At 44.4% G+C, this 144,179-nt stretch overlaps 1 protein-coding gene across 4 annotated transcripts; it reads right to left on the reverse strand.

The window, feature by feature from the left end:
• Window positions 1-4,738: 4,738 nt before the first annotated feature.
• Window positions 4,739-99,717, reverse strand: mier3a (mesoderm induction early response 1, family member 3 a). Of its 4 annotated transcripts, none has more exons than XM_068033560.1 (13): window positions 99,546-99,717; window positions 85,280-85,304; window positions 80,945-81,090; window positions 73,694-73,828; window positions 73,468-73,585; window positions 61,349-61,431; window positions 54,924-54,996; window positions 45,303-45,454; window positions 43,177-43,258; window positions 42,267-42,361; window positions 34,411-34,538; window positions 14,784-14,923; window positions 4,739-8,922 (listed from the first exon to the last, which is right to left on the reverse strand). In XM_068033560.1, the coding sequence occupies exons 1-13, from the start codon at window positions 99,552-99,554 to the stop codon at window positions 8,462-8,464; spliced, it is 1,647 nt and encodes a 548-aa protein (XP_067889661.1). In that variant the 5' UTR covers window positions 99,555-99,717; the 3' UTR covers window positions 4,739-8,461. The 4 variants fall into 4 exon arrangements, with proteins under 4 accessions (XP_067889661.1, XP_067889651.1, XP_067889643.1 ...); XM_068033550.1 differs by lacking the exon at window positions 99,546-99,717 and adding an exon at window positions 99,408-99,506; XM_068033542.1 differs by lacking the exon at window positions 99,546-99,717 and adding an exon at window positions 99,303-99,500.
• Between the last annotated feature and the right edge of the window lie 44,462 nt (window positions 99,718-144,179).

Below are 144,179 nucleotides of genomic sequence, written 5' to 3' on the forward strand. Positions count from 1 at the left end.
ACCAAACTTTGTGTCGTCCGCAAACTTACTAATCAGACCAGCTACATTTTCCGCCAAATCATTTAGAAATACTACAAAGAGCAAAGGTCCCAGCACTGATCCGTGCGGAACACCACTAGTCACATCCCTCCATTCAGAAAAACACCCATCCACTGTTACCCTCTGTATTCTGTGACTGAGCCAGTTCTGTATCCATCTTGCCAGCTCACCTCTGATCCCGTGTGACTTCACCTTTTGCACCAGTCTGCCATGCGGGACCTTGTCAAAGGCTTTACTAAAGTCCACATAGACAACATCCACTGCCCTTCCCTCATCAATCATCTTCGTCACTTCCTCAAAAAACTCAATCAAATTAGTAAGACACGACCTCCCCTTCACAAAACCATGCTGTCTCTCACTAATAAGTTTGTTTGTTTCCAAATGGGAGTAAATCCTGTCCCAAAGAATCCTCTCTAATAATTTCCCTACCACTGACGTAAGGCTCACCGGCCTATAATTTCCTGGATTATCCTTGCCATCCTTCTTAAACAAAGGAACAACATTGGCTATTCTCCAGTCTTCTGGAACCTCACCTGTAGCCAATGAGGATGCAAAGATTTCTGTCAAGGCCACAGCAATTTCTTGCCTTGCCTCCCTCAGTATTCTGGGGTAGATCCCATCAGGCCCTGGGGACTTATCTACCTTAATGCTTTGCAAGACACCCAACACCTCCTCCTTTTTGATAATGAGATGACAGACTATCTGCACTCCCTTCCCTAGGCTCATCATCCACCAAGTCCTTCTCTTTGGTGAATACTGATGCAAAGTACTCATTTAGCACCTCACCCATTTCCTCTGGCTCCACGCATAGATTTCCATCTCTGTCCTTGAGTGGGCCAACACTTTCCCTGGTTAACCTCTTGCTCTTTATATATGTATAAAAAGCCTTGGGATTTTCCTTAATCCTGTTTGCCAATGACTTTTCATGACCCCTTTTAGCCCTCCTAACTCCTTGCTTAAGTTCCTTCCTACTGTCTTTATATTCCTCAAGTGCTTCATCTGTTCCTAGCCTTCCAGCCCTTACAAATGCTTCCTTTATCTTTTTGACTAGGTTCACAATATCCCGTGTTATCCAAGCTTCCCGAAACTTGCCAAACTTGTCTTTCTTCCTCACAGGAACATGCTGGTCCTGGATTCTAATCAGCTGACGTTTGAAAGACTCCCACGTCAGATGTTGATTTACCCTCAAACAGCCACCCCCAATCTAAATTCTTCAGTTCCTGCCTAATATTGTTATAATTAGCCTTCCCCCAATTTAGCACCTTCACCCGAGGACTACTCTTATCCTTATCCACAAGTACCTTAAAACTTATGGAATTATGGTCACTGCTCCCGAAATGCTTGCCCACTGAAACTTCGACCACCTGGCTGGGCTCATTCCCCAATACCAGGTCCAGAATGGCCCCATCCCTAGTTGGACTATCTACATATTGTTTCAAGAAGTCCTCCTGGATGCTCCTCACAAATTCTGCCCCATCCAAGCCCCGAGCACTAAGTGAGTCCCAGTCAATATTGGGGAAGTTAAAATCACCCACGACAACCATGTTACCTTTATATCTTTCCAAAATCGGTCTACATATCTGCTCCTCTACCTCCCGCTGGCTGTTGGGAGGCCTGTAGTAAACCCCCATCATGACTGCACCCTTCCTATTCCTGAGCTCCACCCATATTGCCTCGCTGCATGACCCCTCTGAGGTGTCCTCCCGCAGTACAGCTGTGATATTCTCCTGAACCAGTAATGCAACTGCCCCAGCCCTTTTACATCCCCCTCTATCCCGCCTGAAGCTTCTAAAGCCTGGAACATTTAGCTGCCAATCCTGCCCTTCCCTCAACCAAGTCTCTGTAATAGCAACCATATTTCCAAGTACTAATCCAAGCTCTAACTTCATTTGCCTTACCTGTTATACTTCTCGCATTGAAACAAATGCACTTCAGAGCACCAGTCCCGCTGTGCTCAGCAACATCTCCCTGCCTGCTCTTCCTCTTAGTCCTGCTGGCCTTATTTACTATGTCCTCCTCATTTACTTCACTAGCTGTCCTACTGCTCTGGTTCCCACCCCCCTGCCACACTAGTTTAAACCCTCCCGAGTGACGCTAGCAAACCTTGCAGCCAGGATATTAGTGCCCTTCCAGTTTAGATGCAACCCGTCCTTCTTGTACGGGTCACATCTGTCCCTGAAGAGAGCCCAATGGTCCAGGTATCTGAAACCCTCCCTTCTACACCAGCTGCTCAGCCACGTGTTTAGCTGCACTATCTTCCTATTTCTAGCCTCACTGGCACGTGGCACAGGGAGCAATCCAGAGATTGCAACCCTAGAGGTCCTGTTTTTTTTAAACTTACTACCTAACTCCCTAAACTCCCCCTGCAGGACCTCATCACTCTTCCTGCCTATGTCGTTGGTACCAATGTGTACCACAACATCTGGCTGTTCACCCTCCCCCTTCAGAATGCCCTCTGTCCGTTCAGAGACATCCTTGACCCTGGCACCAGGTAGGCAACATACCTTCCTGGAGTCTCTTTCACGTCCACAGAAGCGCCTATCTGTGCCCCTGACTATAGAGTTCCCTATAACTATTGCTCTTCTGCGCTTTGTCCCTCCCTGCTGAACAACAGTGCCAACCGTGGTGCCACTGCTCTGGCTGCTGCTGTTTTCCCCTGATAGGCCATCCCCCCCAACAGTATCCAAAACGGTATACTTGTTCGAGAGAGGGATAGCCACAGGGGATTCCTGCACTGACTGCCTGCCCCTTCTAGCGGTCACCCATCTATCTGCCTGCACCTTGGGTGTAACCACTTCTCTAAAACTCCTGTCTATGACGCTTTCCGCCACCTGCATGCTCCTAAGTGCATCCAGTTGCCGCTCCAACCGATCCATGCGGTTGGTGAGGAGCTGCAACTGGGTACATTTCCTGCAGATGTAGTCGCCCGGAACGCTGGAAGCGTCATGGACTTCCCAATCTCACAGGTGAAGTACTTCACCCCTCTAACTGACATTTCTATCACTAATTAGTTCATTGATATAAAATAAATACTTATTAATTCTAAATCCAGGATAGGATAGAATATTTCAGAAAGGCATAAAATAAATGGGAGTCTCTTCTAAACTTTTGTAAATGTGACAGAACACAAAAGTTAAACAGGACATCCATTTCCGCTACCAGGCATGCGCAGCACAAAGCTCCTTGGGTGGTCCAGATAGATGACCCACAAATCCTGGGAGCCAGATTTGAATAAAAACCCTGATCCAGTCTCTCTCATCTGAGCACAAGATGCATCCCCTAAAAGAAAACCCTTAAGGTCCTCTAGTAGGTTTGGATTCACCATTGTGCAGCAGTGGTACAGCCACTGGCAATGTTTCCAGTCTCTTCAAAACTCAAAGGATTTCTTTACAGTCTTGGCCTGTAAACAGAACAACTCATGTCACGAGGGCATAACCTTAGAACCAACCGCCCTGAAGCATCCTGTAGCTCTGCTCCTGGTGGTTATCAGCCTTCAGCAGACTCTTAACTTGGTAAGCAGTGTGTTTTGGCATCAAAGTCCATCTCAAGTAGTTTAGTTTTTAGGTTCTTGATATGATCAGGGATAATACAGCCAAGCACGATAATGAATCAGAATGAAAAGTTATCATGGATTGTGGAGCCCAAGAGCCTTGCACAAAGGTTTTCATCAATAAGTGGGAACACTTCTGTAACAGACAGCTGACAGTAGTGACAAATTTCTAAGGTTTTTTATTAAGAGAAGCCAGAATGTACATGGTGGTGTTCCTAGTTTAAAATCTGCAATTCTTAAGTGCAGTTCTTTGTGCTCTAATATAAGAGTTCATATTCTGGAGAGCCACATTGTTGTTGTTCAAAGTCAGCTACTGGGAAAATAATCAGGAAAACTGACCCAATTCCCCAAAAGGCTACCAGCTTCTAAAATTGGAGAACTAAGAATCAATGTTTGGTAGTGCAGAGGCCCTCAAGCTCAAGCTAACTGATGGGCGCAAGTATCTACACCACGTGTGTTGTTCCTTATTCAACCAATAGAGCAGTGATCATGACCACAAAGTCTTGAGGTATAATTTTTGAAATAATTTCATACATTTAGTTTTAACAAGAACCAGGAACACACAAAACTAAACATTAGAGCACAAAAAGGAGAAGTCTTTCTGGTGCAAAGACATTGAAATTTTCACTTATTGTCTTGGCCACTGTGAGCCATACAATAAATCTATTCATTAATGAAGTAGGTTGGGTTAGTAATAGGATGAATGGTTTTTGGATACAGCTTTTAAGAATATCATAATCTTTACACGCAAGCCTTCAAATATGTAAAAATATAGCTCTGGCTGTAAAAGTAATAACGTCATGGTACCTTAAGACTAAAAAATATCACCAAGAATCCCAATGAAGCTCTCTGCGTCAGTTAAGAGTCTGCCATCTTGTAATATTAACAATGAACAGTAACACAATAGTTTCTATTCATTGTCTGGAGATGAAGCAGATTTTTCTTCTGTACATCTGCTCAGACAAACTATAATTAACAAATCATATTGGTGCAGTGATCAATGTCCAACATGATACTTGGGTGCCATAAATTTTGCTTGGGCTTCTTAAATGTAATTTAGGACATGACATCTTGTGTCTTTAGGCAATTTTTAAAACATTAATTATATCTCCATGCCAACTTTAAAGTTATACTTAATCAAAATAAAGATGAGACTTCCAGACCTTTTATTTCTGGAACGGTGTACACCACATATCAAGATACAACAGAAGTACAAAATAATGCTGAACAAAAACCTTCAGTGTTTATATACAAATATTAGAACCAAATGCAACATTAGAGCTTTCCCCTTGTATATCTTCAAAAACTAAATGCTGTCTTGATTGTCACTAATTAGCCCATATTTTTCCACTGGCAGTTCTATTACTAACTCTGCACAATACAGAAGAGGAGCTGTAGCGCCAGTTCTTCAGAAAGTATTGCTGGTGCTTTTATTTCATCAAAAGCATGTCTATCTGGTTATTGATTGCTTAAATTTTTCACACATTGTACAAACTCCCTCTTCTGTTCAGATATCAACTTTTCAGATTTCTGTTACAATTGCAATAGTAGTTGGAATGTCAACTAGTTACTATTTTACTTTCAATAAGCACTTTTAATTCACACTAAAGACTTTGGTTAAAAATAAATATCACTAAGATTGACAACTAAAGTTTTTGTAGTACAGATATTTATCCTCAGCCAATAAGGAAAATTGCACAATTATAAATGACCTAATTGTATGCACTTTGATATTCTTCAGCCAACAACCTTCAAGTAAATAGTTTATATTAGGAAACTAATCATTTAGGCTAGTGAGAAAAGCATCATCTCCGTTTGGGTGAAGTATTGCTATAATCACTGCAGCACCGGTTACACTTCCAAATGAATTAGTATATGAACTGACTTTCAACATGGAAAGAGAAAACAATCATCTTTGGCCAACATTTTCAACAAAGCTCGATAATAAACAGCACGATCTTCCAAATTCCAGCGCTTTAAATGAGGAGATTCTCATTTAGAAAGAACAAACAAAGCATCGTTTCATGACACTTTAAACTGAACACTTGGGGAAAAAAGTCTACTATAAGCAGAAATTATACATAATTACATTCTCTCAAATTATTGCCCTGTTTAATATGAACACAAAAGGGAAATTTACAAAATTCTAAAATAGCAGTTCCCAATAAGTATTTGGTTTTAGTTTTGGTAAGTTGTCAGCATCAACACATCTCAATGATCTTATTTAGCATATATGCTGATGAGCTTTTTGTTCCACACGCCAAAAACACAATTCAGAAAAAAAAATTTAAAAATTAAGTTGACAGCAAGTAACCAATACTGGACCTAACTAAAAGGTGAAAAAAACAAGCTAGTTTAAATTTCAATCTATTTGGCAAAAACACCAAACAAAATATGCTTTTAAACAAACTGCATTATTCAGTCAGAAGAGTTAATCAATGCAATTGGCAAGAGAATACATAACCAATAAGGATTTGTGGCTTTTTATTTTTAAAAAATCACAAGCAAATCAGTTCTAGGAAAATTTAAATTAAACCCTGTAATAAAATCACACACTTCTGTTTACCAAGGGAACTTACAAAGTCTGAATGCATAGTTAAATTCTGTATTTATAATGCACTAGGAATGGTTTTCAAAATTTCAAAAAGTGCAACTGATGTGAGTGATCAGTCATAAATCTGTGTGAACATTACTACAGACTAGCCTTTGCAAATCCACAGTCACACTCAAATATATAAATGAAGGGATATGTATAGCATTTCCACAAATACATGACTAGGTTCAGTTAACATTTAAGAAAAAAAAAACTCACAAAAGACAAATGCATAGATCAGCACATAAACACAGCTACAAGCTGATGACTTGGATTACAATTCCACGCAATACTGGCAAGAGCCAAGGCTACCCGTTACTTCTGTGTCTTGTACCTTTATGCCACTCTGTACTGTCTCAGAACCTAAAGCTTTGTCCATCATACAAGATTCCTGTATAAAAACTGAAAAAACCATTAGATTATGGCTGTACAGTTATACTCATCTATATAGAAAATCAATCCAGTCTCTCAAACCACAGTACCCATTCTTGCGCATTTAAAATGGCAACTAGGCCAACCTATGTGTGTGAATCCTGTACAAAATAATTTTTTTTTTGGAGATTGAGAAGGATATGGGGAGGAAATGAACAAGAGATATTCTCTTCAGATAGAATATAAATATTTACAATAAACGAAAGCAGTTCATCATGTTGAGTATCGCAATTACTTTGCCTCCTTCACAGCTCCACACCACTTTAAAATTCTTCTCAAATATAATACAGTAAAACCTTGAATTATTACAAATAAATGTAAAGGTAGGTATTTGACAGGGATTAATGTCTTGATATATTAATAGCTGCATTTTTAACAGTGCCATATCCAGAGACCTAAAGATCAAAATTAATTTAAGACATTAATAGCCTACACTGTAAATTAGAAACTCTAGAAAGCAAAACTATGCAGATAATAGAAAAGTTACACTATGAAACATGACATTGCATGTACTGTAAATATATAAAATATACTTATATACTTTAGGACGCTGAGTTTTTTCCTACTCTGAACAAGATAGAGACTTCCCAAGGTACCTTAATCAGTAGCTGACAATCCTCAGCAACAATGTTTAGACATAAAAGCACCTATTTTACCTCTAGCCATTTTGTAAAAATGGATACTAGGTATCCCTAATCAGAACTAATTACGATAATCCAGCATTGAATATTTGCTCGTTGTTTCCGTCTAACAACTGTTTAATTTCAAAACCTTTATCTTCAGAAAGTATCACATTTACAACAGATTAAAAAAACTGGAATGTATTACGAAGGAGTTAGCTTCAATATGGTTCATCAAGGTTTCGCTGTATTACATACTGCAAGATATGGCCACATTATTTTATACAAAACATAATGAACTGCTGCAAGAGATTTGGCTAGGATGTCAAATTAGAATCGTGTTTAAAAGTGGCAAGTCCCGAGCTGTGTCAAAACAGTTTCAGCTGCCCCAGGAAATCTCATAAGATATACAATGCACTGCGCAGTTTGAGATACACTATAATACAATCTTTAAAGTCTTTAAAAAAAATAAACATCAATATACAATTATCACAAAATTCAATATTTAATCTAATCAATAAAAGCTTGAAGAGTTAAGCACACAGAAATCTGGCAGTAGTTGCAACCCGTTTACAGATGGCAGCCATGCCCAACTCTTGCAAGACAAATGCATGTCTGTAGGCTTCCTCTCACTTGAACTTCATCCAGAAATTTTCTTCCAAAGGATGCACTCACGGCACTGTAAACTGAAGTGCTCTGCTTTAAGTCAATGGATGAGAGAAGGCTCTGTTCATGCAGGTCTTTGCACTGATGTGCACAGTTCACTTCTAAAATGCTACATTAGCCAGGGACAAGGCTAGGTACCTGTAAACATTAGTATTCCTCTGTACCCACTACTGTGACAGTAGCGTGGACTCATGGAAGCCATTTCTATTGTTTCAGATTCCCAATGTTGGTGTCAGGAGGTGAAATGGTTCCTTTGTCTACTGGCTACAAAGGTGATGCAATGGCTTGAGAGTTCAAGAATGCATCATAAAGTTCAATTTTAAGTCCCCAACTCTGCTATGTGACCATAATCTCTGAAATTTCTATGTTATTAGGGACTGAAAATAAATGGCTATTTAACTCTTGAGAAATCAAGATTAAGTTTTATAAGTAAAAAGACATCACTGATGTCATAGTAAAAAATTCAAACTTCCAGTGAATGACTGAACAAACTCGATGGCTCACCCACCAAGTTCACTGTTACTGCATACCACCATTTCATAAGAAGTTTCAATGCAGGAGTCACTCTGATTGGAGAGCCGTGTGCTGGTGTAGTGCATGGGGATTGATGAAGCCATTTGCTTCACTACCAGACAAGCTGCTAAAATCTGCAACAGAAACAGACATTTTGGCACTCGTGATGTGATGCGTGCGATTCTCGAAATCCACACCCAGGTTATTTACAGAAACGTCATTGATAAAAGATTCTTGAACAGCAATCCCCATTTTCAATCTCTTTGTAGGTCTTTCAGTTTCATCACTGCACATGCTAATCTGGTTTAAATCAGAATGGTAGAATCCAGTCTCGAATAAATTTAGACAGTCTGTGTCACCATTTGTAGGCAAACCAAGTGACCCTTCTATTAAAATAGGCACATGGGTAGTTGGTCCCTTTGAGTGTAAACTATCCAATGGAGCAAAATTATAAGAATCCAAACAGTTTACATCTGTCACGCTGCATGTGGTGCCAACACTGGTCAGTGCTAAAAAAGAGAAACAAAATATTACTATTTTTCAAATTCACAGATGTATCTAAAATACCTTCACATTAATATTTGTAACTTTTAAAAGACATAGCTGAAAGATTTTTACCAACACAAAGGTGCTGTCAAATGAATTTTAAAGAAGAATTCTTCAAACACATGGATAAGCATGATGTAGAAAAAAAACTTAGCATCAAGATGGCTTAGGTTAGGTACATCCCTTAGAAGATATGCTGTACACTTGATGCTAGTCCAGTTTTGTAAATAATTGCATTGGTAAATTTTTTATATTATCTTTATTTCAACCACTATGCCCCTTTCCAGAGTCAGTTGGTTCAGCTGATGGCATTCTAACCTCAGAGTTAGAAGAATGAGAGTTCAAATCACACTAAGGATTTCATCACAATCTAACCAGGTACTTTAGTGTAGTGCTTAGGAAGTGCCATTAAACCAAGATCTCAACTGCCTCCACAAGCAGAGGCAGAAGATTCCAGGGAACTATTTGAAAAGGTGTAGGGAGTTGAGCAAATCAAGCTGTGAGGTGGGAGTATTTTATTACAATAAAGTACAAATTAAGATATTTTTCATATTCTGTTCCTGGTGCCCTGGCCAATATTCCTTCCTCAACCAGGCCCATCATAAACAGATTATCTGGTCATTCACTGCAGACCTTGCAGTGTGCAAACTTCCTGCTGCATTCGCCTATGTAAAATGACTGCACATCAACAATAAATGCAAAGTTGTTCATTTTTTCTTTCCTGGTGTGTGAAGTGGGAAAGAGCATTAAAAATCATGTCTGTGTACTGGAACATAGGAGGAGTAGGCCATTCAGCCTGCTCCGCCATTCAATACGATCATGGCTGATCATTCACTTCAATGCCTTTTTCCCCACACTATCTCCATATCCCTTTATGTCATTGGTATTTAGAAATCGGTCAATCTCTGCTTTAAACTTACTCAATGACTTAGCTTCCACAGCCCTCTGGGGTAGTGAATTCCAAAGATTGTTTTCAATTTTGCTGAATCTACTCCGCAGTACAATTAATAGGAACTGACACAATTACTGAACCACTGTATACCTCCAATGGAAGTAGTTCAGTAATATAAATAGGGAATCACTTACACAGGAACAGGAGTAGGCCATTCAGCCAATCAATGAGATCATTGCTGATCTGCATCTGGACTCCACCCGCCTGCTTTGGTTCCTTATCTTTTTATACCATTGTCTAACAATAAATGAGATTGATAGATTTAAACGCATTAATTGAGCCAACATCGACTGCCTTTTGAGAGAGTTTTCCATACTTCTACCATACTTCGCTTGATATGTTTCCCAACTACTTTCCTCATTAGCCTGGTTCTAATTTTAAAGTCATGACCCCTTGCCCTCGACTCCCCCACCAGCAGAAAAGCTCTATTTACCCTATCAATTCTTTTCAAAATCTTAAAAATTTCAATCAGAACACCCCTTAACCTTTGATATTGCAGGAAATAGATGCCCAGCGAATGTAAACTCTTCTCAATCTAACGCTTGGAACCCTGGTAACATTTTGGTGAATCCATGTCGCATTCCTCCCAAGGCCAACATAAGCTAATATGCGATAACCGGAACTGTACGTAGTACTCTAGAAGTGGTCTAACCAGGGCTTTGCATAGCTGTGTCAAAATTTACTCCCCTTTACATTCTCGCCTTCCAGTTATAAAGTCTGTCAGAACACTGTGGGATACCAATGACAGTCATGCACACGTACATTTTCAATTATTCTTCTGGACATAGGAATTATCAATAAAATGATTCGATAATATGCTCTTCTTACACCAGTGGTTTACAGTGACTGATGAAGGCAAATTTACAGGATTCTTGGATTTTTACCAGTGCCTCGCATTTCGTTTGTTCTTCTATGAAAGCTGCAAACTACTGGCCTTTTCATACCTTTGTAATTTTAAATACTTTTCAAAAACACTAAGTGCAGGCTTTTGTACTCAAGGCAGAACCACCTCTTCCAATGTGGTTACTTAAAATAGTGCTTATGTTCCATCATTTAAAAAATACATGTCAAAACTCCAATTTCTTAAATGTTCTGTAATGTAAAAAAGGATTTCTGGATATATAAACATTTAGGCTTAGTTCAAAGTATAGCACAATGAAATATTGGATAAATACTGGGCTTAAAAAAAACTGTAGCAAATGTAAAGGTAACTAAACAAAAATGCTACAGACAAATGAAACCGGGGAGAAAAATACTTCAGATTTAATGTAACTTTTCATTGCTATTTTGACAAATGAAAGTAAAATATAATTTGCACTAATAATGTACTTGCAATGAACATAAAAGATATCCATTCATTTAGGTTTTAAATCCAAAATGTGTTTACAGCATATTTTACTTTAGACTACATCATATACACATATATGTACCCATATACAATTCTAATTAGCACAAGACCTTAAGATTTAGCTTTTCTGGAAGCATACTTTGATTTCTGTCAACCTAATTTATGCTGTCCAACTATCCAGCAAAAAAAAAACTCTGCCTTATTTTTCTCCCCCAAAAGCACCAACTTTCAGGTGCTGGCAGGTCTCAAGTATCTCAAGGCAAAAGAGTGGTTGTTCAAATATAAAGCTAGACAGAGATCATCTTACTTGGCAGAAATCAGTGATTAAACCACGAAACTTTTAATCTGGTAGCCAAGCATAGGAGTGTCCAACCAGCTGTGCCAGGGCCTCACATAGTTCCTGAGCCCTGGAAATCCATCCATGAAAACCCAGGCATCTTTACAAAAGAACAAAGAACAGGACAGCACAGGAACAGGCCATTCAGCCCTCCAAGCCTGCGCCGATCTTGATGCCTGCCTAAACTAAAACCTTCTGCACTTCCGGGGACCGTATCCCTCGATTCCCATCCTATTCAGATATTTGTCAAGATGCCTCTGAATCATTATCGTACCTGCTTCCACCACCTCCCCCGGCAGCAAGTTCCAGGCACTCACCACCCTCTGTGTAAAGAACTTGCCTCGCATATCCCCTCTAAACTTTGCCCCTCGCACCTTAAACCTATGTCTCCTAGTAACTGACTGTTCCACCCTGGGAAAAAGCTTCTGACGATCCACTCTGTCCATGCCACTCATAACTTTGTAAACCTCTATCATGTCGCCCCTCCACCTCAGTCGTTCCAGTGAGAACAATCCGAGTTTATCCAACCTCTCCTCATAGCAAATGCCCTCCAGACCAGGCAACATCCTGGTAAACCTCTTCTGTACCCTCTCCAAAGCCTCCATGTCCTTCTGGTAGTGCGGCGACCAGAATTGCACGCAATATTCTAAGTGTGGCCTAACTAAGGTTCTGTACAGCTGCAACATGACTTGCCAATTTTTATACTCTATGCCCCGAATGATGAAGGCAAGCATGCCATCTGCCTTCTTGACTACCTTATCCACCTGCGTTGCCACTTTGTGACCTGTGGACCTGTACGCCCAGATCTCTCTGCCTGTCAATACTCCTAAGGGTTCTGCCATTTACTGTATACTTCCCACCTGCATTAGATCTCCCAAAATGCATTACCTCACATTTGTCCGGATTAAACTCCATCTGCCATTTCTCCGCCCAAGTTTCCAACCGATCTATATCCTGCTGTATCCTCTGACAATCTTCATCACTATCCACAACTCCACCAACCTTTGTGTCGTCCTCAAACTTACTAATCAGACCAGCTACATTTTCCTCCAAATCATTTATATATACTACAAAGAGCAAAGATCCCAGCACTGATCCCTGCGGAACACCACGAGTCACATCCCTCCATTCAGAAAAGCACCTTTCCACTGCTACCCTCTGTCTTCTATGACCGAGCCAGTTCTGTATCCATCTTGCCAGCTCACCTCTGAACCCGTGAGACTTCACCTTTTGCACCAGTCTGCCATGCGGGACCTTGTCAAAGGCTTTACTCAAGTCCATATAGATAACATCCACTGCCCTTCCTTCATCAATCATCTTCGTCACTTCCTCAAAAAACTCAATTAAATTAGTGAGACACGGCCTCCCCTTCACAAAACCATGCTGCCTCTCGCAAACAAGTTTGTTTGTTTCCAAATGGGAGTAAATCCTGTCCCGAAAAATCCTCTCCAATAATTTCCCTACTACTGATGTAAGGCTCACCGACCTATAATTTCCTGGATTATCCTCGCTACCCTTCTTAAACAAAGGAACAACATTGGCTATTCTCCAGTCCTCTGGGACCTCACCTGTAGCCAATGAGGATGCAAAGATTTCTGTCAAGGCCCCAGCAATTTCTTCCCTTGCCTCCCTTAGTATTCTGGGGTAGATCCCATCAGGCCCTGGGGACTTATCTACCTTAATGCTTTGCAAGACACCCAACACCTCCTCCTTTTTGATAATGAGATGACTGAGACTATCTACACTTCCTTCCCTAGGCTCATCATCCACCAGGTCCTTCTCTTTGGTGAATAGTGATGCCAAGTACTCATTTAGTACCTCTCCCATTTCCTCTGGCTCCACACATAGATTCCCATCTCTGTCCTTGAGCAGGCCAACCCTTTCCCTAGTTACCCTCTTGCTCTTTATATATGTATAAAAAGCCTTGGGATTATCCTTAATCCCGTTTGCCAATGAATTTTCATGACCCCTTTTAGCCCTCCTGACTCCTTGCTTAAGTTCCTTTCTACTGTCTTTATATTCCTCAAGGGATTCGTCTGTTCCTAGCCTTCCAGCCCTTACGAATGCTTCCTTCTTTTTGACTAGGCTCACAATATCCCGCGTTATCCAAGGTTCCCGAAACTTGCAAAACTTATCCTTCTTCCTCACAGGAACATGCTGGACCTGGATTCTAATCAACTGACATTTGAAAGACTCCCACATGTCAGATGTTGACTTACCCTCAAACAGCCGCCCCCAATCTAAATTCTTCAGTAATATTGTTATAATTAGCCTTCCCCCAATTTAGCACCTTCACCTAAGGACTACTCTTATCCTTATCCACAAGTACCTTAAAACTTATGGAATTATGGTCACTGTTCCCGAAAGGCTCCCCGACTGAAACTTCGACCACCTGGCCGGGCTCATTCCCCAATACCAGGTCCAGTATGGCCCCATCCCTAGTTGGACTATCTACGTATTGTTTCAAGAAGCCCTCCTGGATGCTCCTTTCAAATTCTGCCCCATCTAAGCCCCTAGCACTGAGTCCCAGTCAATATAGGGGAAGTTAAAAATCACCCACCTCTACAACCCTGTTACCTTTACATCTTTCCAAAATCTGTCCACATATCTGCTCCTCTACCTCCCACTGGCTGTTGGGAGGCCTGTAGAAAACCCCCAACATCGTGACTGTACCCTTCCTATTCCTGAGCTCCACCCATATTGCCTCGCTGCACGACCCCTCCGAGGTGGCCTCCCGCATTACAGCTGTGATATTCTCCTTAACAAGTAATGCAACTCCCCCTCCCCTTTTACATCCCCCTCTATCCCGCCTGAAGCTTCTAAATCCTGGAACATTTAGCTGCCAATCCTGTCCTTCCCTCAACCAAGTCTCTGCAATAGCAACATCATAGTTCCAAGTACTAATCCAAGCTCGAAGTTCATCTGCCTTACCTGTTATACTTCTCGCATTGAAACAAATGCACTTCAGACCACCAGTCCTATGTGCACATATGTTTCTTATTTTGAGAGCCTGGGGAGATTGGAATGGATTGCCATCTTACAAGTGGATAACTTCTTAAATACAACACCAAGATTCTTTCAAACTGGGATACATGCAAGTCCACAAAGACAAAAGTTGCATTTTGAAGTCTTTTGAATCTGAGATTATAACTTTTGCCTGAAAAAGCTGAATGTGTACAGTTCTTACCAGAAAACTCATGGCCAGAGCTCATTAAATTATCAGAAATTGTTTCTGGTCTGCTGACAGAAGAGCACATGGACGGAGAATGTACTGATCGACTTAACATTCCCATCTCAGCCTCATCCACCAGGCGATCCATGTAATCCCTTAAAAAGACATATTGAAATCAAACTATTGCACAAGGAGGTGTTAACATTTAAAGCATATTGAAATACATACCTGATAATTCCTGAATGCAAAGACTCAATTGATCTACCTAACTGACATTCTGTACTTAAAAGCTGCACTGTGGTGGAAAGTACTTTCCAAGCAAATGCTTGCCCTTTTAGTTTTTGCCCTCTTCTTTTATAAAGTCCATCCATTCAAAGGTCTGTGCAAGATTATTTTCTTAACTTTATTTCTGAGGTACATATTTCAAGCACGTCGTCAATGACTTTTTCAAATTACGTGGTGAGAGTGACTACTCTTAACCTCAAGGCAGCATGTGAATGAGTATAACATCAAGGAAAATTAGCAAAGTGAAGTTAATGGAAATCAGGGAAAACTCTCTGCTGTTTGGAGTCACCCCTAGCACAAAAGGAAGATCAGGGCGGCACAGTGGTAAGCACCGCAGCCTCACAGCTCCAGCGACCCGGGTTCAATTCTGGGTACTGCCTGTGTGGAGTTTGCAAGTTCTCCCTATGTCTGCGTGGGTTTTCTCCGGGTGCTCCGGTTTCCTCCCACAAGCCACAAGACTTGCAGGTTGGTAGGTAAATTGGCCATTATAAATTGCCCCTAGTATAGGTAGGTGGTAGGGAAATATAGGAATAGGTGGGGATGTGTTAGGAATATGGGATTAGTGTAGGATTAGTATAAATGGGTGGTCGATTGTCAGCACAGACTCGGTGGGCCAAAGGGCCTGTTTCAGTGCTGTATGTCTAAAACTAAACTAAGATGGTTGTGGTTGTTGGAGAGCAATCATCTCAGCCCCGGGACATCACTGCAGGAGTTCCTCAGGGCAGCGTCCTCGGCCCAATCATCTTCAGCTGTTTCATCAATGACCTCCCCTCCATCACAAGGTCAGAAGTGGGGATGTTCGCTGATGATTGCACAGCGTACAGTACTCAAGACTCCTCAGATACTGAAGCAGTCTGTGCCCGTATGCAGCAAAACCTGGACAATATTCAGGCTTGGGCTGATAAGTGGCAAGTAACATTCGCGCCAAACAATCCCCAAGAGTGAATTTAACCATCTCCCCTAGACACTCAACAACATTACCATTACTGAATACCCCACCATAATCTTGGGGGTTACTATTGACCAGAAACTTAACTGGACTAACCATATAACTACTGTGGCTACAAGAGCATGTCAGCGGCTGGGAATTCTGCAGTGAGTAACTCACCTCTTGGCTCCCCAAAGCCTGTCCACCATCTACAAGGCACAAGTCAAGAGCATGATGGAATACTCTTCACTTGCCTGGATGGGTGAAGCTTCAAGAAAACTTAGGAAGCTTGACACCATCCAGGACAAAGCAACCCACTTGACTGGCACCCCATCCACTTTCAACGTTCACTCCCTCCACCACCGACGCACAGTGGCAGCAGTGTGTACCATCTCCAAGATGCACGGCAGCAACTCGCAAAGCCTCCTTCAAAAGCACCTTCCAAACTCGTGACCTCTTCCACCTACATGGACAAGGGCAGCAGATGCATGGGAACACCCCCACCTGCAAGTTACCCTCCAAGCCACACGCCATCCTGACTTGGAACTATATCGCCATTCCTTCACTGGCACTGGGTCAAAAACTTGGAACTCCCTTAACAGCACTGTGGGCATACCTACACCATATGGACTGCAGCGGTTCAAGGCAGTGGCTCACTACCACCTCCTCAAGGGCAATTAGGGGTGGGCAACAAATGCTGTCCTTGCCAGTGATGCTCACATCACATGTAAAGATTTAAAAAAAAAATTAGTACTGGCAAACCTAGGTAAACCCATAGATGTAGGACACCACCAAGTCTGCAAGGAGAACACATGGTATAACAAGCAGTAGCTTCCTGAACTGCAGCTTCAATGACTAACATACAGTATTTAAAGCTTAAATTCAACCAAGAATAGTATCACAGATGGTTAAAAGTATGAAACCTTCTAGGTCAGACAGATCCGTTACTTAACTGGCACAGAGAGAAGTAGGAGTAGAGCAAAAACAACAGTTGGACCAGAGACAGATGCAAAGGATTCTCAAAAATTGTCCCAGCTACCTGACTAAAAAAGGACAAAGCAAGAAAGGACTGCTTCAGTGCTGAATTTGTTACACAGCATTGTGCAAGAGACAGTTATGAGATGATGGCCACATGAGTTTAGCAAAGAAGAAACAGCTAGTGTAAGAATTAAGAATAGAGAGGAGGAAAAAGCTAGATTACTTGAATTATTAGTCCAATTATCAGGCTGATTAAAAAGCTCTTTAAAGTTCATTTATGATTTGATGTGTAAATCTATTTCGAAGTGGTGTTATTGCTAATGATCCGTTGGCAAGAAAAACTATTTTAGAAAAGTTCAGTGCCAATAGATTTAAATTTGCCTGATAAAAAGTTGCCAGAGAGTTAAAGGCTGGAAGAGCAATGAACAGAGCAGACAATCTTAAAAAACTAAGTGGTGCTTTCAACGATGAGACCAAAAAGTCAGGTGATTCAAGGGACTCAAGATGCGCAGTCGAGTTCGCAGACAGCATAAATACACGGGCGTCTTCTGAATCAGAAGTTTCGTAAAAATTAAAAATTGCAAGAGTTAGAAAGAGTGGGGGGGGAGAGGGAATCAGTGATGGAAAGAGACAGAATTGAAAATAAAATGCCAGAAATAATGCAGAAGTACAGGATGATGCATTAGCAGGTGAGAAAAGTATAGTTTTAGGAATCTTCAGGTTGTACTTTCATATTGTTTATGTTGTCTGTAGAAAAAGTAGCAAACGAATGGGGCTATCAGCTTTGTATTATGGGACTCGAGTCTAGCATGCTTTGCGGGCTATTCATAGCACCTCATGGACATGGCTGCCATTCATCCAGTCTCAAACAGGATTTTTCAGCACTGATGGGACAGCTTCCAAAGCTCTACTTTGTGGTTGTTGAAATCCCAGAATTATCTTGACAGATTTTGCAAAATCTGCATGCAGGAAAAAGGAAAAACATTTGGACCTGAATGATTCTTTTCCCTCTTATAGTATTGCTCAATCTTTATAAGACCTTGAGACTCAATAGCCCACTAGTGCCCCAGAAGATAACTGAGCTTTTCGAACCCAGGATGGTTCAACTTCCAAAAGTGAAGACTCAGTCAAGAGACAGGTACAAGAGGAAACAAACATGCAATTACATTCTGAGAACATTAGGTTTGAATGCCACTTAATCGAAATACAGATCATAAACATTCAATGGAAGATAGTATTGTTTCCATTAGAGTACAAAGTTCAATATAATCAAAACTAGAAGTATTCATATTTTATTCCAGTAGTTAATGCAAAAATGATAGATAGTAATAAATATTGTGGGTCAAACTTTGTGCCAATTAAGATAAATGAAGTCACTGCTGGGCAATAGTTCATTTTTCTCTCTGTATCCAGTATTAACATCTAACAACAACTTTCATTTACATAACACCTTTAGTGTAATAAAGCATCCCAAGGCACTTTATAGGTCAAAAAAGCATAAAGCTCCATCAAAACCATCCGAATATTTAAGCAAATACAAACAAATAAAGTAATCATAAGTTGACAACTTTTTCAACCGACTGTTTTTTTTAAAAAAAGGGCCACTGGTAAGATTTTTTTTAGTTAAAGGAAACAACCCACACTTAACCATTTGATTTTGGGGTTATCTGATATAAAATTCACAAGCCACTGAGGTGGTTGATTCTATTGTTGGTGAATAAGTTTCTGAACACTATTATGCTAATTGTACCCTCAGTTCCTTGTAGTAATGAAAACGGTGTTCAACTATTAAAATTTTGTTTCATTTTACAGGATTGTAAAATTGAAGATGGTCACCTGAAGTCTCAGTAGATAAATGCAGCATGTGATCTGGTACTGAACTGCACAGACCAAAATAGCTCAGTTTGGATCACCAGTCTGTGTCATCAGCTAGATTGGAAATGAGGCTTTCCAATTGGTTTGGTTGTCCCAGAATAGGAATCAGCAATTTCAACCAAGGTTTTCTCCCCCTCTCATCATCTGGTGAATCGCATGGAAATACATGCATGAATAGTCAAGGACAGGATGCTGTTGAGCTGTGACTTCTCCTTTGGTTATGCAGTCCAACACTCATTGTCTATATAAAGAATGGATGCTTAGCCAAGGCACTGAAAGTCTGTTGATATGTGAAAAATACCCCAGCATGAGTGATTACCAAGAGAAAAGTCTAAAGACGTCATAGGTAACCATGACAGTTCTGAAATACTTCAGTCTGCATCACTATAAGGTTCATGTGACAATACAGCCACTGACTGCATAAGAAATAGGAGTAGGCCATTCAGCCCTTCAAGCCCTCTTCAGCATTCAATGAGATCATGGCTGATCTTCTATTTCAATGCCATTTTCCTGCACTATCCCCATAATCTTTGATGTTTTTAATAAGAAATCTATCATTCTCGGTTTGAACATACTTAACGACTGATTTGCCATAGCCCTCTGGGGCAGAGAATTCCAAAGATTCACCACCCTCTGAGAAGAAATTCCTCCTTATCTCAGTCATAAATGGCCCGCCCCTTATTCTGAGACCGTGTCCCCTGGTTCAGGACTCCCCAGCCACAGGAAACATCCTTCCTACATCAACCCTGTCGAGCCTTTAAGAATTTTGTATGCTTCAATGAGATCACCTCTCATTCTTTTAAACCCTATAGAGAATATAGGCCCAGTCTGCTCAATCTTTACTCATAGGACAATACCACCATCCCAGAGATCAGTCTGACCTTCTCTGCGCTCCCTCTTTGGCAAGTATATCCTTCCTTAGGGGTTTCAAAGTCCACCCCCTCGTTCTTGCCACGGAACCTGGGAAATGAGTAATGAACACTCAGCAGATGGGGCTCTGGAAAATAAGTCCTCAATGGTAGAACAGAACATAGAAAATAGCAGGAGTAGGCCATTTGGCCCTTCGAGCCTGCTCCGCCATTCATTATGATCATGGCTGATCATCCTACTCAGTAACCTGTTCCTGCTTTCGCCCCATACCCTTTGATCCCTTTAGACTCGAGTGCTATATCTAATTCCTTTTTGAAAACATTCAATGTTTTGGCCTCAACTGCTTTCCGTGGTAGAGAATTCCACAGGCTCACCACTCTCTGGGTGAAGAAATTTCTCATCTCAGTCCTGAAAAGTTTACCCGGTATCCTTAGACTATGACCCCTGGTTCTGGACTCCCCCACCATCGGGAACATCCTTCCTGCATCTACCCTGTCAAGTCCTGTTAGATTTTTATAGGTTTCTATGAGATTCCCCCCTCGCTCTTCTGAACTTCAGCAAATATAAGCCGAACTAACTCAATCTCTCCTCATACATCAGTCCCGCCATCCCAGGAATCAGTCTGGTAAACCTTCGCTGCACTCTATCGCAAGAACATCCTTACGCAGATAAGGAGACCAAAACTGCACACAATATTCCAGGTGTGGCCTCACCAAGGCCCTGTATAATTGCAGACATCCCTGCTCCTGTACTCAAATCCTCTCGCTATGAAGGCCAACATACCATTTGCCTTTACCGCCTGTTGCACCTGTATGCTTACCTTCAGCGACTGGTGTACGAGAACACCCAGGTCTCGCTGCGTAGTCCTCTCTCTCAGGTTATAGCCAGATAATAATCTGCCTTCCTGTTTTTGCTACCAAAGTGGATAATCTCACATTTATCCACATTATACTGCATCTGCCATGCATTAGGCCACTCATGCAACTTATCCAAATCACCCTGAAGCCTCTCTGCACCCTCCTCTCAACTCACCCTCCCACCCAGTTTTGTGTCATCTGCAAATCTGGAGATATTACATTTAATTTCCTCAACTAAATCATTAATGTATATTGTGAATAGCTGGGGTCCTAGCACCGATCCCTGCGGTACCCCACTAGTCCACTGCCTGCCATTCGGAAAAAGACCCATTTATCCCTACTCTTCGTTTCTTGTCCGCCAACCAATTTTCTATCCATCGCAATACACTACCCTCAATCCCATGCGCTTTAATTTTACATGCTAATCTCTTATACGGGGCGTTGTCCAAAGCCTTCTGAAAGTCCAAATAAACCACATCCACTGGCTGCCCATCAACTCTACTAGTTACATCCTCGAAGAATTCTTGTAGATTTGTCAAGCATGATTTCCCTTCCATAAATCCATGCTGACTCTGTCCCATTCTACCACTGTTCTCCAAGTGCTCTGCTATAAAATCTTTGATAATGGACTCGAGAATTTTCCCACTACCGACGTCAGACTGACTGGTCTGTAATTCCATGCTTTCTCTCTACCTCCCTTTTTAAATAGTGGGGTTATATGAGCTACCCTCCAATCTGTAGGAACTGTTCCAGAGTCTATAGAATCTTGGAAGATGACCACCAATGCATCCACTATTTCTAGGGCCACTTCATTAAGTACTCTGGGATGCATATCCTCAGGCCCTGGGGATTTATCGGCCTTCAATCCCATCAATTTCCTCAACACCATTTCTCTACTAATACTGATTTCTTTCAGTTCCTCTCTCTCACTAAGCCCTGTGTTCCCCAACATTTCTGGTATGATATTTGTGTTATCCTTTGTGAAGACAGAACCAAAGAATGCATTTAGTTGGTCAGCCATTTCTTTATTTCCCACAATAAATTCCCCCATTTCTGACTGTAAGGGACCTACATTTGTCTTCACCAATCTTTTTCTCTTCACATACCTACAGAAACTTTTACAGTCAGTTTTTATGTTCCCCGCAAGCTTGCTCTCATACTCTATTTTCCCCTTCTTGATCAATCCCTTGGTCCTCCTTTGGTGAATTCTAAACTGCTCCCAATCCTCAGGTCTGTTTTTTCTGGCAAATTTATATGCCTCTTCCTTGGATCTAATGCTATCTCTAATTTCCCTTGTAAGTCGTGGTTTGGCTACCTTTTCCGTTTTACTTTTGCGCCAGACGGGGATAAACAATTGTTGCAGTTCATCCATGCGCTCTTTCAATGTTTGCCATTGCCTATCCACCGTCATCTCTTTAAGTAACGTTTCCCAATCCGTCATGGCCAACTCGCGCCTCATACCTTCGTAGTTTCCTTTACTCAGATTCAGGACCCTAGTCTCAGAATCAACGACGTCAATCTCCATCTTGATGAAGAATTCTATCATATTATGGTCGCTCATCCCCAAGGGGGCTCGCACCACTAGATTGTCAATTATTCCTCCGTCATTACACAATATCCAGTCTAGGATGGCCTGTTCTCTCGTTGGTTCAAAGTATTGGTCCAGAAAACCATCCCGTATATGCTCCAAGAATTCCTCCTCTACGGTATTGTGACCAATTTGATTTGCCCAATCTATATGCAGATTAAAATCACCCATAATTAGAGATGTTCCTTTATCACATGCATCTCTAATTTCCTGTTTAATGCCATTCCCAACATCACCACTACAGTTTGGAGGTCTATATACAACCCCCACTAACGTTTTTTGCCCCTTAGTGTTTCTTAGCTCTACCCATACAGATTCCACATCATCAGAGCTAATATCTTTCCTCACTATTGTGTTAATTTCCTCTTTCACCAGCAATGCAACTCCACCGCCTTTTACTTTTTGTCTGTCCTTCCTAAATACTGAATATCCCTGGATGTTCATTTCCCATCCCTGGTCACCTTGCAGCCATGCTTCCGTAATCCCGACTATATCATACCCGTTTACATCTATTTGCGCGATTAATTCATCCACTTTATTGCGAATGCTCCACGCGTCAAGGCACAAAGCCTTAAGGCTTGTCTTTTTAACATTACATGTCCTCTTCGCAATATTTTTCATTGTGTCCCTGTTTGATTCTGGCCCTTGATTTCTCTGCCTATCACTTTTCTTAATCCCCTTACTGTCGTTTTGTTCTCGTCTTTGATCCCCCCTCCTCTGACTCCTTGCAAAGGTTCCCATCCCTCTGCCATTTTAGTTTAAACCCTCCCCAACCACTCTCGCAAATATTCCCCCTCAGACATCAGTCCCGGTCCTGCCCAGGTGTAACCCGTCCAGTTTGTACTGGCCCCACCTCCCCAGTAATCTAAAACCCTCTCCCTCACACCATCCCTTCAGCCACGTATTCATCTGATATATCCTGCCATTTCTACTCTGACTAGCACGTGGCACTGGTAGTAATCCTGAGATCACTACCTTTGAGGTCCTACTTTTCAACTTACTTCCTAGCTCCCTATATTCTGCTTTTAGAACTTCATCCTTTTTTTTTTAAACCTATGTCGTTTGTAACAATGTGTACAATGACCACTGGCTGTTCACCCACCCCCTTCAGAATACCCTGTAACCGCTCGGAGACATCCTTGACCCTAGCACCAGGGAGGCAACATACCATCCTGGAGTTTCTTTTGCTGCCACAGAAACGCCTATTCTCCTGACAATTGAATCCCCTATAACTATTGCATTCCCACATTTTTTACTCCTCCCCTGTGCAGCAGAGCCAACCGTGGTGCAACGAATTGGGCTGTTGCTGCTTTCCCGAGAGACCATTCCCCGCCAACAGTATCCAAAGCAGTATATCTGTTTTGCAGGGCAATAGTCACAGGAGATTCCTGCACGGCCTGCCTAGACCTCTTGCTCTGGTGGTCACCCACTCCCCTCCTGCCTGTGGCATCTGAGCCTGCAGTGTGACCACCTCTTTATATGTGCTATCCACGATACTCTCCGCCTCGTGGATGCTCCAGTGTCCCCAGCTGCTGCTCCAGCTCCAAAACCCGGGCTTCCAGGAGCTGCAGCTGGAGACATTTCCTGCACACATGCTGGTCCCGGGCACTGGAATTGTTCTCATGCTCCGTGTTGGAAGCCGGGAGCACACCATGGCTTTGACTTAACCCTTTAAATTAAATTAAACCTTCTGGAAGATCTTAATGTCCAATTATATCAGTTACTCTAGGGCCCTTCTTCCCTGGTCCTCATTACTACAGAACTCCCTAAAAAAAAAAACTTTATTTGAAATAAACTTTAAACTTTTTTTTACCTGAGATACTTACTCAGCTATTTACAGCTATTCCCTAACAGCAGTGACTCACCAACCAATCATCTTGCAGCTCTCCTGTGACGTCACTGTTAGCTTTTTTCTTCAAAACTCTGGCGCACTGGAAGAGCTCCGCTCCCGGAAGGTAAGAGACTGGGCCTCGATCCTCGGGCTCAATTTATAGGCTCCACTCTCGGCGTTCTCTCCACAGGTCCGGTCCGCTCCCAGAAGGTAACGGGCGGAAGATGACATGCCATCTGAAATATCTAAACAGCTGTTCTGGTGGACGAAGGCTGCATCAGAACGAAACCCCTCCCCAATCGTCTTGGTTGCCCTGCCATTGGATCAAGGTGTCGGTCTGTCCAAATACATGTGGAGGCTGGTGATCCCTATCTTACAGTACGGGGATGAAACATGGACAACGTATAGGAGGCACTGGAGTCATAGAATCAACGCTAAATGCAGAAGATCTTACATATCAAGTGGGTGGACAGGCACACCAATATCAGTGCCCTCTCACAAGCAGGCACCACAAGCATCGCGGCTATGATTATCCGCTATCAGCTTCTTTGGGTTGGTTGTATAGTTTGAATATCAGATTCCAGGCTCCCAAAGCAGGTAGTCTTCTCCCAGCTCAAGCAGGGCAGATGCACCAGAGGAGGTCAAAAGAAGCGCTTCAAGGATGTGCTGAAAGCCAACATGAAGAAATGCAACATTGACATCGACTCCTGGGAGACAATCGCCCTGCACCGAACCAGATGGAGGCATAGTCTGTGGGAAGGATCCCAACATTTTGAGACTCAACGATGACAAAATGAAGAGGAATAGCGAGAGCAGCGAAAAGAACAAGCCATGACCTGAACTAATAAATACACAACCAGACATCCCTCATGACAACAAATGCTCTATGTGCTGTAAAGTCTGTGGATCCCAAATCAGCCTCATCAGCCATCTTCGGACTCAAGGAAGACAATCGTCCTCACCTGCGAGGGATAGCCAATAACCTATCTTCCCTTGGGTAAGGAGACCAAAACTGTACACAATACTTGAGGTGCAGTCTCACCAAGTCCCTAGCAAAAGTGAAGTCAATGGGAATCAGGAGGAGAACTCTCCACTGGTTGGAGTCATATCTAGCACAAAGGTTGTTGGAGGCCAATCATCTCAAACCCAAGACAGAGTTGCAGGAATTCCTCTCGGTAGTGTCCGAGGAACAACCAATTTTAACTGCTTAGTCAATGACCTTCCCTTCAACATAAGGTCAGAAATGGGGATATTCACTTGATTGCAATGTTCAGCACCATTCACAACTCCTCAGATACTGAAGCAGTCTGTGCCTGCACACAACCAAGACCTGGACAACATTCAGACTTGGACAGATATGAGGCAAGCAACATTAGCGTCAAACACGAGCCAGGCAATGACCATCGCCAACAAGAGAGTATCTAACCATCTCCCCTTGACATTGAACAGGATTATCATCACTGAATCCCCCCACCAGCAACATCCTAGGAGGTTACCATTGACCAGAAACTTAACTGGACCAGCCATATAAATATTGTGGCTACAAGAACAGGTCAGAGGCTGGGAATTCTGTGGAGAGTAGCTCACCTCCTGGCTCCCCAAAGCCTGCCTACTATCTACAAGGAACAAGTCAGTATGATGGAATACACTTGCCTGGATGAGTGCAGCTCCAACAACACTCAAGAAGCTCGACACCATCCAAGACAAACCAGCCTGCTTGACTGGCACCTCATCCCCCACCTTAAACATTCACTCCCTCCACGACTGGTGCACAGTGGCAGCAGTGAGACCATCTACAAGATGCACTGGAGCAACTCTCCAAACCAGTGTGCTCTACCACAGAGAAGGACAAGGGCAGCAGACACATGGGAACACCAAGTTCCCCTCCAAACCATACAGCAACTTGACCTGGAATTATGTTGCCATTCCTTCACTGTCATTGGGCCAAAACCCTGGAACTCCCTCCTCAACACCACATGGACTGTAGTGGCTCAAGGGCAATTATGGACAGGCAATAAATGGCAGCAACGAATAATAAAGACAGAAAGGGTAGTCAAAAGGAAGGGTTGGGCTGATTAGAGACCAAAAAGGAGTTGCTTCTCGAGGGAGAGGGAATGGCTGAGGTAGTAAATGAGTCTCTACATCGGTCTTCACTGGAAAAGGGAATGCTGCAAATTTCACAGTACAGGAGAAGGTAACAGCGATATTGGATAGGATAAAAAATAAACTGCAGGCACAAAGGTTGGCAGTTCTCAAAGTAGAAAGGTCAAGCTGTCTGGATGGGACGCATCCTAAGTTACTGAACGAAATAAGGGCAGAAATTGTTGTGACTGGCCACAATCTTTCAATTCTGCTTAGTTAAAGGGGTGGCTCCAGAGAACTGAAGGTTTACAAATATTACAGCCCTGTTTACAAAATGAGAGACTGAGAAACCCAGCAACTACAGGCAAGTCAACCTAATAATGGCAGTGGTGGGGAAACAGGCAATAATCCAGGACAAAATTAATTGGCACTTGCAAAAGTGTCAGCAACTAAATGAATGTCAGCATGAATTTGTTAAACACATCATGCGTTTGACTTGATTGAGTTATTTGATGAAGTAATGGAGAGGGCTTATGAGTGAACTGCAATTGTTTGTTTTACAGCGACAGCACAGCTAAGGGAGAGCAAGCAGAGGGGAGCATTTTGTTTTATTTATTCGTTAATAGGTTGTGGGCCAGCATTTATTGCCCAAACCCAATTGCCCACGAGAAGGTGGTGGTAAGCCACCTTCTTGAACTGACATATCTCCACGTCAGGATGGTGTGCAACTTGGAGGGGAACTGGCAGGTGGTAGTGTTCCCCTGATGGCCTTGTTCTTTTAAATTTAAATGGTAGCGATCGGAGGTTTGGAAGTGCTGTCAAAGACACCTTAGAGATGCTGCAGTGCATTTTAAAGACAGTATACACTGTAACCACAGTGCACTGGTGATAGAGGGATTGAATGTTGAAGGTGGTGGATGATGGGGTGATCAAATGGGTTGCTTTGCCCTGTCTGAGCGTTATTGGAGCTGCACTCATTCAGGCATGTGGGGAGTCAGGAGGTGAGTTACTCACTGCAGAATACCCAGCCTCTGAGCTGCTCTTGTAGCCACAGTATTTATATGGCTGGTCCAGTTAAGTTACTGGTCATTGGTAACCCCCAGGATGTTGATGGTGGGGGATTTGGCAATGGTAATGCCATTGAATATCAAGGGGATGTCGTCAGATTCTCTCTTGTTGGAGGTGGTTATTGCCTAGTAGGTACTTGTGTTACTTGTCACTACTCAGCCAAGACTGAGTGTTTGTCCGGGTCTTGTTGCGTTCTAACAGGCTGCTTCATTATCTGAGGAGCTGCGAATGAATGAACAACGTACAGTGAACATCCCAACCTCTGGCCTTCTGACGGCGGGAAGGCCACTGATTAAAAACAAAACAGCCGTTCACTGCTTTAAGACGGAAGGGAGGTATACACTGGTGTTCCCCAGGGATCAGTATTAGAAACACTGCTTTACTTGATATATTTTAATGACATACACTTGGGTATACAAGGCAAAATTTCCAAATTTGAAGATGACAAAACTCAAATGCAATAAACAATGAGGATAGTAATAGACTTCAGGAGGACATAAACTGGTGAAATAGGCAGACAAATGGCAGATGATACTTAATGCAGAGAAGTGTGAAGTGATACATTTTGGTCAGAAGAATGAGGACAGGCAATATGAACTAAATGGTACAATTTTAACAGGGATATATAAACAGAGAGACTAAGGATGTATGTACACAAATCTTTGAAGGAGGCAGGAAAAGTTGAGAAGGTTGTTAACAAAGCATATGCACAGTGGCGCAGTGGTTAGCACCGCAGCCTCACAGCTCCAGGGACCCGGGTTCGATTCCGGGTACTGCCTGTGTGGAGTTTGCAAGTTCTCCCTGTGTCTGCGTGGGTTTTCTCCGGGTGCTCCGGTTTCCTCCCACAAGCCAAACGACTTGCAGGTTGATAGGTAAATTGGCCATTATAAATTGTCACTAGTATAGGTAGGTGGTAGGGAAATATAGGAACATGTGGGGATGTTTGGTAGGAATATGGGATTAGTGTAGGATTAGTATAAGTGGGTGGTTGATGTTCGGCACAGACTCGGTGGGACGAAGGGCCTGTTTCAGTGTTGTATCTCTAATCTAATCGAATTCTAGGCATTATTAGTCGATGCAGAAAGTACAAAAGCAAGTTATGCTAAACCTTCATAAAACGTTGGTCAGGCCTCAGCTGGAGTCTTGTGTTCAATTCTGAGCACCACAATTTAGGAAGGATGCCAAGGCCTCAGAGGGTGCAGAAGAGATTTACTAGAATGGTACCAGGGATATGGGATGTCAGTTATGTGGAGAGACTGGAGAAGCTAGGTTTGTTTTGCTCAGAACGGAGAAGGCTAAAAATAGATTTGATAGAAGTGTGCAAAATAATGAAAGGTTTCCAGTGGCAGAAGGGTCAGTAACCAGAAGATGCAGATTTAAGGTGATTGGCAAAAGAACTGGAGGCAATTTGCGAAAACTTTTTTTTTTAAACTCAGCGACTTCTTGTAATCTGGAGTGCAGTGGCTGAAAAGGTAATGGAAGCAGATTTAACAGGTCCGATGTCCAAATTTCGGCACCCTCCCAACAGAGACCGTGCCGGATTCCGGACAATAAAATCAGTAGCCTATCCTCGGCCAAATTCAATGAATAAGAGATACCTGTATATGAAATAACGTATGAACAAGCATAAGTAATAATGCATTGATGAGTGAACTGATGCAAAATATTCTTGACCCAAGGAATTTCAATGGTTAAGAATTTTTACTCAGCAACAAACTGTAGCAGAAAAACCTCCACATCTTGTTGCAACTGTATAGAAAACCACCTGCAGGTGGTTTAAATATTTAAATAACTCTCTAAATGTAAGTTCAGTAAGCGTTAAAAGTGACCATAGGTTCACTATGAACCGGCTTGACCAGTTTAGTTGTTCTTTAGTCTCACCTCTAGAGGGCCCTGTTCTACAAATTACAGCTTGAGAAAGCACTCGAGGGAGGGAAAGGGCTCAGCTCGGAACTCTGGTGTTGATGGGCCAGCAATAGGATTTTCCTGCGTGGAAACTGCATTCGAAGTTGCAGCTGAAGTTGAAGTCAGGTCAATAGCACTCTGCTGGGATGCCTTGTTAAAGAGATCAGCTAATTTCATTTGCTTTATGTATTAGTTCTTCTTGAATCTTGTAAACCTGCATTATCTCTTGCTCCGTTATGAAGCTGCGTTGCTCTACGTTCTCCTCGGGACACAAAACAAGTTCCACAATTTCACCATCTGTAAGTGTGTGAACGGAAGCATCATTGTCTATGTTCATAACTTCTTCGATATCTTGTGCATCCAATGATTGCGCAGCTTGACAAGACAACCCTTTTACTTACTCTAACCATTCCAAAGTCATTTTCTTCTCATTAGGCACAAGAAATCCTTCAAAATCAGCATCAGCCATAGTTGCTGGCCACAGGTTGTGCCAAGCATTAGTCATGGTGTCTTGAATCACTTGGTTCCACGCATGCACAACAGCCCAGATGTTCACTGAAAAGTCTTCTGAATCCTTCTATCCCCAAGCCTCTGTTCACAGCACTAAGCATACATCTCATAAATTCATCTTTATACTTACACTTCATAGACCTTAAAATTCCATGTCCATTGGCTGTACCAATGACATTATGTTCGCAGGTAAATATATGCCAAACACGCTGTCTTTCGCAAAAAGTTCAGCATCAGGACATGCTGAGCAATTGTCAAACAGCAAAATCTTACACTTTTTATCAAGCCGTATCTAATTTACAATGAGCGAGCGCCTCGGGAACAAAGCGCTTCTCAGTCCAGTCCTAACAAATTTGCCTGGTTATCCATGTTCGCTTGTTAGAATAATAATGAACTGGAAATATTCTTACCCCCTTGAAACATCTTACACTTGTGTCCCAGCTACATTAGCACAATCAGGCACAGTAAGCCTATCTTTTGCGTCTTTTACACCTGTTGTTTCCTTCTCATTAGCTGTTGCTAAGGTTTTCCTTGGTATGTCATGCCAATATAGAGATGTTTCATAGGCATTATAGATTTGTTCAGCAGAAAGGTTTTCATCAGTAATTAACAAATTCGTCTATGTAATTTTCAGCTGCCTCATGATCTGCTGTGGCTTTATCTCCAAAAACTTTTAATTTCTTTATTCATGACGCCTTTTAAATTTGGTTAACCAACCTGAAGCGTAGTCACATGGAGTTGAAATATTCAGTTCACTGTGGAAAATCTTGGCTTGCTTAATCAACATCTGCCCAGTCAATGGCATCCTCTCACTCCTCTGTCGGACCCATTCCATCATCACTATGTCTAAAGCTTCACTTTTGGTTTTATGCATAGTTTTTCATTTATTCATTTCTTTCTGAACGTCACTTTCAGCATAAAACTTCATGATCTTGTCTTTATTTCTTTAGATCGTAAATGGTGGAGGTACCCACCCCATACTCCTCATTCAGCTTTTGCACTGGCACACCTTTATCTAATTTTTGCAGTAATTCCACTACCTTGGCTATAGATAACGAATTATGCTTCCTTTTTGCAGTGCTACCCATGGGGGTATTTGCTGGCCGTTTTGACATGATGGCAAAAACAGGTTTGGGCGGGGTCGAGGGTCATTTAGGTCAACTTGGAGCATGGGAACTAGACTGACGGGCCTCTAACACCCCATCCTGTTCACTTCTTGCAAGCGTCCTGCTCACATGCTCATTAGAACATGGTGTGAAAGCACGATCAGCAGAGACAAGTGACTGGTCTCATTTTAACTAGGAACATAAGAACATAGGAGTAGGAGGAGTAGGCCATTCAGTCCTTCAGAGCCCGCTCCACCATTCTAGATCATGGCTGATCATCTACTTCAATGCCATATTCCCGCACTATCCCCATATCCTTTGTTGTCTTAGCAACTAGAAATCTATTGATCTCAGTCTTGAACTCACTCTGTGACTGAGCTTCCACTACCCTCTAGGGCAGATAATTCCAAAGATTCACCACTCTTTGAGTGAAGAAGTTCCTCCTCATCTCAGTCCTAAATGGCTCCTTTTATTCTGAGATTGTGTCCCCTGGTTCTAGACCCCACAGCCAGGGGAAACATCCTTTCTGCATCTACCCTGTCTATCCCTTTAAGAATTAGAAACATAAAAAATAGGAGTAGGCCATTCGGCCCTCCGAGCCTGCTCTGCCATTCATTATGATCAAGGCTGATCATCCAACTCAGCAGCTTGTTCCGGCTTTCGCCCCATACCCTTTGATCCCTTTAGGCCCAAGAGCTATATCTAACTGTTTTTTGAAAACATACAATATTTTAAGTTTCTATGAGATCGCCTCTTATTCTTCTCAACTCCAGAGAATACAGGCCAAGTCTCCTCAATCTCTCCTCACAGGACAATCCCACCATCCCAGGAATCAGTTTGGTGAACCTCTGCTGGACACTCTCTATGGCAAGTATATACTTCCTCAGACAAGGGGACCAGAACTGCACACAATAGTCCATGTGCAGCCTCACCAATGCTCTATACAACTGAAGCAAGACTTCGTTGCTCCTCAAATTTTCTTGCGATAAAGACTAGCATACTGTTTGCCTTTCTAACTGCTTGTTGTACCTGCATGCCAGCTTTCAGTGACTTATGAATAAGGACATCTAGGTCCCTTTGGACATCAACACTTCCAATCCCTCACCATTTAAGAAATACTCTGCATCTCCGTTCCTCCTACCAAAGTGGATAACCTCACACTTATCCACATTATATTCCATCTGCCATGTTCTTGTCCATTCACTCAGCCTGTCCAAATTCTCTTGAAGCCTCTTTGCATCCTCCTCACAACTCCCATTCCACCAAGTTGTGTGTCATCTGCAAACTTGGAAATATTACAATTGGTCCCCACATCCAAATCATTGATATAGATTGCCAACAGCTGGGATCCAAGCACTGATCCTTGCAGTACCCCACTGGTAACAGCCTGCCAATCTGAGAATGATCCATTTAGTCCTACTCTCTGTTTTCTGCCTGTTACCCAATCCTCAATCCATGCTGGTATATTACCCCCAATCACATGTGCTTCAATTTTACTTACTAACTTCCTATGCGGGACTTTATCAAAAGCCTTCTGAAAGTCCAAATACACCACATCCACTGGACCTCCCCCCACCCAGCACCTTATCCACTCTGCTAGTAATGACCTGAAAAAACTTCAAGTTTGTCAAACATGATTTCCCCTTCATAAATCCATGTTGACTCTGCCCAGACTATTATTTTTTACGAGTGCGGTAATCACATCCTTTACAACAGATTCTAACATTTTTCCTATTACTGACGTCAGGCGAACAGGTCTGTAATTCCCCCTTTTCTCTGTCCCTCCTTTCTTAAACAGTGGGGTTACATTTGCAACCTTCCAATCTGCAGGCACCATTGCAGAATTTCTAGAATTTTGAAAGATCAATGCATCCACTATCTCTGTAGCCATCTCTTTCAACACTCTAGGGTGAAGATCATTGGGTCCCAGCGATTTGTCAACTTTCAGTCCCATTAATTTCTCCTATACTACTTTTTTTACTAATCTTAATTTCTTTCAGTTCCTCATTGTCACTAGACCCTTGAATCTTAATTATTTCAGGGAGACTTCTTGTATCTTCCGCCGTGAAGACAGACACAAAGTAATTATTTAGCTTCTCTATTTCTTTATTTCTCTTTATAAATTCTCCTGTCTCTAGTCCACCGTTCGGTTTCAGCCAGGCAGGGTGGTGCGGTCAGGTGGCAGGGATGTTCAGATAATCACAGCAATACCATACATCAGTTAAGGAGCAGCCTACAAACTCACCCAGCACCAAGGTAGCAGTGGGAGAACTGAATTGTGTGACTGACCATAGGAAAAATTGCTAATCAGATTAAAGGCAGTGTAAATAGAATACAGTATCATATTTCACTTAACCAAATGCCAATGTTTGGATGGTCCAAAGCAATAAGAATTGAGAATTTAGTCGAAGACCGTAGTTGCTGTTTGTGTACACTGGACCTTTAAGGTTAAATTATGATATTTAAATGGTGCATACCAGGGAATTAATGAGTTTTTTAAGCTTTATACATGAGTTTCTACCCTTTTACATACTCTATGAAAAGTTTAAAACTAAGAATTTATCTGAGCAAAATGGGTTTTGATTATTTTCAAAAACATTCTGTTTTCAGACAGCCGGATTTTGGACGGCCAACCTGTAGTGACTTTCAAAAGGGAAAGTGGATCAATACTTGAAGGGAAAAAAATTATATGACTATGGGGAAAGAGCAGGGGAGTGGAGCTAATCAGATAGCTCTACTGGGACATGTACGATGGACCAAATGGCCGCCTTCTATGCTGTATCATTTTAGAACTCGAAGTGATGCTGAATTTGATGGATGAACAGAAATTTTCAGGTAGGAATAAATATTCCCTGAAACTGTGACATACCCAGTTGCTGTGTTTTTAATATTGTGGCGGGAAACAGCTTTAACCAAGAAAAGTGAAATACAATAGATACTCAGTTAGAAAGAACTACTGGGGGCTTTCAAATGTTTGATCAGAGCTTAGTTCAAAGGAAAGCAGGCTTTCACTTTGGCAAGACCACACCTGGAGTACTGTGTGTAGATTCTGTCTGCATATTTAAGGAAGGGTATATTTGTATTGGAGGCGAACAGCAAAGGTTGACTGGAATAGTTCCTGGGATGAGAGGGTTGTCCTATGCTGAGACACTGAGTAAATTGGGCCTATATTCTCTGGAATTTAGAAGAATGAGAGGTGATCTCATTGAAACATACAAGATTCTGAAGGGGCTGGATAGGGTAGACACAGAGGTTACTTTCCCTGACTGGTAAATCTAGAACATGGGGATGGATGGGGAAGGGGGCAGAGTGGCATCTCAGAATAAGGGTCGATCATTTAGGACTGATATGAGAAGATATTTAAGAGTAAATCTTTGGAACTGTCTAATCCAGAGGGTTGAGGATGCTCCATCGTTAAGTATATTTAAGGCTGATAGAGAGAGATTTTTGGTCTTTCAGGGAACCAAGGGATAAGGGGAGCGGGCAGGAACGTGGAGTTGAGGCAGAAGATCACCCACGATTGTACTGAATGGTGGAGCAAGCTTGTGGGGCCATTTGGTCCACTCCTGCTCCCATTTATGTTCTTGCATTCTTAAACAAAAAGGTGAATTAACAGGGCTAAAGTACTTCAGGATAACCGACGTAGTGATATTAATTTAAATCCCTCAACACCATCCAGCTCTATCTTAAGTGAGCTCCTTCAGTGGTTTGAACAGATATCATCTATTGACTGTAATCTTGTCACTGTTATCTACTTACGTAACTCCAGGATGAAGATTGTACCTCTTCTTCCCAAACCTGGTTTGTTGTGCAAAGTAGTCATATCTTTCCGACTTCTTCCACATATAGTAGAAAGCCACACATTCCCCTACAGATCGACTCTTGACCTAAAGATAGAACCAAATACCTTAAATATAGATTGAAGCCTAAAGGTACCTTCAGAGCGAGGTAATTTTCCAGCTGTACCTATATACTTAAGCAAAAAAAAAACCCTGAACAAACCTTACAACAAAAATACATGCCTTTAATACACAAAAACCTAGCAAGGAAAGTGTTTCAACAGTGGCTAATGAAAGAAATTTGTAATAGAGCAAAGGAAGAGGTGTATAAAGTTGTCAAAAAAAGGTAAGCCTAAGGATTGGGAGCATTTTAGAATTCTGCAAAGGAGGGCCAAGACAAAGAAAGGGAAAATAGAATGAGTAATCTAGCGAGAAACATAAAGACAACTGTAAAAGCTTCTATAGGTATGTAAAAAGAAAAAGATTACCAAATACAAATGTGGGTCCATCACAAGCGGAGTCAGGAGAATTTATAATGAGGAATAAGGAAATGGCAGACACACTAAACAAATACTTCATGTCTGTCTTCACAGAGGAAAATACTAAAAACCTCCCAAAAATAATGGACAATCAAGGGACTAGTGTAAAGGAGGAACTGCAAGAATATTACGAGTAAAAAAAAAAAGTACTAGAGAAATTAAAGGGGCTTTTTTGTAGATAAATCTCCTGGACCTGATGATCTCCATCTCAGTGTTGAAAGAGGTGGTTGTAGAGATAGAAGATGCATTAGTGATCTTCTTCTAAAATTCTATAGACTCTGGAATGATTCCTGCAGATTGGAAGGTAGCAAATGTAACCCCACTATCTAAGAAAGGAGAGAGAGAAAATGGGGAACTACAGACCTGTTTGTCTATCAGTCATAGGGAAAATGCTAGAATCTATAATAAAGGATGTGATAACTGGACACTTAGAAAATAATGGTAGGATTGGGCAGAGTCAACATGGATTTATGAAAGGGAAATCATGTTTAACAAACCTGGAGTTTTTTTTTGAGGATGTAACTCTCAGAATAGATAAGGGGAAACCAACGGATGTGGTACATTTAGATTTTCAGAAAGCTTTTGATAAGGTCCTACTCAAGAGTTTAGTGAACAAAGTTACAGCACATGGGATTGGGGGTAATATACTGCCATGGATTGAGAATCGGATAATGGACAGAAAACAAAAGAGTAGGAATAAACGGGTCATTTTCAGGTTGGCAGGCTGTGGCTAGTGGGGTACAGCAAGGATCAGTGCTTGGGCCCCAGCTATTCGCAATCTACATCAATGATTTGGATGTGGGGATTAAATGTAATATTTCCAAGTTTACAGATGATACAAAACTAAGTGGGAATGTGAGTTGTGAGAAGGATACAAAGGGGCTTCAAGGAGATTTGGAGAGGCTAAGCAGTGGGCAAAAATTTGGCAGCTGGAATACAATGTGAAGAAATGTGAGGCTATCTACTTTGGTAGGAAAAACAGAAATACAGAGAATTTCCTAAATGGTGAGAGGCTGGGAAGTGTTGAATTTCAAAGGGACATGAGTGTCCTTGTTCATGAGTCACTGAAAGCTAACAAACAGGTACAGAAAACAATTAAGGCAGCAAATGGTATGTTGGCCTTTGTTACAAGGGGATTTGCGTTCAGGAGTAAAGATGTCTTACTGCAATTATATAGAGCCTTGGTGAGACCACACTTGGAGTATTGTGTGCAGTTTTAGTCTCCTTACCTAAGGAAAGATATACTTGCCATAGAGGGAGTGCAACGAAGGTTCACCAAGCTAATTCCTGGGATGGAGGGATTGTCCTTTGAGGAAGGATTAAATAGACTGAGTCTTTATCTTACTTTGTTGCAAAAAATAGCAAGTCTGAGGATTGGGAGGGTTTGAGAAACCAGCAAAGGGCCACCAAAAAACTTGATAAAAAGGGGAAAAAAAAAAGTGGGAAAACTACCCAGCAATATAAAAGCAGATTGTAAGAGCTTTGTACTGAGTACATAAAAAGGAAGAAGGTAGCTAAAGTAGACCTTGGTCCCTTAGAAGCAAAGACAGGAGAAATCATCATGGGGAATGAGGAAATGGCAGAGGCATTAAACAAACATTGTGTCCGTCATCACAGTAGATGACACAAGTTCCATACCAGAAATAGGCTGCAACCTGGTGGCTAAAAAGAGTGAGGAAATTAAGGATATTGATATCAGTTGAGAAAAAGTATTGGTGAAACTTGAGGGACTAAAATCTGACAAGTCCCCGGGATCAGATGGCCGACATCCTAGGGTTCTAAAAGAGATAGCTGCAGAGATAATGGATGCGCTGGTTATGATTTTCCAGAATTCCTTAGAATAAGGAATGGTCCCATCAGATTGGAAGTTGGCAAATGTCATGCCGCTTTTCAAGAAAGGAGGTAGAGAGAAAACAGGGAACTACAGGCCAGTTAGCCTGTCAGTTGTTGGGAAGATGCTGTAAACTATTATTAAAGAAGTCTTAACATTGCACTTGGAAAAGCATAGTATGATTAGAACAAGTCAGCATGGTTTTACGAAAGGGAGATCCCGTTAGAGTTTTTTTTTGAGGATGTAACTGGTAGGGTAAATAAAGGGGAACCAGTAGATGTAGTATACCTGGACTTTCAAAAGGCATTCGATAAGATTAACAGGCAAGATAAGGCCTCATGGTGTTGGGGGTAACATATTAACGTGGATATAGGATTGGTTAACAGACAGGAAGCAGACAGTGGGCATAAATGGAGCATTTTCAAGTTGGCAGGCAGTGAATAGTGGGATGCCGCAAGGATCAGTGCTGGGGCCTCAGCTATTTACACTCTATATTAATGACTTGGATGAAGAGACAGAGAGTAATGTATCTAAGTTTTCTGATGATACAAACCTCGGTGAAAAGGTAAGTTGCAAGGAGGATGTACAGAGGCTGCAAAGAGATATAGACAGGTTAAGTGAGTGGGCAACAAGATGGCAAATGGAGTATAATGTAGGGAAGTGTGAAGTTAACAACTTCGGTCACAAAAATAGATGAGCAGAATATTTTTTAAACTTTTAAGTGTCGATGTTCAGAGAGACTTGGAGGTACTCGTACAAGGAATGCACAAATTTTACAGGTGTAGCAGGCTATTGTCAAGGCAAATGGCATGTTGGCCTTTATTGCAAGGCGATTGGAATACAGGAGTAAAGTCGTCTAACTAAAATTGTACAGGGCTTTGGTGAGACCACACCTGGAATACTGTGTGTAGTTTTGGTCTCCACATTTAAGAAAGGATATACTTGCACTGGAGGTAGTGCAGCAAAGATTGACTAAATTGGTCCCTAGGATGAGGGGTTGTCCTATGATGAGAGGCTGAGTAAATTAGGCCTATATTCTCTGGAGTCAAGAAGAATGAGGAGTGACTTAATTGAGACATTCATGATTCTGAAAGGGCTTGATAGGGTAGAAGCGGAGAGATTGTTCCCACTGGTCAGGGAATCTCAAACACAGGGACACAGCCTCAGGATAAGGGTTCAATCATTCAGGACTGAGGTAAGGAGTAATTACTTCACGCAAAAGGGTTGTGAATCTTTGGAATTCTCTACCCCAGAGGGTTGACTACGTTTAAAGCTGAGATAGATAAGATTTTTGGTCTCGCAGGGAATCAAGGGATATGGGGAGCAGGCAGGAAACTGGAATTGAAGCCCAAGATCAGCCATGATCGTATTGAATGGCAGAGTAGGCTCGATGGGACATATGGTCTACTTCTGCTCCTATTTCTTGTGTTCTTCTGTTTATCGTCTGGAGTTTACAAGAATGAGAGGTGATTTCATTCAAATATACAAAATTCTTACAGGGCCCAACAGGGTAGATGCAAGAATGATGTTTCCCCTGGCTGGGGAGTCTAGAACCAGGGAACACAGTCTCAGAATAAGGAGGAGGCCATTTAGGACTGAAATAAGGAGGAATTTCTTCTTTCAGTGGGTGGTGAATCTTTGGAATTCTCTGCCCCAGAGGCCTGTGGAGGCTCAGTCACCGATTATGTTCAAGACTGAGATTGATAGATACTACATAATAAAAACAACAACGTGGGATTTTTTTTTCCCTGCTGCTTTCACATGCGTTCAAGTCCTCAGAAGAAGGAATTTTCCTCCACACAAGATCAGGGGGCAGGTTGTTCAACCTTGCCCGTCTAAGAGCGAAGACTAAAGTACAGAAAGTCCTCATCAGGGAACTCCCCTTTGCTGACGATGCTGCTTTAACATCTCACACTGAAGTGTGTCTGCAGAGTCTCATTGACAGGTTTGCAGCTGCCTGCAACGAATTTGGCCGAACCATCAGCCTCAAGAAAACGAACATCATGGGACAGGACGTCAGAAATGCTCCATCCATCAATATTAGTGACCACGCTCTGGAAGTGGTTCAAGAGTTTACCTACCTAGGTTCAACTATCACCAGTAACCTGTCCCTCGATGCAGAAATCAACAAGCGCATGGGAAAGGCTTCCACTGCTATGTCCAGACTGGCTAAGAGAGTGTGGGAAAATGGCGCACTGACACGGAACACAAAAGTCCGAGTGTATCAAGCCCATGTCCTCAGTACCTTGCTCTATGGCAGCGAGGCCTGGACGAGGTATGTCAGCCAAGAGCGACGTCTCAACTCATTCCATCTTTGCTGCCTCCGGAGAATACTTGGCATCAGGTGGCAGGACCGTATCTCCAACGCAGAAGTCCTCGAGACGGCCAACATCCCCAGCTTATACACATCTTATACATCTCAGCGGCGCTTGAGATGGCTTGGCCATGTGAGCCGCATGGGAGATGGCAGGATCCCCAAAGACACACTGTACAGCGAGCTCGCCACTGGTATCAGACCCACCGGCCGTCCATGTCTCCGCTTTAAAGACGTCTGCAAACGCGACATGAAATCCTGTGACATTGATCACAAGTCGTGGGAGTCAGTTGCCAGCGTTTGCCAGAGCTGGCGGGCAGCCATAAAGGCGGGGAGCCATAAAGGCGGGGCTAAAGTGTGGCGAGTCGAAAAGACTTAGCAGTTGGCAGGAAAAAAGACAGAAGCGCAAGGGAAGAGCCAACTGTGTAACAGCCCCAACAAACACATTTTTCTGCAGCACCTGTGGAAGAGTCTGTCACTCTAGAATTGGCCTTTATAGCCACTCCAGGCGCTGCTCCACAAACCACTGACCACCTCCAGGCACTTACCCATTGTCTCTCGAGATAAGGAGGCCAAAAGAGAAGAGAGAGAGAAGAGAATGGATATGGGGATAGTGCAGGAAAATGGTATTAAGTAGATGATCAGACTTGATCTCACTGAATGGTGGAGCAGGTTTGAAGGGCTGTATGGCCTACTCCTGCTCCTATTTCATATATTCTTATTTGTTGATAAAAATCCCAAATTTAGAAGTCTCAGTTTTCTACCCCTACCCAAAGCTTCTCCAAAAATGTGGGCAACAAGAAGGGCCTATATCAGTTCCCTTACATATAATGCAGTTTTTGTCAGCCATTGCTCAGATAATAGTACTCTCCCCTCTGAGCCACCAGGTTGTGGGTTCAAGTCCCACTCCACGTCTTGAGCACAAAAATTAAGGCTGACGCTCCAGTGCAGTAGTGAGGAGTGCTGCTGGAGAGGCTGTTTTTCAGTTACGACAATAAACAAATCCCTGTCTGCCCTACCATATGGATGCAAAAGATCCCATGCCACTGTTTCGAAGAGGGCAGGGGAGTTATCCACTGCGTCCTGGCTGATATTTAGCACTCAATCACCTTTACAAGAAAACAGATTATCTGGTCATTATCACACTGATGTTTGTGGGAGCATGCTCTGCACAAATTTGCTGTCACGTTTCCAACATTATAACAGTGACAACACTTTAAAAAAAAAAGTACTTCACTGGCTGTGAAGTGCTTTGAAATGTCCGGTGGTTGTGAAAAACGCCATGTAATTACAAGTCTTTCTTTATTTGCCTGATCTGAAATAGCTGTGTTCAAGTATAGGAAGAATTACCCAGTAAATCAACAATCCTGCTAGATAACAATTTGCCTAGCTCGATTTTCAAAATGATTTTTGGGAGGGAAGAGGTAAAAGGAAGTACTTTCCTTCGATGACTGTTCACAAAATCAGAAAAGGCGGCACAGTGGCGCAGTGGTTAGCACCGCAGCCTCACAGCTCCAGTGACCCGGGTTCAATTCTGGGTACTGCCTGTGTGGAGTTTGCAAGTTCTCCCTGTGTCTGCGTGGGTTTTCTCTGGGTGCTCCGGTTTCCTCCCACAAGCCAAAAGACTTGCAGGTTGGTAGGTAAATTGGCCATTATAAATTGCCACTAGTATAGGTAGGTGGTAGAGAAATATAGGGACAGGTGAGGATGTTTGGTAGGAATATGGGATTACTGTAGGATTAGTATAAATGGGTGGTTGATGGTCGGCACAGACTCGATGGGCCGAAGGGCCTGTTTCAGTGCTGTATCTCTAAACTAAAATAAAAGATTTTAAATCAGCGTGTGTGGTGCTAGAGGACTTCAGTTAGACAGACACAAGACTTCAACTAACTAGATGCCAAATGAGATCCTCCAAATTTTCACGGCTATCCTCTGTTACACTGCTCATTAGGTTTCCAAGAAAAGAAAAATGGAGGTTGCACTGGGTGGATGATATATATATCTTATGGTAAATTAAAAAGCGCACAGCCCTATTCGGCAGGAAAAACGCCTGCATTAATAGCGATGAGAACAGAGCCCTGCAATGCAAGTTACATCTCATGAACAGGTTCCAGCCAACATAATTCAAGTGACAGAATTACAATACTGTGCTTAAACATTTTCATGCAATCAAATATCACTAGGACAAGAGGTTTGCAGATGTATTCATTAAATATATTGAAGCAGGACCAGGCAAGACACCTTCCAACTCGTTATTCATGCTTCAGACCATAACTACTCTGACCACACCATCATAAACCATATAGATGCTGCCACCACCCATAACTACTTATAGGTATTATGTACACTAAAATAAGCTTTAGCCACCTTCTCAACGGCAATTAGGGATAGGCAATAAATGCTGACCTTGACCAAGAACAAATTTTAAAAATCATTTTATGAACACTTCCTAATGGGCGGCACAGTGGCGCAGTAGTTAGCACCGCAGCCTCACAGCTCCAGCGACCCCGGTTCAGTTCTGGGTACTGCTTGTGCGGAGTTTGCAAGTTCTCCCTGTGACCGCGTGGGTTTCCACTGGGTGTCATAGAGTCATAGAGAGATACAGCACTGAAACAGGCCCTTTCGGCCCACCGAGTCTGTGCCAACTATCAACCACCCATTTATACTAATCCTACATTAATCCCATATTCCCTACCACCTACCTACACTAGGGGCAATTTACAATGGCCAATTTACCTATCAACCTGCAAGTCTTTGGCTGTGGGAGGAAACCGGAGCAGCCGGCAGAGACCCACGCGATCACAGGCAGAACTTGCAAACTCCGCACAGGCAGTACCCAGAATTGAACCCGGGTCGCTGGAGCTGTGAGGCTGCGGTGCTAGCCACTGCCCTCCGGTTTCCTCCCACAGCCAAAGACTTGCAGTGTCGATAGGTAAATTGGCCATTGTAAATTGCCCCTTGTTTAGGTAGGTGGTAGGAGAATGGTGGGGATGTGGTAGGGAATATGTGATTAATGTAGGATTAGTATAAATGGGTGGTTGTTGGTCGGCACAGTCAGTACTGTATCGCTCCAAGACTCTAATTCTACTTAGGATTAAATCCTAAAACTGTAATTTCAACTTTATATGAAAAGTACCACAAATCTATCTTACCTTATTTGCCTGTATTAGGTGAAAATCTTTACCATAGAGTCGAAGTGCAAGTTCAAAGTTTCTGCACTCCTCTTCTGTCCAAGCGGACTGCTCATCTGTGGATTGTGGAAATTGAAATTAGGATCAGAGAATATAAAAAATTCTCTGGGTGTTGCATTCTTAAGCACCAATTGTATTATTGGGCTGAACTTTGCATCAGTGGAAGCAATGACATTCACCACTGACCTCGAAGAACTCTGCCCAGAGATATCCAGCAATCTTTGTGGTGTGGATTTCCCCTTTCCCAACAGTAGTTTAAATTTTGTGCCAAGCCAAGAAAATCTCCAGGCGCCCAACAGCAGTGATGTCAGCAAACAGAGTAAGCAGTCAATCACACTGAGGTATCCTCACGAACAGCAAAACAGGAAGTTAAAAGCACTGATCGGTTTTAATTTAAATGTTCCAGACAGCAAAATAAATGATTGTATTAAGATAGAAGCTAGATTATAAACAAATTTCAGAATAATTTTAAAATGTGGACTTTTAAAAAAAAACAAAATGGAGAAATTTGACATTCCAAATAGTTTAGCTTTTCAGGACCAGTGAAGGTGTTTAGCAGCAATTATGAAGTTAGCACGTTGCTAAAAACCCAATTACACATCAGTCAACAAGCTGTAACTTTTTCCAAGGCTCCTGAAGTGAGACTAACAGTGTAAATATGGAAGCTTTTATCAATTCACTGATCATTTAGGGATTGAACTCTGGGGACAATAGTGCACCCTGTGGAGGAACTTAGAATCAGCAACAGCAACTTCTGGATTTCCGCATTATTCTGCGCACGTGTGGGCTCCCAAAGTTCCTGCCTATTTCAATGGTGACGGCAAACGCTGACAATTGCACGTCGTTACCATCATAAAATCTGGGCCCTTACCTCGTGTAGTCTTTACGTTTGAGTGATAACTTCCGAGTGCCTCCTCAACAACATAGTTGCACTTTACAAGTTCATACAGTGCCTGGAGTAAAAAAAAGTATTAATTCCACATACAAAACAATTTGACTATTTTACTTAACAGCTGAAGGTCAATTGTTGGAAATGCACCAGAAACAAATGTTCAACAGATATTAGAAACAGCTGTTTTTCTTGCACTATTGAATAGTTTTAAAGAAGCTAACTCAGAGATATCGCTCAAAACAGTTGCATTAATTGTGTCAACATTAAAACCTTTCAGATAGTTGCCATTGAGATATATTATGAATAGAGTGGAAAGAACCCCATTTGTATTTTTTAACACTTGAAGGAACTTGACGTTGCATAATGCTTTTATCTCCTGACTGTTCCATTCACTATAGTGTTCATGGTATCTCAAATTTTATTTTAATTTAAAGGCAAATATTTTAGATTGAGACCATGACATGGTTGCATTCATTTAAACAAAACTTCTATTACTCTGCAGCTCTAGTGTCTCTTCCCCACCCTCAAACTGTGGCACATTAAAACATTCCTCGGATGTTAAATATCCTTTATTTTCACTGCTTATATGTAAATTTAAGATTAAACTTTTGTTTTACATGTTCTTCTCTTTTTTCAAATAATTTCAGTGAGTACTGTTCATTCATCTATTACTACTCAGTTCCTCAACAAACTGGTTCACCTCACAGTGAAACATTTGCTGTTTATGTATACACTTATTCACAACTCTATGTAATTCAAAGTGCTACTGAAAAAAACTCAATGAAATACTAAATCCAAATAAATGATTATCCCATCTGACGCTTAATGTCATTTGTGCCACTGCGTATAACGATTCAGTTCGAAAATACAAACATTTCTGTTCCACCTGACACGAACAGTACTGTAAAAGGTACATTACCATATGCTCTCAGCAGCTTTTACCCACCAGGTTTCCAAAGGCTCGGGAAGCCCAGCTGACAAGTTAAAAATAGAAACAGCAGCCTCCTTAAAAAGATTTCAATAACCGACCTGTATCCTGAGAGCAGACTGGTTACCCACATCCCAAAACCCAACTCCCATATCACCTCCCTTAAAACTGGAAGTGAATGGGTTTGAGGCGCCTTGGGTTTTCGTTTGAAATTTTAAAAAAATTTTAACTTCCCTCCTGACCCAAATACACCTGTTTTGGGGGTTAAAATTATTCCCTCTGCTTTGGTTTATAAAGTTAAGGATCCCATATGATTTTTTAAAACAGCATCTCAACCTGTTCTGCCACCTTCAAAGGTTTGTGTACCGAAACCTCTGATTCTCTCTATTCTCGCAACCCCATTAAAATTTTACTATTTACTTTATATTGCCTCTCCTCATTCTACCTACCAGAATGCATCACTGCATACTTCCCTGCATTCAATTTCCCATTGCTCATTTTCAGTTTTAACTTCCAATCTTTGATTCTGATCCATTTGTGCCAGAGACCCCTTTTCAACACATTGAAATAAGCCCTCCTCCAGCTGAGCATTTTCACATTCAATTCATTCATGTCCTTTTGTCAAATGGTCCCCCAACAAAATGTGCTCCACTTGCCCAATTCCCTAGAACCAGATCCAGCTCTGCTTCCTTCCTCATAGGGCTGGAATAATCAAGGAAGTTCTCTTGCATTTGTTCAAGAATTTCTCCCAATCTTTGCCCTTCACACTGTTATTTTCCTAGTCTAAGTTAAGATAAGTAAAGTCCCTCATTCTAACACTATCGTTCTTGCATCTTTCTGAAAGTTGCTCCTCTATATCCTTCCCACCATTTAGTGGTCTACAGCATACACTCAGTAGTGTAATACCTCCTCCTTTGTTCCTCATTTCTATTAGATCCTGTCTTTTACCCCTCAAGTACATCATCCCTTTTTAGGGATATAACATTATCTTTGATCAATACTGTGTCCACCACCACCATCTTTTCTCTTCCCTATCTTTCCTTGTAGCCATGAATATCAAGTTCCCAAGTCTCCTTGTTTGAGTCAAAATCCATTATCGGAAATAAACTGATCTATGCAGTCGATGGCGAAATTCTAACCAGTTATGTGCCAGATCTGTAATTCAGTAAATATTCACCTGTTCATTGTCCCTTACATGTGTCCCTTCAGGTATACCACCAACACCTTTCTCATCTGCAGATCTCTTAGCTGCTTCATGCAAGAATTCCTTTACCGTACTTTCAGGAAGCAAATAGGGAGTCCAAAGTAATTGGTCCTCATTTTCATAGACTAGAAATAAAGTACAGGTTACAGTAACTTTCTACCAAGCTTTACTGAAACAAATATTTTCCTCACATCATGCAATTAAAAATGCAAAACAAATATTGAGCATAAGGATTCACCTGTTGATAAAAGCTCTAAACAGATGTTACTTAATGCACCCAAGTACTCTAGCTTCTATAAATTTACCTTTCAGCATTTTACCTGTTGTATAAAATTAAAATTCTAAAAACAACGTTTTCTTCCTTACTTAATACACTCATTAACCTTCGTGGATAAATGTCACCCTGTTGCGACTACAGTACTTTAAGTCTCACAGGGTACGAGAAATATATTATAAAGGATTTCTGATTATATATCATAAAAAATATTTTTTTAACCAGCAATTAAAAAAGGAACTTTCTGCAAGCTAATGGAAATTATACACAAAATAAAACCTTTCATGTATTTCAGCCAGTAGTACACATCTATCAAATGAACATTAAAAATACAGATGCCATTATGAAAATTACTGCGAGAAACTGGAAGAATATCTTAAATATACAACTACTTGTACATATATAGCATCTTTAATGTAGTAAAATATCCCAAGGGGCTTCATAGGAGCATAATCAGATAAAAACACCAAGCCAAAGATGACATTTTGCCAGGTGATCAAAGCCTTGGTTAAAGGTAAGTGTGAAGAAGGGAGTTTGGTAAGTGAGTGAATTTTAAGGGTTAATATCTCAAGACTAAGTTTTTGTTTTTTTACATCTAGCAATTAATTGAAATTCCTGTTTCAGTTAAGAGGTAAGTTAGGTGTCTTGCAGTTTTAAACAGGGGTATACCAACACTCAGAATATCTGTAGCTAGTTAATTAGGTAGTTTGCTTGAAATGGTTTCTGAGCTTAAGCAGAGCTCTAGCAAAGCCAACACAGCATTGTTTTCAGAGTATAAATTCACGGGACTTTCAGTGCTGCTTGTCTAAATTGAGTGCTGCTGATGGCATAGAGTGTTAAGAAGGGAGTTTTGTAATTGAGGGAGTTTGGTAAGGAGGAGAACTATAAATTAAGAAAAGAAATTTGAGTGCACAGAGTGTAAATTGGGAGTTTGGTGCATGAGGGAGGGGCTTTCTTTTTTTCTTCTGCCTTTTTACAGCCTTCAGTAGCTGCCTCTCTCTTCAGTACAGGGGAAGGAATTGATTGGTGAGTAACTAGCAAGTTATTTTACTTCTCATTGTAATAAAAAGATTTTAAAGTTACGTTATGGCAGGTCAGCTTGACCAAGTGGAATGTATGTCCTGCAGTTTGTGGGAAGTCATGTCATGGGTGCACCACGTGTCCTAGACAAACACATCTGCAAGAAGTGTCACCGGCTGCAGAAGCTTGAGCTCCGGGTTTCGGAACGTAAGCGGCGGCTGGAGTCACTGTTGTACATCCGCGAGGCAGAGGACTACATGGATTGCACGTTTAGGGAGGTGGTCACACCTCAGGTTAAGAGCGTGCAGGCACAGAGGGAATGGATCATTGCCACGCAGTCCAAGGAGAACCAGGCAGGCAGTGCAGGAGTCCCGAGTCTAGGAGCAGCTGCAGTACATCGTTCTGGGGAGCGTGAATAGCCAGAGGTCCACATTGGTACCAATGATATAGGTCGAAAAAGGGAATGAGGTCCTGAAAGCAGATTTTAGGGAGTTAGGAAGGAAATTAAAAAGCAGGGCTTCCAAAGCAGTAATCTGAGAATCTCAGATCGGACGAACAAAAGGTGAAATCTGTTTGGGTGGAGCTAAAAAAACAGCAAGGGGCAGCAAACATTGGTGGGAGTGGATTATAGGCCACCAAAACAGTCCAAAGAACAAAGAACAGTACAGCACAGGAACAGGCCATTCGGCCCTCCAAGCCTGCGCCAATCTTGATGCCTGCCTAAACGAACACCTTCTGCACTAATGGGGCCCATATCCCTCTATTCCCTTCCTATTCATATATTTCTCAAGATGTCTCTGAAACGTCGCTATCGTATCTGCTTCCACCACCTTCCCTGGCAGCAAGTTCCAGGCACTCACCACCCTCATAAAAAAAAAAACTTGCCTCGCACATCCCCTCTAAACTTTACCCCTCGCACCTTAAACCTATGTCCCCTAGTAACTGATTCTTCCACCCTGGGAAAAAGCTTCTGACTATCCACTCTGTCCATGCCGCTCATAACTTTGTAAACCTCGATCATGTCGCCCCTCCACCTCCGTCGTTCCAGTGAAAACAATCCGAGTTTTTCCAACCTCTCCTCATAGCTAATGCCCTCCAGACCAGGCAACATCCTGGTAAACCTCCTCTGTACCCTCTCCAAAGCCTCCACGTCCTTCTGGTAGTGTGGCGACCAGAATTGCACGCAATATTCTAAGTGTGGCCGAACTAAGGTTCTGTACAGCTGCAACATGACTTGCCAATTTTTATACTCTATGCCCCGACCGATGAAGGCAAGCATGCCTTATGCCTTCTTGACTACCTTATACACCTGCGTCGCCACTTTCAGTGACCTGTGGACCTGTCCGCCCAGATCTCTCTGCCTGTCAATACTCCTAAGGGTTCTGCCATTTACTGTATACCTCCTACCTGCATTAGACCTTCCAAAATGCATTACCTCACATTTGTCCGGATTAAACTCCATCTGCCATTTCTCCGCCCAAGTCTCCAACCGATCTATATCCTGCTGTATCCTCTGACAATCCTCATCATTATCCGCAACACCACCAACCTTTGTGTCGTCCGCAAACTTACTAATCAGACCAGCTACATTTTTCTCCAAATCATTTATATATACTACAAAGAGCAAAGGTCCCAGCACTGATTCCTGCGGAACACCACTAGTCACATCCCTCCATTCAGAAAAACACCCATCCACTGTTACCCTCTGTCTTCTGTGACTGAGCCAGTTCTGTATCCATCTTGCCAGCTCACCTCTGATCCCGTGTGACTTCACCTTTTGCAACAGTCTGCCATGCGGGACCTTGTCAAAGGCTTTACTAAAGTCCACATAGACAACATCCACCACCCTTCCCTCAATCATCTTCGTCACTTCCTCAAAAAACTCAATCAAATTAGTAAGGCACGACCTCCAGTTCACAAAACCATGCTGTCTCTCACTAATAAGTTTGTTTGTTTCCAAATGGGAGTAAATCCTGTCCCAAAGAATCCTCTCTAATAATTTCCCTACCACTGACGTAAGGCTCACCGGCCTATAATTTCCTGGATTATCCTTACCACCCTTCTTAAACAAAGGAACAACATGGGCTATCCTCCAGTCCTCTGGGACCTCACCTGTAGCCAATGAGGATACAAAGATTTCTGTCAAGGCCCCAGCAATTTCTTCCCTTGCCTCCCTCAGTATTCTCGGGTAGATCCCATCAGGCCCTGGGAACTTATCTCGCTTAATGTTTTGCAAGACACCCAACACCACCTCCTTTTTGATAATGAGATGACTGAGACTATCTGCACTCCCTTCCCATGGCTCATCATCCACCAAGTCCGTCTCCTTGGTGAATACGGATGCAAAGTACTCAGTTAGCACCTCACCCATTTCCTCTGGCTCCACGCACAGATTCCCATCTCTGTCCTTGAGTGGGCCAACCCTTTCCCTGGTTACCCTCTTGCTCCTTATATATGTACAAAAAGCCTTGGGATTTTCCTTAATCCTGTTTTCCAATGAGTTTTCATGACCCCTTTTAGCCCTCCTAACTCCTTGCTTAAGTTCCTTCCTACTGTCTTTATATTCCTCAAGTGCTTCGTCTGTTCCTAGCCTTCCAACCCTTACAAATGCTTCCTTTTTCTTTTTGACTAGGCTCACAGTATCCCGTGTTATCCAAGCTTCCCAAAACTTGCCAAACTTGTCTTTCTTCCTCACAGGAACATGCTGGTCCTGAATTCTAATCAGCTGACGTTTGAAAGACTCCCACGTCAGATGTTGATTTACCCTCAAACAGCCGCCCCCAATCTAAATTCTTCAGTTCCTGCCTAATATTGTTATAATTAGCCTTCCCCCAATTTAGCACCTTCACCCGAGGACTACTCTTATCCTTATTCACAAGTACCTTAAAACTTATGGAATTATGGTCACTGCTCCCGAAATGCTCCCCCACTGAAACTTCGACCACCTGGCCGGGCTCATTCCCCAATACCAGGTCCAGAATGGCCGCATCCCTCGTTGGACTATCTACATATTGTTTCAAGAAGCCCTCCTGGATGCTCCTCACAAATTCTGCCCCATTCAAGCCCCTAGCACTAAGTGAGTCCCAGTCAATATAGGGGAAGTTAAAATCACCCACTACTACAACCTTGTTACCTTTACATCTTTCCAAAATCTGTCTACATATCTGCTCCTCTACCTCCCGCTGGCTGTTGGGAGGCCTGTAGTAAACCCCCAACATCGTGACCGCACCCTTCCTATTCCTGAGCTCCACCCATATTGCCTCACTGCATGACCTCGCTGAGGTGTCCTCCCGCAGTGCAGCTGTGATATTCTCCTTAACCAGTAATGCAACTCCCCCACCCCTTTTACATCCCCCTCTATCTCGCCTGAAGCTTCTAAAACCTGGAACATTAGCTGCCAATCCTGTCCTTCCCTCAACCAAGTCTCTGTAATAGCAACATCATATTTCCAAGTACTAATCCAAGCTCTAAGTTCATCTGCCTTACCTGTTATACTTCTCGCATTGAAACAAATGCACTTCAGACCACCAGTCCCGCTGTGCTCAGAAACATCTCCCTGCCTGCTCTTCCTCTTAGTCCTACTGGCCTTATTTACTATGTCCTCCTCATTTACTTCACTAGCTGTCCTACGGCTCTGGTTCCCACCCCCCTGCCACACTAGTTTAAACCCTCCCGAGTGACGCTAGCAAAGCTTGCTGCCAGGATATTAGTGCCCTTCCAGTTTAGATGCAACCCATCCTTCTTGTACAGGTCCCATCTGTCCCTGAAGAGAGCCCAATGGTCCAGATATCTGAAACCCTCCCTTCTACACCAGCTGCTCAGCCACGTGTTTAGCTGCATTATCTTCCTATTTCTAGCCTCACTGGCACGTGGCACAGGGAGTAATCCAGAGATTACAACCCGAGAGTTCCTGTTTTTTTTTTAAACTTACTACCTAACTCCCCCTGCAGGACCTCATCACTCTTCCTGCCTATGTCATTGGTACCGATGTGTACCACAACCCCTGGCTGTTCACCCTCCCCCTTCAGAATGCCCTCTGTCCGTTCAGAGACATCCTTGACCCTGGCACCAGGGAGGCAACATACCTTCCTGGAGTCTCTTTCACGTCCACAGAAGCGCCTATCTGTGCCCCTGACTATAGAGTCCCCTATAACTATTGCTCTTCTGCGCTTTGTCCCTCCCTGCTGAACAACAGTGCCAGCCGTGGTGCCACTGCTCTGGCTGCTGCTGTTTTCCCGATAGGCCATCCCCCTCAACAGTATCTAAAACGGTATACTTGTTCGAGAGGGGGTTAGCCACAGGGGATTCCTGCACTGACTATCTGCCCCTTCTAGCGGTCACCCATCTATCTGCCTGCACCTTGGGTGTAACCACTTCTCTAAAACTCCTGTCTATGACGCTTTCCGCCACCTGCATGCTCCTAAGTGCATCCAGTTGCCGCTCCAACCGATCCATGCGGTCTGTGAGGAGCTGCAACTGGGTACACTTCCTGCAGATGTCGTCACCCGGAATGCTGGAAGCATCACGGACTTCCCACATCTCACAGGTGAAGCACTTTACCCCTCTAACTGTCATTTCCAGCACTAACTAGTTAATTGATGTAAAATAAATAAATCCTTATTAAATCCTTACTAAATTATGATACACTTCACTATGTGGTCCCTAGTGCTAGATTTCTACAATAAATACTCAATGCTAACTAAATACAGTAATCTCTTCCCTCTGGTTTAGTTACTCTACTTATTAATTAGTTAATTAGTGTTTTAATCAATTTTTATTAGTTTTAGTAGTGGTAATGTGAGGCATGGCATTAATCAGGAGATTAGAGAAGCATGTAGCATGGGCAATATAGTGATCATGGGTGACTGCAATCTGAATATAGACTGGGTAAACCTAATGAGCACTAATGCTGTGGAGGACGAGATTCTGGAGTGTGTTAGGGATGGTTTTCCAGAGCAGTATGTTGAGGAACCGACTACAGAACACGCTATTTTAGATCTAATATTATGTAATGAGAAAAGGATAATTAATAATCTTGTTGTAAAAGAACCTTCAGGGATGAGTGACCATAATATCATAGAATTTTAGATTATGTTTGAAAGTGAGGTAGTTCAATCTGAAGCCAGGGTGTTAAATTTGAACAACGGAAATTATGAAGGTATGAGGGGCAAGTTGGCTGAGGTAGACTGGGAAAATACATTAAAAGATATGGCAGTACATAGACAATAGATTGTCTTCAAAGAATTATTACATAGTTTACAGAAACTATACATTCCTTCAAGGCACAATTGTATAAGACCAAAAGAAAAGGCCTATAAAGTTTCCAGAAATAGCAAACTTGAGAATTGGGAAGATTTTAGAATACAGCAAAGGAGGATGAAAAAACTGATAAAGGGAGAATAGAATATGAATGTAAGCTAGTCAAAAAGACAAAAATGGACTGTAAAAGCCTCTACAGGTATGTAAAAAGGAAATGTTTGGCTAAGACAAATGTGAGTCCATTATAGGCAGGGTCAGCAGAATTTATAATGGGGAATAAAGAAGTGGCAAAGAAACTAAATGATTACTTTGTGTCTATCTTTACTGAGGAAGATACAAGAAATCTCCCAGATTTAGAGATCCAAGGGATTAGGGAGAATGAGGAATTGAAGGAAATTAGTAAAAAAGTTGTATTGGACAAATTAATGGGGCTGAAGGTTGTTAAGTTCCCAGGACCTGATATTCTGCATCCCAGAGTGCTGAAAGAGGTAGCTATGGAGATAGTGGGTTCATTGGTGATCATCTTCCAAAATTCTATAGATTCTGGAGCAGTTCCTGCAGATTGGAAGGTCGCAAATGTCACCCCATTATTTAAGAAGGGAGGGAGAGAGAGAGAAAGCAGAGAATTACAGACCTGCTAGCGTTACATCAGTCGTTCGGAAAATGCTAGAATCTATTCTGAAGGATGAGATAAATGGACACTTGGATAATAATGATCAGACTGGGCATAGTCAACATGGATTTATGAATGGGAAATCATGTTTGACGCACCTGTTGGAGTTTTTTGAGGATGTTACTAACAGAATTGATAAAGGAGAATTGGTGGACGTGGCATACTTGGATTTTCAGCAGGCTTTTGATAAAGTCCCCCACAGGAGGTTGGTTAGCAACATTAAAGCACATGGGATAGGAGGTAATATACTGGCATGGATTAAGGATTCGTTAACAAGCAGAAAGCAGAGACTAGGAATAAACGGGTCATTCACACTTTGGCAGGCTATGACCAGTGGGGTACGCAGGGATCAGTGCTTGGGCCCCAGCTGTTCACTATATACATCAATGGTTTGAAAGTGGGGACCAAATGTAGTATTTCCAAGTTTGCAGCTGACACAAAACTAGATGGGAATGTATGTTGTGAGGAAGGTGCAAAGTGGCTTCAAGGGGATTTGGACAGACTTAGTGAATGGGCAAGAATGTGGCAGATGGAACATAATGTGGAAAAATGTGAGGTTATCCAATTTGGTCAGAGGAATATATGTACAGAGTATTTCTTAAATGATAAGTGATTAGAAAAAGTGTACATGTACAAAGGGACCTGGGTATCCTCGTCAATAAGTCACTGAAAGCAAACATGCAGGTGCAGCAAGCAATTAAGGTGGCTCATAGTATGTTTGCCTCTATTGCAAGATGATTTGAGTACAGGAGTAATGAAGTCTTGCTTCAATTGTATAGAACCTTGGTTAGACTGCACCTGGAGTACTCTGTGCAGTTTTGGTCCCCTTACCTTCGGAAGGATATTATTGCCATAGAGGGAGTGCAACTAAGGTTCACCAGACTTGTTTCCGGGATGGCGGGACTGTCCTATGAAGAGAGATTGGGGAAACTGGGCCTGTGTTCTCTCGAGATTCGAGGTGATCTCATTGAAACCTACAAAATACTTAGAGGCAGACAGGGTAGATGCAGCTATGATGTTTCTCCTGGCTGGGGAGCCTAGAACCAGGGGACACAATTTCAAAATAAGGGGGATGCCACTTAGAACAGAAATGAGGAGAAATTTCCTTACTCAGAGGGTTGCGAATCTTTGGAATTCTCTACCCCAGTGGGCTGTGGAAGCTGAGTCATTGAGTATGTTTAAAGCAGAGATTGACAGATTTCTGAATACAAATGACATAAGGAGATATGAGGATAGTATGGGAAAAAGGCACTGAAGTGCATGATCAGCCATGATTATATTGAATGGCGGGTAGGCTCGAAGGGCTGAATGGCCTACTCCTGCTCCTAGTTTCCTATAAAGAATTATGTTTTAAGGAGCATCTTAAAGGAAGATAGAGGGAACGCAAGGGGGAGAGGCAGAGAGGTTTAGAGGGGGAATTCCAGAACTTACAGCCTAGACAGCTGAAGGCACGGCCACCAATGCTGGGGTGAAGGACATGGGGGAAGGACAAGAAGCCTGAACTGAAAGAACGCAGAGTTCTTGGGAGGATTGCAGAGCTGGAGAAGGTGACAGACATAGGGAGCATGAGGCCCCGGAGAGAATTGAACATGATATTGAGAATTTTAGAACTGAGGCAGTCGGGGACCAGAAGCCGATGTCGGTCAGCGAGCACAAGGGCAACGGGTGAATGGGAGCTGACGTGAAGTAGGATATGGGCAGCGGCGTATTGGATGAGCCAAAGTTTATGGACGATGGAAGATGGAGGCCAGTCAGCAAATCACCTTCACTGAGTAACTTTCCAGAATCCAAACAAGTTGTTGACATTTATTATCTAACTACATTCATTCATAGGATACTCAATTTATGTTGGTAAACCATTTCAGGGAGCTGATACCTTGGGGACGAGGCAAGAGGAAAATACAATGCCAATGATTGACTTATGCTTGTTGACCATGGAGCAGAAGTATTAAAAGGGATTCCCAAAGCTGAAAACCCATGGCACCCACACCATTCGATCTTGCTCAAATAGATCTCCAAGGCTCAAGAGATGGTAATTAAAAGAAAAAAAAGGTCCAGAGTATACATTTGGGTACAAAAACAAGAAATGCTGGAATCACTCAGCAGGTCTGGCAGCATCTGTGGAAAGAGAAGCAGAGTTAATGTTTCGGGTCAGTGACCCTTCTTCGGAACACTGACCCGAAACGTTAACTCTGCTTCTCTTGCCACAGATGCTGCCAGACCTGCTGAGTGATTCCAGCATTTCTTGTTTTTGTTTCAGATTTCCAGCATCCGCAGTATTTTGCTTTTATTATACATTTGGGTATTTCCCTCTAGAATAGACCTTTAGGCACAGATTTTTTTTAAAATTCATAAACATGAGCCTTACCTTTATCACCATCTTTGTATCTGCACAGACTGGATGGAATTTCCGCTTGATACTCTGAACCCACCATTATTTCCTAAATAAAGGCAATTCCACATCAGCCATTAGTCATCCAGCTAACAAAGAATTCCTTTTCACAAAGCAATCTGGTGATTAGATAGAGTATAGGTTAATTTTTTTCTATTCTTTCATGGAATTTGGGCGTCGCTGGCTAGGCCAGCATTTATTGCCCAGCCCTAATTGCCCTCGAGAAGGTGGTGGTGAGCCGCCTCCTTGAACTGCTGCAGTCCATTTGGGATAGGTACACCCACAGTGCTGTTAGGAAGGGAGTTCCAGGATTTTGACCCAGCGACAGTGAAGAAAGGCAATATAGCAGCAAGTCAGGATAGTTTGTGGCTTGGAGGGAAACTTGCAGGTGGTGGTGTTCCCATGCATCTGTTGCCCTGGTCTGTCTAGGTGGAAGAGGTCGCAGGTTTGGAAGGTGCTGTCGAAGGAGCCTTGGTGAGTTGCTTGGGTAGTGCACCTTGTAAAGATGCAAAGCATTAAGGTAGATAAGTCCCCAGGGCCTGATGGGATCTACCCCAGAATACTGAGGGAGGCAAGGGAAGAAATTGCTGGGGCCTTGACAGAAATCTTTGCATCCTCATTGGCTACAGGTGAGGTCCCAGAGGACTGGAGAATAGCCAATGTTGTTCCTTTGTTTAAGAAAGGTAGCAAGGATAATTTAGGAAATTATAGGCTGGTGAGCCTTACGTCAGTGGTAGGGAAATTATTAGAGAAGATTCTTCGGGACAGGATTTACTCCCATTTGGAAACAAACGTAAGGGCGGCACAGTGGCGCAGTGGTTAGCACCGCAGCCTCACAGCTCCAAGGACCCGGGTTCGATTCCGGGTACTGCCTGTGTGGAGTTTGCAAGTTCTCCCTGTGTCTGCGTGGGTTTTCTCCGGGTGCTCCGGTTTCCTCCCACAAGCCAAAAGACTTGCAGGTTGATAGGTAAATTGGCCATTATAAATTGTCACTAGTATAGGTAGGTGGTAGGGAAATATAGGGACAGGTGGGGATGTTTGGTAGGAATATGGGATTAGTGTAGGATTAGTATAAATGGGTGGTTGATGTTCGGCACAGACTCGGTGGGCCGAAGGGCCTGTTTCAGTGCTGTATCTCTAAAAAAACGAACTTGTTAGCGAAAGACAGCATGGTTTGATTGAGTTTTTTGAGGAAGTGACGAAGATGATTGATGAAGGAAGGGCAGTGGATGTTATCTAAATGGACTTCAGTAAAGCCTTTGACAAGGTCCCTCATGGCAGACTGGTACAATAGGTGAAGTCACACGGGATCAGAGGTGAGTTGGCAAGATGGATACAGAACTGGCTCGGTCATAGAAGACAGAGGGTAGCAGTGGAAAGGTGCTTTTCTGAATGGAGGGATGTGATTAGTGGTGTTCCGCAGGGAATAGTGCTGGGACCTTTGCTCTTTGTAGTATATATAAATGATTGAGGAAAATGTAGCTGGTCTGATTAGTAAGTTTGCGGACGACACAAAGATTCGTGGAGTTGCGGATAGTGATGAGGATTGTCAGAGGATACAGCAGGATATAGATCGGTTGGAGACTTGGGCAGAGAAATGGCAGATGGAGTTTAATCCGGACATATGTGAGGTAATGCATTTTGGAAGGTCTAATGCAGGTAGGAGGTATACAGTAAATGGCAGAACCCTTAGGAGTATTGACAGGCAGAGAGATCTGGGCGTACAGGTCCACAGGTCACTGAAAGTGGCAACGCAGGTGGATAAGGTAGTCAAGAAGGCATACAGCATGCTTGCCTTCATCGCTCGGGGCATAGAGTATAAAAATTGGCAAGTCATGCTGCAGCTGTACAGAACTTTAGTTAGGCCACACTTAGAATATTGCGTGCAATTCTGGTTGCCACACTACCAGAAGGACGTGGAGGCTTTGGAGAGGGTACAGAAGAGGTTTACCAGGATGTTGCCTGGTCTGGAAGGCATTAGCTTTGAGGAGAGGTTGGATAAACTCGGATTGTTTTCACTGGAACGACGGAGGTGGAGGGGCGACATGATAGAGGTTTACAAAAGTTACGAGCGGCATGGACAGAGTGGATAGTCAGAAGCTTTTTCCCCAGGGTGTAAGAGTCAGTTACTAGGGGGCATGGGTTTAAGGTGAGACGGGCAAAGTTTAGAGGGGATGTGTGAGGCAAGTTCTTTACACAGAGGGCGGTGAGTCCCTGGAACTTGCTGCCAGGGGAGGTGGTGGAAGCAGGTACGATAGCAACGTTTAAGAGGCATCTTGACAAATACATGAATAGGATGGGAATAGAGGGATACAGTCCCCGGAAGTGCAGAAGGTTTTAGTTTCGGCAGGCATCAAGATCGGCGCAGGCTTGGAGGGCCGAATGGCCTGTTCCTGTGCTGTACTGTTCTTTGTAGATGGTACACACTGCAACCACTGCACATTGGTGGTAGAAAGAGTGAATGTTGAAGATGTTGGATGGGGTGCCAAACAAGCGGGCTGCTTTGTCCTGGAAGGTGTCAAGCTTCTTGAGTGTTGTTGGAACTGCACTCATCCAGGCATTTAATAATGGGAGTATTCCATCACACTCCTGACTTATGCCTTGTAGATGGTGGACAGGCACTGGGGAGTCAGGAGGTGAGCTACTTGCCGCAGAATTCAAGCCTCTGATCTGCTCTTGTAGCCACAGTACTTATACGGCTGGTCCAATTCAGTTTCTGGGACATGGGAACCCTTAGGATGTTGATAGTGGGGGATTCAGTGATGGTAATGCCATTGAACATCAAGGGGAGATAGCTCGATTCTCTCTTGTTTCAGATGGCCATTGCCTGGCACTTGTGTGGCAGAAATGTCACTTGCTACTTATCAGCCCAAGCCTGAATGTTGTCCAGGTCTTGCTGCATATGGACACGGGCTGCCTCAGTATCTGAGGAGTCGTGAATGGTGCTGAACAATTCAGCAAACAACCCCACTCTGACCTTATGATGGAGGGAAGGTCATTGATGAAGCAGCTGAAGATGGTTGGGCCTAGGACACCACCCTAAAAAACCCCTTCACTGATTTCCTGGGACTGAGATGACTGACCTCCAACAACCACAACCATCTTCCTTTGCGCGAGCTATGACTCCAAACAGTGGAGTTTTCTTGATTCTCATTGGCTCATGTTTTGTCAAGGCTCCTTGACATCACGCTCGGCCAAATGCTGCCTTGCTGTCAAGTGCAGTCACTCTCAGCTCACCTCTGGAGTTCAGCTCTTTTGTCCATATTTGAACCAAGGCTGTAATGAGGTCAGGAGCTCAATGGTCCTGGTGGAACCAAAGCTGAGCATCAGTGAGCAGGTTATTGCTGAGTATATGCCACTTGATAGCACTGTCGATGACAACTTCCATCACTTTACTGATGACGAGAGTAGATCGATGAGGCAGTAACTGGCCAGGTTAGATTTTTCCTGCTTTTTGTGTATAGAACATACTTGGGCATTTTCCACATTGTCAGGTAGATGCCAGTATTGTTGCAATACTCGATCAGCTTGGCTCGGGGCACAGCCAACTCTGCAGCACAAGTCTTCAGTACTGTTGCCGGAATGCTGTCAGGGGCCCATAGTCTTTGCAGCATCCAGTGCCATCAGCCGCTTCTTGATATCACATGGAGTGAATCGAATTGGCCGAAGACATGCATCTGTGATACTGGGGACCTCAGGAGGAGGCAGCGATGGATCATCCACTTAGCACTACTGGCTGAAGATGGATGCAAATGCTTCAGCCTTATCTGTTGCACTGATGTGCTCGACTCCCCCATCATTGTGGATGGGAATATTTGTGAGGTCTCCTCCTCCTGTTAGTTGTTTAATTGTCCACCACCATTTACGATTGCAGAGCTTCGATCTGATCTGTTGGTTGTGGGATTGCTTAGCTCTGTCTACTGGATGCTGCTTCCGCAGTTCTGACATGTGTGCAGTCCTGTGTTGCAACTTCACTAGGTTGACATCTCATTTTTAGGTATATCTGGTGCTGTTCCTGGCATGCCCTCCTGTACTCTTTACTGAAAACTTTTATTGAATACAATGCAAATATACAATAACCTGCACCTTGCCCTATGTACTTTCTACAAAAGATGTTAAACAATTTTAATTCATCAAATAGATCACCTACTGCTAGTGAATTTTTTTTTAAAAGCTGCTTAAGATCTATTTACTTGGAACAGATTCCATTTCAATTTTCCCTCATTATATGCTTCAGCAAATTTTAGATTTGCAGCAGTTTCTTAAAACACAAATGGTAAAGTCAATACTTTGCAGTACAAATATCAAAATCAGACTTGACTTCAGAATTGTATTGTATAGAAACTTACTTTCTTTCTAGCCACAAGAAATAAAAACACTTTACATGTGTTGTAGCAGCAGAAATCTGGGAAATAATCTACAATATATGGAAATTGACACCATCTATAGGAACCACAGATGAAGTTCAAAGATATTTTTAAAAAGCCATCAAATAATCGTCTCTTAAAAACCTGCAGAGAATTCATTACTAAAATGGAACATTTGAGTTTATTGCACTCATGAACAAGAGTTCCATAATTCATCTAACCTATAGATCTTATTAGTTACAAATCTTGCATAACTGAAGCTCAGTAACAACACACAATTATCATTTTCTGTTGTATTATCTCACAAGGACTAGACAGAATCATCTCAAGGAACTCTGCAGTCAATTCAAACCAAGCGTAATCAATTTCATTAGGGTGAAGCACTTTGGGTGCCCTGGGATCATGCAAAGCAGTATTTAAATGCAAGTTGTTCCCTTCACGAGCAATTTGACTTTTTTGTGATTTGAACTTCGCAAATGATTACCCATGCTGAGTCACATCTCAGCCAAAACAACAGAAAACTGAAATTCCACAGTGAGATGCACTGGCTCAGGCCAGCAAGGAGAAAAACATTAGCCATCATTCTACTCTCTATTGCTATCTAGAGACTCTTGCTGGATGTGTGGATATCAGGTGAGGCCAGAATCAGTTAGGTAATTTGATTGTGGCAGGATCACAAAGACTTTCATCAAAAAGCTCACAAATAAAGTATAACCACTTAGAAAGTATATTAACTTGCTAACATCTCACATTTTATTGCAACTTTTAAACCAGAATGATTTTAATATAAAGTATAACCACTTATAGCAAAGGCCCTTAAGCTGCTACAGAACCTTGAGCTGAATTGTACCAGTCCCTTGATGCTGTGAGGTGCGGCAGGCGGGCCCGCAAAATTCAGTGGGGAAAGGTCCGCCTCGACCCCTGACATGTGACACCCCCCCCACCACGCCAATTTTATGGCTGGAGTTCCAAGGTGAGAACCTGGTCGGGAGGGGGGGGGGGAAGGAAACAAATTTTCAGGGTGGGAGGGTGGGGGAGCGGTAAAAACAATTTTTATTGGCTGTGGGGATAATGGGAAGGGGTTGAGGGTCAAAGGTGGCACCAGAAGCCATTGCCAGGAATGCAGCGGCCACCTGTGGCCGCTCAGTCCCCTCTACTTAAATGAGCCCCTGCGCACAATATCGCGGGGGTTTGCGGCAACACTTAAGTGTCTGAAGATTGTAGAGTTCAAAGCGCACTGCTGCAGAGCGCAGCGCTAATAAATCCAGCCCCTTATCTGAGTAAGAGCTACCACTTTTAGGAGGAGAAGCGAGGGAAATTAAATAGCAATGTGGATTATTGCCTCTATGTAACCGTGACAGGCACAACTACACATCCCCTTCGATGATGACATTTTGTTTAATACAAACTTTGACAAATTCAAAGGTTATGCAATCTTTGGGAAGGATATATAGAACTATTTATATGCCAATAAGAAAACCTGATGTTCAAGCTTCATTCAAACTTTCAGGCAAAATGGAGAACATTTTTGTTGCAATTTTTTGGAATGCGAAAGCTTTAGATTTTCTTTTACAAGTGATTCATGAGGGAAACCTAGTGCTGGACATCAATATTATGGACTTAAGCCGATGCTTCCTTTTCTCTTGAAAATATTCAAAATTCCAACCTTTGAGATTATCTGACAATCTTGTACTGTTGATTTGTGCAGTGCCCACCAGTTCTCTAAAATAGTTTAAATAAAATCCATGATATTGTCCTTACCAATTACACTACCATTTACGAACTAACCGTCAGGAACATTTACCTAGGGAAATTCAGATTCATTACATGCATTCATTTAAATAACACATACATTTCACCTCATCTCCAATAACTAAAGGACCAAACAACTTCCATGAACCCTTTTCCTACCCGACAAGATTATCAAGCAGCGCTCATTCTGCAGAAATTCAAAATGGAAGTGCTTATTTTTGAACTTTTAGTGCAATCTCTTACATGTCAGATTAAATAATTTACATGCTGAGTTTAGAGTACCTTTTTCAAGTCTTCAGGTGGAACACAATCATCTTGTCCTTCTTCATCTTCAGATTCTTTATCACCATCAAAGGTAGTGCTTGCTATATGTAAAAAAATTTAAAGACCATTGTCAGAAAATGACCATTTAAAAAAAAAACCATTTTCAATATGTTCCAAGATGGAACAGAATTTCATTTTTGACCGAACACAATAGCAGTTCTTCTTGGTTGATTATGAATTGAAGACAATATCCAGAATCCATCCTAATAATGGATGTTTTAGATTTTATTCATTCATGGGATGCAAGCATCACTGGCCAGGTCAGCTTTTATTGCCCATCCCTAATAGCCCTTTAGAAGGTGGTGGTGAGCCACCTTCTTGAACCTCTGCAGTCCATGTGGTGCGGGTGCATCCACAGTGCCTTGATGGAGGGAGGTTCAAGATTTTATCCTAGTGACAGTGAAGAAACAGCAATTTAGATCCAAGTCATGAATGGTGAGAGATTTGGAGAAGAACTTGCAAGTGATGGTGTTCCCGTGAGTCTGCTGCCGTTGTTCTTCTAGGTGGTAGAGACTGTGGGTGAGGAAGGTGCTGCCAAAGGAGTCTTGGTGAGTTGCTGCAGTGCAACTTGGATATGGTACACACTAAAGCCACTATGCACTGGTGGAGGAGGAATTGAATGTTGAAAGTGGATGGGGTGCCACTCAAGTGGGATTCTTTATCCTGGATGGTGTCAAGCTTCTCAAGTGCTGTTGGAGCTGCAGTCATCCAGGCAAGTGGAAAGTATTTTATCACACTCCTGACTTGCGCCTTGTAGATGGAGGACAGGCTTTGGGGAGTCAGGTGGTGAGTTATTTGCAGCAACATTCGCAGACTCTTACCTGCCCTTGCAACCACAGTACTTATATGGCTCGTCCAGTTAAGTTTCTGGTCAATGGTGATCCCAGGATGTTGATGGCAGGGTATTCAGTAATGGTAATGCTATTGAACGTCAAGGGGAGACGGTTAGGTGTTCTCTTGTTGGAGATGGTCATTGCCTGGCGCTTAAGTGGCAAGTAACATTTATGCCACACATCAGCCCAAGCTTGCGCATTGTCCAGGTCTTGCTGCACGCGGGCAAAGACTGCTCCAGTATCTGAGGAGTTGTGAATGGTACTGAACACTCTGCAATAAGCGAGGATACCCACTTCTGATCTTATGCTGGAAGGAAGGTCATTGATAAAGCAGCTGAAGATGGTTGGGACTAGGACATACCCTGAGGAACTCCTGCAGCAATGCCCTGGGGCTGAGATGATTGGCCTCCAACAACCACAACCATCTTCCTTTGTGCCAGTATGACTACAACCCAGTGGAGAGTTTTCCCAGATTCGCACTGACTTCAATTTTGCTAGGGCTCCTTGATGCCACATTTGGTGAAATGCTGCCTTGATGTCAAGGGCAGTTACTCTCATTGCTGCTCTGGAATTCAGCTCTTTTGTTCATGATTGGACCAAGGCTCTAATGAGGTCTGGAGTTGCATGGTACTGGCAAAACCTAAACTGAGCATCATTGAGCAGGTTACTGGTAAGTGCTGCTTGACAGCACTGTCGACAACACCTTACATCACTTTGTTGATGACTTAAACTAGACTGATGGGACAGTAATTGGCTGGATTGGATTTGTCCTGCTTTTTGTGGACATTGTCGGGTAGATGCCCATATTGTAACTGTACTAGAACAGCTTGACTAGGGACACTGATAGTTCTAGAGTACAAGGCTTCAGCACTACAGCCAGGATGTTGTTGGGCCCTATAGCCCTTGCTGTATATGCTCAACCGTCTCTGGATACCACTTGGAGTGAATCGAATTGACTGAAGACTGGCATCTGAGATGCTGGGGAACTCAGGCAGAGGCCAAGATGGATCATCCACTTAGAACTTCTGGCTGAAGATCATCGAAAATGTCCTGCATTAATGCAGTGTTGGCATTACTCCCCCCTCAATTTCCTCAAATCTTAAAATAAAAAATGCATTTCCAAAGCTAAGAGCTATTTCTTGTGTTCTTTAATTCACTTTTCTTTCCTTACTGGACAATAGGTCATGGTTGTGCATAGAGCAGTCAGCCATAGAACCATAGAAAAATTATGGCACAGAAGGAGGCCATTCAGCCCGTCGTGTCCGTGCCGGCCGGAAAAGAAAAACTAGCCGCCCAATTTAATCCCACCTTCCAGTGCCTGGTCCAAAGCCTTGCCAGTTACAGCAAGTCAGGTGCATGTCCAGGTACCTTTTAACCATCAAGTGCAATCTTCAGGTAAGGCAGGGAATATTTAGACCAGTGTGCACATATGTAATTCAGTCCCCATTTTTAAAGTCACAAATTTTCCACTATTTTTATGCTTCCATTATAAATTCCAATAAAAACTACTTGCATAAACTTGTCATACCTTCCCAACAGTGGTCGCAGCTCAACTGTTGGAAGCATGCAATTATAGTTTGGACCAGTTTACATGGGCAGTTAACACTATAATCATAAACAAGATTTTATAATGGCAAAAGTTATCGGGTGGTGTTTGAAGACATTGAAGATTTTCAACATATTATAGATTTTACATAAACCACGTGGTGAAAGGTAAATCCTGTATAATTTTGAAGTACACAAAACATAGCTACATATCTGGAAGAAACACTTGGGCACTAATCTAAGTTTTGCACTTCAACTCAAAAGAAGCTTGCTGCATCATTATCCCATGAAGAGCAGCTAAGATGCCTTTGAGTCATCGAGTTGTACAGGACAGAAAAAGGCCCTTCGGTCCATCGTGTCCGTGCAGGCCGTCAAGCACCTATCTATTCTAATCCCATTTTCCAGCACTTGGCCCATGGCCTTGTATGCTATGCCATTTCAAGTGCTCATCTAAATACTTCTTACATATTGTGAGGGTTCCTGCCTCTACCACTCCTTCAGACAGTGTTCCAGATTCCAACCACCCTCTGGGTGAAAAAAGTTTTCCTCAAATCCTCTTGACCCTTACCTTAAATCTATGCCCCCTGGTTATTGATCCCTCCGCTAAGGGAAAAGGTTTCTTCCTATCGACCCTATCTATGCCTCTCATAATTTTGCATACATCAATCAGGTCCCCCCTCAGCCTTCTCTGCTCTAAGGAAAACAACCCTAGCCTATCTAGTCTCTCTTCACAGCTGAAATGCAACAGCCCAGGCAACATCCTGGTGAATCTCCTCTGCACCCTCTCCAGTGCAATCACACCCTTCCTATAGTGTGGCAACCAGAACTGTACTCCAGTTGTGGCCTAACCAGCGTTTTATACAGCTCCATCATAACCTCCCTGCTCTTATATTGTATGCCTTGGATAATAAAGGCAGGTACCCCATATGCCTCCCTAACTACCTTATCTACCTGTGCTGCTGCTTTTAGTGATCTGTGGACAAGTACACCAAGGAGCCTCTGACCATCTGTACTTCCTCAGGTCCTACCATCCATTGTTTATCCCCTTGCCTTGTTAGTCCTCCAAAAATGCATCACCTCACACTTCTCTGGATTAAATTCTATTTGTCACTGTTCTGCCCATTTTAACAGCCCATCTATATCATCCTGCAATCTAAAGCTTTCCTCCTCACTATTTACGATACCACTAATTTTTGTATCATCTGCAAACTTACTGATCATACCTCCTATATCCACATTTAAATCATTAATGTACACTACAAATAGCAAGGGTCCCAGCACCGATCCCTGCGGTACACCACTGGTCACAGGGTTCCAATCGCAAAAACAACCCTCAACCATCACCCTCTGCATCCTGCCACTAAGCCAATTTTGGATCCAATTTGCCAAATTGCCCTGGATCCCACGGGCTCCTACCTTCCTGACCAATTTCCCATGCAGGACCTTATCAAAAGCCTAACTGAAATCCATGTAGACTACATCAACTGCTTTATCCTCATCTACACACCTAGTCACCTCCTCAAAAATTTAATCAAATTTGTTAGACATGATTTCCCCCTGACAAAGCCATGCTGACTATCCTTGATTAATCCCTGCCTCTCCAAGTGGAGATTAATCCTGTCCCTCAGAAATGTTTCCAATAGTTTCCCAACCACTGATGTTAGACTCACCGGCCTGTAATTACCTGGTTTATCCCTGCTACGCTTCTTGAATAATGGTACCACATTCGCTGTCCTCCAATCCTCTGGCACCTCTCCTGTGGCCAGAGAGGATTTGCAAATTTGTGTCAGAGCCCCTGCAATCTCCTCCCTTGCCTCACATAGCAGCCTGGGATACATCTCATCTGGGCCTGGTGATTTATCCACTTTTAAGCTCGCTAAAACCTCCTCCCTTTCAATGCTAATTTGTTCAAGTATATCACAATCCCCCTCCCTGATCCACACCGACATCCTCCTGCTCCATAGTGAACACAGATGAAAAGTAATCATTTAAAACCTCACCTCCATCTCCACACACAGATTGCCACTTTGATCCCTAATGGGCCCTACTCTTTCCCTGCTTATCCTCTTGCCCTTAATATACTTATAAAATGCCTTAGGATTTTCCTTTATCTTGCCCGCCAGTGTTTTTTCATGCCCCCTCTTCACTCTCCTAATTACTTTTCAGTACCCCCCCTACATTTTTTATACTCCACTAGGGCCTCTGCTGTTTTCAGCCCTCTGAATCGGCCATAAGCCTCTTTTTTCCCCCCCTTATCCAATCCTCCATATCCCTTGACATCCAGGGTTCCCTGGATTTGTTGGTCCTACCCTTCACCTTTATGGGAACATGTGGGCCCTTGAACTCTCACTATTTCCTTTTTGAATGACTCTCACTGGTCTGATGTAGACTTTCCTACAAGTAGCTGATCCCAGTCCACTTTGGCTCGATCCTGTTTTTATCATATTCAAATCAGCCTTCCCTCATCCAGTACCTTTATTTTCAGTCCATCTTTGTCCTTTCCCATAACTACCTTAAATCTTAAAGTTATGGTCACCATCCCCGAAATGCTCACCCACTGACACTTCTACCACTTGTCCGGCTTCATTCCCTAAGGTGAGGTCCAGTACCGCCCCTTCTCTCGTAGGACTTTCTACATGCTGGCTCAAAAAGCTCTCCTGGATGCTCTTTAAGATTTCCGCCCCCTTTAAGCCTTTTGCACTAAGACGTTCCCAGTTAATATTGGGGAAGTTGAAATCTCCTACAATTATTACCCTATTATTTTTACACCTCTCTGAGATTTGCCTACATATCTGCTCCTCTATCTCTCCCTGACTGTTTGGAGGCCTGTAGTACACTCCCAGCAAAGTGATTGCCCCCTTTTTGTTTTTAAGTTCTATCCATCTGGCCTCATTTGAGGAATCTTCTAAGATATCAGCCCTCCTTACTGCAGTAATTAACTCCTTGATCAATAGTGCAATGCCACCTCCTCTTTCTTTTACACCCTGAAAGATTCTACACCCTGGAACATTGAGCTATTTTTCTAAGGTCCTGAACAGATTTATTCTTGACAAAATTTCTTTCACCTTAATGGAGATATTAAAAATACAGGCCCAAAACAATTCCTGATGACTGATCTTACCTGGAGTTAAATATAAATTTTGTCAGTTCCCATTCAAAATTAATTGATTAAATGTCAAAACATCTTGGAGGGCTTTCAGTGAGGTTATTCTCATTCTCTAAATATAATTAATCATCTTGCCTTATCTCATGAGGGTATTATGGTTGATAAACATAAGGGGTTAATTTTCAATTATGTATAGCAACTTCCCTCTGAATCACTGTCAGAGTAATTATATGTTTGGATATCACTTCCTTCCTACTGTCACCAAAAAAGACATAACTGCCCAAAGGAGAAAACTGAAGTTTTCATACATTACTGCTTTCGAGCCAGGTAGGGCTACGTCAATAACAATGGCGAGCAGCAACAACTGTCCTTCCCTGTATGAAAGCATCTAAACCCTGCACGCTACCTGCCCAACTGCATGGCTAAAATTAACTTGTCTTTTGGAAACACAGTTTCCTACTACTCTAATGGCAAAGTACACTGGAGCTCAACAAAAGGGACAAAAAGGGTAGTCTTCTATCTTCTCTCAGGCCGACAGACAGTGGGGGTTGGGGTGGAAATCAGAAAACTCAGCAGACCCTTTTTATCTTTGCATATCAAAGTTGTTTTTTCTGGGAAGCAGCTGATAAAGAATCTACATCACTCCTGTTGCCAGTTTCTTACAGGGCTTGACAGGGATGATGCAAGAAGGATGTTTCCCCTGGCTGGGGGGGTCTAGAACCAGGGAACACAGTCTCAGAATAAGAGGCAGGAGGAATTTCTTCACTCAGAGGGTGATGAGTCTTTGGAATTCTCTACCCCAGAAGGCTGTGGAGGCCGAGTCATTGAGTAAGTGCAAGACAGAGATCAATAGATTTCTAGGTATTGAAGATATTTCAGGATAAGGGCATCGCGCAGGAAAATGGTGCTGAGGTAGACGATCAGCCATGATCTAGTTGAATGGTGGAGTAGGCTCAAGGGGCCGAATGGCCTAATCCCATTTCCTATGCTCGAATTTATCCTAGATTTACCCCATTAAAGTCTCTAAATTACCAGCACAATTTTTTGACTATTAAAGCATTCCTTCCTGGCATTAGGGATACCATCCGAGAGATAAACTTACCAGTTGGTCTTTAGTAAATCAACTTTTTCTCATAGATAATAATTAGTGGATATATTCATACAATACAAAAACAGAAACCTGAATACAACTGAGGCAACAATTATATTCCATTTAATAACTGTTAACCTTTGGATAGATTCTCACCTACATGGATTCTGTTCAATCATTAAACAGTTTCCAGATTCAACAAGGAGTAAAGGGAAAACAGAGTTGAAAACAAATTTAGAAAACAGACAGAAGTAGCTTGGTAATCAATGCAGACCGAATCACATTTTTTTTGTTCTTGCATGTTTGAATGCAACCATTTACACAGAAGGGCCAATATTTCAATGATGATGAATATTGCTTTAATTATAAAGGAATCGAATAGCATTTTAGTTTTCTTGCTAATTCAGCATACTCCTTGCATCAATGGAGTATGCTGCATCAGACATACAAACAGGAAGCCCTGCCTGCCTGGACAAAAGCCTACAGCCAAATGCTACCATGTCAAAACAATGCATGCTGATAAGTATGAAGACTTCAAGCAACAGTACTGCAGAGAAGCAAGACAGAAAAGATAGCAGCACTCTGCCAGTCTTAGTTTGAAAATAACAAACATTACTATACACATTACACATGATATAAATGTCCAGTTTCATGAACTACCTTAATTAAATAAAAAAGCTCTTCTGTCATTCTTGCTGTGGAACCTGGGTTGCTCTTCCATTTCACGATTAATAGACTAAGGATTAGATATTATTGCTGATATTTCAAAATCATAACTTTAAAAAAGTATGCAATTTATGGAGGTATATTCTTCATATCAAATTATTTGGGGTTTATTAGCCTTGATTTTGACCAGACAAGTTATCAGAAGAACAAACTTCACCTCTAAGAGCACAATTAAATGCATTTCACATAACTTTGTGCGCACCAATTAACATCCAACTAGGAAGAAAAGTTGGCACAATTAGACTTAAAAAAAAATATAGAGGAGTGGATCCCAATCAACCTCTCTTTAATCTGCAACAGATTAATTTGAGCAAGCGTTTAAGGGATACTCCAGAACTGAAAGGACCTCAAGCCCAAGGATCTAGGTTTATAGCTGTACACCAGGTGACCAGTTTCTACTGGAGGGCTAGCTAGTAACTATTAATTTTCTAGGTAATGAAATGCAAAGAAAAATCTAGTTGGTCCAGATGACAGATGTGACCCTTAAGCTCAGATAACAGCCCTGCAGTCAGCAAGTAAAATCAGTGCAGGTCTAAAGTTAGTAAAAATGATAAGTTCAAATTTGCAAGCACAGCAGTTGGCAAGCACTGCAGTTATTTAGCACCCATGCTAACCTGTTCCTGGAACAGAGTTCTGAAAGTAGATTCTTGCTCAAAGGTACAAGAAAATGCAATTTTTGAAATGTCTTGGGCTCACACACCCTACATGTGGGTATCCTAATCTGACAAGAATGGAACAATTATTCGGTCAAAGGTTTTGATGGGAGGCTGAAATCGAACTCAGAAGAGCATGCAGCTTCTGAATCTTCACCAACACAAATGATTCGTCTTGAGATGACTGGCAGAAAAGACTTTAAAAGAGGACGACTCCGGGTAATACAAAAGTAAGCCAGATATCATACCCAGAATACCCGAGGTTTTGCTGATACCCCATCCCCTTATAAAGACATAATTCATAAGAACGCCAGTTGTAGGAAAGCTAAATAAATCATGCTGGAAGTTGGAGTGTTGGCAGAGAGGTTTCTTCTAAGCTTGTGGTTAGGAGTGCATGGTTGATTGGAGTAGGGTAGCTTTGCTTTGATCTACACAATATGGTAGTCCTCAATCGCAGGACAGAAGGGTATTGGATTCCTCTTGAAGAGCACTTAAATTCACTCTGCTCTCTACCCAAAAATTCATGTGCACATACAGTGCTACTAATTTAGTGTAGATTCCAGATGAACCTGAAATAAGGTCCATATAAACCCAAGGGGTTTAACCTCCTTTGTAACCCAGTGATCAACATGCTTGTATAAAATTTCTTTGGTCACTATTTTAATGCAGGCATTTTAGACAGGTTGATGACTGCATTACAGTAATACAAAAGAAACTTCAAACATAGCATGCTACAAAATAAAATTAAATTAGTGAATCTTGCACTAGCACAGAGGTTTCTCTATGCTGTGAGAAACCTCACAATTCTGTAAGAGAACTTGCTGGATTGGGGTTCTTGCTGTGACTTGAGAAGCAGCTCTGGTAAGTCAATAATCTAAATGCAAATGCTGCAGCGCAGAGAGGGTATAACCTGAGTTCTGAGATGAGGCTGAAAGGAAATATTTTATATCAGAAGTTATTTTTCCAAATGTGAAATCTCAGAAGCTGCCTGCAGGTAAACTGCCACACTTTGGCAAAACATCAGCCAATCACCAAAACAACCCGTGGAGGATTAAACTAAGGTCCAGACAAAGCTGAAGATACAAAGTTGGGTCCAAAAACCTCTCCTTTTTTCATCCCAAGCAACAGGAATCCCGTGGCTCCATCAGAAGCTTAGCAGCTACAGGCACAATGGAGTAAAAATGGCAAAGCTCTCACCCACTCCTGTAAACAATTAAGATACTGGAGTTTGGGGAGAACAAAATGTGAAGGCAGCATATCAAGATTCCTTGCCTCCTTTAATCCCAGGAGTTGAAGTGGGCCAACTTGGTTAAACTGATGGAGAAAGGCTTTAAGATGCATCATGGATGATGTCTCACTTCCAAGTACTGTCTGGCTCATCCTCAAATAAAGGAGTACTTGAACAGGAGCAAAAGTCAGTTATCAGCTGGCTCCCTGGAATCTACTTGGGCACTGGGAGATGTAGTACCAGCTGTTAAGAATTTTCGTGGACAGCAACATGATTTAATCATCACCCAGCCCAAGTAGTTTATCAAGGAAAAATGTCTGACAGCAATGGAGCATGTGTCAACCCTAAATAGAATTCAACCAACGAAAATGGTGCAGTTTAGACTGATGGCTGACCAACTGCTACACATTCCAGACCAGCTTATTGCCCGAGACCTTCTCTCAATAGAAACCGGTGGATGGGGTAGTGCAAAGTGAAAGGTGACATCCTGGCACCAAGTCTGCTTGGCACCACACTGGATTGACTCCTCATACAAGCCAGCACCAAAGTAAGCTGAGCCACAACAGGAGTGGTGACCTGAGAAGGACCATGCTTTTTGGCACCTGTGGAGCAGGTTTGTGGTGGGGGCCAACTTACCTGGCTCCCAGACCTCACTCCTTGGAGGATTGTTGAAGACTCTCCCGTCTGGTGCGGGAGGAGACGTCCAAACATATAGTGCACAATGCCATGTTGTGCTTCAAAGATAATTGCAAGAACCTGAAGTGGCCATCTGCCACCACGAAGATGCCATTACATTTTGTGCAAAGCTTAAAACCAGCAGAGAACTTGCTTGAAGATCAATGATCTTTCCAAGCTGGAAAACAAGAGAATACAGAGCTCAACCAGGTGAGAAAATAGTGGCGAGTAATTTTATGCTGCTGGGGGAAATGTTACGACACATCAGATGAGGGGAAGAGTCTTTAAATGACTGAGGAAAGGGAAACAATGTGGAATGTAGCCCAACTGAAAAAAGGCATCTTAATTAGCCAATCATCACTGGAAATCCCATAGAAAGAGGATGAATGAATTACTTCTAAAAACTATTTTTAAAATAGGCTCTCTCAATAAAAAATGACCTGGGATATCAATTAGTTTTAAGAATGAGTCCTGAAAGTAAAGATCAGCTTATATAACCTCTATCTTGGGCGTGGCAACAGCTCTCATCCACATATAATGTTTAGCTTTTCCCCAGAAGCGGCAATTCAATTCCGCGATGAAATTCTCATATTTAGTAACTTCACACGCATGCATTTTTAAATGATAATGTATGATCCATGGTCTCTAAACATTCGAGAAGAAGTGAAGTAATCATGAACAAATTGAAGACAGAAATAATTTCTTCTTTTCGCAAGTTATCACAATCTAGCCAAATACCCAAATCAATCTAGAAGACTAGATCCCCAATTTCAGTATTATTTTCTGGTAGGTTGCTGTCTGTAAGTTCTGACACTTTGCAATAAGTTACTTCAAGTTACTTAACTAACAGGACTATTTCTGCATTAATTATGTGTATCGAAAAACTGGTGCATTTCAAAATACATTTGTGAAGTGTTTCATCATAGATGGCTTAAAAAGAGAAAAGGTATCTCAATTATAGCCCATGATCCAAGGGATCCTACCTGCTGTCCTTGGGGTGCATGTTTGCAACAAAAATTTTAATCCAAGCTCCCACATACTTCAATCAATATTGCAACTTCGGCAAAGAAACTATAAAAACTATACAATTCTAGAAGGACTGAAAACTGACAACTCTTGGGGTGCACTGCTTTTCTTCAGTGAGACTTAGCTACCAATTCCATCCAGACAGACAGGATGAGATGCTCCATCAACAGATACAATGGTGCACAAAGTGATTTTACACGATTCTTTGTGGGTGCAAAAGCACACATTCATTTACTAACTGCCACTAAACTAAAATCTTAGGCCATCAGGATATTTGCTTTACGAAGTGCCACTCTGGTGCAGTACTGGGAATATATCTGAGGTTGTGGGTTAAGGATGTGGCAGGTTAGACAACTTTTCTCTGACTCAGTGCTAACACCAGAAGCATAAAGGACAAAAACATTCCATTCCCCAGCACAATTTCTCCCTCTGATCAACATAACTTTGAAAAATGCACCTAGCAGCATATTCAAGATCAGAAGTACTCAAATTAATAAACTCAAATTTCCTTTACACGGTCTCAAAACTTAGCTGACACCTGCATTTCCGAACAAGCAGCACACGTCAAGTACGATTACCCGCACAATTCAGAATCATGTACCCAACAGAGTGTACGTGATTTGAAAATGTAGGTGCATTTTAAGTATTGAACTGGTTGTGGCACCCACTGCCCCAAAAACAAAAAAAAAGTAGCTGCTGGGATTGAAAGTTTAGCCTCAGTCGTTCATTACATGATGCCTGTGGAAGGTGACAAACATATATCCACAGGTTGTAAATCTAGCCACCTGAAACAGCATGTGGCTGGCCAGAAGGTCACGAGATTTGCCAGTTATTTTTGCATTTGGATGCACTATGTCACTTATGGCTGAAGTAATTTTATACATGAGTGAAATTCATACCAAATTTACTCAATACATTTAAAAAATACCTTGTACTTTTTTTTAAAAACAAAGTAAATATTACATGCAAAGTTTGATCAAAGGGAAACAAAGATTAGTTGCTTAGCTTGTCTACTCAGTGGCTAAATTTTATTTGCAATTAACAAGCCTTTTTTTTAAACAATCCTTCTCATTCTATCCCCCACCCCAAAGCTTACTCGATAGGATTAATTATATTTTACCACAACTTTTAAAAATTCCACTCTGGCCGCAAGGTTTTTGATCAAGCTACTTTTGTTTCTAATCTATAAACTTACATCTTAAGTGTCGGGGAAATAAATCTGTTGTTTCATGAGAAGTGACAGATGGAGTCAAGTCATCAGCAGAAGACTGTGTTTCTTCATCACCTGAAAGTAGGTCTTTTGCTATTTCCTCCTATTAGGCCCAGATAAAAAGGAATTTTATTTGCTGGACATAATTCAAAATTTTTCAAGTCTATTTGTGTACACTGCTACAAAAAAAAATGGGCTTTACTGAACTTGCCTTATCGAGAGTCATGTCAGGTAGCTCATCTGTGAGCTCACTTGGCGAACTCCCTGGATTTTCGTTTTCTATCACCGGAGCAGAAGGTTCATACCCATAAAGTGCCAGCAAATCATCGAGTGGCATGTTGCTCTCCTGTTGAGTACAAATAGCTGCAATTTATAGAGTCTTGCATTTTCAGTTAAACTATTTTTCAATAGATCTAACACACAATTCAACAGCAATACCTCCCAGCCCCACAAATTCTATTACTGAGAAGGACAAGAACAGCAACATCATGGGATCATCACCTGCAAGTCGCTCTCTACGTCACATACCATTCTGACTTGGCCGTATATTGTTATCCCTTCTTCATTGCTGGGTTAAAATTCTGGAATTCCTACCCAACATCACAAAGGTACTAAGTGCGGACTTGCCAGCATTCCCATGAATAAAAAACTATTCAATAAATCCCATGCGCAATAACAATAAATTAGTTTTACAAATTAGATATTGATAAGGCAAGAGGCACAATCCAGGAACAATCTGAAAACTTAGATTTCTGTAGTACTCATGCAGAAAAGCATTTTAATATGTTACAGGTGGTAGACTGAGTAAACACAGAGTAGAAGTGAAAAAGGATTGGAAAGGGGCAGGAGATTTTTTTTTGAAGGAATAGAAGTGGGAGATGACAAAGGTAGAATTGCTAGGAAAAGAATTTCACAGCGTAGAGTATGTCTGAAGGAGCATCTAATGATGGTGGAGTCAAAAGTAGGTGAGCCAGTATAGAGGAGTGGGGAGTAAGCACACTGGCTGAAACGACTGGCGAGAATAGTTCACAGTGCCAACAATAATCGTAGTGTTGAACAGAATATCAAAAAAAAAAATCAGGAAATTAGGGGAGCGTGTAATTTTTATGTAGACTGGGCAAACAACATTGGCAAAACTGGTTTGGAAGACAGGATCATTGAATGCATTCAATAGTTTATTTTTATATAACAATACACTGAGGAACCAACTAGGGAACAGGCCATTTTAGATCTAGGATTGTGTAATGAGACAGGGTTAATTAGTAGCCTTATAGTAAAGGATTTTCTGGGGGATAGTGATCATAATATGATAGCATTTCATATTAAGTTGAGAGTCATTTAGTTTAGGGAGGCGGTGGCGTACTGGTATTGTCACTGGACTAGTAACCCAGAGACCCAGGTATTGCTCAGGGGACATGGGTTCAAATCCCACCACAGCAGAAGGTGGAATTTGAATTCAATTAATAAATCTGGAATTTAAAGCTAGTCTAATGATGGCCATGAAACCATTGTCGATTGTTGTAAAAACCCATCTGGTTCACTAATGTCCTTCAGGGAAGGAAATCTGCTGTCCTTACCTGGTCTTGCCTACATGTGACTCCAGATCCACAGCAATGTGGTTGACTCTTACATACCCTCAAAATGGCCTAGCAAGCCACTCAGTTCAAGGGCAATTAGGAATGGGCAATAAATGCTGGCCTGGCCTGCGACGCCCACATCCCATGAATGAATAAAAATTTTTTTTTCGAAATTAGGGTTTTAAATTTGAACAAAGTCAACCACGGAGGTATAAGGGGCAAGCTGGCTGATATAGACTGGGAAATTAGTTTAACAGGTACGACGGTAGATAAGCAGTGGCAAACACTGAAAGAAATAATTTATAATTCTCAACTAATGTATATTCCCTTGAGGAATAAAAACTCCATTGGAAAAGTGGTACAGCAATTGTGAACGACAGAAATTAAGGATAGTAAAAGAAGCCAATGTTGCCAAGAATACAATTAATCCCGAGGTCTGGGAGGGTTTTTAAACAAATATTTTGTGTCTGTCTTCACTGTAGAAGACACAAAACATACCAGAAATTGTACAGAACCAAGAGGTTAATGAGAATGAGGAACTTAAAAGTAACTAATATTAAAGAAAAAGTACTCGCAAAATTAATGCAACTAAAAATCCCCTCGACCTGATGGTCTACAACCTAGGGTTTTAAAAGAGATGGCAGCAGAGATAATGGACGCATCGTTTTGATCTTCCAGAATTCCCTAGATTCTGAAACGGAACCTGTGGATTTGCAGGTAGCAAAAGTAAGCCCAGTGTTCCAACAATGGAGACAGAGAGAAAAAAAAAATCAGGAACTATATGCCAGTTGCTTGACAATTAGTAGGGAAAGATGCCAGAATCTGTTATTAAGGACATGGTGACAGGGTACTTAAAATCAGAATATGATTAGGTGAGTTGACACTGTTTTATTAAATTGGAATCGTATTTGACAAATCTATTCAAGTTTTTTGACGGTGTAATGTGCAGGATAGATGGAGGGAAGGGTAAGACCAGTGGATGTCGTACATTATGATTTTCAGAAGGTATTCAATAAGGTGACACATAAGAGGTTCTTACACATGGTTCAGGCTCAAGGGATTGCGAGTAATCTATCAGCATGGACTGGAGGATTGTTTCACAGATTAAGTATAAATCAGTTATTTCCACTGGGAAATAGTGATCATAATACCATTGAGTTCCGTATCAAGTTTGAAAGTGAGATGCTCCAATCACAAACAAAAACTTAAACATACAAAAAGCCAATTACATGGGTGAGGGGAGAACTGGCTATGGTTAATTGGGTAAATTGACTAAAAGGTATGGCGACAAAGGAACAGTGGGAAACATTTAAAGAAAACATTCAAAATATTCAACAAAAATACATTCCACTGAAAAACAAAAACTCAGCCAAAAAGACCCATCTGTGGTTCATTTAGGAAGGTAAGGATAGTCTCAGATTAATAGAGGCTTACAATGTTGCAAAAAAAAAGTAGCAAGTCTGAGGATTGGGAGTATTTTAGAAACCAGCAAAGGGCCACAAAAAAGTTGATAAGGGAAAAAATAAAATGAACCAGAGTAAACTAGCCAGAAAAACAAAAACGTATTGCAAGAGATTTTATAAGTATATAAAAAGAGAGTAGTTAAAGTAAACTTAGATCCTTTAGTCGTAGAGACAGAAAAATTATCATGGGGAATGAGGAAATGGCAGAGGCATTGAACGAATATTATGTGTCTGACTTCATGGTAGAAGACATAAGTTTCATATCAGAAACAGACAGTAACCTAGGGGCTAAAAAGAATGAGAAAATTAATATCAGCAGAGTAAAAGTATTAGAGAAACTTAAGGGACTAAAATCCAACAAATCCCCAGGACCTGATGGCTTACACCCTCGGGTTCTAAGAGACAGCTGCAGAGATAGTGGATGCGTAGCTATGATTTTCCAAAATTCCTTAGATTTGCGAACAGCCCCATCAGATTGGAAGTTGGTAAATGTTTCCCTTCTTTCTTGAAAAGCATTGTGCGAGAAAACAGTGACCTCCAAGCCAATTAGCCCAACTTCAGTCATTGAGAAAATGCTGTAAACTATTATGAAGGAAGTCTTAACAATACACTTAGAAAAGCATAGTACGATTAGAACAAGTCAACATGGTTTTAATAATCTGTCAAACAGGATTTCCTTTTAGTAACATTTTTGAGGATGTAACTAGTAGGGTAGATAAAGGGGAACCAGTAGATATAGTATACCTGGAGTTCCAAAAGGCATTGGATAAGATGTCACATAAAAGGTTAACTGGCAAGGAATCATGGAGTTGGGGGTAATATTAGCATGGCTACAGGATTAACAAACAGGGAGCAAAGAGTGGGCATAAATGGGGCATTTTCAAGTTGGCAGGCAGCGAATAGTTGAGTGCTGCAAAGATCACTGTTGAAGCCTCAGCTATTTACAATCGAGATCACTGAGTTAGATGAGACAGAGTAATGTATCTAAGTTTCATGATGATACAAAGACAGGTAGGGAGGATGCAGAGAGGCTGCAAAGAGATATAGACAGGTTAAGTGAGTGGGGAACAAGATGGCAGATGGAATATAATGTAGGATATGTGAAGCCATTCACTTTGGTTACAAGAATAGAAAAGCAGAATTTTTTTTTTTTTTAAAGATGTGAAATTTATACGTGTTACTGTTCAAAGAGGCTCGAGTGTGCTTGTAGAAGGAACACAAAAAGTTAGCATGCAGGTACAGCAAGCAATTAAAAAGGCAAATAGCATGTTGGTCTTTATTACAAGGGGAGTGGAGTACAGGAATAATGAAGTCTTGATACAATTGTACAGTGTTTTGGTGAGACCACATCTGAAGTACTGTATGCAGTTCTGGTCTCCACATTTATGAAAGGATACACTAGGATTGGAGGTGGTACAGTGAAGGTTCATAAAATTTGTCCCTGGGATGAGGGCGTCGTCCTATGATGAGAGGTTGAGTAAATTGGAGCTTTGCGCTCTGGAGTTTAGAAGAATGAGAGGCGATCTCATTGAAACATACAAGATTCTGAAGGGGCTGGACAGGGTACACGCTGAGCGATTGTTTCTGCTGGTTGGGGAATTTAAATCACGGGGGCAGAGTCTCAGGATAAGGGGCCGAGCATTTAGGACTGAGATATGGAGAAATTACTTCACTCAAATGGTTGTGAATCTTTGGAATTTTCCACCCCAGACGGTTGTGAATGCTCCATACATTTAAAGCTGGGATAGACAGATTTTTGGTCTCTCAGGAAATCAAGGGATACAGTAAGCGGGTGGGAAACTGGAGTTGAAGGCTAAGATCACCCACAATTGTGTTGAGCGGCGGAGCAGGTTCTAAAGACCACATGGTCTACTCCTGCTCCATTCTTGTGTTGGAGTGCCGCAAGGATCAGTGCTTGGTCTGCAACTAAAACAATCTATCTCAATGACTTAGATGAGCGGATGAGTATAATATATCCAAGTTCGATGATGATACAGAGTTAGGTAGAAAAGAAAAGCGAGCAGGATGCAGAGGCTACAAAAGATATAGGCCAGTTAAGTCATTAGTAAAAAGGTGGCAGATGGACCAAAATGTAGGAAGGTGTGAAATCATCCACTTTGGTCATAAGAGCAGAAAAGCAGAATATGTTTTAAAAAGTGAAAGACCATCAAATGTTGATATTCAGAGGAATGTGAATATCCTTGTACACGAATCACAAAGTGAACATACAGCTACAGGAAGCATTAAGACAAGACATTTATTGCAAGGGAGTTGGAATGTAAGAGTAAGGAAGACACTGCAATTATATAGGGCTATGAGACCACAGCTAAAGTATTGTGTACAGTTTTGGTCTCCTTGCCAAATGAAGGATGTACAAATCGATGGTAATTCACTAAATTGATTCCTGGGATGAGGAGCTATTAGAAGAAATTGTGCAGAAGGGGCCTATAATTCTCATGAGTTTAGAAAAGTGAGAGTAATTTCATTGAAATGTATAAAATTCTGAGGAGGCTTGATGGTAAAAGGCTATTTCCCCTGGCTAGAGCATCTAGAATTGGGGGTCAGAGTCTCAGGATAAGGGGTCGGCCATTTTGGACAGAGATGCGGAGAAATCTCTTCACTCAGAGGGCTGTGGATGCTCAGTCAATGAGTATATTCAAGACTGAGACTGATAGATTTTTGGGCACCAAGGAATCAAGGGATAGGGTGGGAAAGTGGAGTTGATGTAGAACTTCAGCCATGACCTTACTGAATGACAAAGCATATGGCCTACTTCAGTACCTATTTCTTATGTTCTTATTTTATGACTTGCAGTTGGAGGGAATGTTAACTTCATGGAGATACTGAATGGCAAGCATGGCATCCAAGGTCATTTTGCTAGTAAAAAGGGAGCCAGTAAAGCTTAGCAAATATGAGGACGACTGGAGTTCAAGCAAGGACATAGTATGTGGCATTTTGAGTGCTTTTAATGCATGTGGAACTCATACAATAAACTCACATTTAATCAGGGTTTCAGCAGTGATCAGATATAGGAAAGCGATATCTCAGAATTGATTTTTAAAAAAAGTCTTCACTGATGGGTTGGCTGTGGAGAAGGAAGCTAAGCTCAGGACTGAGAAGTACACCAAGTCTCCAGGCTAATGGACTTAGCCTGAGATAGGAGTTTTTAAAAAAAATTAAAAGTTCAAATATGTATTATTTACAAAATATTTGGTACCAAACTTTGAGCAACTCAGACCCTAACTTTGTTTTCTTCCAGAGGCATTCAAGACTACACCAAATAATAAATTGGAGACCTGGTTCCTAAGATTCCATGCTGACTGGACTTTTAATTTTTTCTCCCCTTTTTCTGGCCTCCAGTCAGCACCAGTCCACAGTGGTACAGTTGAAATAAAGAAATCAGTATAGGTAAATACAATTGTATACCCAAATCATACTAATTCATAGTGTATTGGTACGCTCACTGACTCTAGCCATATATGAACTTCAGGCAGTTATTCCACTCCTTTCTGCAAAAACTTTGATACTACAATCACAAACTTTTTGAGCTTTAGGGATGGTCATACTTAAATGAGTACTGCTTAGTTCTGGGCAGCAGACATACATCTAATTTCTTAGAAACAGGAAGAGTTAATTTGCTTTCTCCTTTTTTCCTGTACATTATCCTCAGTACTTTGCTTTGTCAAAAGGACAAGCTGAAGACTGGTCCAAAGTTTGCGAAAGATTCTCTAGCTTGCCAAGAGGTAGTGCATACATTTACCCTAGGGTGACTAGATCTCTGACTCCCCCTCCCCTGAGTGAGCACTTGCCCTCATCCTGCACAGCCAAGACTCATTATGGGAAAGATAACTCACTGTTAAACTTTAGAAGGAAAATAAATTCTATACAAAATACTCTCTAATCTATGTTTAGAAAGAAACTGAATGTGTTACCTTCCCATCTGTTTTTAAATGTATTTTGCCTAACAATGAAAATCAAAGTTACTCCACTTACATATTACCAAGGACTGGCCCATGATAAACCATTTGTGTGAGAGCTTGCACGACAAACTGACTGAGAAAGCTGAACAGGTAGGAGATACCTAATTTTTCCTTTACTGGGGATACACTTTGTACAGAAGATACTCTCACCCTTTCCTTCTGTTTTACTTCAAGTACAATAAAATTGTTAGCCTTGTGTGAAGGCAACATTTAGAATAAGAGACACAAATTATTAAAAGAAGCTATATTTGAATGCTACCCAAAGCACTAACAGCTGTTTTGCACACACTATTGACCCCAAATCATGGAAAGCACTCCTACAACATTACAGATCTTTATTTTTAACGTAGAAAGACGACTGATAAATTTTGTAACATTAAATGGCACTGGTTCAACAGTTTGAATTTAAGCTTAATTTACTTTAAGAAAAAACTTTAGATACCCTTTCCAAATCTTCAATTTCAGATGTGAAATTCTTCCCTCCCTCTAACATTTCCTCTTCTTCAAGTGTTCGCTCATCATCATAATCATGCACTAGCATTTCTGCTGTAGGGTCGAAATCATGATCCTCAGAAGACAATGAGCCAACTACAAAGCAAGAACAATGAAATGAGTATACTAAATCTGTGATCAAATTTTACATTTGCGTTCTAGCATATTAACCACTTCAAAAATAGTAACTGTGCTAACTTAGGCTTAAACTGGTGCTAAGTATATGATTTGAATTAAGAAGGCTCCAAATATCAGTGTAAAAAATGTAGGATTGTTATAATTCTTTTGGTATTAAATACAGATGATCAAAATGTACTTTAAAAAAAGTCAAAGATCTTTTCGATACAAATTTTAAAATATGATAGTCGATTCCAAAACAACACACAGCTATTACAGGCAAAAGACTATTAAACATGTGAGAATATATAATTAAGTAAACTATGGCATAATTCAAAGGCAGAGGGAGGTAGAGAGGAGAGCAAGGTGGGATAAATTAATGGTTAGGCATGGAAAAGAAAACTCAGCATGCCAAAATGAGGAAATCAAAAAAGGTTAACACCATTGAGAGAAATTGAAAGGGACCTAGACTATAAACAAGTATCAAAAGAAAAAAGGGGTAGGAAATGGAGGGTGGGGAAAGAAAGGTCACAAGAAACTGAGCTTGAGTAAACCTCAAAAGCCTTCCCCCAACCGGTACATGCATGGGCTGAAAGGCCTCCTTCTGTTCTATATCATTCCATAATTCTAACCCCTCTCAACTCAAGCTGACTGCTAAAGACAGATTATCTAATGCTAGAGGACTTAGAGCACAGTACTAAGCTGCTATACCTTCCCCTCTTTTTGGCAGTTCAATGCCATGTTCATAAAGTAGTCTACCGAGATTGCCATCAGTTGATCGCAACAATAATGCATGGATTGGAGTCTAATCTAATAATCGCCTTGAATTCTAACAATATCACAACCCACAAGTCACAAATAACCAAACATACCTAGGAAATTTAAGAGTGCATGCATGCCAACCTCAACAAAGCTTATCTTGGGATTTCAGATTGACAGTGAACAGAGGTGTGAGGAATGTAATATCAGTTTTTAAGTTAGTTTTCTGACAATTCCTAGGTGGTAACATAAAAGACTTCCATGCAGATGGCTTCCCAGTCCTCACCAGAAGTTTTAATTCCAGTAGATATGATGAGCTCCCAAAATCAATAGAAAGGTAGAAAGAATGAAGTCCAGATTAGCTCCTCCCCTTCAAAAGAATTCCCTAAAATTTCATTGTTGACATTATACAGAAAGCACAAAGGGAGGCATACGGAGGAGGAAAAGGGAAGACTTAAAAGATAATTTAAAAACATATCCCCTCTGCTTTTAAGGAGGTCTGAAAAGTGGCAAAGAAAAAAACACCACAAATAATGGCGTTTCCCACTAGTTGAAATAGGAAAAATCTCTGGATTAAAACCAGAGCAGGGGGATAAACCTTCCAACTTTAAAGCTGATGAACTCATCTCAAAAGGCAAACAAGAGAAGAGAATTGGGTAGCAAACCTGCTGCACCTCACCCAGGGATCCAAGTCAGAAGATTAATTTGGTCAAAAAATTACAATTGTGGAAAGAACACGAGTGGTAGCACACTTCAATCAATAGATCAAAGCAAGAGTTTCACTCAAACGTAAGGATATTTTACTATTCCAAATAAAGAACACTGTTTTCCAGTTCCAAAAAGGTGGTTTTAGCTTATGACTGAGTACTTGAACTATGAATAGGAAGAACACCCAATTTCAGGACACTGATCCTCTCGAACAATAAGAAAACAAGAATCCATCATTCAACCATTACGCCTTGCATCATGGCTCATGATTTTCTGCAGTTTATTCTGTACCAGGACAGAAAATTATAATGGTGTGGAGCACTTAAAAAGTCAGGAGTGGAGATCTAGAGCTTTAATAAATATACTAGAACATTTTACATGTTGAACAAGTATTAGCTTCTTGTCTCCCACTTTTATCCCAGTGTATATGCGAGCTGCTTAAGTTTCTGAAGCCAGCAAGAACAATAGGAAAGACAATAGTCCCATTAATGACTACACAGACACAAGAATGTAAAGTGAATTTTTAGCATGAACATCCAAACATCTACCCAAGTTCCAAGACTATTATACTACTGAAACAGCTACTTCAAATTTAGAGAGAACATCACATCAAACAAACCTGCAGTATGAATTAAATTCGACTGGCAGATGTGATCAGAGTGCTTTCGTTAGGTAAAAATGCATTTGATCCAAATTAACCAATTTGTGCAAAGTTTTAATATGCACTTCATAAAACAAAAACAATTTACATGTCAGCAACTTGCCTGGATGGGTGCAGCTCCAACAACACTCAAGAAGCTCGACACCATCCAGGACAAAACAACCCACTTCACTGGCACCCCATCTACAAACATTCACTCCCTCCACCACCCACGCACAGTGCAGCAGTGTGTACCATCTACAAGATGCACTGCAGCAATGCACCAAGCCTCCTGAGACAGCACCTTCCAAACCTGCGACCTCTACCAACTCGAAGGACAAGGGCAGCAAATGCATGGGAACACCACCACCTGCAAGTTCCCCTCCACGTCACACACCATCCTGACTTGGAACTATTATCGTCGTTCCTTCACTGTCGCTGGGTCAAAATCCTGGAACGCCCTTCCTAACAGCACAGTGGGTGTCCCTACCACACATGGACTGCAGCGGTTCAAGAAAGCAGCTCACCACCACCTACTCAAGGGCAATTGAGGACGGCCAGTAAATGCTGGCCTAGCCAACGACGCCCACATCCATGAATGAATAAAACAAAAGTGTTAAGAAACTGCCAAACCTCAAAATTGTTTAAAGTCGGAACCTAACATCCCCAACTTAGCTTTCACTGATGCAAGAACTGTATTTCCTTATAAATACACACACACTCTCTGTCCATGTACAGCACAAGAGCACATGTAAACAAAAGCACTGAATTCCTTGAATGGTCGATGGCCATTAAAGCTATTTTATGACACATGTAATATGTGGACAGTAACAGCAGGTCTGAGCTGTTTTATGAATACTGGACTCATGCTGGCCCATTAGTATTTCAACAAACATAAATGCTACACTACCTAATGTTATGTTATTTTATCTAGATATGCTCTTAAGGCTTGCTTCACCATTAAATCAATTTTCTGTACTTTTGATTTAGCTTGGGTAATATAAAAAAAACTTGGGAAAAACTATCGTACTTGGGAATTGGGTACCTAAAAGCATATTATGCTCAATTTATCCAAGAAACATACCCAGCAAATATTAACTAGAATGGGAAGCTACAACAGTGCTTGCGAACGCACATGCAGTCTGATCCAAACTGCAACCAACATGTACCATCCAGTGCAAAAAAGTAAGCGCGATCACGATAAACCTGTTAACCTCAAGTGTATCTGCAGATGGTGTTCTGTTAATATGAAGTTTAATTAACATCTCAAAATAAAACCTTGTAATAAACCTAACAAGAGCATCACTTGCCTCAACTTCTTGTGCATTAAATTAACACCTCTTCTTGCTCCTCCCTCATACGTTGAACAGTATCTTAAATGTTTCAGATTTGTAAGAGTCATTCAGTACACATGCTGATTAAATGCCACAGCCAAGAAATTTAATAAAAAGCTTAAGAGTTGCTTTGCCTGAAAGAGAGGTTGCCATTGTTATACTATATTTTCAGATAGTAAATATTAATATTTTTATTCTAATTCTTATCCCACCATTTTGTTGCAAGTATCCTAATTTTAAGAGCAGTTTAGACATCGAGTAATTTAATGGAAGGTAACAAATGCCTGCGCATTTATGGTTTCAAGTGAATGTTCAAAAGTTAAAGCAAGAACTGCACATCCTCCGGAATGCTAACAACTGAAAACGGAACAATACATTCTTAATTTGATGAAATTTAGAATTTGTTCCAGTCACTGCTAAATGAAGGGCTTTTCTGAACAATACAATCAAAATATAATTGCTCACGATAACACCAGTTCACAAATATATTTAACTGTATATGCACAATCTTCAAATGTAATCAAATATTTATAACATATGACTAACCCCTGTGTTTCACTCTTACTTTGACTGCAGGATGGAGCCATTAATAATGTATATTACATTCTTCCAAGTCAATATTTAAAATAAAACTTAAAACTATATTCCATCAAGATTTGCACCCAAACGCCTTGCAATTGATTTCCCACTAGGATCAGGAATAGAAATGAAGTACATCAGCACGTACCTGGACTCGAACTTCCATAGGAAGCCTGAAACAAAATTTTTAAATATGTATTAATTAAAAAAAAAAAGTCTTTTCTGTCAAACACTGAACACATGGGACAAGAGTTTCCACTTCAGCTGCAATTGGCAATCCGGGTGAAAATTGCACTGGTTTTCCGAAGTGACTTTTTTGTTACTCGAGTGTCCAAACTCATTTGTATATTGTCAAATGAAGAATCTCCCATGAACCAATGCATTTTAAAACTTAATGTGAAAAAATTGCATTAAAAAATATTCCTAGATATATTTAAGAATGGAACCTAATGCCGTATTAATACAGCTGAAAATGGGTTTGTCAAAAAATAAGCATTTTTAAAGAAGTGTCCAGTCCGCCAAGTAACCCGTTTTTAAGTAACTAAAAATAACTTTAAAAACTATACAGAACAATATACTAAATTCATTGGTGTACAGCAGTTAGCTTCTTAGTAAATTAAAGAAAATGAAAGCTTTTAAAAAGGTACCCATTAGTAACCTCACATGAAAAAAATGTTTTCAGAGACCCTACAAAGGTTGGAAATTCGTCTTGGTAATTAATTTGATAGGGGAGCGTGGCCAGTTTTGGGGGGTAGGGCCAGCTTCCACACCTTCTCGACAATTTTCCTCCCCATTAAAGCTTTCTTGCCTTCTCGCTATTTTGAATAATCCCCCCCTCAGTTGTTTTGAACACATTTTCTTCCTCCCTCCCACTTGCTTTTTCATTCTTTCTCCCACTTACAACTGTGTTTTTTAAACTAGTGTAAAAGATTGTGAACTTGCACTCGAAATTTCTTGATCTTTCATCCGGATTTATTTATTTTATTTTATTTAGAGATACAGCACTGAAACAGGCCCTTCGGCCCACCGAGTCTGTGCCGACCATCAACCACCCATTTATACTAATCCTACATTAATCCCATATTCCTACCACATCCCCACCTTCCCCTACCACCTACCTATACTAGGGGCAATTTATAATTGCCAATTTACCTATCAACCTGCAAGTCTTTGGCTGTGGGAGGAAACCGGAGCACCCGGCAAAAACCCACGCAGTCACAGGGAGAACTTGCAAACTCCCCACAGGCAGTACCCAGAATTGAACCCGGGTCACTGGAGCTGTGAGGCTGCGGTGCTAACCACTGCACTGCCCACTGGTTGAATTGCATAGGAAATATAGAACAAGCTAGCGGAAACTTCAGATCATTATTTTTTGTCATAGTTTGTTGGCTGAATTTGGATACCAGTCCATAAGTTTCATCTCTCTTCCTCTTCCCTGCCTCCCTCTGACTACTTTTCCAAAATCCCCCTCTACACCTCTTCCCAGACTGGCAGACATTTTCAATTAAAAACATCTCTCTGGTCAGCCTTGTTTTTAAAATATCTTCCCTTCTGGTCAGCTTTTCTTCATGACCCCACATCATCTCTTGAGAGTTTGAGAGGAAATTTGATAGAGGTGTCTGGACAGAGTAGATAGGGAAAAACTGTTCCCATTGGTGGAAGGAACAAGAGGGCACAGATTTAAGGCAATGGCAAAAGAAGCAGTGGGACATGAGGAAAAACGTTTTCATGCAGCGAGTGGTTAGGATCTGGAATGTACTGCCTTAGAGTGTGGTGGAGGCAGGGTCAATCAAGGCATTCAAGAGGGAATTGGATTGTTATCTGAAAAGGAAGAATGTGCAGGGCTTACGGGGAGAAGGCAGCAGAATGGCACTAGGTAAATTGGTTCCTTTGGACAGCCAGCGCAGACATGACAGGCCAAATAGCCTCCTTCTGTGCTGTAACAATTCTGCTATGTGAATTGAGAGATTTTTCAAGCTCTGCCTCTCCTCCCTTCCTCACTCTGCCTCTCTCGCAGTATTTTCTGCTTTTTAAAAAAAATTCATTCATGGGATGTGGGCGTCGCTGGCCAGGCCAGCATTTATTGCCCATCCCTAATTGCCCTTGAGAAGGCAGTGGTGAGCTGCCTTCTTGGACCGCTGCAGTCCTTGTGAGGTAGATACACCCACAGTGCTGTTAGGAAGGGAGTTCCAGGATTTTGACCCAGCGACAGCGAAGGAACGGTGATATAGTTCCAAGTCAGGATGGCGTGTGACTTGGACGGGAACTTGCAGGTGGTGGTGGTCCCATGCATCTGCTGCTCGTCCTTCGAGGTGGTAGAGGTTGCGGGTTTGGAAGGTGCTGTCAAAGGAGCCTTTGTGCGTTGCTGCAGTGCATCGTGTAGATGGTACACACTGCTGCCACTGTGCGTCGGTGGTGGAGGAAGTGAATGCTAGTGGATGGTGTGCCAATCAAGCGGGCTGCTTTGTCCTGGATGGTGTCGAGCTTCTTGAGTGTTGTCAGAGCTGCACCCATCCAGGCAAGTGGAGAGTATTCCATCACACTCCTGACTTGTGCCTTGTAGATGGCGGACAGGCTTTGGGGAGTCAGGAGGTGAGTTACTCGCCGCAGGATTCCTAGCCTCTGACCTGCTCTTGTAGCCACGGCATTTATATGGCTACTCCAGTTCAGTTTCTGGTCAATGGTAGCCCCTAAGATGTTGATAGTGAGGGATTCAGCGATGGTAATGCCATTGAATGTCAAGGGGAGATGGTTAGATTCTCCCTTGTTGGAGGTGGTCATTGCCTGGCATTTGTGTGGCGCAAATGTTACTTGCCACTTATCAGCCCAAGCCTGGATATTGTCCAGACTTGCTGCATTTCTACACAGACTGCTTCAGTATTTGAGGAGTCGCGAATGGTGCTGAACATTCCTACTTCTAACCTTATGATTGAAGGAAGGTCATTGATGAAGCAGCTGAAGATGGTTGGGCCTAGGACACTACCCTGAGGAACTCCTGCAGTGATGTCCTGAAGCTGAGATGATTGACCTCCAACAACCACAGTGATCTTCCTTTGCACTCGGTATGACTCCAACCAGCAGAGTGTTTTCCCCCTGATTCCCATTGACTCCAGTGTTGCTGGGGCTTCTTGATGCCATACTCGGTCAAATGCTGCCTTGATGTCAAGGGCAGTCACTCTCACCTTACCTCTTGAGTTCAGCTCTTTTGTCCATGTTTGAACAAAGGCTGTAATGAGGTCAGGAGCTGAGTGGCCCTGGCGGAACCCAAACTGAGCATCACTGAGCAGGTTATTGCTAAGCAAGTGCTGCTTGATGGCATTGTTGATGACACCTTCCATCACTTTACTGATGATTGAGAGTAGGCTGACGGGACGGTAATTGGCCAGGTTGGACTTGTCCTGTTTTTGCACACAGGACATATCTGGGCAATTTTCCACATTGCCGGGTAAATGCCAGTGTTGTAGCTGTACTGGAACAGCTTGGTTAGGGGTGAGGCAAGTTCTGGAGCACAGGTCTTCAATACTATTGCCGGAATATTGTCAGGACCCATAGCCTTTGCAGTATCCAGTGCCTTCAGTCGTTTCTTGATACCACGCGGAGTGAATCGAATTGGCTGAAGTCTGGCATCTGTAATGCTGGGGACTGTTTTCATTTCTAGTTCCATAGTATTGTATCTTTACCCTCCAAGTCTCTCCAGTTCTGAAGAAAGGTAATCAACCTGAAAGGTTAACTGTGTGTCGCTCTCTCTCTCTCTCGTTGTTGCCTGATTTGATGAGCATTTCTAACAATTTCTGTTTTTATTTCAGATTACCAGCTTTTGTTTGTCTCTCCAGCTGGTGTTTATTTTTTAGTTATTTTCTCACCCCTCTCTGAACAGTTATTTTTCCTTCCCCTACCTGGCCATTTGTAATATTCTCCCTCCTCCTGTCTGTGGCTCACTATTGTATATATACTTTCACAATGATCTCTCTTTTTTCACACCCACCACCCAGTTCTTGAAACATTTTCTTCCATTCTGCCCTGCTATTTTAACATTTCTCTCTTAGATCACGAAAAATATTTTCTCCATTCCCTTTCCCCCACCTTTTCAAATACCCTCTCCACATTTTTTCAGTTAAAGCTTTCTCTCTTCCAGTTATTTTGAATAATCTAACTTCACCTGACTCAGACTCTGTCTCACCTCAGCTGCTGCAATCCTTGCCGTTGTTACCTCTGAGGTTGACTACTCCCATGCTCTCCTGGTTGGCGTTCCATTTTCCACCCTAAATGAACTTGAGCTCATCTAAAACTCTGCAGCCTGTAATCCAACTCACACCAAATCCTGCTTACCCATCACGCTTGTGCTCACCTACATCAGCCCAGTAATGCCTCAATTTTAAAATTCTTGTTTCCATATCACTTCATGATAGCAAACCCTCTAATTCTATTTTGTGGCGCATCGGCGATTTGCTTAAGTGCACGTGCCCTTTATTTTGCGCCGCCGCGCACAAGTGGTATCTTAAATGGGCCGACTTGTGTGCGTCCTATACAGGAACTTTCAGGTTGCTATGTCGCTTAGAGGGAACACTGCACCACAGCCTCACGTTTCCCCATCTCAGTAACCTTCAACAGCCCGACAACTCGAGTTCTCTGCGAGTTTCTACATCTGGCCTCCTGTATATCCTGGATTTTAACAGCTCCATCACTGGCAGCTGTGTGTTCAGTTGCCTAAGCCCTACACTCTGGAATTACCTCCCTAAACTTCTCCACCTCGCTCCTCCTTTAAGATGCTCCTTAACAGTTACCTTTTCCTGTACTAACATCTCATGTGGCTCGGTGTCAAATTTTGTTTGATAAAAATCCAGTGTGCACCTTGGGAGCTTGTACTGCATAAAGACACTATATAAATGCACGTTGTTGCTCCTTCGTGCCCTCACACCTGCCTATTCACCAACCCTCTCCTCCTTGCGCCTCGTCAGCAGCTCTCTCCTCCTCACCCCTACCCACTCACTTGCCCTCCCCCTGCCTGCACCCTGTCCCACCCTCACCCCATCGCAACCCACCCTGTCTGCCCACTATCCACCATTTTCCCTCGCCCAGCAAACTGCACTCACCCCTACCCTCTGCGCAGACAGCGACCCATTCTCTCACTGTTCACCAATGTGCCGTCCCTTATCTCTCACACATCTCTGACCATCCTCTCCTTTCTCCATCTCTCCTTTACCCATTATCTCCAATTTCCCTATCACTGCCCATTTTCACTCCCCTTCATCACGCTCTGCCACTTTCCATTAGTCTCCTTTAGGGTCAATTTTTTTTCTCCCTCTCCTATGTCTTAACCCAAATTCAGCTCCCTTTCACTTCCTCCCTCCCCAAGCAAATTACTTTCCCTCACCTAGATGCCGCTCGCCCCTCGACATCCACTTCCTCACCCGACTCCCCCACCCCACCCCACTCCACTCCACTCCACTCTCCATCTTCCCCCATATCTTCCTCACCTCAGCCCAACTCCACAACCCCCCGATCCATTCCACCCGGCTCTCCCAAAAGATTCCACACCCACCTCCGCTACCTCTGCCGACTCCAACCACTCACACGCCGCATGACTCCGCCCGCCTCCCCCCCAGCCCGACGCCACCCCCTCCTCCCAGCCCAACGACCCCCCTCTCCTAGCCCGATTCCCTTCACCTCCACCACCAACACCTCCCCGCCAGAGCCCACCCCTTCTGATTCCTCCCGACTCCTCCCCCTCCCTGCCCGAAACCCCTCCCCCACCCCATCCTTTCCCACGCCCTCACCCCCATCCTTTCCGGCCCCCCACGTCCCCTTTCCAATTCCTCTCCCTGATTCCTGTACCCTCTCCCCTTCCCCCGACTGATTTCCCTTCCCCAGCCAATGCCGATCCCCCTCCCCCAGCCAATGCCGATTCCCCTCCCCTTCCCCCGTCCCATTCGTCTTCCCCCCTCCCGTCCCCAGTCCCACCACGTCCCTCTCCTCCCGTCCTGTCCCCCCTCCCGCCCCTCTCCTCCCGTTCCCCGTCCCATCCCTCTCCCTCTCCTCCCGTTCCCCGTCCCATCCCTCTCCCTCTCCTCCCGTTCCCCGTCCCATCCCTCTCCCTCTCCTCCCGTTCCCCGTCCCATCCCTCTCCCTCTCCTCCCGTTCCCCGTCCCATCCCTCTCCCTCTCCTCCCGTTCCCCGTCCCATCCCTCTCCCTCTCCTCCCGTTCCCCGTCCCATCCCTCTCCCCCTCCTCCCGTTCCCCGTCCCATCCCTCTCCCCCTCCTCCCGTTCCCCGTCCCATCCCTCTCCCCCTCCTCCCGTTCCCCGTCCCATCCCTCTCCCCCTCCCCCCGTTCCCCGTCCCATCCCTCTCCCCCTCCCCCCGTTCCCCGTCCCATCCCTCTCCCCGTCCCATCCCTCTCCCCGTCCCATCCCTCTCCCCGTCCCATCCCTCTCCCCGTCCCATCCCTCTCCCCCTCCTCCCGATCCCCGTACCATCCCTCTCCTCCCGTTCCCCGTCCCTCTCCCTCTCCTCCCGTTCCCCGTCCCTCTCCCTCTCCTCCCGTTCCCCGTCCCTCTCCCTCTCCTCCCGTTCCCCGTCCCTCTCCCTCTCCTCCCGTTCCCCGTCCCTCTCCCTCTCCTCCCGTTCCCCGTCCCTCTCCCTCTCCTCCCGTTCCCCGTCCCTCTCCCTCTCCTCCCGTTCCCCGTCCCTCTCCCTCTCCTCCCGTTCCCCGTCCCTCTCCCTCTCCTCCCGTTCCCCGTCCCTCTCCCTCTCCTCCCGTTCCCCGTCCCTCTCCCTCTCCTCCCGTTCCCCGTCCCTCTCCCTCTCCTCCCGTTCCCCGTCCCTCTCCCTCTCCTCCCGTTCCCCGTCCCTCTCCCTCTCCTCCCGTTCCCCGTCCCTCTCCCCCTCCTCCCGTTCCCCGTCCCTCTCCCCCTCCTCCCGTTCCCCGTCCCTCTCCCCCTCCCCCTCCTCCCGTTCCCCGTCCCTCTCCCCCTCCCCCTGCCCCCATTCCCCGTCCCTCTCCCCCTCCCCCTGCCCCCATTCCCCGTCCCTCTCCCCCCGCCCCCATTCCCCGTCCCGTCCCTCTCCCCCCGTTCCCCGTCCCTCTCCCCCCGTTCCCCGTCCCTCTCCCCCCGTTCCCCGTCCCTCTCCCCACCCCCACCCCGTCCCTCTTCCCCCTCCTCCCGTTCCGTCCCTCTCCCCCCTCCTCCCGTTCCGTCCCTCTCCCCCCTCCTCCCGTTCCCCGTCCCACCCCTCTCCCTCTCCCCCCCCGTCCCATCCCTCTCCTCCCGTCCCCCGTCCCATCCCTCTCCTCCCGTCCCCCGTCCCATCCCTCTCCTCCCGTCCCCCGTCCCATCCCTCTCCCTCTCCTCCCGTCCCCCGTCCCATCCCTCTCCCTCTCCTCCCGTCCCCCGTCCCATCCCTCTCCCTCTCCTCCCGTCCCCCGTCCCATCCCTCTCCCTCTCCTCCCGTCCCCCGTCCCATCCCTCTCTCTCCTCCCGTCCCCCGTCCCATCCCTCTCCCTCTCCTCCCGTCCCATCCCTCTCCCTCTCCTCCCGTACCCCGTCCCATCCCTCTCCCTCTCCTCCCGTACCCCGTCCCATCCCTCTCCTCCCGTTCCCCGTCCCCCTCCCCCCGTCCCCCTCCCTCTCCTCCCGTCCCCCGTCCCATCCCTCTCCCTCTCCTCCCGTCCCCCGTCCCATCCCTCTCTCTCCTCCCGTCCCCCGTCCCATCCCTCTCCCTCTCCTCCCGTCCCATCCCTCTCCCTCTCCTCCCGTACCCCGTCCCATCCCTCTCCTCCCGTACCCCGTCCCATCCCTCTCCTCCCGTACCCCGTCCCCCTGCCCCCGTTCCCCGTCCCATCCCTCTCCCACCGTTCCCCGTCCCATCCCTCTCCCTCTCCTCCCGTACCCCGTCCCATCCCTCTCCTCCCGTACCCCGTCCCTCTCCCCCGTACCCCGCCCCTCTCCCCCCGTCCCATCCCTCTCCCTCGCCTTCGTCCCATCCCTCTCCACCCGTTCCCCCTCCCATCCCTCTCCCCCTCCCATCCCTCTCCCCCCCCGTTCCCCGTCCCTTTCTCTCTCTCTCTCTCTCTCTCTCTCCCTCCGTTCCCCGTCCCTCTCCCCCCGTTCCCCCTCCCGTCACCGTCCCTCTCCCCCCGTTCCCCCTCCCGTCACCGTCCCTCTCCCCCCGTTCCCCCTCCCGTCACTCTCCCCCGTTCCCCCTCCCGTCACTCTCCCCCGTTCCCCCTCCCGTTCACTCTCCCTCTCCTCCCGCTCCCCCTCCTCCCGTTCGCCCCTCCCTCCCCTCCTCCCGTTCGCCCCTCCCTCCCCTCCTCCCGTTCGCCCCTCCCTCCCCTCCTCCCGTTCGCCCCTCCCTCCCCTCCTCCCGTTCGCCCCTCCCTCCCCTCCTCCCGTTCGCCCCTCCCTCCCCTCCTCCCGTTCGCCCCTCCCTCTCCTCCTCCCGTTCGCCCCTCCCTCTCCTCCTCCCGTTCGCCCCTCCCTCTCCTCCTCCCGTTCGCCCCTCCCTCTCCTCCTCCCGTTCGCCCCTCCCTCTCCTCCTCCCGTTCGCCCCTCCCTCTCCTCCTCCCGTTCGCCCCTCCCTCTCCTCCTCCCGTTCGCCCCTCCCTCTCCTCCTCCCGTTCCCCCTCCCTCTCCCCCCGTTCCCCGTCCCATCCCTCTCCCACCGTTCCCCGTCCCATCCCTCTCCCTCTCCTCCCGTACCCCGTCCCATCCCTCTCCTCCCGTTCCCCGTCCCTCTCCCCCGTCCCCCGCCCCTCTCCCCCCGTCCCATCCCTCTCCCTCGCCTTCGTCCCATCCCTCTCCACCCGTTCCCCCTCCCATCCCTCTCCCCCTCCCATCCCTCTCCCCCCCCGTTCCCCGTCCCTTTCTCTCTCTCTCTCTCTCTCCCTCCGTTCCCCGTCCCTCTCCCCCCGTTCCCCCTCCCGTCACCGTCCCTCTCCCCCCGTTCCCCCTCCCGTCACTCTCCCCCGTTCCCCCTCCCGTCACTCTCCCCCGTTCCCCCTCCCGTCACCCTCCCTCTCCCCCTCCCTCTCCTCCTCCCACTCCCCCTCCCGTTCACTCTCCCTCTCCTCCCCTCCCTCTCCTCCCGTTCGCCCCTCCCCTCCCTCTCCTCCCGTTCGCCCCTCCCTCCCCTCCTCCCGTTCGCCCCTCCCTCCCCTCCTCCCGTTCGCCCCTCCCTCCCCTCCTCCCGTTCGCCCCTCCCTCCCCTCCTCCCGTTCGCCCCTCCCTCCCCTCCTCCCGTTCGCCCCTCCCTCCCCTCCTCCCGTTCGCCCCTCCCTCCCCTCCTCCCGTTCGCCCCTCCCTCCCCTCCTCCCGTTCGCCCCTCCCTCCCCTCCTCCCGTTCGCCCCTCCCTCTCCTCCTCCCGTTCGCCCCTCCCTCTCCTCCTCCCGTTCGCCCCTCCCTCTCCTCCTCCCGTTCGCCCCTCCCTCTCCTCCTCCCGTTCGCCCCTCCCTCTCCTCCTCCCGTTCGCCCCTCCCTCTCCTCCTCCCGTTCGCCCCTCCCTCTCCTCCTCCCGTTCGCCCCTCCCTCTCCTCCTCCCGTTCGCCCCTCCCTCTCCTCCTCCCGTTCGCCCCTCCCTCTCCTCCTCCCGTTCGCCCCTCCCTCTCCTCCTCCCGTTCGCCCCTCCCTCTCCTCCTCCCGTTCGCCCCTCCCTCTCCTCCTCCCGTTCCCCCTCCCTCTCCTCCTCCCGTTCCCCCTCCCTCTCCCCCCCGTTCTCCGTCCCTTTCTCTCTCTCTCCCTCCGTTCCCCGTCCCTCTCCCCCCGTTCCCCCTCCCATCACCGTCCCTCTCCCCCCGTTCCCCCTCCCATCACCGTCCCTCTCCCCCTCCCATCACCCTCCCTCTCCCCCCGTTCCCCCTCCCGTCACTCACCCCCATTCCCCCTCCCGTCACCCTCCCTCTCCCCCTCCCGTCACCCTCCCGCTCCCCCTCCCGTTCACTCTCCCTCTCCTCCCGCTCCCCCTCCCGTTCACTCTCCCTCTCCTCCCGCTCCCCCTCCCGTTCACTCTCCCTCTCCTCCCGCTCCCCCTCCCGTTCACTCTCCCTCTCCTCCCGCTCCCCCTCCCTCTCCTCCCGCTCCCCCTCCCGTTCACTCTCCCGCTCCTCCTCCCGTTCACTCCCCCTCCCTCTCCTCCCGCTCCCCCTCCCGTTCACTCCCCCTCCCTCTCCTCCCGCTCCCCCTCCCGTTCACTCCCCCTCCCTCTCCTCCCGCTCCCCCTCCCGTTCACTCCCCCTCCCTCTCCTCCCGCTCCCCCTCCCGCTCCCCCCCCCGCTCCCCCTCCCTCTCCCCCTCCCGTTCACTCTCCCTCTCCCCCTCCCGTTCCCCCTCCCGTTCCCCCTCCCTCTCCTCCCGCTCCCCCTCCCGTTCACTCTCCCTCTCCTCCCGTTGCCCCTCCCGTTCACTCTCCCTCTCCCCCTCCCGTTCACTCTCCCTCTGCTCCCGTTCCCCCTCCCGTCCCGTTCACTCTCCCTCTCCTCCCGTTCCCCCTCCCGTCCCGTTCACTCTCCCTCTCCTCCCGTTCCCCCTCCCGTCCCGTTCACTCTCCCTCGCCTCCTGTTCCCCCTCCCGTTCACTCTCCCTCCCCTCCACTCTCCCTCCCCTCCCGTTCACTCTCCCTCCCCTCCCGTTGCCCCTCCCGTTCACTCTCCCTCCCCTCCCGTTGCCCCTCCCTCCCCTCCCGTTCACCCTCCCTCCCCTCCCGTTCACCCACCCGTTCACTCTCCCTCCCCACCCGTTCACTCTCCCTCCCCTCCCCCCTCCCGTTCACTCTCCCTCCCCTCCCCTCCCCCCTCCCGTTCACTCTCCCTCCCCTCCCGTTCACCCTCCCGTTCACTCTCCCTCCCCTCCCGTTCACCCTCCCGTTCACTCTCCCTCCCCACCCGTTCTCTCCCTCCCCTTCACTCTCCCTCCCCACCCGTTCTCTCCCTCCCCTTCACTCTCCCTCCCCACCCGTTCTCTCCCTCCCCTCCCGTTCCCCCTCCCGTTCACCCTCCCTCCCCTCCCCTCCCGTTCCCCCTCCCTCCCCTCCCGTTCCCCCTCCCGTTCCCCCTCCCGTTCCCCCTCCCCCTCCCGTCCACTCTCCCCCTCCCCCTCCCGTCCACTCTCCCCCTCCCGTCCACTCTCCCCCTCCCCCTCCCGTCCACTCTCCCCCTCCCGTCCACTCTCCCTCTCCCCCCGTCCACTCTCCCCCCGTCCCCCGTCCACTCTCCCTCTCCCCCCGTCCCAGCACTCTCCCTCCCGTTCACTCTCCCTCCCCTCCCGTTCCCCCTCCCTCCCCTCCCGTTCACCCTCCCTCCCCTCCCGTTCACCCTCCCTCCCCTCCCGTTCCCACTCGCCCTCCCCTCCCGTTCCCCCTCCCTCTCCCCCCGTCTCCCGTTCCCCCTCCCTCTCCCCCCGTCTCCCGTTCCCCCTCCCTCTCCCCCCGTCTCCCGTTCCCCCTCCCTCTCCCCCCGTCTCCCGTTCCCCCTCCCTCTCCCCCCGTCTCCCGTTCCCCCTCCCTCTCCCCCCGTCTCCCGTTCCCCCTCCCTCTCCCCCCGTCTCCCGTTCCCCCTCCCTCTCCCCCCGTCTCCCGTTCCCCCTCCCTCTCCCCCCGTCTCCCGTTCCCCCTCCCTCTCCCCCCGTCTCCCGTTCCCCCTCCCTCTCCCCCCGTCTCCCGTTCCCCCTCCCTCTCCCTCCCGTTCGCCCTCCCTCTCCCCCCCGTCCCCCGTCCCAGCCCTCTCCCCCCGTCCCCCGTCCCCGCACTCTCCCCCCGTCCCCGCACTCTCCCCCCGTCCCCGCACTCTCCCCCCGTCCCCGCACTCTCCCCCCGTCCCCGCACTCTCCCCCCGTCCCCGCACTCTCCCCCCGTCCCCGCACTCTCCCCCCGTCCCCGCACTCTCCCCCCGTCCCCCGTCCCCGCACTCTCCCCTCTCCCCCCGTCCCCCGTCCCCGCACTCTCCCCTCTCCCCCCGTCCCCCGTCCCCGCACTCTCCCCTCTCCCCCCGTCCCCCGTCCCCGCACTCTCCCCTCTCCCCCCGTCCCCCGTCCCCGCACTCTCCCCTCTCCCCCCGTCCCCCGTCCCCGCACTCTCCCCCCGTCCCCCGTCCCCGCACTCTCCCCCCGTCCCCCGTCCCATCACTCTCCCCCCGTCCCATCACTCTCCCCCCGTCCCCCGTCCCATCACTCTCCCCCCGTCCCATCACTCTCCCCCCGTCCCATCACTCTCCCCCCGTCCCATCACTCTCCCCCCGTCCCATCACTCTCCCCCCGTCCCATCACTCTCCCCCCGTCCCATCACTCTCCCCCCGTCCCATCACTCTCCCCCCGTCCCATCACTCTCCCCCCGTCCCCCGTCCCATCACTCTCCCCATCACTCTCCCCCCGTCCCCCGTCCCATCACTCTCCCCCCGTCCCCCGTCCCATCACTCTCCCCCCGTCCCCCGTCCCATCACTCTCCCCCCGTCCCCCGTCCCATCACTCTCCCCCCGTCCCCCGTCCCATCACTCTCCCCCCGTCCCCCGTCCCATCACTCTCCCCCCGTCCCCCGTCCCATCACTCTCCCCCCGTCCCCCGTCCCATCACTCTCCCCCCCGTCCCCCGTCCCATCACTCTCCCCCCGTCCCCCGTCCCATCACTCTCCCCCCGTCCCCCGTCCCATCACTCTCCCCCCGTCCCCCGTCCCATCACTCTCCCCCCGTCCCCCGTCCCATCACTCTCCCCCCGTCCCCCGTCCCATCACTCTCCCCCCGTCCCCCGTCCCATCACTCTCCCCCCGTCCCCCGTCCCATCACTCTCCCCCCGTCCCCCGTCCCATCACTCTCCCCCCGTCCCCCGTCCCATCACTCTCCCCCCGTCCCCCGTCCCATCACTCTCCCCCCGTCCCCCGTCCCATCACTCTCCCCCCGTCCCCCGTCCCATCACTCTCCCCCCGTCCCCCGTCCCATCACTCTCCCCCCGTCCCCCGTCCCATCACTCTCCCCCCGTCCCCCGTCCCATCACTCTCCCCCCGTCCCCCGTCCCATCACTCTCCCCCCGTCCCCCGTCCCATCACTCTCCCCCCGTCCCCCGTCCCATCACTCTCCCCCCGTCCCCCGTCCCATCACTCTCCCCCCGTCCCCCGTCCCATCACTCTCCCCCCGTCCCCCGTCCCATCACTCTCCCCCCGTCCCCCGTCCCATCACTCTCCCCCCGTCCCCCGTCCCATCACTCTCCCCCCGTCCCCCGTCCCATCACTCTCCCCCCGTTCCCCGTCCCATCACTCTCCCCCCGTCCCCCGTCCCATCACTCTCCCCCCGTCCCCCGTCCCATCACTCTCCCCCCGTTCCCCGTCCCATCACTCTCCCCCCGTTCCCCGTCCCATCACTCGCCCCCATTCCCTGTCCCGTCCCTCTTCATCCTTCTCCCCGTCCCGTCCCTCTGCCTCTCCTCCCGTTCCCCGTCCCATCCCTCTGCCTCTCCTCCCGGTCCCCGTCCCATCCCTCTGCCTCTCCTCCCGGTCCCCGTCCCATCCCTCTGCCTCTCCTCCCGGTCCCCGTCCCATCCCTCTGCCTCTCCTCCCGTTCCCCGTCCCATCCCTCTGCCTCTCCTCCCGGTCCCCGTCCCATCCCTCTGCCTCTCCTCCCGGTCCCCGTCCCATCCCTCTCCCTCTCGATGACTCTCCCTGCTTGTTTTATCTGCACTTCTGCCCACTTTCTTTCTCTCGCTCCTTTTTTCTCCCTTAACCCTCTGTGTCCGTTTGCTCTCTCCTGTCTCTCCCCCTTCCCTTTGCTCGTTTTCCCTCGAACTCCCCGCCTATTTTCGAATCCTCTTTCGTGACTTTTTGCCTCTCCGGCCGGATTCCGCTGCGCTGCCTCTTCGTCACAAACTAAAAGTTACTGGGCTGGGGCCGCGGCCAGCTGAGCTTCCTCCTGGCTAACCCCAAGCAGAGAGGCTGCGAAGCGGCGTCCAGCACTCACTCTCGGTTCTGGATCAGCCTCCTCAGCACAAGCTGCAGCCACAGGGACAGCGCTGGATGGAGGGGCCGCGGCCTAGCGGCGCCCGGCTTCAGCATCCCCCACCACCCCGCCCCCTCCCCGCTCACAGTGACACCCAGCCCGGAGCCGGGGCCACCGCCGGTACCGCTGTTCGCTCCCTCCCTCCCTCTCTCCATCCATCGAGCCAGCTCCCGCCGCTTCTTGGAGCCGCAGCCGTCACCTGCTGGAGTGGGAGAAGGGAGGCTGCCGCTCCGGGCCTGGGATCCACTCCGCCGCTGGCCGACCAGCCGGTCGCTCGGTTCGCCCGGGTCTGCCGTCTCCTTACCTCCGCCATGTTGTTCGCCCTCCCGGAGAGCGAGCTGGCCGGCCCGAGACCCGGATGCAGGCAGACCCAGCTTTGCAACATTTGTTACCATTGGTGGAGCTGCAGAGAAAAAACAGAAAAATGTCAATTCAACTTTACCGCTTTCATCTCCTCTCCTGTCCCAACACCAGCATCAGCGCTTCTCTCCGTCCGTCTCTCACTCTCTACTCAAAATTTCCCCTCTTCTGCCCGGCTTCTGGTCCCAGTTTGAGTTTCTGTACAAGAGAATAAACTAAACAAGTTTTAGGAAACAAAAAAAAACTAAAACTGGAGCTGAGATGTCCCGCCCTTTGCTGAGCGGATTGGCCGTACTTAGTTGCGATGTCAGACCAATAACAATAATTGAATGTTATTGAAGTCTCGGAATATGTGATGACTACCTTTCAGACTGACTTCAGGTGAGCTCAGGGCAGGTTTCCTAACTCATAATTTGCCGATGTGGTTTTTACTGATTAAAGCAATGGGAATTCAGCAGTTTTATTTTTCTACTTTAGAGAATGTGAAACCATTTTATCTATTTTCATTTGAAAGCAAAACATAAAAAAAAGAGTTTGCTTGGAGGACGAAAAATAAGCAAAACTAAGTAAGTGTACACTGTATGCTTTTTATGTAGAATGAGCATTTATACGGGATAGGTTAAATATAAATATTTTATTGATCAAAATTAAAGTTTACTTTCTGTTTTCATTCTAATTCTTTCTCTCATATATGTGTTGCCTTTCTCTGTTATCACTTGCAGATGATTTCTCACTGAGATTGAAAATAGAAATGACCTACCTTGCAGGGTCTTCATTTTTTTTTTAATGAGTGTGCTCTCCACACGTGCTGAAAATCAGCCGGAGTCAGTATTGGGAAAAGCGCGAGATGGCCCATACATCCCAGTAATGTTTGTCAACCTTGGCCATGAATTTGGTTCCTCCCATTCTTGAGATCTTTAAATATCACAGAAGCTTGTGGAATGATAGTTTGATTTTGTTTAGCAAACAGAGACAATGATAATGAGCTGGACAAAATAGATATTCATACACATAGGTCTGTAAGTGTGAGATAATGAACAGAACGATATAGATATATACCTTGGAGGATGTTGGAATGGTTGAGAGGGTTCACAGTGTCTGGAGGATGCAATAATTTGGCCAGATTTAGGACTGATATTGTCACTGTCATGCAAGGAGCAATTATGAAATATAAAATGAACTGAGGAATTGGATGTGGAAAGAATGTTTCCTCTTGTGGGAGAATCTAGAACTAGGGGTCACTGTTTAAAAATAAGGGGTCGCCCATTTATGGCAAAGATGAGGAGAATTATTTTCTGTCAGAGGGTTGAGTGTCTTTGGAACTCTTCAAAAGGCAGTGGAAGCAGAGTCTTTGAATATTTTTAAGGCAGAGGTAGATAGATTCTTGATAAGCAAGGGGTTGAAAGGTTACTGGGGGTAGGCAGGAATGTGGAGTTGAGGTTACAATCAGATCAGCCGTGATCGTGTTGAATGGCGGAGCAGGATGGAGGCGCCAAGTGGTCTACTCCTGCTCCTAATTCATATATTCGTACATAACGCCAAAACGGACACTTTGCTGTAAGACAAAATGGAGTAAGAGGTCAGGTGACCTCTCCTGGACTGCAAATACACATGGTAACTGCTGGATCTCTGAACCAGATGTCATGTCTGGTCAAGTGTTGAAGAAAGCATTAAAATGCTGATGGACCATTCAAAGTTAGTGGCTACCTTTTTCCACCAGTTGGACTAACCATGACTTTGCAGTCTCCAGACTCAAACTCAAGATAATGGGTTTGAAAAAGCACCACTATATCAAGATGGCATAGAGAAGAGCAACATTCAAATCCATTGTCTAACAATGGCCACACCATCAAACCATTTATGAAAACACAATGAGACAGAAACCTTGGTCACCAAACAGAAATCAAGACTCTGATAAGGAAGTTTTAATAAGACACATTGCTAAGCCAGGATGCTGAGAGAGATCTATTCTGGCAAAGAAGAAGACTCTGCCCAAATACCATTTTTAAACTACCTTGAGGCAGAGGTGGAAGACAACTTCGAAAACTCCATACCTGAAAGATTGTAACAGGATTTTTTCGCCATCAGACTGTGACTGAGATTTAACCAAAGAAGTCTGTACCAAAGCATTCGTCCACCTGAAACTTTCCAAGTTTGACTTAAGTGAACCAGGAAGAGAAAAATGAGGCCTGTATCATTTAAATTTTCCTCCCAGGAAAACAAACAAGATTTTACATTGAACTCTTTTTAGAAATACCAGACCTAACTGCAAGCTGTCTTTTAATCTTTATCTTTTCTTGTGCGTGTGTGAGCAGGTGAAGTTGTGAATTTTAGAGTTTTTGGTTAATAAACATTTATCCTTATTTAAACCTATAAGAAAATCTGTCACTTGTCTGTTTATTGACCATTAAAACGCTCAAAGGTTAAATACAATTCTACTCAAAACACTGTCTACTGTCAGTTGAGAGGTGAAATAGGAGAACCATCCCTATCATCTCCTACCAGCCCATAACAATATCAATAAATTCTTTATACAACGATGGATCATCACAAGGAATGGTCTTCTGGGTAAGATAGTACAGGGCATAACCCTGAAATTATTATTTTTTAAATATGCAATTATATAGTGTCACATCTCCTCTCTCATACATGTCTCAAGGGGTTTTAACCAATTCATTTGAAGTGCTGAGATTTTTATGTAGGAACACAGTAGCTAATTTACATACATAATTTTGCGAACTGGAATTGGACAAATAACCTGTTTTGGTAATGTTGGATGAAGGTAGAATGTTGACCAAGACATTAGGAAACTCACTGTTCTTTGATTAGTGACATGAGAATTTTCATGTACACCTAAACCATGAAACCAAATAAACAGAGCCTTGATGTAACATCTCATTCACAGGATGCCAACTCCAAAAATACAGCATTCCTAAAGTAATGAAGTATTAATGATAGTTTGTATGCTCAAGGATTGGAATGGGACTTGACTATACAACCTTCTGATTCAGAGACAAGAGAACGCAAGAGGTGAGGTGAGAGTGACTACCCTGGATATCAAGGCAGCATTTGACCGAGTTTGGCATCAAGGAGCCCTAGTCAAACTGAAGTCAATGGGAATCAAGGGGAAAACTCTGCACTGGTTGGAGTCATACCTAGCACAAAGGAAGATGGTTGTGATTGTTGGAGACCAATCAGCTCAGCCCTAGGACATTGCTGCAGGAGTTCCTCAGGGTAATGTCCTAGGCCCAAAAATCTTCAGCTGCTTCAGCAATGACCTTCCCTCCATCATGAGCTCAAATATGGGGATGTTCGCTGATGATTGTACGATATTCAGCACCATTTGCAACTCCTCAGATACTGAAGCAGTCCGTGTCCATATGCGGCAAGACCTGGACAACATTCAGGTTTGGGCTGATGTGTGATGTGAATGTTACTTGCCACTTAAGTATCAGGCAATGACGATCTTAATAAGAGAGAATCTAACCATCTCCCTTGACATTCAACAGCATTACCATTGCTGAATCCCCCACTAGCAACATCCTGGGGGTTACTATTGACCAGAAACTGAACTGGAGCAGCCATATAAATATTGTGGCTTCAAGAGGAGGTTACAGGCTGGGAATTCTGTGTTGGGTAACCCACCCCCTGACTCCCCAAAGCCTGTCCACAAGCCATTTACAAGACTCAAGTCAGGAGTGTGATGGAATACTCTCCACTTGCCTGGACAAGTGCAGCTCCAACAACACTCAGTAAGCTCGACACCATCCAGGTCAAAGCAGCCAGCTAGTTCGGCACTCCCTATACCACCGATGGACAGAGGCCGCAGCGTGTACCATCTACAGGATGCACTGCAGCAACTCACCACGCCTCCTTCGACAGCACCTTCCAAACCCACAACTTCCGCCACCTACAACGACAAGGACAGCAGATGCATGGGAACACCACCACCTGCAAGTTCCCCTCCAAGTCACACACCATTTCGATGGAAATATATTGCTGTGCCTTCTCTCTCGCTGGATCAAAATCCTGGAACTCCCTCCCTAAAAGCACTGTGAGTGTACCCTGCAGTGGTTCAAGAAAGCAGCTCACCACCACCTTCTCAACAGCAATTAGGGATGGGCAACAAATGCTGGTCTTGCCAGTGACACCCGCATCCCATGAAAGAATAAAAGTACTACCAACAATGCAAAGCTGCCCATTTGATGATGTGATGGTTAACTGTAAGACTTTCTGAATGGAAGAGATATGTTGCACAGATTGACCTTGCTCAACTATATCTATCTTATGAATTTAAGATCTGTTGAAAGCATGAGAACCTGTGACTGCCCAGTCAGAAGGAATGCAAATTAAAATGTCAGAAGATAATTCCATGAAGAGGCCATTATTTATTAATAGAGATATTTGTTACTGATGTCAATAAGGAGTAGCCTCAAATAGAACAATTCAGTTTTTTGTTGAAAAGATGGTTACAGCGAGGTATGTATAAGTTAATCGAAGATATGCTGTTTCAAAAGCAGACAACCTAAGTATTTACAGCCAGAAGAAATAATAGTTGCCAAAATTGAGTAAGTGATTCAGGAAGTCCGATATGACAAATTAATGCACTATATGCTCAGCATAGTGGGGAAAGTCTTCACTCAAGTCGTTTTAAACAGGCTCCAGAAGCTGGCTGAGCACGTCTACCCTGAGGCACAGTGTGGCTTTCGAGCAGAGAGATCCACCATTGACATGCTGTTCTCCCTTCGCCAGCTACAGGAGAAATGCTGTGAACAACAGATGCCCCCCTACGTTGCTTTCATCGATCTCACCAAATCTCACCTCGTCAGCAGACGTGGTCTCTTCAGACTACTAGAAAAGATCGGATGTCCACCAAAGCTACTAAGTATCATTACCTCATTCCATGACAATATGAAAGGCACAATTCAACATCGCGGCGCTTCATCGGACCCCTTTCCTATCCTGAGTGGCGTGAAACGGGGCTGTGTTCTCGCACCTACACTGTTTGGGATCTTCTTCTCCCTGCTGCTCTCACATGCATTCAAGTCTTCAGAAGAAGGAATTTTCCTCCACACAAGATCAGGTGGCAGGTTGTTCAACCTTGCCTGCCTAAGAGCGAAGACCAAAGTACAGAAAGTCCTCATCAGGGAACTCCCCTTTGCTGACGATGCTGCATTAACATCTCACACTGAAGAGTGTCTGCAGAGACTCATTGACAGGATTGCGGCTGCCTGCAACGAATTTGGCCTAACCATCAGCCTCAAGAAAACGAACATCATGGGACAGGACGTCAGAAATGCTCCATCCATCAATATCGGCGACCGCGCTCTGGAAATGGTTCAAGAGTTCACCTACCTAGGTTCAACTATCACCAGTAACCTGTCTCTCGATGCAGAAATCAACAAGCGTTCAACAATCAACAAAGGCTTCCACTGCTATGTCCAGACTGGCCAAGAGAGTGTGGGAAAATGGCGCACTGACACAGAACACAAAAGTCCGAGTGTATCAAGGCAATGTCCTCAGTACCTTGACCTACGGCAGCGAGGCCTGGACAACGTATGTCAGCCAAGAGCGACGTCTCAATTCATTCCATCTTCACTGCCTCCGGAGAATCCTTGGCATCAGGTGGCAGGACCGTATCTCCAACACAGAAGTCCTCGAGGTGGCCAACATCCCCAGCATATACACCCTACTGAGCCAGCGGCGCTTGAGATGGCTTGGCCATGTGAGCCGCATGGAAGATGGCAGGATCCCCAAGGACACATTGTGCAGCGAGCTCGTGACTGCTATCAGACCCACCGGCCGTCCATGGCTCCGCTTTAAAGACGTCTGCAAACGTGACATGAAGTCCTGTGACATTGATCACAAGTCATGGGAGTCAGTTGCCAGCGATCGCCAGAGCTGGCGGGCAGCCATAAAGGCGGGGCTAAGGAGTGGCAAGTCGAAGAGACTTAGCAGTTGGCAGGAAAAAAGACAGAAGCGCAAGGGGAGAGCCAACAGTGTAACAGCCCCGACAACCAATTTTATCTGTAGCACCTGTGGAAGAATTGGCCTTTATAGCCACTCCAGGCGCTGCTTCACAAACTACTGACCACCTCCAGGCGCTTACCCATTGTCTCTCAAGACAAGGTGGCCAAAGAAGAAGAAGAAGATAGATTTCTACAAAGTAAAGCAGATCTACAAAAGATGAGTGGCATAAAACCACAGAATAGCAGTGTTTTGGGACAGAAGCTGGGATTGTTCTCCTTAGAACAGAGAAGCACAAGAGGAGATTTAATAGAAATGTCCAAAATTATGAAGGATTTTGATAGGATAAATGAAGAGAAGTTGTTTCCGCTTGCAGGAGGGTTGGTAACCAACAGATATAGATTTTAAAATAATTGGCAAAACAACTAGAGGGGAGATGAGAATTTTTTTTTAATGCAGCAAGTTGTCATGATCTGGAGTGCACAACCTGAAAGGGTGTTGAAAGCAGATTCAATAGTAACTCTCTCAAAAGGGAGTACAATATATACTTGAAAAGGAAAAAAATTGCAGAGCTATGGGAAATTAGCTGGGGAGGGGGATTAATTGGATAGCTCTTTCAAAGAGCCAGCACAGGCATGATGGGACAAATGGCCTCCTTCTGTGCAGCACAATTTTATGACTTTAAGAGCAGACTTTTGATCAATGCACAGCACAATAGATTTCACTAAAGCTTTGACTGAAACCAGAGTTATCAAAAGTCTATTTTCAAGACAGAAGCTTTAACTCACAAATGGAAAGGTGTTTGAAATAATAGGACATATTAGATTTAGATCTCCGTTGGATTGAAAGAAGTTCTGGAAGAATTGAACTTTCGATCAATTTTATAAATTGTGATTCGAAAAGCTATTTTCTATTGATACAAGTGGGCTTTGAAAAACTGAAATAGCTATACAATGCACACAAATGGAGCTGCAATGTGAGCTGAGGTCAGATGGATGGTGAAAATATCCTTAGTTGGAAGATAGGTCACAGGGAGCGGAGTGATTAACACAATTGGTCAAATTTTTTGTCACTTTAAGGAAAACAATCCAAGCTGATCCAACCTTTGCTCATAGCTGCAACTTTCAAGCCCTGGCAATATTGAGTTGAATGGGTTGAAGCATACGAAAGGAACGGCTACCCGGGGTATCATTAAGGGGTTGATTGCCACCTAGATTGTCTGCTAGAGCTCATGAGGGGGGCATTTAACCTAACACCCGCTCTTAACTGCGACCAGCTGATGGGAGTAAACATGTCGTTGCTGAGGATTTGAGCACTTCTTAAAGGTATATCATCTTCACTGTTCACTGATTGTTGGAGATTTGAAGAGGACTTTTGAAATACATAGTGAGATGTTCTGGGACATTTTGCACAGGATTCATCAACACTCAATCAACATTTATTCTGGAAATTCTCTGAGGACTTCACACACAGAGTAAGTGCTGTGCTACTCTATCTTATAGGAGTCACCAGGAGAGGGTGAAAATCCAGGAACTGCCTCCCGAACAGCACTGTGGGTATACCAAGACCACATGGATTATAACAGTTCAAGGAAGCAGCTCACCACCACCACCTCCCATAGCAATTAGGGATGGGCAATAAATGCTGGCCTTGCCAGTGATTCTCACTTCCCATGAATGAATAAAAAAGGGAATTATGAGCCATTGGCATCTTGCTAGGAGTCCCCTTTGATCTGCAGGAGGAATGGGAGGAGGGCATGAGGCCAACACCAGCTGTGGTAGGAGGGAGGGAGGGACAAGAGGTTGACTCGTTCCCGCCCCCCCCCCCCCCACCCAACCAGTTGGTGCAAGACATCCCTCCTCCTGTGCACCAAGACCTCCAATGCCACATCCAAGAACCTCTCCTTCGGTCCCTGAGCCATCCTGAAATGTGCTGCTGTGTGTCAGCCAGCACACTTCAACCTTCAGTGGAAGTTGGTGCATGAAGCATGGTGCATGGGCGGCACAGTGGCGCAGTGGTTAGCACCGCAGCCTCACAGCTCCAGGGACCCGGGTTCGATTCCGGGTACTGCCTGTGTGGAGTTTGCAAGTTCTCCCTGTGTCTGCGTGGGTTTTCTCCGGGTGCTCCGGTTTCCTCCCACAAGCCAAAAGACTTGCAGGTTGATAGGTAAATTGGCCATTATAAAATTGTCACTAGTATAGGTAGGTGGTAGGGAAATATAGGGACAGGTGGGGATGTTTGGTAGGAACATGGGATTAGTGTAGGATTAGTATAAATGGGTGGTTGATGTTCGGCACAGACTCGGTGGGCCGAAGGGCCTGTTTCAGTGCTGTATCTCTAATCTAATCTAATCTATACGACTCCAGAAAATTTGTCTAATCGGCATTTTAGTGTTAAACCTGCAGGTATCTGCTTTAGCATCTCTACTCAAGTTCAAATTGTAAGTAATCAGCAATTAGGACCAAAATTGCATGCTAAAACCAGACTTTAAAACAGGCGTGCCTTATTAGCACAGCATCCATTTAGTGCCTGTTTTCCTTTGCCCAAATAATCCGAATGTCCCTTAGGAACCAAATTTGTGTTTTTATTCACTATCCTGCATTGGATAGTGCCCAGGTTTAAAAATGAGCTCTTAATTGTGGTGAACCATAAACTGGAAAATATATGAAAAATATTACATAGAAGCACAATGATGGAGTAACATTTCAGGTCTGTGACCTTACATCAGAACGGGCAAAGGTAAGAAAAAAATTAGGTTTTAAGCAAGTGGGGGGGGGGGGGGGGGGTGGGGAGGTGGGGTTGGTGGGAAAGAGAACAAAAGGGAAGGTGTGTAATAGGGCAGAGGGCAGGAGAGATTAAAGAACAAAGCTGTCATGGGACAAAGGCAAAGAGTGTGTTAATGCTTGTGCATTAGTCCAGAGAGAGTGTTTATGATCAAATAATGAGCAGCTCGGTCCACATGAAAACCAGGCACGTGGTTAAAAAATAAAATAATCAAAAAGTAGAAAAATATAAGAAAAAGGCCAGTCATGCTCTGAAATTGTTGAACTCAAGGTTGAGTCTGCAAGGCTGTAGAGTGCCTAATTAAAAGATCAGTTGCTGCTCCTCGAGCTTGCGTTAATGTTCACTGGAAAACTGCAGCAGGCTAAGGACTGAAATGTAGGCATGAAAACAGAGGGTGTGTATTGAAATGGCAAGCAACCGGAAGCTGAGGGTCATGCTTTCGGACTGAGCGGAGGTGTTCTGCAAAGCAGTCATCCAATCTGTGTTTGGTCTCCCCAATATAGAGGCGACTGGAAAAAGAGGTGAGGGAGGGGGCCTGAATAGGACTTCCTCGCATCCTGCTTCCTGTAAGGACTCCATCCCATTCTCCCAGTTCCTCCATCTCCGACACATCTGTTCTGTTGATGCAACCTTCCACAACAGTGCTTCTCATATGTCTTCCTTTTTCCTCAACCAAGGATTCCCCCTGACTGTGGTTGACAGAGCCCACAACGGTGTCCGACCTGTTTCCCGTACTTCTGCCCTCACCCCTTCCCCTCCCAGAACCGCGACAGGGTTCCCCTGGTCTCCACTTTCCACCACATCAGCCTCCACATCCAAAGGATCATCCTCCACAATTTCCGCCACCTCCAGCATGATGCCACTACCAAATACATCTTATCCTCCCCTGTTAGCATTCCAAAGGGATCGTTCCCCCCACGACACCACTCCTCCATAACCCCTGACACCTTGTCCCTTCCCATAGCACCTTCCCATGCAATCGCAGGAGGTGTAATACCTGCCCTTTTACCTCCTTTCTCCTCACCATCCAAGGCCCCAAACTCTCCTTCCAGGTGAACCAGCAATTTACTTGTACTTCCTTCAATTTAGTATGCTGTTTTCACTGCTTACAATGTGGTCGCCTCTACATTGGAGAGACCAAACGCAGACTAGGTGACCGCTTTGCGGAACACCTCCGCTCAATCCAAAAGCATGACCCCGAGCTTCCGGTTGCTTGCCATTTCAGCACACCCACTGCTTTCACGCCCACATTTCTGTCCTTGGCCTGCTGCAGTGTTCCAGAGAACATCAACGCAAGCTCAAGGAGCATCACCTGATCTTTCGATTAGGCACTCTACAGCCTTGCGGACTCAACCTTGAGTTCAACAATTTCAGAGTGTGACTGGCTTTTTTTATATGTTTCTATTTTTTTTAATTATTTAATTTTATTTTTTAACCATGTGCCTGTTTTCATCTGGACAGAGCTGTTCATTATTCGACCATTAACACTCACTCTGGACTAATGTTTTGTCTTTCACCACAAGCATTAACACACTCTTTGCCTTTGACCCATGACCGCTTTGTTGTTTAATCTCTCCTGCCCTTTGTCCTATCTCACACCTTCCCTTTTGTTCTCTTCCCCACCAACACCTCTCCAACCCCACAGCCCCCTTCACTTGCTTAAAACCTAATTCTTTTCTAAACTTTGCCAGTTCTGATTCAAGGTCACAGACCTGAAACATTAACTCTGCTTCTCTCTCCACAGATACCGTTTGACCTGCTGAGTATTTCCAGCACTTTCTGTTTTTATTTCAGATTTCCAGCATCTGCAGTATTATGCTGTTATCTTACTTGAGTTTTCTCAGTGTCCGTTCACCTGCGCATTTTGGCTGCCATGTCGGACCCAAGCCTATCGCTTCTATTTCCACTTTTTTGTGACTCCTTTTTTACTTTTTTTCTCTTTACCCCTCCTAGTCCCCTCTCTCCTGCCTTTATGCCACCTCTCAATTCTCCCCTCTTGGGTACTCTGCCCTCTCAAATCCCTTCCCAAACCCTGTGGCCAATTAGATTGTAAGAGTAAAGAAGTCTTACTGCAACTATACAGGACCTTGTTGAGACCACACTTGGGTACTGTGTACAATTTTGATCTTGCCAAAGGAAGGGTACATTTGTCTTAGAGGGAGTACAATATAGATTTACTAGACTGATTCCTGTGATGAGGGAATTGTCCTATGAGGACAGTTGAGTAGACTAGGCCTATATTCCCTAGAATTTAGAAGAATGAGAGATGATCTCATTGAAACATATAACATTCTTAAGGGACTTGAAAGGGTAGATGCTGGGAGAATGTTTCCCCTGTCTGGAGAGTCTAGACCTAGGGGATCACATTCTTAGAATAAGCAGTTGGCCATTTCGGACTGAGATGAGAAATTTCTTCACTCACAGGTTCTGAATCTTTGGAATTCTGTACCACAAAGAGCTGCAGACGTTCAGTCAATAAGTATGTTCAAGACAGAGATCAATAGACGTTTAGATACTGAGGGGATCAAGATTTTCCATTTACATGCTGTCCCTCGGTGACATCATCTGAAAGCACAGGATTAGTTTCCACATGTACACTAACGAAACCCAGCTCTATCTCACCACCACCCTTCTTGACTCCTCCGCTGTTGCTAAATTATCAGACTGCTTATCTGACATCCAGTACTGGATGAGCAGAAATTTCTTCCAATTAAATACGAGGAAGACTGAAGCCATGTGTTTTCGGTTCCCGCTCCCAACTCCGTTCACTCGCTACCATCTCCATCCCTCTTCCTGGCAACAGTCTGAGGCTAAACCAGTCTGTTCACAATCTTTGTGTCATATTTGACTCTGGGATGAGTTTCCAAGCACATATTCATGCCATCACTTCGAGAGCCTATCTCCACTTCTGTGACATCATCTGACTTCGCTGAAGGACAACAAGGGGTTAACTCCATGTTTGAGATTTTGAAGTTACAAGGTTTCAGTGGAAACAGACAGTCAGATAAGCCCAATTAAAAATCAAGGGTACAATAAGCATATATGTCTTGCAACCACCATAGAAGAAAGGATTAGCGCCTGATGACCTTAAGAACCAGACAATGGAAGGAGATGGGCTCAAGTACTGTGTAAATCTAAGGATTGAAAAGGTGTGAAAGACTGGCCTTCCTGAAATTGATTAACAGCAGGATACAGGTGATTGTGTCTTTCACAGAAGACCTTTTTTTAAAAAAATGGTACATCAAGAATGAGAACATAAGTTGACAATCAGAACTAAAGGTTTGGAGCATTGCCAAATTTGGAGACGAGATGGCCCAGCCATCAGCAGGAAATGTATAAATGTACACGGTGATTGGGGTATGTTACTGTCCCTGCAGGCAGTCAAGGAAGATGGTAGAGATTCGTCAACTTCACCAAGGGACCTACGAACACCATCGGCAGACCAACCGAGGGGTGATTGTAAGTATTCAGTTAGGAATAGGTGGTTTAACCTATGTTTAACCTCTAGCGAGACAGGGTCCTGGGTCATGTAACTGTAGTTGCAACTGTTACTTGTGATTGCTGAATGCAACCCTTTTCTAAGGATTGTGGATAATTCAATAAAGTAATTGTCAGTTATCAGAAGAAACTTGTCTCGCTGGTTATTCTGTTCAATTCATACATTTGTAATTCTGGTGTCACAAACTTAATGTACGGGGGGGGTGTCTTATAGTGAGAAAGAGAATCCCCTACATCGGCCCTGTCTCAGGTCATCTGCTGCTGAAACCCTCATTTATGCCTTTGTTACATAGAAACATAGAACATAGGAGCAGGAGCATTTTAGACTAATTTATTCTGATTACATATATACTGGATTTTCCAATAAAATAAATATTTCAGTAAAGCTGGCTGCTCCAGTCCTGTGACAAAATTACACATTTTATTTTTTAAAAATCTTCCAGTTATACAGTGCAACCTTTGATGGCTTTCAATAGTCATTGGCAGTGATTATAGAAAATTAAGGTCAAATGACAAAATTCAAGCAGAAAAGCTTTCTAGTTGTATGGGATTGTGGAATGAGTTCAAACATGCCCGGCATTGATGTTTACTCTGAATTGTATATTATTCTCTACATAAATGATATTCCTACATATCTATAAATGGTAATTTTGCTATATTTGCAACAAATAAGAATCACAGTGGCGGTGCAGTGGTTAGCACCGCAGCCTCACAGCTGCAGCGACCCGGGTTCAGTTCTGGGTAATGCCTGTGCGGAGTTTGCAAGTTCTCGCTGTGACCGCATGGGTTTCTGCCGGGTGCTCTGGTTTCCTCCCACAGCCAAAGACTTGCAGGTTGATAGGTAAATTGGCCATTGTAAATTGCCCCTAGTGTAGGTAGGTGGTAGGAGAATGGTGGGGATGTGGTAGGGAATATGGGATTAATGTAGGATTAGTATAAATGGGTGGTTGTTGGTCGGCACAGACTCGGTGGGCCGAAGGGCCTGTTTCAGTGCTGTATCACTCTATGACTCTATGAGTAGGCCATTCGGCCCTTTGAGCCTGCTCTGCCATTCATTATGATCATGGCTGATCATCTATCTCAGTAACCTGATCCCGCGTTCGCCCCATATCCTTTGATCCCTTTAAACCCAAGAGCAATATCTAACTCCTTCTAGAAAACATACAATGTTTTGGCCTCAACTGCTTTCTGTGGTAGAGAATTCCACAGGTTCACCACTCTCAGGGTGAAGAAATTTCTCCTCATCTCAGTCCTGAAAGGTTTACCCCGTATCCTTAGACTATGACTGCTGGTTCTGGACTCCCCCACCATCGGGAACATCCTTCCTGCATCTACCCTGTCAAGTCCTATTAGAAACATATAAAATTCTATGAGATCCCCCTCACTCTTCTGAACTCCAGCGAATATAATCCTAACCAACTCAATCTCTCCTCATACGTCAGTCCTGCCATCCCAGGAATCAGTCTGGTAAACCTTCACTGCACTCCTTCTATAGTAAGAACATCCTTCCTCAGATAAGGAGACCAAAACTGCACACAATATTCCAGGTGTGGCCTCACCAAGGCCCTGTATAATTGCAGCAAGACATCCCTGCTCCTGTACTCGAATCCTCTCGCTATGAAGGCCAACATACCATTTGCCTTTTTTACCGCCTGTTGCACCTGCATGCTTACCTTCAGCGACTGGTGTACGAGAACACCCAGGTCTCATTGCATATTGCCCTCTCTCGGTTAATAGCCATTCAGATAATAATCTGCCTACCTGTTTTTGCTACCAAAGTGGATAACCTCACATTTGTCCACATTATACTGCATCTGCCGTGCATTTGCCCACTCACTCAACTTGTCTTAACTTGTTACCTCTAGTCTGACTATTCCAATGCACTCCTGGCTGGCCTCCCATATTCTACCCTCTGAAAACTTGAGGTCAGCCAAAACTCTGCTACCCATGTCTTAACTTGCACCAAATCCCGTTCTCCTATCACCCCTGTGCTCGCTGGCTTACATTGGCTCTTGGTCAAGCAACATCTTGTTTTTAAAATTCTCATGCTTGTTTTCAAATCCCTCCATGGCCTTGCCCCTCCCTAGCTCTGTAATCTCCCCCAACCCCACAATCCTCTGAGATATCAGCAGTCATCGAATTCTGGACTCTTGGGAATCCCCAATTTTAATTGTTTCCCCATTGATGGCCATGCCTTCAGCTGCCTCGGCCATAAGCTCTGGAATTCCCTCCCTACACCTCTCCACTTCACTTTTCTCCTTTAAGACAATCCTTAAAACCTACCTCTTTGACCAAGTTTTTGGTCATCTGACCGAACATCTCCTATGCTGCTCGGTGTCATATTTTGTTTTATAATGCTCCTCCTGTGAAGCGTCTTGGGATGTTTTATTACATTAAAGGCGCAATATAAATATGTTGTTGTTCTTGATGAAGGTGGAATTGAGGTAGAAAATCAGCCATGATCTTATTGAATGGCAGAATAAGCTCAAAGGGTCATATGGCCTACTTGTGCTCCTATTTCTTATGTTTACCCCTCAACCTTCATACTTGCTGGCTGTCATCCCAGGCTAGACTCCTTCTTAGATAAGGATACAGCATAAAATTACAAACAGTTATTGATGGATTAAGCAATTGGGCAAAACTGTGACAAATGAATTTCAATGTAGGCAAATGTGAGGTCATCCACTTTGGACCTAAAAGGAACAGAACAAAGTATGTTCTAAAGGGTGAAAATCTAGAAACAGAGACTTGGGGTGGTGGGGGGTGGGGGGCGGGGGATCAAGGTACATAGATCATTAAAATGTCATGAACAGGTACAGAAAATAATCAAAACAACTAATGGAATTGCCTTTGCATCTAGAGGACTAGAATAAAAAAAGATACAAGTCATGTTACAGCTATACAAAGCCCTGGTTAGACCACGCAAGGAGTGCTGTGAGCATTTCTGGGCAGAACACCTTAGGAAGGATATATTGGCCTTGTAGAGAGTGCGGCATAGATTTATCAGAATGATACCTGAACTCCAAAGGTTTAATTATAAGGAGAGATTATACAAACTAGGGTTGGATTCCTTGGTATTTAGAAGGTTAAGGGTGATTTGATCAAAGTTTTCAAGATATTATGGGGAACAGACAGGGTAGATAGAGAAAAAACTATACCCGCTGGTTGGGAAGTCTAGGAATAGGGTGTACAGTCTAAAAATTGGTGCCAGATCTTTCAGAAGTGAAAATAGGAAACACTTCTACACACAAAGGTTGGTCGATGTTTGGAACTCTCCTCGGCAAATGCCATTAATGCTAGATCAGTTGTTAATTTTAAATCTGATATATCTGCACTGAGTTTGAAGAAGGGAGTTTGGTAAGTGAGTGAATTTTAAGGGTTAATATCTCAAGACTAGTTTTTGTTTTGTTTAAATCTAGCAATTAATTTGAAATTCCTGTTTCAGTCAAGAGGTCAGTTAGGTTTCTTGCAGTTTTAAACAGGGGTATACTCACACTCTGAGAGCAGCTGAAGCTAGTTAAATAGGTAGCTAGCTTAAACTGGTTTCTGAGCTTTAGCAGAGCTCCAGCAGCACTGACACAGCATTGTTTTCAGAGTAGAAATTAAGGGGATTTTGAGTGCTGCTTGTCTGCCCTGAATGCTGCTGTAGGACACAGAGTGTGAAGAAAGGAGTTTGGTAATTGAGGGAATTCGGTAAAGAGGGGAACTATAAATTAAGAAAATAAATTTGAGTGCACAGAGTGTAAAGTGGGAGTTTGGTGCATGAGGGAGAGATTCCTTTCTTCTACCTTTTTTCAGCCTCCAATACAGGGGAAGAAGTTGATTGGTGAGTAACTAGTAAGTTATTTTACTTCTCATTGTAATAAAAAGTTTTTAAAATTACGTTATGGAGGTCAGCTCGGCCAATTGGAATGCACGTCCTGCAGTATGTGGGAAGCCATGGATACACCACTTGTCCTAGATGAATACAGCAAGCAATTAGGAAGGCGAATGGTGTGTTGGCCTTCATAGCGAGAGGATTTGAGTACAGGAGCAAGGATGTCTTACTGCAGTTATACAGGGCCTTGGTGAGACCATATCTGGAGTATTGTGTGCAGTTTTGTTCTCCTTATCTGAGGAAGGATGTTCTTGCCATGGAGGGAGTGCAAAGAAGATTTACTAGGCTGATTCCTGGGATGGCAGTTTGACGTATGAGAGATTGGGTCGACTAGGCCTATATTCACTAGAGTTTAGAAGAATGAGAGGGGATATCAAAGAAACCTATAAAATTCTAACAGGACTAGACAGGCTAGATGCAGGGAGAATGTTCCCGATGGCTGATGAGTCCAGAACCAGGAGTCACAGTCTCAGGTTATGAGATATGCCATTTAGAACTGAGATGAGGAGAAATTTCTTCAATCAGAGGGTGATAAACCTGTGGAATTCTCGGCTGCAGAAGGCAGTGGTGGCCAAGTCATTAAATATATTCAAGAAGGAGATAGATATATTTCTTAGTGCCAAAGGGATCAAGGGATATGGGGAGAAAGCGGGAACAAGGTACTGAATTAGATGATCAGCCATGATCTTTTTTGAACAGCGGAGCAGGCCCAAAGGGCCGAATGGCCTACAGCTTCTATTTTTTATGTTTCTACATCTGCAGGAAGTGTCACCGGCTGCAGAAGCTTGAGGTTTTGGAACTCGAACGATGGCTGGAGTCACTGTTGTGCATCCGCGAGGCAGAGGACTATGTGGATAGCACATTTAGGGAGGTGGTCACATTGCAGGTTAGGAGCATGCAGGCAGAGAGGGAATGGGTGACCGCCAGGCAGTCTAAGAGAACCAGGTAGACAGAGCAGGAGTCCCCCGAGTCTATCTTGCTTACTAATCAGTTTTCCATTTTGGATACTGGTGAGAGCAATGGTCCCTCAGGGGAGTGCAGCCACAGCAAAGTCCATGGTACCACGGGTGGCTCACCTGTACAGGAGGGGAGGAACAAGAGTGGAAAAGCAATAGTGATAGAGGATTCGATAGTCAGGGGATCAGACAGGCGTTTTTGCAGCAGTAAACGTGACTCCAGGATGGTCTGTTGCCTCCCTGGTGCCAGGGTCGAGGATGTCAGGGAGTGGCTGCAGGACATCGTTCTGGGGGAGGGTGACCAGCCAGAGGTCGTGGTCCACATTGGTACCAATGACATAGATAGGAAGACAGATGCGGTCCTAAAAGCAGATTTTAGGGACTTAGGAAGGAAATTAAAAAGCAGGACTTCCAAAGTAGTAATCTCAGGATTACTCCCAGTGCCATGTGCTAGTGAGCATAGGAGTAGGAGGATTGATCGATTGAACACATAGCTCGAGAATTGGTGTAGGAGAAAGGGCATCAGATTTCTGAGGCATTGGAACTGGTTCTGGGGCAGGTGGGACCTGTCCAAGATGGACGGGCTACATCTTAACAGGACCGGAGTTAACATCCTCGCAGAGAGATTTGCTAGTGCTGTTGGGGAGGGTTTAAACTAGCTTGTCAGGGGGATGGGAACCTGAGGGGTAGCTCAAATTGGAAAGAAGTAAAGCTTGTAACAGGAGGTAGAAAAGTAGCAAGCGACATTAGAAGGCAGGCGAAACAAAGGCGAGCATCAACTAGGCTTAGAATGCAGAATGTCAAGAAGACAAGGTTAAGGGCACTCTACCTGAATGCACGCAGCAATCACAACAAGATAGATGACTTAAAGGCCCAAATAGAGGTAAATGGGTATGTGTAATTGCCATAACAGAAACATGGCTACAGGATGACCAAGAATGGGAACTGAATATTCAAGGATATTTGACATTTAGGAAGGACAGGCAAAAAGGAAAAGCAGACGGTGTTGCGCTGATAATAAGGGATGGGATCAGTACATGAGTAAGGGAGGATCTCAGATCGGAAGAACAAAATGTGAAATCTGTTCGGGTGGAGCTAAGAAACAGCAAGGGGCAGCAAACATTGGTAGGAGTTGTTTATAGGCCACCAAACAGTAGTGGTAGTGTGGGGCATAACATTAATCAGGAGATTAGAGAAGCATGTAGCATAGGTAATACAGTGATAATGGGTAAGTTCAATCTGAATATAGACTGGGTAAACCTAATGAGCACTAATGCTGTGGAGGACGAGTTTCTGGAGTGTGTTCGGGATGGTTTTCTCGAGCAGTATAATGAGGAACCGACTATAGAACAGGCTATTTTAGATCTAATATTATGTAATGAGAAAGGGATAATTAATAATCTTGTTGTAAAAGAAGCTTGAGGGATGAGTGACCATAATATCATAGAATTTTACATTATGTTTGCAAGTGAGGTATTTCAATCTGAAGCCAGGGTGTTAAATTTGAACAAAGGAAATTATGAAGGTATGAGGGGTAAATTGGCTGAGGTGGATTGGGAAAATATATTAAAAGGTATGACGGTGCATAGACAATGGATAGTCTTTAAAGAAATATTACATAGTTTACAGAAACATTCCTTCAAGGCACAAAACCCCAACAGTAAAGGCAGTCAACCATGGATAACAAAGAAAGTTAAGGATTGCATAAGATTAAAAGAAATGGCCTATAAAGTTGCCAGAAATAGTCGTAAACCGGAGGATTGGGAGGATTTTGGAATATAGCAAAGGAGAGTGAAGAAACTGAAGAAAGGGAGAATAGAATATGAATGTAAGCTAACAAAAAATATAAAAAAGACTGTAAAAGCTTCGATAGGTTCGTAAAAAGGAAGTGTTTGGCTAAGACAAAAGCGGGTCCATTACAGGCAGATTCAGGAGAATTTATAATGGGGAATAGAGAAATGGCAGAGAAGCTAAATGACTACTTTGTGTCTGAGGAACAAAGAACAGTACAGCACAGGAACAGGCCATTCAGCCCTCCAAGCCTGCGCCGATCTTGATGCCTGCCTAAACTAACACCTTCTGCACTTCCGGGGCCCATATCCCTCTATTCCCTTCCTATTCATGTATTTGTCAAGATGTCTCTTAAACGTCGCTATTGTATCTGCTTCCACCACCTCCGTCGGCAGCAAGTTCCAGGCACTCACCACCCTCTGTGCAAAAAAACTTGCCTCGCACATCCCCTCTAAACTTTGCCCCTCGCACCTTAAACCTATGTCCCCTAGTAACTGACTCTTCCACCCTGGGGAAAAAGTTTCTGACTATCCACTCAGTCCATGCCGCTCATAACTTTGTAAACCTCTATCATGTCGCCCCTCCACCTCGGTCGTTCCAGTGAAAACAATCCGAGTTTTTCCAACCTCTCCTCATAGCTAATGCCCTCCAGACCAGGCAACATCCTGGTAAACCTAAAATAAAAGCAAAATACTGCGGATGCTGGAAATCTGAAACAAAAACAAGAAATGCTGGAATCACTCAGCAGGTCTGGCAGCATCTGTGGAAAGAGAAGCAGAGTTAACGTTTCGGGTCAGTGACCCTTCTTCGGAACTCCTGGTAAACCTCCTCTGTACCCTCTCCAAAGCCTCCACGTCCTTCTGGTAGTGTGGCAACCAGAATTGCACGCGATATTCTAAGTGTGGCCTAACTAAGGTTCTGTACAGCTGCAACATGACTTGCCAATTTTTATACTCTATGCCCCAACCAATGAAGGCAAGCATGCCGTATGCCTTCTTGACTACCTTATCCACCTGCGTTGCCACTTTCAGTGACCTGTGGACCTGTACGCCCAGATCTCTCTGCCTGTCAATACTCCTAAGGGTTCTGCCATTTACTGTATACCTCCCACCTGCATTAGACCTTCCAAAATGCATTACCTCACATTTGTCCGGATTAAACTCCATCTGCCATTTCTCCGCCCAAGTCTCCAACCGATCTATATCCTGCTGTATCCTCTGACAATCCTCATCATTATCTGCAACTCCACCAACCTTTGTGTCGTCCGCAAACTTTCTAATCAGACCAGCTACATTTTCCTCCAAATCATTTATATATACAAAAACAGCAAATGTCCCAGCACTGATCCCTGTGGAACACCATTAGTCACATCCCTCCATTCAGAAAAACACCCATCCATTGATACCCTCTGTCTTCTATGACCGAGCCAGTTCTGTATCCATCTTGCCAGCTCACCTCTGATCCCGTGTGACTTCACCTTTTATACCAGTCTGCCATGCGGGACCTTGTCAAAGGCTTTACTAAAGTCCATATAGATAACATCCACTGCCCTTCCTTCATCAATCATCTTCGTCACTTCCTCAAAAAACTCAATCAAATTAGTAAGACACGACCTCCCCTTCACAAAACCATGATGTCTCTTGCTAATAAGTTTGTTTGTTTCCAAATGGGAGTAAATCCTGTCCCGAATAATCCTCTCTAATACTTTCCCTACCACTGACGTAAGGCTCACCGGCCTATAATTTCCTGGATTATCCTTGCCACCCTTCTTAAACAAAGGAACAACATTGGCTATTCTCCAGTCCTCTGGGACGTCACCTGTAGCCAATGAGGATGCAAAGATTTCTGTCACGGCCTCAGCAATTTCTTCCCTTGCCTCCCTTAGTATTCTGGGGTAGATCCCATCAGGCCCTGGGGACTTATCTACCTTAATGCTTTGCAAGACACCCAACACCTCCTCCTTTTTGATAATGAGATGACTGAGACTATCTGCACTCCCTTCCCTGGGCTCATCATCCACCAAGTCCTTCTCTTTGGTGAATACTGATGCAAAGTACTCATTTAGCACCTCGCCCATTTCCTCTGGCTCCACACATAGATTCCCATCTCTGTCCTTGAGTGGGCCAACCCTTTCCCTGGTTACCCTCTTGCTCTTTATATACGTATAAAAAGCCTTGGGATTTTCCTTAATCCTGTTTGCCAATGACTTCTCATGACCCCTTTTAGCCCTCCTAACTCCTTGCTTAAGTTCCTTCCTACTGTCTTTATATTCCTCAAGTGCTTCGTCTGTTCCTAGCCTTCCAGCCCTTACAAATGCTTCCTTTTTCTTTTTGACTAGGCTCACAATATCCCGCGTTATCCAAGCTTCCCGAAACTTGCCAAACTTGTCTTTCCTCCTCACAGGAACATGCTGGTCCTGGATTCTAATCAGCTGACGTTTGAAAGACTCCCACATGTCAGATGTTGATTTACCCTCAAACAGCCACCCCCAATCTAAGTTCTTCAGTTCCTGCCTAATATTGTTACAATTAGCCTTCCCCCAATTTAGCACCTTCACCCGAGGACTACTCTTATCCTTATTCACAAGTACCTTAAAACTTATGGAATTATGGTCACTGCTCCCGAAATGTTCCCCCACTGAAACTTCGACCACCTGGCCGGGCTCATTCTCCAATACCAGGTCCAGAATGGCCCCATCCCTCGTTGGACTATCTACATACTGTTTCAAGAAGCCCTCCTGGATGCTCCTCACAAATTCTGCCCCATCCAAGCCCCTTGCACTAAGTGAGTCCCAGTCAATATAGGGGAAGTTAAAATCACCCACCACTACAACCCTGTTACCTTTACATCTTTCCAAAATCTGTCCACATATCTGCTCCTCTACCACCTGCTGGCTGTTGGGAGGCCTGTAGTAAACCCCCAACATCGTGACTGCACCCTTCCTATTCCTGAGCTCCACCCATATTGCCTCGCTGCATGACCCCTCTGAGGTGTCCTCCCGCAGTACAGCTGTGATATTTTCCTTAACCAGTAATGCAACTCCCCCACCCCTTTTACATCCCCCTCTATCCCGCTTCTAAAGCCTGGAACATTTAGCTGCCAATCCTGCCCTTTCCTCAACCAAGTCTCTGTAATAGCAACAACATCATATTTCCAAGTACTAATCCAAGCTCTAAGTTCATCTGCCTTACCTGTTATACTTCTCGCATTGAAACAAATGCACTTCAGACCACCAGTCCCGCTGTGCTCAGAAACATCTCCCTGCCTGCTCTTCCTCTTAGTCCTACTGGCCTTATTTACTATGTCCTCCTCATTTATTTCACTAGCTGTCCTACTGCTCTGGTTCCCACCCCCCTGCCACACTAGTTTAAACCCTCCCGAATGACGCTAGCAAACCTTGCAGCCAGGATATTTGTGCCCCATCAGTTTAGATGCAACCCATCCTTCTTGTACAGGTCCCATCTGTCCCTGAAGAGAGCCCAATGGTCCAGATATCTGAAACCCTCCCTTCTACACCAGCTGCTCAGCCACCTGTTTAGCTGCACTATCTTCCTATTTCTAGCCTCACTGGCACGTGGCACAGGGAGTAATCCAGAGATTATAACCCTCGAGGTCCTGTTTTTTAACTTACTACCTAACTCCCTGAACTCCCCCTGCAGGACCTCATCACTCTTCCTGCCTCTGTCATTGGTACCGATGTGTACCACAACCTCTGGCTGTTCACCCTCCCCCTTCAGAATGCCCTCTGTCCATTCAGAGACATCCTTGACCCTGGCACCAGGGAGGCAACATACCATTCTGGAGTCTCTTTCACGTCCACAGAAGCGCCTATCTGTGCCCCCTGACTATAGAGTCCCCTATAACTATTGCTCTTCTGCGCTTTGTCCCTCCCTGCTGAACAACAGTGCCAGCCGTGGTGCCACTGCTCTGGCTACTGCTGTTTTCCCCTGATCGGCCATCCCCGCCCCCCCCCCCCCCCCTGCAAACAGTATCCAAAACGGTATACTTGTTGGAGAGGGGGATAGCCACAGGGGATTCCTGCACTGACTGCCTGCCCCTTCTAGCGGTCACCCATCTATCTGCCTGCAACCTGGGTGTAACCACTTCTCTAAAACTCCTGTCTATGACGCTTTCCGCCACCTGCATGCTCCTAAGTGCATCCAGTTGCCGCTCCAACCGATCCATGCGGTCCGTGAGGAGCTGCAACTGGGTACACGTCCTGCAGATGTAGTCGCCTGGATCTCTGGAAGCGTCAAGGACCTCCCACATCTCACAGGTGAAGCACTTCACACCTCTGACTGACATTTCTATCACTAATTAATAAATTAATTTAAAATAAATAAATGCTTATTAAATCCTTACTAAATTATGATACACTTAACTATGTGGTCCCTAGTGCTAGATTTCTACAATAAATACAAAATGCTATCTAAATACAGTAATCTCCTCCCTCTGGTTTAGTTACTCTACTTATTAATTAGTTAATTAGTGTTTTAATCAATTTTTATCAGTTTTATTTTCAAATTCGGTACAGATTCCCTACCAGCCAATCAGGTCACAGCTTTCCTGTGACGTCACTTTTTCAGTTTTTTTTCCCCACCCGAGGTAACGTACCGGTCTGGAACTCCGCACTCTGAGTCTTCTCTGTGAATGTAGGCCGCGAATCCCCGAGGTAAGTTTTTTATACTTACAGGTCTGGAACTCCGCCCTCCGAGTCTTCTCCATGAATGTAGCCCGCGAATCCCCGAGATAAGTTTTTTATACTTACCGGTCTGGAACTCCACCCTCCGAGTCTTCTCCGAGAATGTAGGAAGATACAAGAAATTTTCCAGAATTAGAGATCCCAGGGATTAGGGAGAATGAGGAAATAAAGGAAATTAGTATTAGTAAGAGGGTTGTATTGGAGAAATTAATGGAGCTGAAGGTTGATAAGTCCCCAGAACCTGATATTCTACATCCCAGAGTGTTGGAAGAGGTAGTTATGGAGATAGTGGATGCATTGGTGATTATCTTCCAAATTCTATAGATTCTGGAGCAGTTCCTGCCGATTGGAAGGTCGCAAATGTCACCCCACTGTTTATTTAAGAACGGAGGGAGAGAGAAAACAGGGAATTACAGACCTGTTAGCCTTACATCAGTCATTGGGAAAATGCTAGAATCTATTCTAAAGGATGTGATAAATGGACACTTGGATAATAATGATCTGATTGGGCATAGTCAACATGGATTTATGAATAGGAAATCATGGATTACAAACCTGTTGGTGTTTTTTTGAAGGTGTTACTAACAGAATTGATAAAGGGGAGTCGGTGGACGTTGTATACTTGGATGTTCAAAAGACCTTTGATAAAGTCTCCCACAGGAGGTTGGTTAACAAAATTAAAGCACATGGGATAGGAGGTAATATACTGGCATGGATTAAGGATTGGTTAACAGGCAGAAAACAGAGAGTAGGAATAAACAGGTCATTCTTGCTTTGGCAGGCTGTGACCAGTGGGGTACCACAGGGATCAGTACTTGGGCCCCAGATGTTCACAATATATATCAATAATTTGGATGTGGGGACCAAATGTCGTATTTCCAAGTTTGCAGATGACAAAACTAGTTGGGAATGTATGTTGTGAGGAAGATGCAAAGCAGCTTCAAGGGGATTTGTACAGACTTAGTGAGTGGGCAAGAACATGGCAGATGGAATATAATGTGGAAAAATGTGAGGTTATCCACTTTGGTAGGAGAAATAGATGTGCAGTGTATTTCTTAAATGGTAAAAGATTAGAAAGTGTAGATGTACAAAGGGACCTGGGTGTCCTTATCAATAAGTCACTGAAAGCTAACATGCAGATGCAGCAAGCAATTAAGAAGGCGAATGGTATGTTAGCCTTTATCACAAGACGATTTGAGTACAGGAGTAGTGAAGTCTTGCTTCAATTCTATAGAAACTTGGTTAGACCGCACCTGGAGTACTGCATGCAGTTTTGGTCCCCTTACCTTAGGAAGGACATTATTGCCATAGAGAGAGTGCATGGAAGGTTCACCAGACTTGTGCCCGGGATGGCGGACTGTCCTATGAACAGAGATTGGGAAAACTGGGCCTGTATTCTCTAGAGTTGCGAAGAATGAGAGGTGATCTTATTGAAACCTACAAAATACTTAAAGGGATAGACAGGTAAGATGTTTCCCATGGTTGGGGAGTCTAAAACCAGGGGGAAGCCACTTAGGACAGAGATGAGGAGAAATTTCTTTACTCGGAGGGTTGTGAATCTTTGGAATTCTCTACCCCAGAGGGCTGTGGATGCTGAGTCATTGTGTATGTTTAGAGTAGAGATTGTCAGATTTCTAAATACAAATGACATAAGGGGATATGAGGATAATGTGGGAAAAGGCTTTGAAGTGGATGATTAGCCATGATCATATTGAATGGCAGAGCAGGCTTGGTGGGCTAAATGGCCTACTCCAGCTCCTATGTTCCTATGATATTGATAAATTTTAATTGTCCATAGGCAATTAGGAATATGGGCAAAGGTGGCTATATAGAGATCAGCCATGGACTCATTGAATGGTGGAACATGCTTGATGGGCTAAATGGCCTACTCCTGTTCCTATGTTCCTATGCATCCTTATGAGCAGCAATACACTAACTGCCCCATCCTACTCTCTCACTGTCATTCCCACACTGGGCACTAATCTTGTCAATCTCCTCCCTGTTCATATCACTCCTCCCATGCTGGCCAAGTGGACTCTTCCAGGAAATCAGTTATAACCACCCCTCTCCACAAATCACATCTTGGTCTGCCCCCTAATCCTCTGCACTTTCTCCTCTTTTGTGTTAATTGTATATTAATTGTGTTTAATTGTGGTGGGCATTAACTGGAGATTCACTTGTGCTCCTATAAATAGGAACTGACAAACTGGGGATGTTGTGTCAGGTGATGCAGGTTCGACCTGAATACAGGATTGTGTGTTACCCCCTGGTGCCAAGGTCAAGGATGTCACTGAATGGCTGCAGAGCACCTTGAGGGGAGAGGGTGAACAGCCAGCAGTCATGGTCCACATTGGTACTAACAACATAGGTAGGAAGAGGGATATGGTCCTGCAGTCAGAAATTTAGGTACTGGGTAAGAAATTAGTAAGAAGGACCTCAAAAGTAGTAATCTCTGGATTATTCCCAGTACCACGCGAAAGAGATGGATAAAGCAAATGAAAGACGGTGCAGAAGAGAGGCCTTTAGGTTCTTGGGACATTGGAAATGGCTCTGGGGACCTTTACAAGGTGCAGGGGTTGCACCTAAACAGAGCTGGGACTGAGTACCTTGCCGGGCGATTTGCTAGTGCTATTGGGGAAGGTTTAAATTAACTTGGCAGGGGTGTGGGAACTAGGAAGAAATATCAGAGAGGGATACCAAGGTGCACAGAATACTGGGAGAGCTAGCTAGCACTAGAGAAGGGAATAGTAAGTTATTAGGTGGGGTCAGAGTAAGGGAGAAAGAAATAAAGTCTAAATCAGGATTAATGTGCATGTATGTGAATGCACGGAGTGTGGTTAATAAGATTGGTGAGTTACAGGCACAGATTGTTGTGGAAATATGATGTTATGGCTATAACAGAGATCTGGCTCAAAGAAGGGCAGGACTGGGTGTTAAATATTCCTGGATACAAGGTATTCAGAAAAGGTAGGAAAGGAAGAAAATGGGGAGGAGTGACAGTATTGATTACGCAGAGCATTACAGTGCTGAAGAGACGATATTCCAGAGGGGTCAAGGACTGAATCAATTTGGCTAGAGCTAAGGAAAGAAAGGTGTAACTACATTGCTTAGTCTAGTCTATAGGCCATTAACTAGTGGAAAGGATGTAGAGGAACAAATTTGCAAGGAAATTACAGAGTGGTGCAATGGAGTAGTTATAATGGGGGAATTTAATTATTGAATATAGACAGGGATAGTAGTGTAAAGGCAAAGAGGGGCAAGAGTTCCTGGAATGTGTTCAGGAAACTTTTCTACAGCAGTATGTTTCTAGTCCAACAAGAGGGGAAGCACTTCTAGACCTGTTTCTTGGGAATGAGGTGGGCCAAGTGGATCAAATGTAAGCAGGAGAATATTTAGGGGACAGTGATCATTGTATCATAAGGTTTAGGTTGCCTATGAAAAATGACAAAAAACAATCTAGCGTGAGAATAATTAATTGGGGGAAAGCCAACTTCAATGGGGTAAGAATGGATCTAGGCTGAATAAATTGGAATCAAAGGTTGGCAGGAGAAATGGGAGAAGAGATAGTTCAGGCACAGTCAAGATATATTGCCCGAAGGGAAAAAGTAGGGCAAACCAATCCAGAGGTCCCTGGATGACAAAAGAGATAAAGTTTAAGATGAAGAAGAAAAAGTGTGCTTATGATAGATGTCAGGTGGATAATTCAATGGAGAACCAGGCTGATATAGAAGGTTCAGAAGGGAAGTGAAGAGGCAGATAAGAGAAGCAATGAGGGAGTATGAAAAAAGATTAGTGGCTAACATAACAGGGAATCCCAAAGTCTTCTGTAGGCATATAAATAGTAAAAAGGTGGTGAAAAGGAGCAGGACCAATTAGGGATCAGAAAGGGGATTTACTCATGGAGGCGGGGGAATAGTTGAGGGGCTAAATGAATACTTAGCATCTTCTTCCTAAGTAAATATCGATGCAAACCGGGCCACGGTGAAAGAGGAGGTAATTAATACACTAGAAGGATTTAAAATGGCACAGCCAACCTCCACTGCTGAAGCCTCAGTACAAACCCCTTATGCGCTTGTGGAAAGACACAAATAATGCTGCACATTACTGAGGAATGTCCCCTTTACAGACTAAGTGGTGGACTAATCACCTTAAACTCAAAAAATGAGGCTATCGCTTGGCTCTGGGGATTTGCATTCACTAAATAATAAATAAATTTAAAATTGATAAGGAGGAGGTATTAGATAGGGTGCCTAAACTAAAGTTGATAAAGCACCAGGACTGGATGAGATGTAACCAAGGGTACTGAGTGAAGTGAGAATTGGAATTGCAGAAGCACTGGCCATAATTTTTCAGTCTTCCTTAGACACAGGGGTGATGCCAGAGGACTGGAGAATTGTAAATGTTACACCCTTGTTCAAAAAAGGGTGTAAAGATAAGCCCAGCAAGATAAGCCAAGCAACTACAGGCTAGTCAGTTTAACTTTGGTGGTATTGAAACTTCTAGAAGCAATAATTTGGGACAAAATTAATAGACACATTGTTATAGCTACGTAGTGCGACGTGGGTAGTTCCCACTGTTCAACTCCCCACCTGACCACAGCAAATGTAACTTTATTAGAGTTTAGCCCCTCAGTGTTTTCCAATAAACAGACAGCGACAGGTTTTCTTGTAATGAAAGGTCACAGACCTGAAATGTTAACTCTACTTCTCTTTCCACAGATGCCGCCTGACCTGCTGAGTACTTGCAGCACTTTCTGTTCTTATTGGCTCCAGTTCTATTCTTCACTGCCTGATTTTCTGGAGTATAACACTTCAAGCACATCACTTTGATCCACCTCTCTCACCTCCCAGTTAAAATCCTTGTTCTCCAACGCTCACCAAGTACTATAAAAAATTTCTCACTGAGGTATCTTCACTGGCTTCCTCCCTTAGCCTCTGTACTGAGTGACTTCTCATCTTCAGTGACTTCAACCTCCACCTTAATTCATCATGCTCTCTCTCTCCTGAGTTCACTACCCACCTATCCTGCCTAAACTGTTCATGTTCATAAACGCCCCAATCCATATTCATGCCTACCCACCTGACCCTGTCATTTCATGTGGTCTTGCTACTGCCTCATGTCAATCACAGAAGGGACCATCTCTGATCACTTCCTTGTATCGCTGTCCCATGACATCCCCCTTCCCCCTCCTAACCCTACTTCCTTCTATCATATTATGATGATTCTTCCCCAGAGGCACCTTTACTCCAAGTTTATTAATTAACACTGTTTCACTGCACAAAACATGTTCTAAAATATTGTTTCCTAGTCAGATCCTTGACTTACCGATCTAGAAAACTATCTTGAATGCATTCCATGAGCTCATGGCATCCAGGAAAACTCTCTCCTAATTGATTTGTAAATGTACTTTTAAAATCCCAACCATCTAGCCTTTGGCCTCTATTCACCATGATATTTCTTCAGTTACGAATCTACTCAACCACACCTTTGATGCCCTCATCCAATTAAAATCATATTCTCTCTCGCACTGGCTATTCTCCTGGTAAAGTCTCCATCTTGGCTCCCTTAAGTCCAAGTGACACAGACTTGTACGGATATTAGCTCTGACAATGTGGAATCTGTATGGGTAGAGCTGAGAAACACTAAGGGGCAAAAAACGTTAGCGGGGTTGTATATAGACCCCCAAACTGCAGTGGTGATGTTGGGAATGGTATTAAACAGGAAATATGAGACGCATACGATAAAGGAACATCTGTAATTATGGATGACATTAATCTGCATATAGATGGGGCAAATCAAATTAGTCACAATATCGTAGAGGAGGAGTTCTTGGAGTGTATATGGGATGGTTTTCTGGACCAATACGTTGAGGAACCAACTGGAGAACAGGCCATTCTAGACTGGGTACTGTGTAATGAGAGAGGAATAATTGACAAATTAGTGTGATATGGGAGTGAGCAACCATAATATGATAGAATTATTCATCAAGATGGAGACTGACGTAGTTGATTCTGAGACTAGGGTCCTGAATCTTCGGAAAGGAAACTACGAAGGTAGGAGGCGCGAGTTGGCCATGACGGATTGGGAAATGTTACTTAAAGGGATGACGGTGGATAGGCAATGGTAAACATTTAAAGAGCGCTTGGATGAACTGCAACAATTGTTTATCCCTATCTGGCGCAAACGTAAAACGGGAAAGGTAGCCAAACCATGGCTTACAAGGGAAATTAGAGATAGCACTAGAACCAAGGAAGAGGCACATAAATTTGTCAGAGAAAACAACAGACCTGAAGATTGGGAGCAGTTTAGAATTCAGCAAAGGAGGACCAAGGGATTGATCAAGAAGGGGAAAATAGAGTACGAGAGCAAGCTTGCGGGGAACATAAAAACTGACTGTAAAAGTTTCTATAGGTATGTGAAGAGAAAAACATTAGTGAAGACAAATGTAGGTCCCTTACAGTCAGAAACAGGGGAATTTATTATGGGGAACAAAGAAATGGCTGACCAACTAAATGCATACGTTGGTTCTGTCTTCACAAAGGAGGACACAAATATCATACCAGAAAGGTTGGGGAACACAGGGCTTAGTGAGAGAGAGGAACTGAAGGAAATCAGTATTAGTAGAGAAATGGTGTTGGGGAAATTGATGGGATTGAAGGCCGATAAATCCCCAGGGCCTGATGGTATGCATCCCAGAGTACTTAAGGAAGTGGCCCTAGAAATAGTGGATGCATTGGTGGTCATCTTCCAAGATTCTATAGACTCTGGAACAGTTCCTACAGATTGGAATGTAGCTAATATAACCCCACTATTTAAAAAGGGAGGTAGAGAGAAAGCAGGGAACTATAGACCAATCAGCCTGACGTCGGTAGTGGGGAAAATTCCAGAGTCCATTATCAAAGATTTTATAGCATATCACCTCGAGAACAGTGGTTGAATCGGGCAGTCAGCATGGATTTATGAAAGGGATCATGCTTGACAAATGTACTAGAATTCTTTGAGGATGTAACTAGTAGAGTTGATGAGGGGGAGCCGGTGGATGTAGTTTATTTGGACTTTCTATGTTTTCTATGTTTCTAATTGGTTCAGCCATCCACTACCAAATCTGGATCACATAAAGCACTATTGGGTCCTCAGGTACTGTCCCCTCTCTTTCAAATCTACCATCATTACCCCTCTCCTCAAAATATCCACCCTTGGCTCTACCATGCTTGCTAACTACCACCCCATTCTAATCTTGCTTTTCTCTGAGATCAATAGATGTCTGGATACTCATGGAATCAATGTAGATGGTGTCATTCCCAGTAAAGGCATGTCCTATTTGCAACTTTAAATATGGACTGTATTCAGCATAAAATGTTCTGGAACTGAATTTTCTTTTTAAATGAACCACAATGGACATTAAAATGCAGCATAAGATGGCTGCCGAGGGTCAGTTGACTTTTGCAATTTTGGCTCAGACTTGGAAGTATCTCAAGCCAATGGAAAGTTCCCAATTGAATGACTACGGGTGGAGTGTCTCCCTTGAATGGACATACCAAGACGAAACCATTTGTGGAATTCTCACCTCTTATGGTCTTACCCAAATCTATGGACTCTTAGACTCACTGTCTCTGAGCTCAAAATTTAACAAAGAAAGCTGTAAGAAACCAGTTAAATCATAAGTAGGTGTGAATGGCCACCATCCATCCCCCACTGTGTAGCAATGGCTTCTACTTCAAATCATTCTGGGTGGACAATAGAATTTTTTGATCAGGTGGTCACCGGACCAAAACTAATTGCAGATACTGAATCTTTTTCCTCCAAGCACCAAGGAGAGATGGACCAGTCTGCAAAACAACAGCTACAGCAACAACAGAAAAGGCAAAACATCTATGCTTATGCCTTAAAACTGGAAACTACCACATCTTAAGTCCTCCAAGCCTGTTCCTTTACAAGTCCACCAATACAGAACACAGACCTCCTAGTAATAAGACTACAAGCAACGAAATCCGTGACCTGTTGAAAATGCACCCCTTCGAGAGAATTCTGCAACAACTTTGATATACCACTCCGGTTATCGAATCCACCTAACTACACTTCAAGAGTGAAAATGCCTTCTTCGCTGGGCCCACAACACATGCCTTTTCCCCAAGATGAACTAAATTCTGTGACTTACAAACTATTCCTTCATTTGTAATTTGTAAAAGTGTATTATCCTCTTTAATGGCTTTCTTTCTCGAGTGTGTGTGTGAATGAGTGATGCTGGATGGACCACCCGGTATCGACCTACGCACTGGAAACGACAACTGCAAACCCAGGCCTGTTGACCTTGCAAAGTCCTAACTAACATCTGGGGCCTTGTACCAAAATTGGGAAAGATGTCCCACAGATCCGGTTTCCTCCCACATGCCAAAGACTTGCAGGTTGATAGGTAAATTGGCCATTATAAATTGCCCCTAGTATAGGTAGGTGGTAGGGAAATATAGGGACAGGTGGGGATGTGGTAGGAATATGGAATTAGTGTAGGATTAGTATAAATGGGTGGTTGATGGTCGGCACAGACTCGGTGGGCCGAAGGGCCTGTTTCAGTGCTGTATCTCTAAACTAAAACTAAACTAAACTAGTCAAGCAACAGCCTGACATAGTCATACTCAGGAATAATACCTTACAGACAATGTCCCAGACACCACCATCACCATCCCTGGGTATATCCTGTCCCACTGGCAGGACAGACCCACCAGAGTGGCAGCATAGTGGTAGACAGTCGGGAAGGAATTGCCCTTGGAGTCCTCAACATTGACTCCAAACCCCATGAAGTCTCATGGCATCATGGGCAAGGAAACCTCCTGCTGATTACCACCTACCAACACCACCCGCACCGCCCTCCACCGCCCCCCCACCCTTGCAGCTCATGAATCAGTGCTTCTCCAAATTTAACACCAATTGGAAGAAGCACTGAGAGTAGCAAGGGCACAGAATGTACTCTGGGTGGGGGACTTCAATGGCCATCACCAAGAGTGGCTCAGTAGCACCACTACTGACCGAGCTGGCCGAGACCTAAAGGACATAGTTGCTAGACTGGGTCTGCGGCAGATGGTGAGGGAAACAAGAGGGAACAAGCTACTTGACCTCACCAATCTACCTGTCGCAGATACATCTGTCCATGACAATATTGGTTGGAGTGACCACTGCACAGTCCTTGTGGAGACAAAGTGTTGCCTTCACATTGAGGATTCCCACCATCGTGCTAAATGGGATAAATTTCAAACAGATCTAGCAACTCAAACATGGCCATCCATGAGGCACTGTGGGCCATCAGCAGCAGCAGAAACCATAATCTGTAACCTCATGGACTGGCATAACTCCCACTCTACCATTACCATCAAAGCGGGGGACCAATCCTGGTTCAATGAAGAGTGCAGGAGGGCATGCCAGGAGCAGCACCAGGCATACCTATAAATGAGGTGTCAGCCTGGTGAAGCTACAAGACAGGATTACTTGCATGCCAAACAGCGAAAGCAGCATGCGAGACAGGGCTAAGTGATCCCACAACCAACGGATCAGATCTAAGCTCTATAGTCCTGCCACCTCTGGTCGTGAATGGTGGTGGAGAATTAAACAACCAACAGGAGGGGGAGGCTCCACGAATGTCCCCATCCTCAACAATTGGAGAGCCCAGCACGTCAGTGCAGAAGACAAGGCTGAAGTATTTGCATCCATCTTCAGCCAGAAGGGCTAAGTGGATAATCTATCTCGGCCTCCTCTTGCTGGTCTCCAGCATAACAGATGCCAGTCTTCAGTCAATCCGATTCTCTCCTGGTGATATCAAGAAATGACTGAAGGCACTGGGCACTGTAAATGCTATGGGCCCTGACAACATTCTGGCAATAGTACTGAAGACTTGTGCTCCAGAACTAGCTGCATCCCTAGCCAAGCGGATCCAATATAGCTACAGCTCTAGCATCTACCCAGCAATGTGGAAAATTGCCCAAGTACGTCCAGTGCACAAAAAGCAGGACAAATCCAACCCGGCAAATTACCGCACCTCTCAGTCTACTCTCCATCATCAGCAAAGTGATGGAAGGGGTCATCGACAGTCCTATCAAACGACACTTGCTCAGCAATAACCTGCTCACTGACGCTCAGTTTGGGTTTCGCCAGGGCCACTCAGCTCCTGACCTCATTAAAACTTTTGTCCAAACATGGACAAAAGAACTGAATTCCAGAGGTGAGAGTGAGAGTGACTGCCCAGGACATCAAGGCAGCATTTTACCGAATATGGCATCAAAGAGCCCTAGAAAAACTGGAGTCAATGAGAATCTGGGGGAAAACTCTCCGCTGGTTGGAGTCATACCTAGCACAGAGGAAGATGGTTGTGAGTGTTGGAGGTCGATCATCTCGGTCCCAGGACATCACTGGAGTTCCTCAGGATAGTGTCCTCGGCCCAACCATCTTCAGCTGCTTCCCTCCATTGTAAGGTCAGAAGTGGGGCTGTTCGCTGAGGATTGCACAATGTTCAGTACCATTCGTGACTCCTCAGATACTGAAGCAGTCCTTCTCCAGATGCAACAAGACCTGGACAATATCCAGTCTTGGGCTGCTACGTGGCAAGTAACATTCGCACCACACAAGTGCCAGGCAATGACTATCTCAAACAAGAGAGAATCTAACCATGTCCCTTGATATTCAATGGCATTACCATCATTGAATCCCCCACTATCAACATCCTGGGGGTTACCATTGACCAGAAACTTAACTGGAGTAGCCACATAAATACTGCAAGAGCAGGTCAGAGTTTGGGAATTCTGCAGCGAATAACTCACCTCCTGACTCCCCAAAGCATATCCACCATCTACAAGGCACAAGTCAAGAGTGTGATGGAATACTCTCCACTTGCCTGGACGAATGCAGCTCCAACAAAACTCAAGAGGCTCAACACCATCCAGGATAAAGCAGCCCGCTTGGTTGGCACCCGATCCACAACATTCAACATTCATTCCTTCCACGACCGACGCACAGTGGCAGCAGTTTGCACTATCTACAGAGATGCACTGCAGCAACTCACCAAGGCTCCTTCTATAGAACCTTCCAAACCCGCAACCTCTACCACCTAGAAGGACAAGGGCAGCAGATGCATGGGAACACCACCAACTGCAAGTTCCCCACCAAGCACCACACCATCCTGACTTGGAATTATATCACCATTCCTTCACTGTTGCTGGGACAAATTCCTGGAACTCCCTTCCTAACAGCACTGTTGGTGTACCTACATCCGAAGAATGCAGCAGTTCAAGAAGGCAGCTCACCACCATCTTTTCAAGGACAATTAGGGATGGGCAATAAATGCTGGCCTAGCCAGTGACGCCCACATCCCCCAAACGAATAAAGAAAGAAAATTATACTGATCTGGAACCCTATCTTGAATGCATTCCATGAACTGATTCCCCGCACCATTAATGAAAAATTGGTTTGCCCAGTCTATATGAAAATTAACATCCACTGTGATTACTGTATTGATTTGTACTCTGCCTACACTATAACTATTTTTTGGGGGCTTATAAACTATTCCCACTATTGCTTTCTGCCCCCTGTTTCTTAGCTTCAACCAAACTGATTTTACATCTTGATTTTCCGAGCTATGATCCTTTCTCTCTACTGTCTTTATCCCATCCTTTATTATCAGAGAATCCCCTCCTCCTTTTTCAAGTTGCACATCTCTTCTAAAAGTTATTTATTTAATACCTGACCTGGATCACTCTGCAACAGTGTCAGCCATGGCTCAGTTGGTAGCAGTCTCACCTCTGAATCAGAAAGTTGTGCATTCAAGTCCCACTCCAGGACCTGAGCACAAAAATCTAGGCTGACAGTCCAGGGCAGTACTGAGGGTGTACTGCACAGTCAGAGGTGCTGTCTTTTGGATGAGACATTAAACCCAGGCCCCGTCTACCCTCTCAGCTGGACATAAAAGATCCTGAGACACTATTTCGAAGAAGAGCAGAGGAGTTATCCCTGGTGCCCTGGCCAATATTCAACACCACTAAAACAGATTATCTGTTTATTACCACATTGCTGTTTGTGGGAGTTTGCTGTGTGCAAATTAACTGCCACATTTCTCACATTGCAACAGTGACTACACTTCAAAAGTACTTCATTGGCTGTGAAGCACTTTGGGACATCTGGTGGTTGTCAAAGGCGCTATATAAATGAATGTCTTCTTTCTAACCACATCTCCATAATGGCTATTGGATTAAACACATTACTTTCCATCTGTGCTATTAATCCATTCATCTTTCACAAGAAATAGGCACAGGAGTAGGATATTCAGTCCTTTGAGTCAGCTCCACCATTTCATAAGATCATGGCTGATCTTCTACCTCAACCCCACCTTCCTGCACTAACCCCGTTGTTACAGACAGAATTGAGAGAGAGAACCAAAACCCCAGTTCTCTTCCCTTTACTGTCCATAATCAGTGATTTTTTTAACAGGAAGTTTGGTGTGTTTCTTAACCTTGAATGTACAGCCAATTTGAATAACCAGCAGCATGCTTTTCATGGATTCAAATAAAGAGGATTATGTTTATTCACACATTCACCCCGAACGTCTAACACTATGCCACTGACTCAGACACACACTCAAGAAAGAAAGCTGTTAAAGAGGATAGTGCACTTTTACAAATGAAGGAATAGTTCATAAGTCACTTGGCTCGTCTTGGGGAAAAGGCATGCGTTTCGGGCCCGGCGAAGAAGTAATTTTCACACAGACGTGTTGTTAGGTGGATTCGATAGCTGGAGTCGTACATCAAAGTCGTTGCAGAATTCTCTCGAAGGGGTGGATTTTCAGTAGGTTACTAAGTTATTTGCTTATATTCTTATTACTAGGAGGTTGGTGTTCTGTACTCGTGAACTTGAAAAGGAACAGGCTTGGATACCTTAGGATGTGGTCATCTCCAGTTTTAAGGCATAGATGTTTTGCCTTTTCTGCAGCTGTTGTTTTGCAGACTGCTCAGTCTCTCCCTGGTGCTTGGAGGAATAAGATTTAATATCGGCGATTAGTTTCAGTCGAGTGACCACATGATCAAAAATTTCTATTGTCCACCCAGACGATTTGAAGTAGAAGCCATTGCTATACAATGGGGGATGGATGGTGGCCATTCACACCTACTTATGATTTAACTGGTTTCTTACAGATTTCTTTGTTAAGTTTCGAGCTGGAGATAGTCAGTCTAGGAGCCCATAGATATTGAGTTTTGGGCAAGACCACAAAAAACAAGAGGTGAGAACTCCACAAATGGTTTCATCTTGTATATCCATTCACGGGAGGTCCTCCACCCATGGTCATGCTATTAGCAACTTTCTGGAGGCTTAAGATACTTCTGGGTCTGGGCCGAAATTGCAAAAGTCACCCAATCCTCGGCAGCCAATTTATGCAGCATTTTAATACCCATTGTCGTTCATTTTGAAAGAAAATTCAGTTCCAGGAGATTCTATGCTGAATACAGTCCATGTTTAAGGTTATTAATAGGACATGCCTTTACTGGGCATAACATGCCTCCACTACCACTTGGTTCATTAGTCTCTGAAAGGTTGCTGGGGCATTTTTTAGCCTGAATGGTATCACTCGACATTGGAAAAGACTGGTGGGTCAAAAGCCAATATTTCTTTAGCTCGGGGTGTTAAAAGGAACTTGCCAATACCCCTTTAACAAATCTATTTTTGTAAGAAACATGGCACTGCCCACTCTGTCAATACAGTCTTCCAAGCGAGGGATTGGTAGGAGTCTGCCTTTGTTACTGCATTAACTTTTCTGCAGTCTATGCAAAGTCTAGTTGAAACTTCAGGCTTGGCACTAATACTACTGGTGAATTCCAGCTGCTTTGACTGGGTTCTATTAGGTGGTTTTCCAACATGTGTTGGATTTCTGCTTTTACCTGGGCCTGTTTCTCTGGACTTAAGCGATAAGGATGCTGTTTTATAGGAACGGATTCCCCTCCATCCACATCATGTGTGGCTAAGTTTGTACAGCCTGTCTTATCCCTACAGACTCCTTTAAATGCTGTGAGTAGCCTTATTAGGTCCTCTCGTTGTTCTGCATCTTGTCTTGCAGACCCACACCTGCCAAGAATGAGGCATATTAATTGTGTCATATGAACATTGATTTTAAACTGTTGTTAAAGTAAAAGGAAGGACTTGTTAAAAAAATAACCAGACACTTGGCTGGAAAAACATTTGCATACTAACAGACAGTGCTTGGACAAAGGACTATTCCGTGGTCCACTTAACCCAAAATGGACTGTTATCACCAGACATTGAAGGTGAGGAAGCTCGCATTCCAGGATGACTGCTAAGATGGCAGAATCCACAAATAGAAGCGGACGACACAAAGGTTGGTGGAGTTGCGGTTAATGATGAGGATTGTCAGAGGATACAGCAGGATATAGATCGGTTGGAGACTTGGGCGGAGAAATGGCAGATGGAGTTTAATCCGGACAAATGTGAGGTAATGCATTTTGGAAGATCTAATGCAGGTGGGAGGTATACAGTAAATGGCAGAACCCTTAGGAGTATTGACAGGCAGAGAGATCTGGGCGTACAGGTCCACAGGTCACTGAAAGTGGCAACGCAAGTGGATAAGGTAGTCAAGAAGGCAGATGGCATGCTTGCCTTCATCGGTTGAGGCATAGAGTATAAAAATTGGCAAGTCATGTTGCAGCTGTACAGAACCTTAGTTAGGCCACACTTAGAATATTGCGTGCAATTCTGGTCGCCACACTACCAGAAGGACGTGGATGCTTTGGAGAGGGTACAGAGGAGGTTTACCAGGATGTTGCCTGGTCTGGAGGGCATTAGCTATGAGGAGAGGTTGGAAAAACTCGGATTGTTTTCACTGGAAAGACGGAGGTGGAGGGGCGACATGATAGAGGTTTACAAAGTTATGAGTGGCATGGACAGAGTGGATAGTCAGAAGCTTTTTCCCAGGGTGGAAGAGTCAGTTACTAGGGGACATAGGTTTAAGGTGCGAGGGGCAAAGTTTAGAGGGGATGTGCGAGGCAAGTTTTTTTACACAGAGGGTGGTGAGTGCCTGGAACTTGCTGCCAGGGGAGGTGGTGGAAGCAGATACGATAGCGACGTTTAAGAGACATCTTGACAAATATATGAATAGGAAGGGAATAGAGGGATATGGGCCCCGGAAGTGCAGAAGGTGTTAGTTTCAGCAGGCATCAAGATCGGCGCAGGCTTGGAGGGCCGAATGGCCTGTTCCTGAGCTGTACTGTTCTTTGTTCAAACCAGCTAGTCACATGTCTCACCTGCTGGGTAACCTGGTTTTTATAAAAATTCTGCCACAGAGAAAGGCAGAAGACTGTTGAAAACTGAAATTGGAGAAAGGAAGCCTCTTTCTCTCTTTTGCTTTCTCCCAAGCCACCAGACCCAGGGAAGACACGTAAACCTCAAGAGAGAAAAGACTCCAACCTCAAAACATGTTGAAGCGTGCACTGTGCCCCAACGAATTGCAAGTCTGACCGGAAACCAAAAACTTCACAGCAAACTCAAAGGACAGAAAATTAGGAACCCATTGCCTCAAACTTTTCCCCTTTATTCCTTCTACTTTTTCTGTCTCTATCTGCGTGTGTGTTTATCGCGTATGCATGCTAGCGTGGTCGTGTCGCATATTCGTAATCGGTAAATGGATTAGAGTTTAAGATTAATAAATTTCTACCTTTCTTGTTTAAAATCTAAGAAAACCTGTCTGAATTGATTTCTTTGCCTTACAATTGGAAAGTGGTGAACAAGGATTCATTTAGGGGGAGCTAAAAACACTCTGTTTTAAAAATTAAACCCTGTTACGGTTAAACTAGGCAAAGGCTGAGAGGGAACCCCAAGACCCCTCTCACCTGGTCATAACAGAAATTTGGGGGCTACCGTCCTGGATTCAACCCACAGACAAATGAAAGAAATTGGAATTGGGAAGCCAAATTGTTTCCAATCAAAAATGAGAAAATATTTCAATACTTGTAGGTTTTCTTGTGGTTGTGTGTGCTAGAATACTAACATATCTGTGACTAAAGCTAGTAGCTCCCCAAGCCAGGGTGAAGTAACTTGGGATAAATTAAAAGCGCTGTCAATGGAGGAAAATGGCTGAGTAGTGTGGGATCACCGTATGAGGCAAGGCTGGGAAGTCTAAACTCCTAAGGCTAGTGGCCAACCATTTTCCCCTTGAATTTGAAGAAGCAGAAACAGGGTTAGAAGTAGATTCCAACAGGGTATTGCTAGCAAAGATACAATTGGAACAAAGGAAACTTGAATTTGAGCAAAGAGAAAAAGAGAGAAACAGGAGAAAGAGAGAGACAGGAGAGAAAGAGCCTTCCAGAAGGAACGTGAAGAAAAAGAGAGGAGAGAAAGCAAGAGAGGAGAGAGAAAGAGAAAAAACCTTCCAACAAGAATGCAAAGAAAGAGAGCTGAAGCGGCTTGAGTTAACTAGGGGGTGACAGAGTAACCCCAGTGAAAGCATGGCCAATATGGAGGAGCGTAATTCAGAGCTGGGTACAGAATTGTTAAAACTCTCCCAACTGATCCCAAAATTCATTGAGGGAGATATGGAAGCGTTTTTTGTGTCTTTTGAAAAACTGGCAAGGCAGTTAAAGTGGCCAGCTGAGACTTGGACTCTGTTGTTACAGAGTAAATTAGTAGGAAAAGCCCATGAGGTTTATTCCATGTTGCCAGATGAGAGTTCATCAAATTATGACCTGACAAAAAATGCTATCCTCGGGGCATATGAATTAGTACCGGATGCCTATCGCCAAAAGTTTAGAATCCTCAAGAAGCAAGTTGATCAAACTTACCTGAAGTTTGAGAGAAATAAGCAGCTGGCTTTTTGACCAGTGGCTGAGGGCTCTTAAAAGTACAGCTCAGCTATGAAAATCTCAGAGAAGTAATTTTGCCAGAGGAATTTAAAAACTCTCTCCCACTCTCCAGAAAGACACATGTCGAGGAACAGAAGGCTCATAGAGTCCGGCAAGCCGCAGTTCTGGCCAATGAGTTATGCTTTCATTAATAAGTCGGTTTTCTGGGGAAAACTTTTCCTAATCACCCTCACAAATCTGAAAAGGACAGAGGGTGGGAAGGTGATAGAAGCCCAAGCAGTCCTGGGAGGGAAGGAAAAGCAGGAGACACAGGGGGCCCTCCACCAGCCAAAAAGGAAGGTGCTGTAAGCAGGAGTGAGACCCGGAGACCTGTGTGCTTCCTTGTAATAAAGTAGGGCATTTAAGAGCTGACTGCTGGAAACTAAAGGAAAAACCTGTCGGGTTAATCAGGGCACACCCGCTCAGGAAAGAAGAGAACCTGATGAAAAGCACAGCAGAACAAGCTGTGGCTTTAGCTGCAGTAAGAGTGAGACCCAGGAAGCTTATGGCTCGAAGTGCAGGAAAATTTAATAGGATTCCTGAGGGTTATCAGGGTTTTGTGGCTGACTGGAGAGTAACCCCATACCCCTGGAGTGGGGCAGGCAAGCCCATAGTAATCTTCAGGGACACAAGGGACACTCTCCTCCAGAGTGCAGTAAACTCCAGAATGGTGGTGACTGGTATTGGAGGGCAGCGTATGCTTTAATCTTTACACCGGGTGCACTTGGAGTGTGACCTAGTTTCGGGACCGGTGACCATAGGGATTGTCCCTAGTTTACCTGTGGAAGGGGTTAACCTGCTCCTAGCTAATGATCTGGCGGGGATGAAGGTGGTAGCTTCCCCAGTTGTGAAAGAGAGACCGCAAGAGGTCAGAGAAACAGGGCAGTGGCAGGAGACGGTCCCCTGCAGTTTTTCTGAATGTGTAATGAGTGAGGCCAGGATCAAACCAGCTCCCCCAAAGGAGACTGAATTGTCACTGCAGACAGATGGCCATGAGGTCTGTCTATTTGAGACTTTCTTTGGAAAGTTAGAAGACCCAGGTAATGAGTTAAATGAATCTTCCCTGGCTGAGGCTCAGCAAGCTGACCCAGTATTGAAAGAGTTAGCACAGGCTGCCTAATTTGAAATTGAAGCAGAGGGAGTCCCTGATTGTTACTATTTAAAGAATGAGGTACTGATGAGGAAGTGGAGTTCTCCTCACAGACCTGAGAGCAAGGAGTGCACAGTGGTTCACCCGTTAGTGGTGCCGCAGAGGTAATGGAGAGAAACATTAAGAATGGCCCGTGATACTACAGTGGCTGTACATGTCGGTATACGATAAACCAAAGCCCACATAAGACAGCGGTTTGACTGGCCAAAACTCCACAAAGATGTGGTGGAGTACTGTAGGAGTTGCCACACGTGCCAGGTTAAGGGGAAACCCCAACCTACAGTGAAATCTGCACCCCTAAGTCCTTTATCAGTGTTCGGAGGACCCTCCAGCAGAGGGCTGGTGACCTGTAAGGGACCCCTGCTGAGAACAAAAGGGGACAGGTAGCACCAGACTGGCAACAGGTTAGAAAGGAACAGGGACAAAGGGATCAAAAAGGCAGGTTAAAGGAAGTCCGGGAAGAATCCCAGATGAAAACCCCTACTGTCCGGTCAGCCAACCCCGAAATGTTTGAAAAGTTAGTATTACGACCAACCGCTCCAGTCAAAACCTCCAATCAAAATATACGATTCTGATTGTGGTGGGACCAACACACTATTAATTCAATCCTGTCCCTCCACAGATCGTCTAACATATACTTTCCAAATTAAAGAAAGACCCAGCCAAATTGTACCATCGAATCACCCCCAAATGAGGCTAACCAAACCAGGTGTCTTTAAATCAATAAATTAACTGTTTAATTAAAAAAAACTAAACTCTTAAACACTATGAAGATATAAACAACATTTAAAATTAAAAAAAATTGAGTCCTTCCCAATTTACAGTCCAATATTGCTTAAAGTTCTCATAGCCGTCCAATGGGGAAAAAAAAGGTTCTTCAACAGTCGAACAGTCCGTAGTCTAATTCCAGCAGTAAGTGATGCTTTCCTTCTCCAGCGATGGATTTCAACAATTAACAACTTGCAAATACTTCCAATAGAATCAATCTGACTTTAGAGTTTTTGAGGGATAAAAGATTGTCACAGTCTAACTTCCCTTCCTTCAGTTTAAATTATCAGAGATCTCTGTTTTAGCTTGAAATTGTTTTTAGAATTTTGAGAGATAATAATTAAACAGACTAAATTCTCTTCCTTCAGTTTAAATGGCTGAGAGCTCTTCTTTCAGTGTTAACACCAGCTGTCTGTCCATGTTCAGTTAGAACAGATTGTCTTCAACTAAAAGCCAGTTCAAAATTGAATTGTAACAAATGTATTGTTTGTTACTCAGTCTAAGTAGCTGTATCGAAGGTAACGAGAATGCACCCTTTGAATCGCAGTCTCAAAATGGCTGTATCCAACGGCAACCAAAAATGCACTTTCTCCAACCCCTGAGGCTTGCTGGTTCTTAAAGCAGTATGGCTCCTTTTCCAGCCTTAAAGACACACCACATATTCCCTGGAGGAAAAAAAAACTACAGAACCATGACATCAGACCTCACATCCTCCTATGTAAATGCAGACACTTGAAGCACCTCATCAGAGTTGCTAACAGCATTTACAGGCATCTGCAGAGACAAAGAAAGTCTTCAAGAGGGCAGAGAAACCGTGAGGATGATGCCTCACCTAGTCGAAGTGGAGTGCAGTAGAATCTGGACAAATACCTGCAAGCAGTAGTGCTCCAGAGGACAAAGGGAAGATTAGCAAAGAATTCCCCCAACAGTCAATAAAAAAGGAAACCAGCTATCCCCTGAGGCGAAAAGCCCCTGTATGACTCATCAAGGCACTGAGAGTTCAGGGTGGAACCGCCCACTGCCGCCACCCCTGAACAGAATTCCAACCTAGGGCTAATTAAATCAAACCTCCCCCAGCAGACCTCAACAAGAACAAAGTCCCCTTAGGCAGTCATGGAAATGCGCAAACTGAAAAAAACTGCCCCAAGAACTGCATGTTTATTGAGATGCCAGAAAGCGCCGTTTAAAGCAGCACTGCCACCAAGAAAAGACAGGCTGTAACAATTGTTAGGGTTTTGAATGAATGCGAGAGATGCATGCATGTTCCTGTCCTTACCTTCTCTCTAGTCCCTTTTAATGAAATGTTCTTTTAAAGAAAAATCGCATTTCAATCCGCTGTGTTTGAAGGTGTCATGCAGACCCACAACTGCCAAGAATGAGGCATATTAATTGTGTCATATGAACATTGCTTTTAAACTGTTGCTGGAGTGAAGAAAGGACTTGTTAAAAAAAAACACCAGACACTTGGCTGGAAAAACATTTGCATACTAACAGACAGTGCTTGGAGAGACAAAGGACTATTCCGTGGTCCACTTAACCCAAAATGGACTGTTATCACCAGACACTGAAGGTGAGGAAGCTCACATTTCAGTATGACTGCTAAGATGGTAGAATCCACAAGCAGAAGTGGTCAAACCAGCTAGTCACATGACTAATCTGCTGGGCAACCTGGGGCTTTTTGAATTGTGCCACAAAGAAAGGCAGTAGGCTGTTGAAAACTGAAGCTGGAGCATGGAAGACTCTCTCTCTCTCGCTTTCTCCCAAGCCACCAGACCCATGGAAGACACGTAAACCTTAAGAGAGAAAAGACTCCGATCTCAAAACAAGTTGAAGCATGCACTGGGCCCCAATGAATTGCTAGTCTGACCGGCAACCAAAGACTTCACAGCAAACTCAAAGGACAGTAAAATAGAAACTCATCTATTGCCTCAAACCTTTCCCCTTTATTCCTTCTTTTTCTGTCTCTATCTGTGTGTGTGTTTATCGCGTATGCATGCTAGCATGGTTGCATCGCATATTCATAGTCGGTAACCAGATTAGAGTTTAAGATTAATAAACTTCTCCCTTTCTTATTTAAAATCTAAGAAAACCTGTATGAACTGATTTCCTTGCCTTACAATTGGAAAGTGGTGAACAAGGATTCACTAAGGGGGAGCTAAAAACAGTGTTTTAAAAATTAAACCCTGTTACAGTAAAACCAGGCAAAGGCTGAGATGGAATCCCTAGACCCCACTCACCTGGTCGTAACAATCTAAATATGAAAGCACCATGTGCAATCTCCCTAGCAATTCACTATTAGCTAACCGGATAGTAGAAAGTTCAATTTGAGAATTTTCTAGGCCT

Source organism: Heterodontus francisci, chromosome 1 (assembly GCF_036365525.1).
Source record: "Heterodontus francisci isolate sHetFra1 chromosome 1, sHetFra1.hap1, whole genome shotgun sequence".
In the NCBI taxonomy this organism is placed as follows: domain Eukaryota; kingdom Metazoa; phylum Chordata; class Chondrichthyes; order Heterodontiformes; family Heterodontidae; genus Heterodontus; species Heterodontus francisci.

Coding starts and splice junctions, on each gene's coding strand:
- mier3a (XM_068033542.1), bottom strand. CDS start 99,488: ATGTTGCAAAGCTGGGTCTGCCTGCATCCGGGTCTCGGGCCGGCCAGC. Junction 73,586..73,693: donor CTGACATGACTCTCGATAAG/GCAAGTTCAGTA, acceptor TGGGCCTAATAG/GAGGAAATAGCAAAAGACCT. Junction 45,455..54,923: donor ATACAAAGATGGTGATAAAG/GTAAGGCTCATG, acceptor CTTTATTTCTAG/TCTATGAAAATGAGGACCAA.